At 38.6% G+C, this 144179-nt stretch overlaps 4 protein-coding genes and 1 pseudogene across 7 annotated transcripts; 2 read left to right on the top strand and 3 right to left on the bottom strand.

Moving 5' to 3' along the window:
• Positions 1 to 49966: 49966 nt before the first annotated feature.
• LOC145007198 (glycerol-3-phosphate dehydrogenase [NAD(+)] GPDHC1, cytosolic pseudogene) lies at positions 49967 to 50707 on the top strand (annotated as a pseudogene).
• Positions 50708 to 68332: 17625 nt separating this feature from the next.
• LOC145004312 (uncharacterized) lies at positions 68333 to 75235 on the top strand. 3 transcript variants are annotated; one of them, XM_078963201.1, is made up of 20 exons: positions 68333 to 68546; positions 69349 to 69409; positions 69527 to 69637; positions 69791 to 69853; positions 69940 to 70010; positions 70096 to 70195; positions 70294 to 70364; positions 70492 to 70592; positions 70687 to 70790; positions 71077 to 71130; positions 71203 to 71258; positions 71360 to 71398; positions 71504 to 71648; positions 71936 to 72114; positions 72564 to 72631; positions 72732 to 72804; positions 72881 to 72942; positions 73022 to 73958; positions 74166 to 74456; positions 74807 to 75235. In XM_078963201.1, the coding sequence occupies exons 1-20, from the start codon at positions 68416 to 68418 to the stop codon at positions 75081 to 75083; spliced, it is 2994 nt and encodes a 997-aa protein (XP_078819327.1). In that variant the 5' UTR covers positions 68333 to 68415; the 3' UTR covers positions 75084 to 75235. The 3 variants fall into 3 exon arrangements, with proteins under 3 accessions (XP_078819327.1, XP_078819328.1, XP_078819329.1); XM_078963202.1 differs by having other exon boundaries at positions 68371 to 68514; XM_078963203.1 differs by lacking the exons at positions 68333 to 68546; positions 69349 to 69409; positions 69527 to 69637 and having other exon boundaries at positions 70101 to 70195.
• A 23861-nt stretch (positions 75236 to 99096) lies between these two features.
• Positions 99097 to 101100, bottom strand: LOC145007196 (protein FAR1-RELATED SEQUENCE 5-like). The gene is made up of 6 exons (XM_078966177.1): positions 100996 to 101100; positions 100668 to 100707; positions 100407 to 100599; positions 99769 to 100362; positions 99528 to 99660; positions 99097 to 99261 (listed from the first exon to the last, which is right to left on the bottom strand). The coding sequence occupies exons 1-6, from the start codon at positions 101098 to 101100 to the stop codon at positions 99097 to 99099; spliced, it is 1230 nt and encodes a 409-aa protein (XP_078822303.1).
• A 1316-nt stretch (positions 101101 to 102416) lies between these two features.
• LOC145004249 (uncharacterized) lies at positions 102417 to 108890 on the bottom strand. Its single transcript, XM_078963142.1, has 20 exons — positions 108780 to 108890; positions 107818 to 107878; positions 107590 to 107700; positions 107452 to 107514; positions 107295 to 107365; positions 107109 to 107208; positions 106953 to 107023; positions 106723 to 106823; positions 106522 to 106625; positions 106195 to 106248; positions 106066 to 106121; positions 105918 to 105956; positions 105668 to 105812; positions 105260 to 105438; positions 104739 to 104806; positions 104566 to 104638; positions 104428 to 104489; positions 103417 to 104347; positions 103052 to 103342; positions 102417 to 102823 (listed from the first exon to the last, which is right to left on the bottom strand). Exons 2-20 carry the CDS (start codon positions 107872 to 107874, stop codon positions 102547 to 102549), a joined length of 2853 nt encoding a protein of 950 aa, XP_078819268.1. The 5' UTR covers positions 107875 to 107878; positions 108780 to 108890; the 3' UTR covers positions 102417 to 102546.
• Positions 108891 to 116892: 8002 nt separating this feature from the next.
• LOC145007552 (uncharacterized) lies at positions 116893 to 118971 on the bottom strand. 2 transcript variants are annotated; one of them, XM_078966466.1, is made up of 4 exons: positions 118748 to 118971; positions 117847 to 118147; positions 117554 to 117694; positions 116893 to 117477 (listed from the first exon to the last, which is right to left on the bottom strand). In XM_078966466.1, exons 2-4 carry the CDS (start codon positions 118125 to 118127, stop codon positions 117165 to 117167), a joined length of 735 nt encoding a protein of 244 aa, XP_078822592.1. In that variant the 5' UTR covers positions 118128 to 118147; positions 118748 to 118971; the 3' UTR covers positions 116893 to 117164. The 2 variants fall into 2 exon arrangements, with proteins under 2 accessions (XP_078822592.1, XP_078822590.1); XM_078966464.1 differs by having other exon boundaries at positions 118726 to 118970.
• Between the last annotated feature and the right edge of the window lie 25208 nt (positions 118972 to 144179).

Genomic DNA, 144179 nt, shown 5'->3' with positions numbered 1-144179 from the left:
TATAGGCTGGATCTGCCGGTCGAGCTCAGCCAAATCCACAACACTTTCCATGTTTCTCAGCTGCGGAAGTGCCTAGTGGACGATTCAGCAGTAGTGCCTTTGGAGGATATTTAGGTTGATGACAACATGAATTACATTGAGCGCCCAGTCGCAATCCTCGACAGGAAGTCGAACGATTTGAGGAACAAGATGGTGGAGCTAGTGAAGGTGCAATGGAAGCACCGCAAGGGTTCGGAATGGACTTGGGAGCCGGTGGATGAGATGATGGAACATTATCCCGAGCTGTTTCAGGATCGAGCAGCAGACTTCGAGGACGAAGTCTAAAATAAGTGGGGGAGATTTGTAGCACCTGGTTCCTGGTACGTAAATCTTATTGAGTATTTTCCTTCTTTTTAGCCTTGGACTCGGCGAGTCATAGGTCCGACTCGCCGAGTAAGGACGAGACTCGGGACATGTTTAAGTTGGCGACTCGGCGAGTCCATATTCTGGACTCGGCGAGTCATCGCTATTGGATGAAACCCTAAGTTTCAGGGGTTTGCACCCTATTTAAGCAACACATCCGCCCCAGGCTAGCCCCCATTCACTCTCCAGAGCTCCCAACCCTCGTTTAAGCTTGTTCTTTGAAGAGTTGAAGCATTTGTTGTGTGCTCTTGAAGGTTTTGAAGAAAAAGGGAAGTAGATCCAGAAGAAGGGAAGCCATCCAAGCACCATTGTGTTCTCCCAGCAGTTCCATTGAAGTATATCCCGTTTTTCCCCTGTTTCTATGCTAATTGCTTCATTTAAGACATTCTTGAGCCATTCCCCAAGCTTGTATGTGCTAATTATTTCGTAATAAGCTGTTTGGCCCTTAGATCTAGGCATGATTGAGCTCCAAGAGCTCAGATCTATAGCCTTTATGGACCCTCACTGCATGGAAACCTTGGATCTACCATTTTGAGTGCATTTTGAACCCTAAAACCCGTATTGGTGAATATCTACATGTAAAGTTGGAAACTTTATGTGTGATTCATGTTCTAGGAGTCCAGATCTGTGAATGGCATGGATTGGAATCGAGCAAATCTGTGTATTTAGTGGTTGCATGGCAATGACTCGGTGAGTTGTTCATGTGACTCGGTGAGTCTGTTCGCGAGTCTCCGAGTCATCCCCTTTTTGTAGTGTCGAGTGTGAGCAGTGAGTCACAGGGTGTGACTCGGTGAGTAGGAAGCTAAACTCACCCATTGAAGGACTCAACGAGTGATTTCCTGACTCGGCGAGTCCAAGGCAATCTTCATAGATCAAGAACAGACTCGACGAGTTGTTCATACAACTCGGCGAGTCTCAGCATGAGTGTTCATCGGATGAAGATGAACTCGGCGAGTTGTTCATACAATTCAGCGAGTAGGATGAAGGGCTTAACCTCAAGTTTAGAAGGAGAACTCGTCGAGTCAGCACCCAACTCGACGAGTAGGGATGGGATTCAGGTCAGACGGTTTGCTAGGGACTCGGCGAGTTGGCGAGCCAACTCGGCGAGTCGAGTCAACTGAAAGTTGACTCTGACTTTGTCTTATGACATGATCAGGGCTAAAATGGTCATTTTACCCAAAGGACAATTAGTAGTAATTGATTGAGTATGTTGTGGGAAATGCAACCGGAGGATTCCCGCAGCAGCAGCAGTAGACAATCAGTTCCCACTCTGATCAGCAGCTACTTTGAGGTGAGTTACCTTCCAGTAGCGGTGGGTCTACGGCCACAATGTCGGCCCACCAGTAGGAGTTGTTGTTAGATGATCGTCTTTGTGATATCATCTTGGTTTGCTACTACCTGATATGTTATGTGCTAGCATGATCTGTTTTATGTGATAGAATAGCGATCGGTTGTTAGGACCGAAGGGTAGTGCAGACACCCCAGAAATGTCTGACAGTGTATGATGATATGTTTGCATGATGGCTTGTTATGCTATATGCGATAGAGGTAGTAGTAGGGGACTAGTCCCCGAGGATCGGTTGTCAGGACCGACAGGTAGTCAGCACCTCAGAATGGCTTGACACGGGTAGGACGGCACCCCAGAATGGCCGTACGGGTAGTCGGCGCCCCAGAATGGCCGTACCGGGTAGTCAGGAACCCCAGAATAGCCTGACAGTAATTGTGTTATGTGTTTGCATGGTATGTGGTAGGTTGGGGGAACTCACTAAGCTTTGTGCTTACGTTTTTCAGTTGTTGTTTCAGGTACTTCCTCAGCTAAGGGAAAGGAGCAGGCGCAGTAGCGGCTCATCACACACGCACTCCTTAATTCCGCATTTATGTGTTTTACCTGGGATTGATACTCTGATATTTTGATTGTTATCTGTTATGGATTTTAAACTTGGTTGTCAATGTGAAATGGTTTAACTAATTAATGTTTTAATTGTTAATGTTTTCTAAAGTAATGTTTTAAAAACAAAATTTTTAGGCGTGAAAAATTGGGTCGTTACACACACACCAATTCACGACAATCTTCATTCATACCTACTTCCAACATATGAACGACTGTGGTCCGTTTGAATGATTTGACTATTCTGAACCAATTAAATTATTCAGGAAGTCAAAACATGCAAAGTGAAACACAAGAATAATACTAATCCCATATGGCCTCAAACCTTTGAGTATAAATAAAACACCTTTTATTTATCACCATATGATTACTCATTATTTGTTGTTTCGGATAATCAACTTCTTACTTGAATTATAACACTTGTCCCATGCTCTCAGCATGCACACAATGTTTACCTATGGTTCTTACTTTGTGAAATAGATCAAATGAACACATTGTTGGGTTTTGAGCAATCTAACACTTCCTAAGTGTGCATGCAACCCTAATAAACCTTGGATCTATGTTTGTCTAAATACATGCAAAATAATAATTTTCCAAGGTTCATAACCTATCTAACATGGCATGGGGTACTTTTAAACATAAAAGAATTAGATGAGATTACATACCTTTTTGATGAGTTTGATTCTTAAGGAGTTTGAGGGCCAAGCACCAATAGTGTGAATGCCTCAAATGGAATCAAAAATCACCACAAACTCTTGGAAAACTTTGAGAGAGTGTATACACACTTATAAAATCGGCCACACACAAACATACACACTAGTGGCTATTTCATGCAACAAAAGCATGCTTACATAGTGTACATGATTAGGGTGAAACCCTAATAAGCCATGACCTTTCCTTTTCCAGGGATCCATGGGTTAAAAGCTCCATGGATCATCCATGGACTTCCATACAAGCCTAGCCCATTAACAAATGAGTGTTAGCCCATACCATATAAAACCAATAGCCCACAATCTAATTATTCTTCCTTTTAATCTCTAAATTAATTCATAATTAATTTAAGACTAAGACTAATTAAATAACATGACTTCATATTAATATATTATAACTTATAATATATTAATAATCATATGTGTATAACTCTCATAAAACTATCCATAAATAGTTTGGATGAAATGCAACCCAAATGGACCATGCCGGGTCGGGTCAAGTATATACCAAATAAGTTATGGACTTAGACACCTTATCCAACAGACTCCCACTTGGATAAGTCTAATAACTGTATTTGCCTATATTACTTCAGGAACCAACCAGCAATCGTAGCCCTCGAAAACTCTGTTGAACTATGAAGCGCCATTTTAAGATAAGTGATCATACAATCCTCTGTTCTTATGATATCAGCCGGACAAACACGTGGAACTATGTCTTGCTTATTGTCTGGCAGTTGTTTCTCGATTTCCGATTTGTTTGACAAAGAACTTAACTAAACACATCAATTTAGTTCTGACCGGGCCCGGTACATGGGTCAACACAAAATCATCGAGGGGCCCAGATATCGCTTCTATTTCTAGAAGGAACAAATAAACTTTGACTCATATACTTGTTCTACTACTTGTTGAATTGTACACAAAGCCACGTTTTATAACATCAAGTCACTAATGCGTTTACGTGCAATCAATGCACAACCAACTTAGGTAACAACTCATATCTCTAGGTTTGAAGACTTATATGATATTACCGTCTCACGATCACTCGAGATAAATTCCATAAAGTGATACAAGTGAGCGTGGGTTTATTCCAATACTCATAACTTATGAGTACTCATGAATGTTGTAGCAACCATTGCCATGTCTAAACACCTTTAGCCATCTACAAACCCGATTCATGAAAATCTTGATTCATACCTACTTCCGACGTATGACCGATTGTGGAGGTTTGAATAAATTAATTATTCTGGAAGTCAAAACATGCGAAGCTGAAACAATTTTAAATAATTGAAAATGATAGCAACACCTTACTCATAAATAAATCACAATTTTATTCATCATCAAATGTCGATTACATTTTACAAGTTTCAGAGAATCTATCTAATCTGTAAAACTAATATCGTCCCTCAGCCCGATGCACCTCGCATGCTGAAAATGCTTAGCCCTCGTCAGTCCCTTTGTACGGGGATCCGCAGGGTTCTCATCTGATGATATCCTCTTTGCCACGAGGAGTCCTTCTTCTATCTTGTGTCTTATGAAGTGATATTTTCTGTCAATGTGTCGGGATCTCCCATGATCTCTGATATGGGCATATTTAGTTATAAAAATCATGCATGATCTTAATACTCTATGTTAATTTTATCTCAAATAATGAACCAAAGGTGCTTAATTAGCTTGAATATTTCATTTTCAGTAACAAATACATGCTCGGATGGAAAAGGAAGCGGAGCTAGCTATTGGAAGCTTGGATCTTGGATTTTGAAGAAAGAAGGATGTTGCTGGACAGTTTGACCCCTCGTCGGTGTTTTGGCCATATCTCATGAACCGTAACTCCGATTGATGAGATTCAAAATGTTCTGAAAACTAGACACAATTTCGGATGACTTTCGTGTTTTGAGAAAATGCTGATTCCAAACGTACTCGGTGAGTAGGGTCGATTACTCGCCGAGTTGGTCTGAAGTTTCGCGATTTTGGACGCGCTGACTTGCCGTACACGGGTTTTAAGTGATGGACTCGCCAAGTAGGTCAATGGACTCGCCGAGTAGCCCCTATTTTGTGAAAATCTATATAAAGGGACTTTCAGATCGATACCCTAGCATATGGATGAACCCTTGGAGGCCAATTGTCGACTAAAGGTGATGTTGGAGCGTGGGAAGCAAGGGAATCAACCCTACATTCAATTTTAAGGAGAATCAAGTCAAAATCAAGTTTACTCTTACCTAATCTCTTGTTTGAACTATGTTTTTACCAATTGATTTCGTTTTTGTGCTTGTTTCTGCTATAATCATGAGCTAAAAACTCATAACTTCTGTTTGGGTAGACAATTTTGTGAACATGGATTAATTATTTGAGTAGGATTAGTTTTAATTGGTGATTATGTTTTATTAAGCTTGTTAAAGAACCTTATGTGTTAACAATAACTATTCTTCTGTTAATAAATCAGTAATTAAGTTGTATGAACATCTCTTAGTTATTAATTTCATATGATTTATTGTGACCACATAGTTGTATGTCTAGGAATAACGAATGTGAAACTAGAATTAACTAGAAGATAGGTAAGTTAATGTGTGAGATTGTTTGATGAACATCAGCAAGAGGTTAATTGAAGGGCCAATTTAATTAACCATTACAAGTCTTATTTAACCCGAATCAATAACTAGGAAATTCGTTAATTTAGACAACTGGCCACTGCTTGAGTTAATTTGTTTCCTAAGGATTAGTAATAGCAAACGTGAAACTAATCATCTTAGTCGGTAGCCAATGAAGAATTAATCCGATACATTGAAATCATCCATGGGAACAAATGAGTCGAACCTAAACAGAAGTCCTCTTTATTATTGAATTTAGTTGATTTTTATTTGCTTAGCTCTTAGTTTCTTAGTTTAAGTTTTAGTTAATTGTTTAAGTTTCTAGTCTTGCAAAACTAGAGAAAACCCCCTTTCTATTACTTGTTTTATTTAGATAATATTAGCATCTATTTTAATTGTTTACCGTTCCCTGTGTTCGATACCCTACTTACCTGAACTAAACTGCTAATCGATAGGTACACTGCCTTTCGTGTGTTTGTCTTTGCGTTTAAGTTAGTAGGATTAAAACTAGTTTGTTTCACACACATCAAGTTTTTGGCGCCGTTGCCGGGGAACGGTTCTAAATAGTTAATTTTATTTGCTAATTGTTATCATTTTTTTTTATTTTATTTGTTGATTAATTTTTTTATTTAGTTTAATTTTTTATTTTTATTTTTATTTATTATGTATTTTCCAAATCTCGATGCTTTTGATGCTTTTCTTGAGGAAGTAGTACAGGAAATTGAGCAAGGAGATGAGGAGTATGACTCAGATGAAGATTTGCAGAAATTTGGAAGATGGTTAGATAACATCTTGCCCAACACAGAAGGGACATCTGAGTTACAAGATGAAGAATTTAATCCAGAAAGAGACTTGGAGGAGCTGGAAAGATTGCTAGCAGGAGGGTCACATGAAGAACAAGAACAAGCTGAATTGCAGGAACCAACTCGTGGTTTGACCATTACCACAACATGGTCCCCTGTTCTTCCGGTTTGTGTTTCGAAGCATGGGGTGACGATTCCAACTTTGGAGAAAGTTCTAAATCACGATCCATTTATGATTAGTATCCGACCGGTTCCAACCCTTGTCAATATTCTTGGGTTTTATGAATTCAAGCTTGTTTGGCCAATTTTTGAAGCAAAGAGTCGAATTTTACAAATTGGTCCAAAGAAAATATTTAATGCAATGGATGGATGGGCATCAAATTTATTAGATGTTTATTAAGTTGGGAGTCCAGCTAAAGACTCGCACAAAAAGAAGCGCTTGCGGGAGGCAACCCGTCATTAGAGTTTTCTTTTCTTTTTCTCTCTAAACTTCTAGTTTATTAGGGTAATTTAGGATTTTAATTTTGATGTTTGTTTTCCTTTTTCTATTACTTGTTTTATTTAGATAATATTAGCATCTATTTTAATTGTTTACCGTTCCCTGTGTTCGATACCCTACTTACCTGAACTAAATTGCTAATCGATAGGTACACTGCCTTTCGTGTGTTTGTCTTTGCGTTTAAGTTAGTAGGATTAAAACTAGTTTGTTTCACACACATCAAGTTTTTGGCGCCGTTGTCGGGGATCGAACCCGGGTCACCCGCGTGACAGGCGGGGATCAAGTTTTTATTTTGATTTATTTTTATTATTACTTGGTATTTGTTTTTGATCTTTTCAGTTTGAGTGTAAGGATGCATGTGAGGGTCTAGAGTCAAGGTTGATGAAGTGAGAAATCGAGTCTAGGCGAGAGAGGAAACGAAGTTTTGAGTCAAGCTATGAGTCCAATTGATAGAAGGGTTATATAGTGTTTATTACTTAAAGAAAAATGAGGGAAATTATTAGTTTATATAACCCCCCATACATCATAAACGGACTTGGGCAGAATAAAAGTTTTGTCACCCAACGGTCTACTCGCCGAGTCCATGTGAAAATTCACGATTCTTCTGCCATTTACGCTTCAACCAGGCGAGTCTACATGCTTACTCGACGAGTCGCTCATTCTTCTTACTTTTGAGCTGAAGATTTGATGACATTTGATATGGGCATTGGTTCTATTCTTTGAAGATCATTTTCCGAGCATTTCCAAGAGTTTTTCCCTTATGTTTGGAGCTTTTATAAGGACTGTACCACACGAGATTTTGACACCCAAGACATGGATGAGCTGTTCCCATGTCTAAAGTCAATTCGAGATGGAGCTGAATAGATAGATATCAACCTCACCACTACTATCCCAGGAAAGTTTGTTCCACTTCTCTCCTTATTTTTATTGTTCTGTATCATGCATGATATGCAATGGGGACATTGCATAAATTAAGTGTGGGGTAGGGGGTTGGTTAAATTAGTTAAAATTTTAGTTAAAATTCGAAAATCTTGAAATTTTAGTTAAATTTTGAAATTTTTGCGTAAAATTTGCTAGGATTAATTTAGAAAATTTTGGTAAAGCAATTAGGGATTATGCTAGTATTATATTTGATGATTGCATGAAGACCCAAATGTTTAGTTGAGCTTATATACGTTCTAGTGCATTTGTGGCTTCCTTATTCTAGTGAAATCATGGGACAAAAACACAACCTCGCTTAGTTTGAAGGATGCAATATGTTTAGCATCGTGTACCAGAAATGTATCCATGAAAATTATTATCGTTAACCAATAAAGGTTGAAGTTGAGCGCCCCTGCTTAAGCATGTAGGGTTTTGAGTGAAAAAAAAGTAAGTTACATGTTAAAAAGAGAGAGAGAATTACAAAAAAAAGTTTGAAGAATTTTTGGAGCATCAAAGTTAAGTATGAAATTAGAAGATTGAAAATTCCGAAGAAATTCAAAAAGTTGAAGATACCAAAACTCAAACAACAAAGGTGGTGAATTCAAAGAAATTAAATATCGAATGTCAAAGAAATGAAGAATTCCAAAGAGCTCCATAGTGGTATCATAAATTGTAATTTTCTAGATTATGTATGCTTGGGTTGCTCAACCAAAAATACCTTGAGGTTAAGAGGTTTTCTGAGGATGGATTCGGAGGGATGCATAAAATGAGCATTGTTCGGATAAAGTGGGCGAATGTTTATGAGGATTGTGAGTATTTGGAGTATGGGAGGTTATTAGGAAAATTTTAGACACAAATGCATGCGTTGCGGTCTTGGCATAATGGCTGGGTTTGATTGGGATTGTCTTATGTAATATTAGTATACTAAAATTCAGTTTTGCTTGGGGGCAAGCAAAAGTCAAGTGTGGGGTATTTTGATATGGGCATATTTAGTTATAAAAATCATGCATGATCTTAATACTCTATGTTAATTTTATCTCAAATAATGAACCAAAGGTGCTTAATTAGCTTGAATATTTCATTTTCAGTAACAAAGACATGCTCGGATGGAAAAGGAAGCGGAACTAGTTATTGGAAGCTTGGATCTTGGATTTTGAAGAAAGAAGGATGTTGTTGGACAGTTTGACCCCTCGTCAGTGTTTTGGCCATATCTCATGAACCGTAACTCCGATTGACGAGATTCAAAATGTTCTGAAAACTAGACACAATTTTGGATGACTTTCGTGTTTTGAGAAAATGCTGATTCCAAACGTACTCGGTGAGTAGGGTCGATTACTCGCCGAGTTGGTCTGAAGTTTCGCGATTTTGGATGCGCTGACTTGCCGTACACGGGTTTTAAGTGATGGACTCGCCGAGTAGGTCAATGGACTCGCCGAGTAGCCCCTGTTTTGTGAAAATCTATATAAAGGGACTTTCAGATCGATACCCTAGCATATGGATGAACCCTTGGAGGCCAATTGTCGACTAAAGGTGCTGTTGGAGCGTGGGAAGCAAGGGAATCAACCCTACATTCAATTTTAAGGAGAATCAAGTCAAAATCAAGTTTACTCTTACCTAATCTCTTGTTTGAACTATGTTTTTACCAATTGATTTCGTTTTTGTGCTTGTTTCTGCTGTAATCATGAGCTAAAAACTCATAACTTCTGTTTGGGTAGACAATTTTGTGAACATGGATTAATTATTTGAGTAGGATTAGTTTTAATTGGTGATTATGTTTTATTAAGCTTGTTAAAGAACCTTATGTGTTAACAATAACTATTCTTCTGTTAATAAATCAGTAATTAAGTTGTATGAACATCTCTTAGTTATTTATTTCATATGATTTATTGTGACCACATAGTTGTATGTCTAGGAATAACGAATGTGAAACTAGAATTAACTAGAAGATAGGTAAGTTAATGTGTGAGATTGTTTGATGAACATCAGCAAGAGGTTAATTGAAGGGCCAATTTAATTAACCATTACAAGTCTTATTTAACCCGAATCAATAACTAGGAAATTCGTTAATTTAGACAACTGGCCACTGCTTGAGTTAATTTGTTTCCTAAGGATTAGTAATAGCAAACGTGAAACTAATCATCTTAGTCGGTAGCCAATGAAGAATTAATCTGATACATTGAAATCATCCATGGGAACAAATGAGTCGAACCTAAACAGAAGTCCTCTTTATTATTGAATTTAGTTGATTTTTATTTGCTTAGCTCTTAGTTTCTTAGTTTAAGTTTTAGTTAATTGTTTAAGTTTCTAGTCTTGCAAAACTAGAGAAAACCCCCTTTCTATTACTTGTTTTATTTAGATAATATTAGCATCTATTTTAATTGTTTACCGTTCCCTGTGTTCGATACCCTACTTACCTGAACTAAACAGCTAATCGATAGGTACACTGCCTTTCGTGTGTTTGTCTTTGCGTTTAAGTTAGTAGGATTAAAACTAGTTTGTTTCACACACATCAATCTCTCAGTTCTTTAGCTAAAGAAACCGCACTATTGTTGTCACAGAAAATTTCCATAGGCTCCATAATAGCTGGCACAACTCCAAGGTCTCCGATGAAGTTCTTTAGCCATATCGCCTCCTTCGCTGCTTCACTCGCTGCTATATACTCTGATTCACAAGTCGAATCAGCCACCGTCTCCTGCTTGGAATTCTTCCAAGAGATTGTCGCTCCATTTAAGGTAAATATCCAGCCCGACTGAGAGCGAAAGTTATCCCTATCAGTCTGAAAACTAGCATCACTATAAAGCTCCGTCTTCTCAAAATCTTGTGGGTGTACCTATCTTATCGGTTCCCTGAGAATACAAGTGATTTTGAAATTCTATTAATATTGTTTGTATGACATCAAAATGTACAACAAAAGTATAAACGACATAACTCTGTAAAGCTCCGTCTTCTCAAAATCTTGTGGGTGTACCTATCTTATCGGTTCCCTGAGAATACAAGTGATTTTGAAATTCTATCAATATTTAAGTTGGTGTGTTCATAAGTATGTTTTAGTGATGTAAAAGCTTGTCTTTGAACTTTGAAAATGCTAGTATGTTTCTCCAGAAAATCCAATATTTTCTATAGTGATTGTAATGTAGTCATGTATGTTCCTTGTGAATGTATACTCTATATACTCTATATTAGAAAAACATTGTATTGTATATGTGTTTATATGAAAACCTTCGTATATATACCTGGATACCACCAATTGTAGTGAAATTAGTGTAATGTAATAGCATTTGTATAAAAACCTTAGTATGAATGCCTAGTTACTACCAGCTGTAGTGTGAGTAGTGTGTTGTCGTTTTATTAATTAAAATAAAACCATCAAAGTAATGCTAATCCCATAGACAAATGTTTTAGTTACACTGTTGTGAGTTTCATATAACCATGCTTGATATGACATATTAACCTCTAAGACGTTCTTCAGGCATCTGAAAGTTATGACATTTTTCACCCCAGGCCTGGCGGCCTAACTGTAGCTAGCGGTTCAAGTGTGGGATTGTCAGTCTCATATAGATCTATACACAAATCTCACGCTCTCCCTCCAGGAGACTCTTGTTATACAGTATAGGATTTAGTTTCGTACCCTAGTGGATACTAGTGAAGTAGTGCCTCACAACCCTGTTTTAACTAGTTTACGTGTAGTGTTGTAGTATTGTAGTGTTCTCTTGTATGGAAATTGTATGTAAAGTCTTGTATCAATGTACCTTATAGTGTAAAATAATTATACTCAAATAATCATTTTAATAGTGTATACATGTATCAATGTAGTAGAGTAGTGTTTCCCAAACTATAAATATTATAATTTTGATTGTACGTTCTTGTTTCGTGTATTGTACTTAGTGAAATAGTGTAGTGAACCTCAAACTATACCGTTTATAGTTTAACTAACTGAAGTGTCGTGATGGCACAGATGTTTATGAAAAAGTTGAGAGAGATTTAGGAAAGATTTAGGAGAGAGAGAGAGAGAGAGATAGAGAGAGGCTTTGTTGATGGCCTTTATTAGAGTTTGGCCCCATGATGTAAGGTTCGTAAACCTCATTATGCCTTGTTATGGGTATTTTACACCCCTAAAGGGTACTTATTAATGCTTTATAGAGTCATTTCATCACTCACCCTAGTTAGGGTTTAGAATTTATGAACATTTGACACTTCTGAGTGATACTTTGTATTACGATAGAAAGTTGTACATAAGAAAACATAGAATATACCCTATCATACAAGAACTAAATGAGTTTATCAGTTGACCTGTTGATTTTTATTAACTTTGACTTGACCAGAATTTGACGGTTGTCACAGTTGGTTACGGTTGCCTTGGAAAGGCTGGGGTTATGCTCGGTATTGTGGCCATGAAGTTCAAGTTGTCTGGCGTGTAAGGAATGGTAAGGAACAATTTCGAGGACAAAATCAAATTTAAGTGGGGGAGAGTTGTAACATCCTGTTTAAAATAGAATGGTTAAATAGTCAATCGGAGCCCCTAGAAGTAACTTTAATATTATTATTTTATATTATTATAATCCAAAATCAAATAATAATTAGCAAGGTGTTGGTTTCGGGAATCCAAATGACAAGATTTGAATCTCCAGGGGTTAAAGTGTAATTTCACGATTTACTTTGAAAAGAATTTCAGAAGTCAGGGTGTGCTTGGTAAAATAGGAACTTAGTTTGTAAGGATTTTTAAAAGACACGGACTAGAGTAAATTTCGGACTCAAGTTGAAAAGGCTTTTATGGGGAGGGACCAAACATGTCAATATGCACATGTTTGATGGTGGACACGAGTTGAACCCGTCACCCTATTTCAACCTACATATATATTCATAACACACCCCATACAAACCCTAACCCTAATTGAGATGACAACCGCCACCACCTTCCTTCTCCAACTCTGGTACCGAACCACCACCTGTTCCTCTCATGTTTCTGACCAACAAAACGCTGCGAATGATCCCCGGTTGGTTGTGCTGCTGCTGCCACCGTTTACTTCATCTCTCCTCCTACCTCTGTTCTTCAGAACACCACCATCTCTACTGACGACGACGTGAGTGTATCGCTGCCACCTTTCTTCTTTCGTTATGCCGCTACTGTTGTTGTTTCTATCGTGGTTGAGGACGAAGATCGACATGTGTAACACCTGATTTCCGGTACACAATTAATTTAAGCATTTTTGTATTTCCTATGGGACTCGACAAGTTGGTGGCCCAACTCATCGAGTAGGGTCGCGACCTGCAGGCATTTTAAGTGACCTACTCGACGAGTCGGGAGACTGACTCGGCGAGTAGGGGCTGTTTGTGGGAAACCCTAAATCTGAGGGTTTGCACCCTATTTGAACGTCTTATTGCAGCCTCCATTGTCCCTTATGCTCCCAGAACACCCCTTATCGAAACGCTAGCCGCTTTGAGTGATCTAAGGCCATTTTTGGTGCTTTTTGGTGGTTGTGAAGCTTGGAAGGAAGGAGGAAGCTTGGGAATTCAAGTTGGAGCTTGTAGATCTAGAGATCTTATTCCATTTTCTGCTCAATCAAGGTAAATGCCCCCTATTTTGGTCTTTCTTTTGGTTGTTCATCTTTAGGGCTTATATTTCGGGTGCATTTAGGGCTTTCTAAACCATTTCCTAGATTTGTGAAGTGATTCATGGAGTTCTACTTTCAGATCTGAGTTATTGGAGGGGTCTTATGGAATAAAAGTGCCAACTTTATGGCCATGAGATCCCCATGCACATTGTAGAGCACCTTTTATGGATTTTTGAGCCAAAAACCCCATGCATGTGCACCAAGTATGGAACTTTATGTATAAAATGGACATTAGAAGTCCAGATCTATGGTTTTCATGTGTTAAGACCCATTTAAATCGAATGTATGTTATTGGTCAAGGATGGACTCGTCGAGTTGTTCTTGGGACTCGGCGAGTCGAGGCATAATGACCACTGAATCCATTCTGCGAGCGGACCAGTTGTTAGGGAGGGGAGTCTTGTAGATGTTTAGATGCGAAAAAGGACCTGAGAACCATAGGACTCAACGAGTGTATGAACAGACTCGGCGAGTCCAAGGCAATCTCCCAATCTTCGAAGATAGACTCGACGAGTCGTTCACAGAACTCAGCGAGTCATAGACTGAACGTGTTCATATGAGGGAGATAAACTCGACAAGTTCTTCATACAACTCAGTGTGTCGGATGAAGGCTCATTTGGGGTTATTTTAGAAGGAGAAATTGTCGAGTCGTTGCCAAACTCGACGAGTTGAGGCGTGAAGAAGGCCAGATGGGATAGGGCCTCGACGAGTTGGCGGCCCAACTCGGCGAGTCGGGTCAACTGGAAGTTGACTTTGACTTTCACTTTGAATTGGTCAGGGGTAAGATAGTCATTTTACCTTAAGAGTAGTTATCAGTGTTTTATGGATTTATAACAGGAGGATCACTGGTGCAGCAGTCAGACATTTTCCGATCAGCTTTTCAACAATCAGCCTTACGAGGTGAGTTACCTTCCAGTAGAAGTGGGTCTAAGGCACCAATGTCGGCCCACCAGTAGGAGTCGTATGTTAGATGATTGTATTTTTGATATTCATCTAGGTTGCCACTACCTGATATGTTACGTGCTAGTATGTTATGATGATATATGCTAGTAGCAGTAGGGAGATAGTCCCCAAGATTTCCGGTCAATAGGGCCGAAGGGGGTAGTCATACCCAGTCATGCTAGATAGAATATGATTATGTGTTATATATTATGTGGTAGTAGTAAAGGGGTGAAATAGTCCCCAGTATTCGGTCGAGAGGATTGAAGGGGAGGTCAGAACCCAAATATGCTAGGCAGTATCCGGTCGAGAGGGCCGAAGGGGAAGCCAACACCCAGATATGTTAGGCAGCATCCGGTCGAAAGGACCAAAGAGGTAGGTCGGGCACCCAGATATGCATGACAGTATATGCATGTTATGTGATTATATGGTATGTGGTAAGTTGGGGGAACTCATTAAGATTTGTGCTTACAGTTTTCAGTTTTGTTTCAGGTACCTCTTCAGCGAAGGGGAAGGAGCTGGCGCGGTAACTGCACATCATACACACACGCTGGATTTCCGCATTATGAGATTCTTGGGATTGTACTCTGACATTTTACTACTTTTATGATATGATTTCCAGACATGTGATTATGGTTTTATGAAATGATATGACACAGTAATGTTTTAAGACAAATGTTTCCTAATTTGTTATATTCAAATTGAAATTTTTGGACTCAAAATTTGGGATGTTACAACATGGGACCTCGGGAATGTAGAAGGACAAGCCACAACCACCCAATAGCCGCTCCTGCTGCCCTCCTTTTGTGTCACCGCCGTCTCCTGCCATCATTGTGTGCCACCAGGTGGGTGGCTACATCTTTTTTGGTGTGTAAAGTCAGGTGCTGGTGTGCTAATCGTTTTCTTTTGGAGTGTTTTTGTTGGCCGGAAAACCCGAGGATACCACCACGACTACCAACCGTGGTGGTTGACGCCGCTAGTTCTGTTCTGCCACCCTTAACTGCCGTGTATGGGTGACTGTGAGTGTGATTCAGTATTTGTATGCGTGTGTTTCACTTGTGAGGGCTATGGGATCATTTCTTGGCCGAAGGTTCGAAGAAGAACCTCGCTGCCACCACCATCGGCTATCACAAGGGCGGCTATATGAGTGTGTGTTTATTTAGTGTGTGTGTGTGTGTTAATTGGGTATTTCATTGTAGAATTTTTAATCGTGTCAGAATAATGAAAAAGAAACTCCTAACCACCACTATGAGATGGTGGTTGCCACCTCCTCCCGCCGCTAGCTGCCTTTTTGGGCGACAGTGTGCTTAGTTTGCGTGTTGACTCATTTAGGATGCTTAGACAAGATGGGCCTGATGAAACCCTAATGGGGCCAATGAAACCCTAATGGTCCTAGTGAAGCCCTGAGTGACCTAAAATCCCAACCAATTGACTAATGGGCTAGTATTGGGTTGAAAACCCTAATTAGGGTTTGGAAAACCCTAATGGCATAAAACCCTAATTTTGGGAATTGATCGGGACACACACGAGAATTATTTAATAAACCTAAAATAATAATTAATAATCATTGGCAAATTTGAAACGTCCCAAAAATACAAGCCAAAAATTTTGTTTGAAAACATTACTAAAACCATAATATCCAAATTTCATATAAGAAAACCATAAGTCGTGTGTCTCAAAATGTCATAAGATATGTCTCATAAAACGAGGCTTAGTGAGCTCCCCCAAACTACCACATACCATACAATAACATATAAAACACATATTGGGCCTTGCCCACTACATCAAACTAAAGTCCAGAACTGACTAGGGCCTTACCCTCTACATCGGAACGAAGTCTAGAACTGACTAGGGCCTTGCCCTCTGCATCGGGTCGAAGTCCGGAACTGACTAGGGCCTTGCCCACTGCATCAGACCGAAGTCCGGAACTAACTAGGGCCTTGCCTATTGCATCGGACCGAAGTCCGGAACTAACTAGGTCCTTGCCCTCTGCACCGGACCAAATTCCGGAACTGACTAAACATAGCATAACATAATCATAACATATAACAATAACACATATACTGCATACTACATCGGACCATAGTCCAGAACACGTAACACATAGACATGCCTGAATCACAAAGACATCAAGCATTTTGAACTACTTCTCGAGACCACCCCAGCATCGAACCGCATTCCAGAACTACTTCTATCTAAACGAGCCGGCATTATGGTCGTAGACCTGTTCCTACTGGAAGGAAACTCACCTCACATGCTGAAGTCCCGGTGACAAAATCATAGCTGTTGGATGACAGATTCCCAGTCTGTCAATATCAAAATAACACCTAATTAATAATTGGGTTCCAACACATATACCCATAAGTCCATGCTTGGGGAAAAAGACTGCTTTACCCCATTCAAGCTCAAGGCCCAATAAAAAGGCCCAAAAGTCTAATAATGGACCAAGGCCCATCTATGGACCATCTATGTCTCAATTTTCCCAATTAGGCCCAAGTCTCTACATGGTCTTGATCAAAGGCCCAACCATTCAGTCCAGTCCAACATTTGGCATTCTAATGGCCCAATAACATATAACCATTAAGGCCCAAACTATGATCCAATTTTCCAAATTGGACCCAAACCCTCACATGGGTCTTACTCTAGGCCCATTAAATTATTCTAAGCCCAATTGATTGTTCTTGTATGGCCCATTAACAATCCAATCAGGCCCAATTGAAAGGCCTAATAATATACCCAAGTGAAATTAGGGTTTCACATAAAATGATGATTAGAGTTAAGTTTCCTACTTAACCCATTAGGGACTTAATCCATTAAGTCCCACATGGCCTTAGGTTAATTTGCAATGATTATTAATTAATATCTCAAGTTATTACATATTTCCCGTGTGTCCCGATTAATTCCCCAAATTAGGGTTTTATTGGCATTAGGGTTTTTCCAACCCACATTATCCCATTAAGCCCATTAGCTAGGTCCTTTAACCAATTAGGGTTCATTGGGCCCATTATGATTCTACTAGACCCTTTACGGTTTCATTAAGCCCATTAGTCACATGCTTGGCTTTTAGGTCCATTAAGATTTATTGGGCCCATTAGGGCTTACAAGGCCCATTAGAGTTTTAATCCCTTGCCCAAACATCCCAACGTGTCACCATACAAACAAGGCACACCGCCACCCAACATGGCAGCCGGTGGCGGCAGCCAGCACCCTAACGCGGTGGTCTTCAATTTCTTTCCATTATTCCCTTTTTTTTTACAATTTACAATGCTTAATCCAAAACTAAATACACACACACAGCCACACCATGGTGGCTGGCGGTGGCGCTTGGTGGCAGCCACCACATCACGGTGGTGGCAATGGTTGTTCTTGGGAATTCCATCTAGACAAAACACACACACATCACACACTAGTTATGGAAATACAGCCCCACACATGTTTCTCATTAATATGTACTAAGGACACAATCACCCACGTGGTGGCTCACAGCAGTCCGAAAGCAACAGCGACATGGCGTTTAATAGCATCAACATCGGCACGACGGCGACGACAGACTCTAACTAGCTGCGATCGGAGAATACATGGGAGGAGGTGCATGATGACAGAGAAATGGTGATGCACACACACCCGGAAATCATGTTGTCGACTGCCCTCGTCTGGAGATAAAAGTTGTTACGCTCGGTGGCTCGGCTGCTCAGAAAACACGACTAAATGGTGACTGTGACTGGGGTGCTCACGCGTGGCGGCTGATCTCCCACGTCTGACTTTGTCCTCAACAACCACTGGAGGCGTGGCGGGGTTTTTCGACTCCGACAGCTATGGTGGCTCCGGAGATGGTAGAAATCATGACATCAGTTCGTTGGTCATCAACCGATACGACTTTACTTGACTGGTCTCGGTGGTCCTTATCACTCACAGCATCGCAGGCAGTGGATAGCGACTTGGTCGGATCGGGAAAGAACGAGGAGATGGAGATGGAGGCTAGGTAGTCACAAGGTGGTGGCGGCTACTTCACTCATGGCGACTAGAACCTTTAGGTTTAGGGTTTGGCAGGGTGAGGGCGGCGGGTTATATCCCGACCACTTTAAATCTTTCGCATAATTGCAACTCCGGTCCCTCCAGCTCCGGTGTAATTCAAATTTGATCAATATTTTACCTTTTTAACCCATGCCATCTAAAATCTTTACAATTCAACTATATATGTTACTATTGAGTCCCGAAGTCTCATAATTATTTACAGAATGAATCCAAAACTTACACGTTTAGCGCTACTATCCATTCATTGATTTTAGGGCTACTATTGACCAACTCTTATTATAAAATTATAAAATTATTTTAACAATTAGCTCCTCAAGACCAACTCTTATTATAAAATTATTGATTTTAGGGCTACTATCCATTCATCAACTTCATCTATTTATTTATTTAATAAATGGGGTGTTACAAAATTAATCTATGGCAATATTAGACTTAATGGGTTAAGTCCTTAATGGGTTAAGTATGAAACACTTAACCCTAATCGTCATTTCATGTGGAAACTCTAATTTCACTTGGGCCTTGAGTGTGTCATTCTATTGGGCTTTGGTGATTGGACTTTTAATGGGCTTTCCAAGAATAATTAAATGGAATAAATAATTATATGGGTTTTAGGATAAGGCCCATGTGAGACTCTCAGGCCCAATTTGGAAAATTGGGCCATAGATGGGCTATAAGTGGGCCTTTATGATTATGAGATCTTGGTCCATTGGTATATCAATAGTTTGGACTAGAATTAATGGATGTGCATTAAGTAAAGACCATGTAGAGGTATGGGCCCAATTTGGAAAATTAGGCCATATGTTGGGCTTTGGCCCATTACTTAACTATTAGACCTTTGGAGTGTGAGTTGGATCTTGGGCTTGGAAACCAACTATTAATTGGATATTGTTTAATGTTGGCAGTTCGGGAATCTGTCAATCAGCAGCTGGAGTTTCATCTGTAGGACTTCAACAGTGCTAGTTGAGTTATCCTCACTATACTAAGGGGCCTAAGGCACCAAGGCCGACCCATTGGATATGATATCCTAGCAGTTGGTAGTATATTGAGTATGAGTTAGTGTTGCATGCTAATTGTTATGCCAGTTAGGTAGATCTGTAGGACTACCTGTGTAACGACCCAAAATTCAAGACCAAAAATTTCTTTTAATAAAACATTACATAAAGAAAAATCATCAATCCAAAACATAAACAGAGTATTAATTTCCAAAACACATGTTCGTTATCAGAGTAAAACATTCCCAGGCTGTCTAATCAATGGTGTGTGCCATGCGATCACCCCGAGCTCTTCCCTCCGCTACAGGAAGTACCTGAAACCAAAACTGAAAATCGTAAGCAAAAAGCTTAGTGAGTTCCCCACCCTACCATATACCATGCATCACCACATACTGCACACACTAGGTCACGCCCGCTATCTTGGGCCTCGCCCCCTGCCTCGGGCCCCGCCGCTCCAGGCCCCCCATGGCTTCGAGCCCCACTCGGATACAGATCTGTTTCACTTAGGCCTCGCCTGTCACAGGGCCTTGCCCGCCAACAAATAATAACACATAAACATATCACAACACATAAGCTAAACTCATATGACTGATCCTGTCCTAAGGCCTCGCCTATCCTGGACCTCGCCCTTGTCCTGCTACTGATGAATCATGGAACCCCGTCCACGCTACTACTGGTAGTGAGATACGGGCCTAGCCCACTCTCACTCCTTCCCTAACTTGGGCCTCGCCCCTGTTCTGCTACTAATGAGATATGGAACACCATCCACACTCTCCTATTAGTGAGATACGGGACCTCGCCCACACTCACCTCCCTACCAGGCACATACATGTATCACACAGACAACATGTATAAACTATCATATAAACAAATCCTTGGGCACTCGCCCGCTATTAATGGACCTCGTCCTGAATATCATACTAGCACACTGTGCTTAGGGCTAACCCCCGGGTCTTCTACTCATAACTACATAGGCTGACATTGTGGCCTTAGACCCATTCACACAAAGGGAAACTCACCTGCACTGGCTGAACTTGCTGATGATCTCACTAGTTGCTGCCCGACAACTCTCTAAACTCCTGCTCCCCTTGCTCCCCGAACTACCAATATCAATGCAACACTGAGTCTAACTGACCCCCGAGAGACAACCAAGTCAACTCTGATCAAAGTAAAATTCCTGGTCAAAGTCAACCTTCCAAGTCAACCCTACTCACCGAGTCACCCTACTAACTCGCCGAGTACATATGTTCAGAGTCCTTCCATTCGCGTCTTGACTCGCCGAGTCAGTCCATGACTCGCCGAGTCTACCGATTTCCGAGTCCTGACCTGTCCAACTCATCGAGTCTCCACTCGACTCACTGATTCGAGTCTCAATTCGAAGGGTTTGGGGTTTCGAGACCTGACTCGCCGAATCCAAGAGCAGACTCGTCGAGTACAAGGCAATCTTCATCTGACTCGACGAGCTGTTCATCCCACTCGTCAGGTTGTTCCTAATCCTCATGCTACTCGCCGAGTCCACTCAAAGGACTCGTCAAGTCCATTCAGATCTCCTTACATGCAGAGGACTTTTGAGTCATGCATGGACTCCAAACTATAGATCTACCCTTCCCAAGTCTATTCCTCACGTAAAGTTGCAAACTTTATGTGTAGAGAAGGAGATCTAGGCAAAATACACCATAAACTAGGATTTAAGGCAAAGAGGCTCCATAATCAACTCAAGGGCAGATACTTTATGCTTCTCAAGAGCATAATATGCTTAGATCCGAAGTAGTAACTTCAGATCTGGCTTCTAACTCAAATGGACACCATTATGGCTAAAAATCCCCAACACTCACACATAGATCTAGGTGCAAAAGAGTCCAATAACTAGTTTATTACCTCCAAATGCTCAGAAATATCTTCCAAATCCCATATCTATAGCCCCTTCTTGCACCTCCAAGATCCTTCTTCTTTCTCCTAGCTTTAATGCACTCTTCAAGGCAACAATTGGCTCAAACAATGGATATGCCAACTAGTGTTTGTTGTTCTGGGTTAGAGAGGTAGTAAAGGAACCCTAGGGAAGAGAATGAGGCGCTTAAATAGGCTCCAAGTCCCGAAATTAGGGTTTTCCTCGCACAGACCAGACTCGCCGAGTCCCCTTGGCCGACTCGTCGAGTCAGTCACTTATTCCTCGACACGGATCCCGCTCGGACTCGCCGAGTTCCTCCTTGAACTCGCCAAATCGCCCCTTAAAATTAGGGTTTTCTTTCCTTTATTGGCCTTCCTAACTTTGGGTGTTACAACTCACCCCCACTTAAACTAAACTTCGTCCTCGAAGTTTACTATGGCCCACCGCTTGCAATCTGCCTCCAATACCCTACTAATTATTCCAACCCCGGCTGCCTACCTTCGCTGGTCTTCCGCCCGGTCATTCAGACTAACATCAATCCTTACGGATAATAATCTCGGGTCAACCCTGACCCTGAACATCCTGGAAACCCAAATTACTCAACCAACAATCTGTGACAAGCCGAAATTTCCATTTGTACGAACATTATCTATTCAATAGAAGCTAGTCCAGTTTCAGTGATTTTCAGACTTGTCCGAACAAGTTTGTGTACATTAGGGTTTACGTTTCTAGATATATCAGGAGAGTGGATGCTCCTGTACTTGTGAAACTTGAACATTTCAAGTTTCATAATGTTACAGTCCAACTTCCGGAATAAAAATATTTTCTGTCAAAATATTTCAGTACTATAAATAGATTTCTGAATTTAATTAATTCATTATTCACAATTCCAACTAGAGAAAAGCCATTTCTCTCTGACGGATCTTCGGGTTTTCATCCCGGATTGTGAGTCTACTTTCCTAAATGTGTTTTAATGCTTGTTATATGCTTTATAACATTGTTTACATGTCTAAAATACAAGATCCGGGAGCTTACGGCACAAGAACGTTCTTGGGGTGTAAACTCCAAAACGAAGCCTAAAGGCTTCCTAGTCTCGATTCCTTGTTAGACAACTTGTTTAGGGCTTAATGTATAAACATTTGAGACTAGAAATCAAACAAGAAACCCTAGTTATAGGAGTTTACGGCCAAGGAACTCTCTTGGGCCGTAAACCCCTTTTTAAGGGTTATAAGTGCCCTAAATCACCCCTTAAAGCTTAAGGACATTACCCTCTAATACTTGTAGTTAATTTGGACACCAAAACACTTCAAAATCATAGGGTTTTAGGAGTTTATGGCCAAGGAAAGATCTTGGGCCGTAAACCCCTTTTTCAAGGGTTAAAAATGCCCTAAACACCCTTAAAGCCTCAAGACAATTACCCTTAAATACTTAGGACTTGAATGGGGAACAAATGACATCAAAATCACTCCATAAAGGGATTTTACAGCCAAGGAACACCTCTTGGGCCGTAAACTCCAAGTAAAGACACAAAAGTGTGCCTAATGTCCCATTTAGCCTTAGATAAAAACAAGGAAGTTATCCTACATGTGCAAGGGCCTTAAATGAATTAAAACCAACACCCCATAGGAGTTTACGGCCGTAAACTCTAGGGGATATGGTCCTTTGGCCGTAAACTCCCCAAAGGAGCATTCCAAGGCCTTAAACTACTTAAAGGATTATTCCAACAAGGCTAGGCTTATTCTAGGATCAAGATAACACTTCAAAACACCCAAAGCCACCAAGTGAGGAGTTCACGGCCGTAAACTCATGGGTTCACGGTTGTAGACTCCAAAGGGTAGGATTTTTTGGGTGGTGAACTCATATACAAGGTCATTGGTGCATTAAACCCCTTTTGCCTTGTCCCGTATCAACTTAGATGCAACCATTAGGACCTATAACACTTATATAAAGTGTTTACATGTTCCTAAGTGTCTCAACTTACTTTGTTAAGTTATTATTTGGCTAATTAGTTATATATATGCTCATTATATGATAACTAGGCTCGAACGTGTGAACAAGTCTCCGTTTGCCACCTAGCACGGTACCCGATACATCAATCCAATCTACTCACCACAAGTGAGTTCATACACCTTTAATCAACCTTTGAAATGCTTTTAAATGTTTTAAATACTTTATGGGGGGGATACAAGTTAAATACTTATAGTTATTGCATCAATCACATGTGATTGCATTAATCACATGTGATTGCATTAATCACATGTGATTAATAACTAGAAAACCAATGATTTTATCACTGTTCAAGCTGTTTATCAAACTGTTTCACTTCAAAATGTTTTACAAACTCTTTTTACTTATCAAATGCTTTTATTAAACTTTGTTTTACTTCTTATAAATTGCATGCCCATATATGTATAGATATATAAGTAATGTTTAAAGGGCTTAGGAAGGCCATCCGCCCTATTTCCTTTTCGCGCACTGAGATGTGGTCTGGTGGGATTTCGGGTGACCATCCGAGGGTCGTTTCCATATTAGTTATATATCATATATACATGTATAGACATAAAAGTACTTCCATATTCATATTTATCGGTACATCAATAGCTAGTTACCATCGGGGTAATACAATACATATACAACTATACTAGAAACAATACATATACAACTATACTAGAAACGATACATATACAACTATACTAGAAACGATACATATACAACTAGACTAGAAACAATACATATACAACTATACTAGAAACAATACATATACAACTATGCTAGAAACAATACATATACAACTATACTAGAACGAGAAAAATTACATATACATGAATACGTTAATTATTGTGATTTAAATCGGAGCATGACTTAAATGTCATGGCTCGAGTTGTAGCCAGAATTCTCTTGGAGGGAGAGCGTGAGTTTGCGTATAGATCTATACTGGATTGACTATCCTACACCTTGCTGCTAGCTACAGCCGGACCTGCATGTCTGCGGGTGCCAAACGTCATTCCGTTATTACGACCATTCATTATGCCGTTGTTACCAGTCGATAGCATGGTGCAATTTATCACAAAATACCTTAATATAAATCTGGTTTAAGGTAGTTAGTACAATAGTAGTTCTTATAATACAAGACTACAGTACTACAATGATTTACCCATTACATATTTTAGTGATAACCTCACTTAAACGTTAATGTACAAACTATATTTTGTTAAATGATAGTTACACTTGGGAAATTACACACTTTTACATCAAACGATCATACAAAACAGGTAAGCCTTGGTAGAAGGCTACTTTAATAGAAAATATAGGTTTTTCTGAGAGATTCAAACTTTTACAAACAATTGCAAACCTTTACATACATTTTACAAACTTATACTTGATACATGTTCAAACATTTTTGGATAACAAATACCGACACTAAAATACTTATGAACTCACCAGCTTAATGCTGATAAACTCTTTCAAAATAACTTGTATTCTCAGGTCATCAGTAGACTGGTACCGAGGCCATCTTTTGAGAAGATGGAGCGCATCATAGACTCATCTTATTATTTTGATATACATTATTTTTGGTGTCTATACTGTACAGAACACGCTTGTATTAAAATTATATATTTAATGCAATGTATGATGTTGTTTGCTTATTTACATTTACTGTGTTGTGATACTTTACATGACGTCCTCCGCCCCAGAACGTTTCCGCCGTTCTTGGTTTTGGGGTGTGACAGATTGGTATCAGAGCATTGTTTATAGTGAATCAAGTATATCAACCCATAAAAGATATACTAAACTATAAACCCATTTGGGATTAAAACACTCTGACCAAGAGTCTATACTTTAAATACTAAAATATTTAATTAAGTATACTAGTCTGCATTCATACTAAAACCAGTGTCGCAACGACAAGAACAAAAGTATTACGATTGTTAAATATCACAGGTAAGCTCGGGGATATATGGTCAGTCCTGGGAATGGCATAGCCTGATCAACTATGCTGGTCCTAGGAGTGATTAGCATATGCCCTAGAATGGTTGTGATGTGTTAGCAAGTCTAAAAACTTACCAACAATACCACAAGAAGATCAGTAGAACCTAAACTTAAAATACTATAGGTGTATTTTGTACTACCAACTACATATATACTATATCTTTATACCTCTCTTCTCGCGTAGATTTAAATGGCTGGATTCCATCACGGCGACCCGGACTTTCCAAATGAAGGCAACGCAGGATGGCTCGAAGCAGAGTCTGACGATGAACACCAAATCCCGTTGGTTGATCATCAAGTTGAAGGCTTCTCGGATGGATCAGACTCTGAGCCCGAAGTCAACAACCTACCTCCAGTAGGTCAAGCCCCGAACAACAACCCTCGACCAGCTTTTCTAGGTCCCACTCCCTTGTGGGTAGATAACTTGAATCGCTGGAGCGACGAACAGGGTCAACCCTTACCATACTTTGGGGACCGAACCTTTTACAACGTCAGCGATGGTGGCTCTGCTGAACGAGCTCTACCTGTCATTATCCGCAGAATAGCTCGTAATGTCGATCAGGGTCGAGCAGCCATCGACCGGGTCGTGGAGATTGATGCCAACTCTGGTGTCAACACAGTCCGCATTCGCCGTCTCGAAGAAGACATGGAACGGACCCGGAGAACCAATGAAACCCTACAGCAACATTTGGTTGCCTCTCAAGCAGAAGTCATGGAACTTCGAGCTCGTCAAAGGGCTCATGAGTGACACCTTCAAGAGGTGGTACGTCAAATGAGAGACCTCAGGGTTTTCCCGAGGAATATCCGTCGCCGTTAGATGATGTCTAATACATCATTATCTTTTGGGTTAAGGATTAGCCTTTAACATCCGTGCTCTAAGTAGCACTTATCTGTAAAATATTCCTAACTTTCAGTACTCTAATTAGGAATATAAGAACTGTCAAACTTTCCGTATGGTATGATGTAAGACCTACTGTTAGGTCAATTTTCATTGAACTCGTTACATCAGTAATACCAGTATTATTGACAACTACCTACTTTGTGGGAAGAATCTTTACACTTGGGTTTTCCTACACATCTTTCTTGTTATGATCTCAAACACTCATTCAATCGTTGGGCTATGGTTAGTTAGTCCATGTGTCATTCTCACATTACTTACAAATTGATTCTTACCACTTTTCTCATCTTTATAAACTTATAGCTGAAAGATGCCTCCTCGCAAATCTTCCCGGAATAACCCTACACCTACACCACCTCCACCACCTCCGGTCATCAATACAGCAGCCCTAAATGTTGTCGTAGCTGCAGCAGTGGCAACTGCCATGGCACAATATCACTCTATTGATGCCAGCAGAGGTGGAACCCTGGTTAACTCCATTCCGGTTGAAACTCATGTGCGCTCGAGAGAGTGCTCTTACAAGGATTTCACCAACTGCAAGTCGAAGTCCTTTCATGGGACCGGCGGAGTCATTGCTCTCTCGCAATGGTTCGAGAAGATTGAATCAGTCTTCGAAATTTGTTCTTGCCCTGCTGCGAGCAAAGTCAAATATGCCGCATGCACCTTCGAAGGGAAGGCACTGATGTAGTGGAACGGCCACGTTAAATCTCTAACTCTCGTCGTGGCCAACGACAAAGGCTGGGATACAATGAAAGACCTCATGATTGAGGAATACTGCCCGAGGGGCGAGATCCAGAAACTAGAGCAGGAGCTTTGGAGCCTGACCATGAAGGGCACCAACATTGTTGCTTACACTGCCCAATTTAGCGAACTGGTGGCCCTCTGCCCTAATATGGTTCCCACTGAAGGGAAGAAGATTGAAAGGTACATATGGGGGCTAGTACCTCCGTACCAGGGGAATGTCCTATCATCAAACCCCGCTACCTTCGATAATGCCAAGCGACTGGTACAGCGACTCATTGACCATGGTGTCAAAACCCCTGCAACCACAACAACCCTAGCCATCTCGGAACCTTCCAAACCCGCTGACACCAAGCGGAAGTTCTGGGATGACAAGAAGAGGTAGTGAGCTGCCAAGAAGCAGCAAATTATGGCAGTACATGCCGCTGTAACCCCTACTGCTGCTACTGCTCCGATGAAGCAGTATGCTGGAAGTCTGCCGAAGTGCAACAAATGCAACTTCCACCACAACGGCCCCTGCCGTGAAATGCAGTGCTCTAACTGCAATAGGAAAGGACACACCGTCCGTTTCTGTAAATTCCCGGCACAACCGATCACACAAGTCCCTGGCTCCGGCGCGAGCCCAACTTGCTACGGATGTGGTGAAACAGGCCACTATAAGAGGGACTGCCCCAAAGCGAGAAATGTTGGAGGAGCAGGGAGGGTACTAGTTATAGGCCACGGGGAAGCAGTCGCTGACCCGACAGTGGTAACTGGTACATTCCTCCTTGATAACTCCTATGCATGCATTATGTTCGATAGTGGAGCGGAGCGAAGCTTCGTGAACCACAAATTTGCTCGCATGCTTAAACAACAACCACACGCACTTAAAGAACAATTCACAGTAGAAATGGCTGATGGAAAAACAGAAAACACCAGTAGCATATACTTAGGATGTATCCTAACCCTAGATAACCATTCATTCCAAATCGACCTCATGCCGGTCTCAATAAAAAGCTTCGACGTTATCATTGGCATGGATTGGTTGAGTCTTCATCGCGCCGACATCATGTGCTTCGAGAAAGCAGTCCAACTAAACCTTCCGTCTAACGAAACTATTATAGTCTACGGCGACAAACCTGGTGCGAGTCTTCGCATTATATCAAGTATTCAAGCATAGAAATATCTGCGCAAAGAATACCACGCATTCCTTGCTCACGTCGTCGACACGAACCTCAAAACGAAAGAACTAAAGAACATTCCAGTAGTGAGCGACTTCCCCGACATTTTCCCAGAATAACTACCTGGATTGCCTCCGCAACGACAGGTCGAGTTCAGAATCGACTTAGTCCCAGGAGCTACCCCAGTAGCCAAGTCGCCCAACCGCTTAGCACCAGCAGAGATGCAGGAATTATCTGGTCAACTTAACGAACTGCTCAGCAAGGGCTTCATCAGACCAAGCTTCTCACCTTGGGGAGCACCGGTCTTGTTCATTAAGAAGAAAGACGAATCATTCCGTATGTGTATCGACTACAGAGAACTCAACAAACTGACGGTCAAAAATCGTTACCCTCTGCCTCGCGTAGACAATCTATTTGACCAATTGCAAGGGGCGAACTATTTTTCCAAAACTGATCTAAGATTCGGATATCACCAGTTACGGGTACTAGAGGAGGATGTGCCGAAGACAGCCTTCCGAACTCGTTATGGACACTACGAGTTCGTGGTGATGCCATTCAAATTGACCAATGCGCCAGCAGTTTTCATGGACCTGATGAACAGAGTATGTTGACCTTACTTGGATCAGTTCGTCATCGTTTTCATTGACGACATCCTGATCTACTCCCGAAGTAAGGAAGAGCATGGCGATCACCTACGACTAGTTTTAGGAACCTTACGAACGGAGAAACTTTATGCGAAGTTCTCGAAATGTGAATTTTGGATCCGAAGAGTCGAATTCTTAGGACACGTGGTAAGCGAAGAGGGAATCCACGTGGACCCATCAAAAATTAAAGCCATTGAGAACTGGTCAGCACCCAAGATGCCGACAGAAATTCGTCAATTTCTAGGTCTTGCGGGCTACTACCGCAGATTCATTCAGAACTTCTCCCGAATAGCGAAACCTCTTGCAACCCTGACCTAGAAAGGCGTGGCCTTTGACTGGGAAGAGAAACAAGAGAGAGCGTTCCAAACGCTCAAACGAGCCTTGTGCACTGCGCCAATACTATCTCTCCCCGAAGGGATAGAAGACTTCGTAGTCTATTGCGATGCATCGAACCAAGGGCTCGGGTGTGTTCTGATGCAGCGAGGTAAAGTCATCGCCTACGCCTCTAGACAGTTGAAGACACACGAAGTTAACTACATAACCCACGATCTTGAACTGGGAGCAGTGGTGTTTGCTTTGAAGATCTGAGACTGTAACACCCCCGTCTGGCACGTATCACAAAATTGTCCGCTTTGGGCCACTCGGCACGAGGACTTCCCAGGGGGTCACCCATCCCGGTACTACTCTCGCCCGAGCACGCTTAACTGCAGAGTTCTTATGGGATCTGCTGCCCTCACGGCTTTAAAACGCGTTGCGACAAGGAAGGTATCCACACCCCTTATAATTAGATGTTTCGTTCTCCTTCCAAGCTGATGTAGGATCAGGTGCAACCCACCTTCACCCCCCATTATAGGGTTCGACGTCCCTGTCGAACACATCGACCCGTGCCCTAGCTCTGATACCATTTGTAACACCCCCGTCTGGCACGTATCACAAAATTGTCCGCTTTGGGCCACTCGGCACGAGGACTTCCCAGGGGGTCACCCATCCCGGTACTACTCTCGCCCGAGCACGCTTAACTGCAGAGTTCTTATGGGATCTGCTGCCCTCACGGCTTTAAAACGCGTTGCGACAAGGAAGGTATCCACACCCCTTATAAGTAGATGTTTCGTTCTCCTTCCAAGCCGATATGGGATCAGATCTAACCCACTTTAAGGTGGGTTGCACCTGATCCTACATCGGCTTGGAAGGAGAACGAAACATCTACTTATAAGGGGTGTGGATACCTTCCTTGTCACAACGCGTTTTAAAGCCGTGAGGGCAGCAGATCCCATAAGAACTCTGCAGTTAAGCGTGCTCGGGCGGGAGTAGTACCGGGATGGGTGACCCCCTGGGAAGTCCTCGTGCCGAGTGGCCCAAAGCGGACAATATTGTGATACGTGCCAGAGGGGGGTGTTACAAATGGTATCAGAGCTGGGGCACGGGTCGATGTGTTCGACAGGGACGTTGAACCCTATAATGGGGGGTGAAAGTGGGTTAGATCTGATCCCACATCGGCTTGGAAGGAGAACGAAACATCTACTTATAAGGGGTGTGGATACCTTCCTTGTCACAACGCGTTTTAAAGCCGTGAGGGCAGCAGATCCCATAAGAACTCTGCAGTTAAGCGTGCTCGGGCGGGAGTAGTACCGGGATGGGTGACCCCCTGGGAAGTCCTCGTGCCGAGTGGCCCAAAGCGGACAATATTGTGATACGTGCCAGAGGGGGGTGTTACAGAGACATTACTTGTATGGAACGAAGAGCACTATCTTTACCGACCACAAGAGTTTACAACACATATTCGATCAGAAGGAGCTCAACATGAGACAACGACGGTGGGTTGAGCTACTCAGTGATTACGAATGCGATATTCTTTATCATCCGGGTAAAGCCAACGTAGTAGCAGACGCCCTAAGTCAATGACCATCCATTCACACTTGTCTAACCAAATTCAGGCGGCCCAACTTGAAGTCATGAAACCTGAAAATGTGACGAGTGAATCCCTCAGAGGAATGGACAAGAATTTAGAAGCCAAGGGTGACGGAGCCTTATACTTCATGGACCGGATCTGGACACCAAAACACGGTGGTTTCCGAGACTTAGTCATGACCGAGGCGCACAACACTCGGTATTCCGTCCACCCAGGTTCAGATAAGATGTATCTGGATCTTAAAAAGCTATACTGGTGGCCAAATATAAAAGCAGAGATTGCTACCTTCGTAAGTAAATGCCTTACTTGCGCAAAGGTTAAGGTCGAGTACTAGAAGCCCTCCGGTTTACTGCAACAACCAGAGATTCCAGAATAGAAGTGGGAGTGGATCACTATGGATTTCATAACCAAGTTGCCCAAGACAACGGGTGGACTTGATACCATATGGGTCATCGTTGATAGATTGACCAAGTTTGCACACTTCCTGCCTATCAAAGAAACCGACAAGATGGAAAAACTTATGAGAACATACATTAGGGAAATCGTACGGCTACATGGTGTACCTATATGCATTATCTCCGATCGAGATAGTAGGTTCACCTCAAGATTCTGGCAATCATTACAACATTCCCTGGGAACAAGGCTAGACATGAGCACAGCCTACCATTTACAGACCGACGGACAAAGTGAGAGGACCATCCAAACACTGGAAGATATGTTGCGAGCCTGTGTGATAGATTTCTGGAAAGCATGGGATACCCATTTACCCCTTGTCGAGTTTTCCTACAACAACAGTTATCACACGAGCATAAAGGCAGCACCATTTGAAGCCCTCTACGGCCGAAAGTGCAGATCCCCTCTGTGCTGGGCTGAGGTGGGTGATACCCAATTGGCTCGGGGGCAAGCTTCCGACAGTACTCTCACTGGTCCGGAAATCATTCGGGAAATGACAGAGAAGATCGTTCAGATTCGTGAACAATTGAAAGCCTCTAGAGACCGACAAAAGAGCTACGCTGATAAACGAAGAAAACCTTTGGAATTTCAGGTGGGAGACCGAGTCCTTCTCAAAGACTCACCCTGGAAGGGCTTGATACGCTTCGGTAAGCGTGGGAAGCTTAATCCTAGGTACATAGGGCCTTTCGAGATTCTCGCAAGAGTTGGCCCTGTAGCTTACAAACTTGATTTACCCGACACACTTCGTAACGTACATTCTACATTCCATGTATCTAACTTGAAAAAGTGTCTATCCGACGAGACTCTCATAATCCCACTCGACGAGATTGAGATCAACGAGAGCCTCAACTTCGTGGAAGAACCTGTAGAGATCATGGATCGTGAGGTCAAACAGACGAAACAAAGTCGTATCCCTATCGTGAAGGTTCGCTGGAACGCCAAGCGAGGACCAGAATTCACTTGGGAACGCGAGGATCAGATGAAACTGAAATACCCTCATCTTTTCGCTTACTTATTTGTAACTTCTTATTTGCTTAAATTCTAATTTTGGGATGAAATTCCTTCTAACGGGGGGATGATGTGACAACCCGAAATTTCCATTGTACGAACATTATCTATTCAATAGAAGCTAGTCCAGTTTCAGTGATTTTCAGAATTGTCCGAACAAGTTTGTGTACATTAGGGTTTACATTTCTGGATATATCAGGAGAGTGGATGCTCATGTATTTGTGAAACTTGAACATTTCAAGTTTCATAATGTTACAGTCCAACTTCCGGAATAAAAATATTTTCTGTCAAAATATTTCAGGACTATAAATAGATTTCTGAATTTAATTAATTCATTATTCACAAATCCAACTAGAGAAAAGCCATTTCTCTCTGACAGATCTTCGGGTTTTCATCACGGATTGTGAGTCTACTTTCCTAAATGTGTTTTAATGCTTGTTATATGCTTTATAACATTGTTTACATGTCTAAAATACAAGATCCGGGAGCTTACGGCACAAGAACGTTCTTGGGGTGTAAACTCCAAAACGAAGCCTAAAGGCTTCCTAGTCCCGATTCCTTGTTACACAACTTGTTTAGGGCTTAATGTATAAACATTTGAGACTAGAAATCAAACAAGAAACCCTAGTTATAGGAGTTTACGGCCAAGGAACTCTCTTGGGCCGTAAACCCCTTTTTAAGGGTTATAAGTGCCCTAAATCACCCCCGAAAGCTTAAGGACTTTACCCTCTAATACTTGTAGTTAATTTGGACACCAAAACACTTCAAAATCATAGGGTTTTAGGAGTTTACGGCCAAGGAAAGATCTTGGGCCGTAAACCCCTTTTTCAAGGGTTAAAAATGCCCTAAACACCCTTAAAGCCTCAAGACAATTACCCTTAAATACTTAGGACTTGAATGGGGAACAAATGACATCAAAATCACTCCATAAAGGGAGTTTACAGCCAAGGAACACCTCTTGGGCCGTAAACTCCAAGTAAAGACACAAAAGTGTGCCTAATGTCCCATTTAGCCTTAGATAAAAACAAGGAAGTTATCCTACATGTGCAAGGGCCTTAAATGAATTAAAACCAACACCCCATAGGAGTTTACGGCCGTAAACTCTAGGGGATATGGTCCTTTGGCCGTAAACTCCCCAAAGGAGCATTCCAAGGCCTTAAACTACTTAAAGGATTATTCCAACAAGGCTAGGCTTATTCTAGGATCAAGATAACACTTCAAAACACCCAAAGCCACCAAGTGAGGAGTTCACGGCCGTAAACTCATGGGTTCACGGTTGTAGACTCCAAAGGGTAGGATTTTTTGGGTGGTGAACTCATATACAAGGTCATTGGTGCATTAAACCCCTTTTGCCTTGTCCCGTATCAACTTAGATGCAACCATTAGGACCTATAACACTTATATAAAGTGTTTACATGTTCCTAAGTGTCTCAACTTACTTTGTTAAGTTATTATTTGGCTAATTAGTTATATATATGCTCATTATATGATAACTAGGCTCGAACGTGTGAACAAGTCTCCGTTTGCCACCTAGCACGGTACCCGATACATCAATCCAATCTACTCACCACAAGTGAGTTCATACCCCTTTAATCAACCTTTGAAATGCTTTTAAATGTTTTAAATACTTTATGGGGGGATACAAGTTAAATACTTATAGTTATTGCATTAATCACATGTGATTGCATTAATCACATGTGATTAATAACTAGAAAACCAATGATTTTATCACTGTTCAAGCTGTTTATCAAACTGTTTCACTTCAAAATGTTTTAAAAACTCTTTTTACTTATCAAATGATTTTATTAAACTTTGTTTTACTTCTTATAAATTGCATGCCCATATATGTATATATATATATATAAGTAATGTTTAAAGGGCTTAGGAAGGCCATCCGCCCTATTTCCTTTTCGCGCACTGAGATGTGGTCTGGTGGGATTTCGGGTGACCATCCGAGGGTCGTTTCCATATTAGTTATATATCATATATACATGTATAGACATAAAAGTACTTCCATATTCATATTTATCGGTACATCAATAGCTAGTTACCATCGGGGTAATACAATACATATATAACTATACTAGAAACAATACATATACAACTATACTAGAAACGATACATATACAACTATACTAGAAACGATACATATACAGCTAGACTAGAAACAGAACATATACAACTATACTAGAAACAATACATATACAACTATGCTAGAAACAATACATATACAACTATACTAGAACGAGAAACATTACATATACATGAATACGTTAATTATTGTGATTTAAATCGGAGCATGACTTAAATGTCATGGCTCGAGTTGTAGCCAGAATTCTCTTGGAGGGAGAGCGTGAGTTTGCGTATAGATCTATACTGGATTGACTATCCTACACCTTGCTGCTAGCTACAGCCGGACCTGCAGGTCTGCGGGTGCCAAACGTCATTCCGTTATTACGACCATTCATTATGCCGTTGTTACCAGTCGATAGCATGGTGCAATTTATCACAAAATACCTTAATATAATCCAGTTTAAGGTAGTTAGTACAACAGTAGTTCTTATAATACAAGACTACAATACTACAATGATTTACCCATTACATATTTTAGTGATAACCTCACTTAAACGTTAATGTACAAACTATATTTTGTTAAATGATAGTTACACTTGGGAAATTACACACTTTTACATCAAACGATCATACAGAACAGTTAAGCCTTGGTAGAAGGCTACTTTAATAGAAAATATAGGTTTTTCTGAGAGATTCAAACTTTTACAAACAATTGCAAACCTTTACATACATTTTACAAACTTATACTTGATACATGTTCAAACATTTTTGGATAACAAATACCGACACTAAAATACTTATGAACTCACCAGCTTAATGCTGATAAACTCTTTCAAAATAACTTGTATTCTCAGGTCATCAGTAGATAGGTACCGAGGCCAGCTTTTGAGAAGATGGAGCGCATCCAAGACTCATCTTATTATTTTAATATACATTATTTTTGGTGTCGATACTGTACAGAACACGCTTGTATTAAAATTATATATTTAATGCAATGGATGATGTTGTTTGTTTATTTACATTTACTGTGTTGTGATACTTTACATGACGTCCTCCGCCCCAGAACGTTTCCGCCGTTCTTGGTTTTGGGGTGTGACACAATCCTTCTTGTAACGACCCAAAATTTAAGACCAAAAATTTATTTTAATAAATCAATACATAAAGTAAAGTCATCATTCCAAAACATAATATGAGTATAAGTTTTCAAAACACATATTCATTATCAGAGTAAACATTCCCAGGTTGTCTAATCTATGGTGTGTGCCATGCGATCACCCCGAGCACTTCCCTCCGCTACCGGAAGTACCTGAAACCAAAACTGAAAACCGTAAGCACGAAGCTTAGTGAGTTCCCCACCCTACCACATACCATGCATAACCACATATTGCACATACTGGGCCACGCCCGCTATCTTGGGCCTCGCCCCCTACCTCGGGCCTCGCCCGCAACAACGGCCCCGCCGCTCCAGGCCCCGCCTGGCTTCGAGTCCCGCTCGGATACATATCTGTTTTACTTAGGCCTCGCTTGTCACAGGGCCTCGCCCACTAACAAATAATAACACATAAACATTTCACAACACATAACTAAACACATGCAACTGGTCCTGTCCTAAGGCCTCGCCTATCTTGGGCCTCGCCCATGTCCTGCTACTGATGAGTCATGGAACCCCGTCCACGCTCCTAATGGTAGTGAGGTACGGGCCTAGCCCATTCTCACTCATGTTCTAGTTTGGGCCTCACCCCTGTTCTGCTACTAATGAGATATGGAACCCCATCCACACTCTGCTATTGGTGAGATACAGGACCTCGCCCACACTCACCTCCCTACCAGGCACATACATGTATCACACAGACAACAAGTATAATCTAGCATATAAATGAATCCTTGGGCACCCGCCCGCTATTACTGGACCTCGTCCTGAATATCACACTAGCATACTGTGCCTAGGGCTAACCCCCCGGGTCTTCTACTCATCACTACATGGTCCGGCATTGTGGCCTTAGACCAATTCACACAAAGGGAAACTCACCTGCACTGGCTGAACTTGTTGATGATCTCACTAGCTACTTCCCGACAACTCACTGAACTCCTGCTCCCCTTGCTCCCCGAACTACCAATATCAATGCAACACTGAGTCTAACTGACCCCCGAGAGACAACCAAGTCAACCCTGGTCAAGGTCAAAGTCCTGGTCAAAGTCAACCTTCCAGGTCAACACTACTCGCCAAGTCACCCTACTGACTCGCCGAGTTCAAAATGATCAGATTCCTTCCATTCATGACTCGACTCACCGAGTCAGTCCATGACTCACCGAGTCTACCGATTTCTGAGTCCTGACCTGTCCAACTCACTGAGTCTCCACCCGGCTCACTGATTCGAGTCTCAACTTGAAGGGTTTGGGGTTTCGTGACCTGACTCGCCGAGTCCAAGAATAGACTCGCCGAGTACAAGGCAATCTTCATACGACTCGACGAGTTGTTCATCCCACTCGTCGAGTTTCTCCACAACTTCATGCTACTCGGCGAGTCCACTCAAAGGACTCGCCGAGTCCCTTCAGTTCTCCTTACATGCAGAGGACTTTTGAGTCATGCATGGACTCCAAACTGTAGATCTACCTTTCCCAAGCCTATTCCTCACGTAAAGTTGCAAACTTTACGTGTAGAGAAGGAGATCTAGGCAAAATATGCCATAAACTAGGGTTTAAGGCCAAGGGGCTTCAAAATCAATTCAAGGGCTGATACTTTACGGGGTTTTAGATCAAAATAAGCATGGATCTGAGGTAACAACGTCAGATCTGAACCCCTAGCTCGAAAGGTCACTCTTATGCCATGAATGCCCAAATACACACATAGATCTAGGTGCAAAGAAGGGAAAATAGCAGATTGTTACCTACAAGATGAACACCACTGAAGTAGATCTCGGATCTACACCTGCTCCTTTGAAGCAACCTTCTTGATCTTCAAGTTCCTTTCCCAAAGTTCCTTCCTCCAAGTTATATCTCTCAAATGATGGAAGCTCTCACGAAATTAAGGGTGTACTGGTTCTCCAGGGTGATATGGGGGCTGAGGGAGGGACATAACACCCTTTAAATAGGGTACCACTCCCGGGATTAGGGTTTTCCTCGTTCAGACCAGAGTCGTCGAGTCACCTTGGCCGACTCGCCGAGTCGATCGCTTACTCCTCGATCCGGATCCCGCTCGGACTCGCCGAGTCCCTCCTTGGACTCGCCGAGTCTACCCTTAAAATTAGGGCTTTTCTTTCCTTTCTTGGCCTTCAAACTTTGGGTGATACACTTCTGGTACTCTCCGAGTACTGCAACTGAACCCATAGGGGTTCACCCCTTCTTTCCTTGCGCGATTTCCTTGCCTTCCCAAGGCAATGCTCCATAACCAACTATTTCCTCTGCCACTGTAAAGATCCTGTCTTCACCAAATCCGTCACTCCTGCTACTTCCAGTACGGGTCATTATCGCAAGTATCCACTGGGCATTTCTTTCTTCTATAATTTGGTGTCGAGCACCCCATGATCAACTAACTGAATTCCACCATATGCTGCATACCCGCACTGCTACCGACTATAAATTCGGCTATTCCCATCTGCCTTCCGAATGACTGAGACCATCATGGTCCCTACCGTCCTACTGATATCTGGATTACCAGCTCCCCCCGATCGCTAGTCCCAACACAACTCCTAGTCGCTCCCAGCGACTTTTGAAGAAGCTTCGACCACCTATAAATGCTCAATCTATTCTGCCATTCGGGTACTACAATCCTGGGATCCTCGATACCTATCCAGACACTAAGATCCTTACTAGGTCCCACCTGTGCTGCTAAAACTCACGAGCCTCGCCCACGGGTCTCACCCGCCTCTAACCTTCTAGTCCTACTTGTCTAACCACTCTCGCTTGGGCCTCGCCCACGGGTCTCACCCAACCATACTACTGAGCAACCCTGCTCTCAGGTCTCACCTATACTTCTACTCTCATATGGGCCTCGCCCCTGGGTCTCACCCAACTATATCCTGGAGCGGCGTCTCCTAAGGTCTCACCTCTCTAGGGATATACTGGCAACTCCTACCATTCTCATCCACTACCCATTCCTGATCCCTATCTTATCACTATGAGTTAAGGGCCTCACCCCATCTCTGCTAATGAAGCTACTATGGAATGCTACGGCTGCTCCATAGTCTGACAACACTTTCCACCACTGACCGCTAGTGAATGCTACGGCTGCCCCGTAGTCTTACAACACTTTCCACCACTGATCGCCAGTGAATGCTATGGCTGCCCCGTAGTCTTACAACACTTTCCACCACTGATCACTAGTGAATGCTACGGTTGCCTCGTAGTCTTACAACACTTTCCACCACTGAATGCTAATACGAAAGCACCCCATGCTATCAGTTCTCAAGATCCTCCTTCTGACTCGCTCGAGTCCTACAGGTGATCCTCCAACCTGAATTCCCAACCACATACTAACCATCACTAATACACATACTGGTTGAGGGGGAGTTTCTCAAACTCCTAACCCGGAACTCCTCAATCCATCAAATGTTGTACCACTTCTTTTCCTTCTCGGAGGCTGCGCACTCATTAGGGATCTGCGTACTCTCACCTTTGCGCACTCTAAGGATTCTCCCCCACTTCGATCCTGCTTAACCCTTGTTGCTCAATGCTTGAAAAGAAATCCCAATCCTCACTACCATTCTATAATCAACCTGCTGAGGAACCCCAAGCTTACCATAGCTAGGGATCTAACCAGTCCATTTCTACAATTTTACGGTTCCAAACTAGCGAGACATACCAAGTCCTTCCCATGCATGCTACAGTTACTGCATCCTAAGCAACCTTCCTCAATAGAGTACATCCGTTAACTACCATTCAAATATCCAAGGTATGCAGATGGCATATAACTCGATAACAAGCAAGCCGCACAAAAATAAAATACTCATACCGATAATGATGCAGAACTGTAACAATATAATCATGCACGAATAAAAGAACTGAAAACAGAATCGCATACCTGCAACGTCCGATGCTACTCGCGCCTCCAAGGTAGTCATCTGAAAAGCCCTGCCTCCTACCGCAGGCGCCTCGGCGCGGCCCTGACGGCCATTTGTGATCCTCAAAGTTGCAGGGGCAGGTGCCATCACCCGTCCTGCTGAAAACAAAGTGGGGCACTGGGCCTTCTTGTGGCCCTGCTAATTGCAGTGAAAACATATCAAGTCGGATCCCTGAGTGGTGGTAACAGTACAATCCCTGCGAAAATGACCAGTCCGACCGCACTTGAAGCAGCCAGACTCACCACCGCTACCACTCCTACACGCGCCCCCGTGTGCCCTGCCACACTTCCCGCATCATCCGGGATCCTGATAATCCCTCGATCTCGAATCCGATCCCTTGGGCCTTTTGCCCGAACTCGCAGCTACTTGAACCTCATCCGGCTTCCTCTTCCGGATCTGCTCTAAATCAATTTCCCTCTCCCCGGCCCAAGAAATCATATCTTCCAGCGTCTTACAGTTGGACCTACTCACGAACTCCCTGATGCCAGCCCTCAACATCTCGTGATATCGGTCCTTCATTTCCTCATCCGCGACATAATGTTGTACAAGAAGAGCCCTCTCCCTGAACTTGGCGGTGATCTCCGCCACAGTCTCAGTGGTCTGTGTCAAATCCTGAAACTCACGTGCCAACTACTGCACCTCAATAATTGGCGAAAACTCCGCCCTGAACCTGGCCGAGAAATCGCTCCAAGTCATCGCATCCAACGCCGAATCATTCCCCAGAGCATGACCAATCTCCTCCCACCAATCCCTCGCCCTGTCCTTCAGAAGACAGGAAGCGAGTCTGACCTTTTCCTCCTCAGGACACTAGCTCGTACAGAACGCGTTGGCAACATCAACCAACCATCTGCTGCTAGCGATGGGGTCCCTAGCCACATGATAATATGGTGCCCCACAAGCCCTGAACTCCCGAAATGTCAAGGTAGACGTTCCCATCAATGCTATCATCTCAGTACGGAAGGCTCCCAGCCTCTCATCCAAAATCTCCAATATACCCTCCTTGACCGTGCCAAAGATCACAGGAGTCTGATCTAGAATAATGCGCGTAACCTCAGTGGATATCAAATCCCTCATTCGCTCCTCGAGTTGCTCGGCCCCTGAACCCGAGCCTGGTCCCTCTCCGGCGCCTGATCCACCCACTGGTCTCTCTCGCAACGTCACCATGCTGAAGCATATAACACAACCACTATCAGAATACTCATCACTTTTGCGAGACCAAACATACGCACTACCAGGTTCCCGGTCTTGTCTTGGCCTTTCCCGAATCGAGTACGAATCCTCTACTTTCAGTAGTACGGGCCCATACTACCTTCCACATCTATCCGTACTTTCCTCAAGAACTGCTTTGACTCTACCAGGTCCCTTTTCCACTACTACTGCTCCAAGCACTACCTCACCCTAGGCTTGCCCTAGGGAAACCTCTAACCCAACTCAAACCAGTCCTCAGCTGCTGAAGGCCTCCTCGTGATGCCAATTAGCCATCACTTGAATACCATCACATGTGACGAGGCTCAGATAATCCTTCGAGTAAAAGACTCGTCCTTACAACGGTTAGACTCAAACGAGAGCTGTGCAATAGGGCCAAATCCAGCACTCTAAGATTATTCAACCCTGGTCACATGTGACGTGACGTATTCACCTAATGGCTAACTCCCATAACTCAGAATCCCACAATGCACAAAGCAAGCAACATTCAGACAAGGGAAAAATCTAACCACAACATACTCAAGAAATCATATCCACATAGCAAGAATCTGAACTAGCATGCAACACAAACTCATAAACTCAGGCATAACCTAAACAGGCTATCCTACTACTGTCTAACCAGTACTATCATGCAACTCAAAATCACATATAACAGGCACATAAGACATCCTCCCTAGATCCTTATTCCTAATCTAGCATGTTGTTCTACTAACTGATAATCATAACAAAACGTGTATGGGTATTTGGGGGTACTTACTTGAGCTCGGCTGATTGCATGCACCACACCCCTTTTTCTCTTTTCAAAGTTCTTTTCTTTATGAATTCTTTTTGCTTTTCTAAAACTGTTTCATTCTAAAACTCCCATTTTACAAAACTGTCTTTTCATTTTTGAAAACTTTTTACCCGACCCCTTAGTTTGAGTTTAGGCACACCCGAGAGTATGCCCGAATCCCTCAAACCAAGGCTCTGATACCAACTTGTAACGACCCAAAATTCAAGACCAAATATTTCTTTTAATAAAACATTACTTAAAGCAAAATCATCAATCCAAAACATAAACAGAGTATTAATTTCCAAAACACATATTCATTATCAGAGTAAACATTCCCAGGCTGTCTAATCTATGGTGTGTGCCATGCGATCACTCCGAGCTCTTCCCTCCGCTACCGGAAGTACCTGAAACCAAAACTGAAAACCTTAAGCACGAAGCTTAGTGAGTTCCCCACCCTACTACATACCATGCATCACCACATACTGCACATACTGGGCCACGACCGCTATCTTGGGCCTCGCCCCCTGCCTCGGGCCTCGCCCGCTACAACGGCCATGTCGCTCCAGGCCCCGCCTGGCTTCGAGCTCTGCTCGGATACAGATCTGTTTCACTTAGGCCTTGCCTGTCACAGGGCCTCGCCCGCTAACAAATAATAACACATAAACATATCACAACACATAAGCTAAACTCATATAACTGATCCTGTCCTAAGGCCTCGCCTATCCTGGGCCTTGCCCTTATCCTGCTACTGATGAGTCATGGAACCCCGTCCACGCTCCTACTGGTAGTGAGATACGGGCCTAGCCCACTCTTACTCCTTCCCTAACTTGGGCCTCGCCCCTGTTCTGCTACTAATGAGATGTGGAACACCATCCACACTCTGCTATTGGTGAGATATGGGACCTCGCCCACACTCACCTCCCTACCAGGCACATACATTTATCACACAGACAACAAGTATAAACTATCATATAAACAAATCCTTGGGAACCCGCCCGCTATTAATGGACCTCGTCCTGAATATCATACTAGCACACTGTGCCTATGGCTAACCCCCGGGCCTTCTACTCATAACTACATGGTCGACATTGTGGCCTTAGACCCATTCACACAAAGGGAAACTCACCTGCACTGGCTGAACTTGCTGATGATCTCACTAGCTGCTGCCCGACAACTCTCTGAACTCCTGCTCCCCTTGCTCACCGAACTACCAATATCAATGTAACACTGAGTCTAACTGACCCCCGAGAGACAACCAAGTCAACTATGGTCAAAGTCAAAGTCCTGGTCAAAGTTAACCTTCCAAGTCAACCCTACTCGCCGAGTCACCCTACTAACTCACCGAGTTCATATGTTCGGAGTCCTTCCATTCGCGTCTCGACTCGTCGAGTCAGTCCATGACTCGCCGAGTCTACCGATTTCCGAGTCCTGACCTGTCCAACTCACCGAGTCTCCACTCGACTCACTGATTCGAGTCTCAATTCGAAGGGTTTGGGGTTTCGCGACCTGACTCGCCGAGTCCAAGAGCAGACTCGCCGAGTACAAGGCCATCTTCATCTGACTCGACGAGCTGTTCATCCCACTCGTCGGGTTGCTCCTAATCCTCATGCTACTCGCCGAGTCCACTCAAAGGACTCGCTGAGTCCATTCAGATCTCCTTACATGCAGAGGACTCCAAACTGTAGATTTACCCTTCCCAAGCCTATTCCTCACGTAAAGTTGCAAACTTTACGTGTAGAGAAGGAGATCTAGGCAAAATACACCATAAACTAGGGTTTAAGGCAAAGAGGCTCCATAATCAACTCAAGGGCAGATACTTTATGCTTCTCAAGACCATAATATGCTTAGATCCGAAGTAGCAACTTCAGATCTGGCTTCTAACTCAAATGGACACCATTATGGCTTAAAAGCCCCAACACTCACACATAAATCTAGGTGCAAAAGAGTCCAAGAACTAGTTTATTACCTCCAAATGCTCAAAAATATCTTCCCAATCCCAGATCTATAGCCCCTTCTTGCACCTCCAAGATCCTTCTTCCTTCTCCAAGCTTTAATGCACTCTTCAAGGCAACAATCAACTCAAACTATGGATATGGCGGCTAAGGTTTGGTGTTATGGGTTAGAGAGGCAGTGAAGGAACCCTAGGGAAGAGAATGAGGCGCTTAAATAGGCTCCAAGTCCCGAATTTAGGGTTTTCCTCGCACAGACCAGACTCGCCGAGTCCCTTGGCCGACTCACCGAGTCGGTCACTTACTCCTCGACCCGGATCCCGCTCGGACTCGCTGAGTTCCTCCTTGGACTCGCCGAGTCGCCCCTTAAAATTAGGGTTTTCTTTCCTTTCTTGGCCTTCCAGACTTTGGGTGTTACAACCTGTGTTATTATGTGATTATATGTATGCGCATTAGTTGTGTTATATGTTGGCATATTATGTGGGATGGGTTGAGGTGATACTGCTCTGTGCGGTAACTAATAAACCCGAGAGCATTCCAGATACGAGCTAAGGACCATGTGGGGCATGCCAGACTCATACTGTAGACTCGGGAGCATTCCAGATACGAGCTGAGGGAGACTCGTACTGTAGGCTCGGTGGCAATCCAGATGTGAGTGGTAGGCCCGAAAGGCAATCCAAACTCACACTGTAGGCCCAGGGGTAATTTAGTTTGTAAAGCTGTGGACCTAGTACATGTTGTTATTTATATAAGTGTTATTGTAGTGTATCGGTATTTTGGGGGAACTCACTAAGCTTTGTGCTTACGATTTTAGTTTATTGTTTCAGGTGCTTCAGATGACTTGGCAAGGCGAAAGCGTGACTGTACACATCCTCGTGTTTTGGACTTATGGTTTCTGGGATACTCTGATATTAAACTATTTTGAAAACATTTTGTAATAGCTACTGGCTTATGGATGTTTGAAATTTTTTTAAATTGGCTTGATTTTATGGGTGTTACACCTTCGCCTAACTCGAGAGGTAAGACCTACACAACCATTGGCAATTCTAACACATTCAATGCCCCGAATATGACTCCTAACTTAGGCATCAGAGAGCAAACTGGGGGTCCGCCCTTTGTATGACTTTCTAACCTATATTTGTCACATAACATGCAACATGTTACCTGGACTTCTCATTGGAAGAGGCTTTGACAAAGACGACCACAAGCATCCGGGTTGCCATGTAGCAACATTAAACAATGCAAGTCATTTGATGTCATTGCTTATTCCCCGACGACGACGCAACTCGCTAGCCTTTATCTCTTCCACAATGTAGAAGCGGTTCTTAAGAAGGAATCTTGTCAAATCGTCACCAAAGGTCGATTGGGTTTTGGGTGTTTGAACTTACTTTGTTGTGTTAGACGGAAATGATTTTCGCATGTACAAGTGTTTGCATTTTGGTTGGTTGGTTATTTGTTTGCTTTTTGCTCCATATTTTTGCAAAAATAACTTGGAATATTTGATAGAAAAGAATGTAGTTTTAGAGGGTTGTATATAAGTTGCAAACTGAAGTTAGTATTTAACAATATATTGGTTAGCTGATTTTTCTTAATTTTTTTAACGGTCAAAAGAGGCAACAATCACCCTTTTTTGGAAATTTCCACTTTGCATCCCGTTGTAAATGCCACGATTCGCCACACCACACACTAGGGAGCGGTGTTTACGTGTGTGACATGTGCCGCAGTGCCAACATGATATATGTCCTCTATACCAAATAGGCTTATTTAGAGCAACCACATTGATAGTGAAGCTTGTAATTCGGTTGTAAATGATATTTGTACATTGTTTGCCTTACACATCATTGGATATTATTATTTTATTAAAAATGTAATATACAAAATGGTTTTTAATATTTATATATGATTATTTGATTAAAATATTAATATACCACCTTGTAGCCTTGAATTTGAAAGATGATCCAAATGACATTTAATTTTTACTGAGATGCATTGCAAGAAATTTTTGAAAGAATTACAATAGATTTTTGAAAGACCCATGCGGAAGGTCTTAGTATTTGTGAAGCATATACAAATTAAGCTATCACAACCAATTATGCGAACAATATTTTATATACATTTAAATAAGACATGATAAATGTAAAGATTCGACCTTTTGAAAAAAGATTTATTATTAAATGCGTAACATATTTTATGTTACTTGACATAAAATAATCATGAATCACGTTATATCTCATTGTAATTTTTAATGATTACTAATTATAAGATATGAGACTAAACTTTTAATGATCTTTTTTGTTTCTGAAAATAATTGATAATAGGAAAAAAAAAATAACGAAGATACCTAATAATAAGAAAATGACGTTTTTATGATAAAAATATAACAAAAAAATATCATAATCAAATATTTCTTCTAACTGAAGTGAACTACGCAAATATACATCGATATTCATCAATATATGTCTTAGTATAAATATTATCTATCTTATATTATGGTAACAATTTGTAAAATTTTTTATAGCAATCCATTCCAATCCTTATCAACTTTAATAAAATAATTATATGATCTTATTAAGAGGGTACAAATATAAAATTAATATTTTCTATTTATCAGCTTTTGTATCAACATGATTGTCTATCACATATTTATAATTTTTATATCAATAAAACATATAATCCAAAATCTAAATTGCTGAATTGATCCAGTGAATAGTGATTGTCCAGTAATTACTAATATAGTCAAAAAAAAATTCTAATTATCTATTTAAAAATAATAAAAAATTAGTAATTGTTAAAAACCTATACAACCTTAGGTAATTAGAGTTACCATTACGCTACTGTTTCGAGTTAATTATAATTTTTCTTTCATTTCAAAAATATAAAACCGTACGTTATTTTATAATCTACGGTTTCCTAAACCGTAGTTTATGATTATGGATAAAAAGTTTACGGCTTGATTTATTTATTTATTTTTATTTTATTTTAAACAAATGGAGAGTAGTTTTACCAAAAAAATATTTTTTTTTTAACAATTTAATTGTCAAAAACTACTCCACATTTTACAAACAATATTTTTTATCAGAATAATTCTTAAAAAACTATTCTCCATTTATTAAAAAAAATTAAAATCGTAGACTTTTTACCCAGAATCATAGACTACGGTTTGAGAAATTGTAGTTTATCGAGAGGAAACCGTATGTTATAAAATAACCTACAATTTTAGATTTCCGAAAATATTTATTATTATTATTATTATTATTATTATTATATAGTTAACACGAAACAATAAACGATTTGACGAAACAGTAACTTATTACTTAAAATCGTACATTTCCCCTTTTAATTGTAGTCAACGCGTTGACCGTAGTCGGGCCGAACTATTTTTTCGTGGGCTATTTTGACTAATATATTTTTTTGCTATTTTTGAATAAATAATTAAAAAAATAACTAATTTAGTCATTTTCTCTACTTTTTGGTCTTTCTATTGCAATTGCAATGAGGTTTGAATAATACCCAAGTCCCTGTCTCAGTTAGGTTCAGCTAAGCCTTATTAACTGAGATTTAAAAAGTCGAATTTGCCGTTACTCTTGAAAGCCTTATACCTGACGCGAACTAGTGCAAAATCGCATCTTGGGAAGAAAAAGAATCAGATGACATATTGATAATCTTTTTTTTCACTCTCCTATTTCTTGCAGAGAATCAAAGATCAAAGAAAGGAAAACGACGTCAATTTCATAATAATAGCTGAAAAGAAGGAGAAAACAGCCTCTAGAATTTGCTTAAATCTCCTTTCTTCTTCCCACCAGCATCAGTACAAATCCACAACATTCAATTAAACTGTCTCCAATTATGTTATAGAAAATGAGTTAATGCTAAAGAATGTTGCCACTTCCCTCCACTCAATGGATTTAAGAAACCCGAATCAGTGTGTTCAGTCCTACTCTATAATTCTTTGAAACTATCGTAACTCCATAATCTGCAACTAGGTTTACAAGTACATGGACATATGCTTGTTTTTGAAGTTGAATTATGTGAGTTACGAGAAGTCAGTTACTGGAATTCTATTACAGGATACGTTGCATCCATAAGACAGACAAGGTGTTTGATAATATGCCTGAGAGAAATGTGCTCAGTTGAGTTTAGTGATAGGATTGTATTGTGAACTAGGTGATTACGTATAGTCAATCAATCTATTTTATTTGATTATTGAAGCTGGGGTTCGACCTGATCACTTTGTTTCCACATTTGATGAGCAATCGTCTAGCAAATCTTCCCAACTCTTGTCATGAACTGGATTAATCATAATGCACATGTAATTTACCTGATATCCATATCAAGCATTTAATTTGTTCAAGAAAATGGCAACCCAAAGAGTAAATAAATGGAAATGAGATTCATGAGTATCGTATAAAAATTGAAGAACTCGATTCAAATTAGTTCATGGGCAACTCGTTAATTAATTAATCTCTAAACACAAACCTATGTTATCTACTCTAATAAATAAAAGTTTTTTTTTTTTTTTTTTTTTTTTTTTTTTTTTTTTTTTATCACGTGTCACATTTTCATTCAATTTGTCAAATATCATTTTGTATGTATTTTGAATTAATTTCTTTTCTACATGTCATTTTATGAGTCTATTTATTTTAATGAATTTCACATAAAATTTTAATGCAATAATATTATAATAAATGAATATCAATTTTATTAATGAACTTACCTTATTATTTCAAAATTCTTAAATTAAAGCTCATTAGTTTAATTTGTTTATTTTTTTAAATTAAAAAAAGAAAAACATTTCAATTATAATAATTTATTATTTTTCTTATTTTCTTATAAAATCAAAATTCTTTTGATATTTATATTTAACTTTTTTTTTAAAATTAATTCATGTAATACATGAATCTCACAACTAGTAACTCAATATTACTGTGTCTTTGGGATTGCTTCAGTTTTTAGAAAAGCCAAGAATTTCTGATTTAATATATATATATATATATATATATATATATATATATATATATATATATATATATATATATATATATATATATCTTACTAACTTATAAAAGAAATCTTACTATTTCTATAAATAGATCCAATAAAATAATATTATTTTTTTAAAACGTTCAACTCTCTAAACGTAAAGTACAACTAATCATGAATAAAATAATATTAAATTTTAATCTGATTACCTTTGAAATCTTATCTCTTCCAAAAATTTGATCAAATCTCTTATCCAATTAATATAAAACAAATAATCCATTATATATACCCTTTTATTTGTAATTTTTTTAAGCTTTATTTATTATTTATGTCCTCTAATCGAAATCAACCAATCAGTTGTAAAATCAAATATTTTGTTTAATATTAAGAAAAAATATCTATGTATGATTTATGACTAATAGAAAATTAGTATTCCATTTGTTATTCATGTTCCATGAAATATGGTTGTATTAATTTTATTATTTTCCGGTTTAAAACTTTAGATAGTTAAGTGGATAATAGGATATATCCGTTTACACTTATCTGTATCAAGCAAACCGGGTTGTTAAGATTAACTTTGATTCTCCCTTTTATTAACTTTATCAATACCAATAAAGGTATAAGCAAGTCACATCGTATGGATGTGTCCTAATTTCTAAAATAAAGGACTATAAACGTACACTACACACCAAAATATTTAGGGAGAAGTTCTTTTGTATTGCGATGGTTACATTTATTTGTTGCCGTAAAACCAATCGATAACAATATGCATATGTTTTGTGTTACTTGAAATCTAACATGTTTCCGTATAGAACTTATTACCGAATGAGAAACTATTTTTCGCCGCCGCTTTGCGCGGATCTACGGCTAGTATATATATATATATATATATATATATATATATATATATATATATATATATATATATATATATATATATACCAAAAAATTTAGTCTTTATCAAATGTTTTTTTAACTTATTGGATTTAGAAGTTATTTTAGAAAGCACTCACAAACACGGATGGTTAATTAGTCTTTATCAAATGTTTTTTTAACTTATTGGATTTAGAAGTTATTTTAGAAAGCACTCACAAACACGGATGGTTAATTAGTCTTTATCAAATGTTTTTTTAACTTATTGGATTTAGAAGTTATTTTAGAAAGCACTCACAAACACGGATGGTTAATCTTTTGCAATAGTTTTTAATAAATTTAGACAAAATTGCAAAAATGGTCCCTGTGGTTGGCAAATTTACGTAATTTTGGTCCAAAACGATACCTTGGTATACCTTGGTGCACCATTGGTCCAAAATTAGATTTTTCTATTGTTTTTGGTCCCTGGCATTAACTTCCATCCATTTGTGTCGTTAGGTGCTATAAAGACAAGGGTATTTTCATCTTTCCACCTACAAGGACCATTTTTGCAACCTGTTTCCAAAAAAAATCATGAACCAAACCAATATATATATATATATATATATATATATATATATATATATATATATATATATATATATATATATAATCAAGGGTATCGAGAAAAGTAGAAGAACAGTTGCAGTTTCATGCTCGATCTTGATCGTGCCCAAGTGACGGATCGAGGAAGGAGTCTTGTAGTTTTCATCGTTTCAAACTGAATTCCCTAATGGGTTTACTTCAGCCGACCTTCTTGTAGATGTTAAATGCGTTACATTTATTATAAAACTCGTATTCACCTCCACCGCTGTACTTTTCGTCGTTTTCTTATAGAAATTATACACCATCATCAGTAATTGAAGATCTCACTCGATACAAATCAACCCAAACCCCAATTCAGAAAAATCAAATTCATCGAGGTTTGTGCAAGAAAACGATGGTCGGAGCAGAAATCGAGGGATCGACCTCGACAAACAATGCTTACGTGAATGGTTTAGTCCAAATCAACAACGGGTCTCTAGAGGAAAAACTCGACGAGCTTCGTAACGTATTGGGTAAAACAGACAACGATCCTTTAAGAATCGTGAGCGTTGGAGCTGGTGTTTGGAGCGGTGTGTTTGCAGCAATGTTACAAGATGGTTATGGTCATCTTCGAGATAAAGTTCAAATCAGGATTTGGAGACGAGCAGGTAGGTCAGTCGATCGAGCCACATCGCAACATTTATTCGATGTAATCAACACACGAGAAGACGTGTTAAGACTATTGATTAGAGGATGTGCGTATTTGAAATACGTTGAAGCAAGATTAGGCGATCTAGTATTGTACGTAGATGAGATTTTGAAACATGGGTTTTGTTTGAATATGATCCATACTCCACTTAGTCCTTTGAAAGTAGTAACGAATTTACGGGAAGCTGTTTGGGATGCTGATATTGTCATCAATGGATTACCATCGGCTGAAACTCATCAAGTTTTTCAAGAGATTAGTAAGTATCGGAAGGAAAGAATTACAGTTCCTATTACAAGACTCCTTCCTCAATTTGAGGCTGCCAACGACGAACCAAACGCACCAAAGGGAGCCCGCTGGAAATCGAAGCCCTCATCCCTTTGCAATCGTCAACCGCTTCTGGAACCCTTTCGATTTCTGTTGATGTTCGCCCTATTCTCGAGCAAATGACAATCGAAAATCCCTTGACCTGTAGATAGGGGCGACGAGACAGTCGGAGCAACCACCCAGATGACCCACTCCGCTGGTAATTCTCGTTTATCGTTGGGACTAAATAGAGACCACGAGACTCAAATCGTGAGTCTCATTTTGCTTCTGATCTGTAAATTGCGTCCAAAAACGAAGAAAGTATAAAAAATCAATTCATTATTTGAAGATGAAATGATTCAAGCAATGAAGGCACTAGTACCAAACGCTGGTGGGAGAAATTGTGATTTTTAGGAATAAGGTTGCAAAAATGGTCCTTGTAGGCGCAAAGACGAAAATACCCTTGTCTTTATTGCACCTAACGACACAAATGGATGAAAGTTAATGCCAGGGACCAAAAGCAATAGAAAAATACAATTTTGGACCTGTGGTGCACCAATATATCATTTTGGACCAAAATCGCATAAATTCACCAACTACAGGGACGATTTTTGCAATTTTGTCATGAATTTAATATATTGATCCATATCTATCTAAAATGTTCCATAAACCTTTTTATTTAATTATTTATTTTTCTTAAACACATTATAGTTTAATACGAAATGTTTAAAATAAATAGTATCACTATATGTTAATATATATACAAAATGTTTAATGTAACATCCCGAAATATCAAGAGTAGAGTTGAAGGGCTAAAAGAGTAAATTAGGAAAGAGTGACTCGGCGAGTCCATGTGCGGACTCGGCGAGTAGAGTCGCGACCTGGTCGCGTGTTAAGTGGCCGACTCGGCGAGTCAGTGTAATGGACTCGGCGAGTAGGCGCTGAGTGGAGAAAACCCTAATTCTCGGGGTTGAGCCTTATATAAAGATCACTATGTTTTTCTCCCAGCCTCTTTATCACCCCTTGAGCCCTAGAAAACCCTAAATCACGGAGAAGCACCATTGTTGAGTGGATTGGAGCTTAGAGAAGTAATGGTTGAAGGAATTTTGGGAAGACTGAAGGCTTGGAGCAAGGGGATTTGCTTGGATTCGAATTTCATTGCAGTTGGGGCATCACTTAGAGGTAATATCTCGTTATTGACCTGTTGTTATGTTGTTTCTTCATTTTTGGGGTTTGTGAGAAATTGTCTATGGATGAAATGGGAAGTCTAGAGGTTAGATCTGAGGTTGCTACCTCGGATCTGGAAGGGAGAAGAATCAGAGAGCATGAAAGTCCCTGTGTTGGAGTGTTTAGTGAAGCTTACATGTCCCAAACCCTAGCCCCAATGTGCAAACGGCTTAGATTTCTTTGGATTCACGTAAAGTTTGCCACTTTACGTGATGGATGGGTTGTAGGAGGCTAGATCTATGTTTTGGATCAATTGCATGGCCTGGAGTGCTTCTGAATGGATTCAGAACGGTGGTACTCGGCGAGTCACATGGGTCGACTCGACGAGTTGCTTGAAGATGGCCTGGAACTCGACGAGTTGGAAGAACAACTCGGCGAGTAGGTTGAAGATAGCCTTGGACTCGACGAGTCCATTTGGACTCGGCGAGTCTTGTCGAAGAGTCCCAAATATTCTCTGGTTGAGTCGAGAATCGGTGAGTCGAGGGATGACTCGGTGAGTCGTGTGCGAGTGGACTCAGAGTTGTTGGACTCGGCGAGTCTCGGGGTGACTCGGCGAGTTAGGTCGCAGATTAAGTGAAGTTCTGATTATGGGAACTCGACGAGTCACAGGGTTGACTCGGCGAGTAGGGTCAGTCAGGGGTTGACTTAGACTGAGGACTTTGATTTCGACCAAGGGTTGGTCGTTGACTTTTAGGGTTGGTCAGCGATGTGGCCTTTGGGCCAAGAGAGAGATAAAATAGTCTTTTAACCATAAGAGGGTGTTATGAGAGGATTTATTCTAGTCCCGAGAGTTATATTCATGAGAGTATTTGCCTTACGTGTTAGACGGTGGCGAGTTCGAGATTCAAGTGTAGGGATATCTGCTTCCTGCTTGCCAGGTGAGTCTTCTCACTATACTCTACCTTGAGTAGGTAACCAGAGTTATGTGATTAGAGTATTTGTATGCTATATGTACGTGATGTGTTGTACTGCATTATTTCTATGTGATTTATGTTGTGCATGTTTACAGAGTTGGAACCGGAAGGTTCCTAGAGTTAGAACCTGAGGGTTCACAGAGTTTGGGTGCACGGACCCACAGAGTTATAGCCTCGAGTGGCTAATATGTGTTATGTGTGGTATTTTGGGGAACTCACTAAGCTTCGTGCTTACAGTGTTTTGTTTGACGTTTTTCAGGTTTCTTTCAGTATCACGGGACGGCACCGGCTTGATTATACACACCAGAGAAAGAGTCATATTTTGGAGGATCTTGGTTTTCTATGCAAGTGAAAATGGAGTTATGTTTTGTAAATTGACTATGAATAAGATTTTAAACAAGTGTTTCTAAGAGTAAAATGATTATTTTAAATGAAAATTTTGTCTTGAAATTTACGGTGTTACAAGTTGGTATCAGAGCCTTGGTTTGAGGGATTCGGATGCGCCTTCGGGTAAATCTGGACTCAAACTGAGGAAGTAAGAAAAGTTTTAAGGAAATAATTTTCTAAAAATGAATAAGGGTTCAAAGAGGAAGCAAGAAAGAGCAGTGTGTACAATCAGCCAGAGCCCGAACGGTGATTTCCCAAAATACCCTTATTTTGTGTTATGAGATATTTATGATGCACTTTATGAGATATTATTGCATGCTAGAGACAGGCTAGGTATTTCATATGTTAGAACTAGAGTGGCCTGATTTGTGATGCCTTAGCCTAGGACTCGTTGTTATATGTGTTATGCTTTTGAGTATGTGATGAGTGAGAGTATCCAGTTAGAACCCATGGGGGGTAGAGTTACAGAGTTTGGTGGTACTTTCGAGGATGAGCCGAGAAGGTGGAGTTATCACAAAGAGGGAGTCCTATGTATTCTTCGATGCTCGAATGCTGCTTTTGCTTTGTGCTGTGGAACTCTCGATGATGGGAGTCAGCTACCAAGTGAATATGACGATATTCAGGAGGTAGATGGCTGGCATCATTAGGAGCTCTTCAGCAGCTGATAGCAAAGAAGGGGGAGGACAATGGAAGAGCCTAGGGAGTAACCCTAGCCAGATGAGTGCGCTTGCAGAGTAGAGAATTTCGCTGGGGAGCGAGCACGCGCGATGGGATTAGTGAAAGAGCAGGTCGAGCAGCTATTTAGAAGCTCTGGGATGGTCCGTGTGGAAAGTATGGGTAGATGTGGCAGGTAGTATGGGCCCGTACTACTGAAAGCAGAGGACCCATACTTTATACAGGGAGTATTCTGAAGGTTCTAAGGAGCAGATTGAGGAGTGATGTTATGGTTTGAGTACCATACATCGGAGCGGATCGAGGAGTGATGTTATGGTTCGGGTACCATACATCAGGGCAGATTGAGGAGTGATGTTATGGTTCGGGTACCATACATCAGAGCAGATTGAGGAGTGATGTTATGGTTTGAGTACCATACATCGGAGCAGATCGAGGAGTGATGTTATGGTTCGGGTACCATACATCAGGGCAGATTGAGGAGTGATGTTATGGTTCGGGTACCATACATCAGAACAGATTGAGGAGTGATGTTATGGTTTGAGTACCATACATCGGAGCGGATCGAGGAGTGATGTTATGGTTTGGGTACCATACATCAGGGCAGATTGAGGAGCAATGTTATGGTTCGGGTACCATACATCAGGGCAGATTGAGGAGTGATGTTATGGTTCGGGTACCATACATCAGGGCAGATTGAGGAGTGATGTTATGGTTCTGGTACCATACATCAGAGCAGATTGAGGAGTGATGTTATGGTCCGGGTACCATACATCGGAGCGGATTGGGGAGTGATGTTATGGTTAGGGTACCATACAATGGGGCATATTGAGAAGAGATGTCATGGAATGAGTACCATGGTTCGTAGTGAATGATGTTTGTGGTTCTCCGGTTATTCGGTCACGAGTAAGTTCGAAGAGGCGTCCCTTGAGAGGGAGATCGAGAGCCCCTCAGAGTATTTTAGTAAGGAGTCAGTGAGAAGGGAGAATTTCGATCTGAGTTGGGCGATCAGTCGATAAAGGAGATGTCACCTCCTATGATCTGGGAGGTACTGATTATGCTCGTGTGAAAAATATGAGAAGCATGATGTTTTGGTTTTGGGTTTAGGGGTAAACCATGCAGGTCGTCATTGATGATGATTTTGTTGGATTAGTGTCTAAGTCCATAACTATTTTGGTATGTACTTGACCCGATGGTGCATGGTCCTTTTGGGTTGCCTTCACCAAAGCAACTTGATAGGATGAATTATGGAGAGTAAGGATTAAATCTGATCTATTAATATATTATGGGAATAATATATTAAAGGAGAAATCATATTGTTTAATTAATATTAGTCAATAATTAATTGGTAATTAGTTTTGTGACTAAAAGAGATTAATTAAACTTAAGGGACTGGAATTGTAATTATAGGATAATTGCAATTTGGGCCATGGATTGCCTTATATTAAGGGATGGACGAATTCTAATGGGAAACCCATGAGGAAATCGTCCATGGGCTTAATTAAAGGAGTCTATGGGTTGCTTAGGGCTTAAGCATCCAAATTAGGGTTTCCTTGTTAGATAACCCTAATAGCCCAACTATATAAAGACCCCTTAAGGCTCAAAAACGTGGCTAAGCTTCTTGTAAGGGTTTCTACACGTTTTTGGCAGCCTCCATCCTCTCTCCGCTTCATCCTCTTGCTTATGGTGTTTGTGAGCCATTAGAGGAGTGACACTTGTGACTCTAAGCCTTCCAAAGTCAATACAAGGAGATTTGGGATTGTTATTGCTACATAACAATCAAGGTAACATTATAAACTCATTCTTATGTTAATAGGATTATTTGAATACTAGAATTAGGGTTTATAGTCTTGGATTCAAAGCATGTACAATAGAGAAACCTAGATCCAAGCATTAGGGTTTGTATGAGCACATAGGATGTCTTATAACCAAAACCCATCAGTGGTATCAGAGCCTAGCTTGGTTTCAATTTTATTGATGCATTGTATAACTAAAAAATTCGATTTTTTGGATTGTGGAGGCTGGACTCATCGAGTCCATGGCTGAACTCGCCGAGTCCATGCCTGACTCGACGAGTCAACTCGTCAGACAGGCGGATTTTCGGGATTTTTACCTATTATGACTTAGGATAATTACCATAATTGTTTAAACTTAATAAAATTCGAATTTTATTAATCCCTTATGATTATCCTTGTCAAAATAAAAGATTTTGGTCATCTAATTAGATAATTGTTACCTTGTTTGATATATGTGAAGTTATGGAAATTATTTGATCATTATCTTGCATGAATTTGAACTAGATCTAATTAGATAACCACCAATTATAGTTAATTGCCTTATTTGAATTATGTAATCTAGAATATTCTTGACAAAGTTTGGAATAGTTTCAAATTAATCCCTTTAGGTTTTATAGTTTAAATTTGAACCCCAAAAGTTTTGTTGTTTTGAAATTTAAATAGTTAAAACCCTAATGTTTTGAAAAAGGTTTCAAAACTTGCCCTCAAGTTTTGGAATTTAAAAGTTGATTAAAAGTTTAATTAGAAATGTTAAATTCTAAAACTCTAGTAATGTTTTGAAAAGTTCAAATCACACCCTTATGGTTTTATTAATTAATTAAGGAGTATAATTAAAAGAGGTTTAATAAATCCATAAAAGTTTAGGTTAACAATTTAATTGAATTAAAAGTGTAATTATTAAAGTTAACCACATAGTATTTTAAAAGTATAAAATACACCCTATACTATATATAAGATTAAAAGTCTAACATTATATATATGTATGAGTAAAAGTCAGTCTTACCGTTAGTAAGCCTCATTCACGAAGCTGGTCTATAAGGGGTGTTTAAGGAAATTGCCTATAAAATGGCGATTGAATGGGTATCCACTCTTACCCACCGCACTCTTGACTGGTGGAGGGTCGTTAGCCGAACGGGTAGGATAGGACGAAACCTTCCATTATAAGTATAATGAAATACAAAGTAACTAAATGTTTTTCAAATTCCCAATCTTAGTTACTTAGGCAAAAGTGAATTGATGCAATTCCACGAAATTACACTTTGTGCCCTTGCGAAGACGTTAGTGGAGCGTGTGTGGTTTACCGGCACACTAAATGGTTCTAAGAAAAGGTAGCAAAGGGTGACTCAATGTTTGTCATAGTTCGGTGGAGCGTGTGTGGTTTACCGGCACATCGAATAGGTGATTGTAACATGTGAGGGCACCATGTAGTTTGCATAGTTTTTCACACCCGCTTTGTGATCCTCGGCATCCCAGTCACAAACTAGAGGGGCATATCGAGATTTAAACATGCCATTGAAATGTTCAATGAATCTCAAAGGATCTAAGAGTTTTCATAGATTTAAAACTTAAATTTCTTTTTCGTTTTTCATGGTGGAAACTAGTGAATCGTCATTCACTTACCTTCAAATGTTCTGCAATTTGGGTTACGGCATCCCTCTCCCGAGTTGTAGGATATTGTGTTGGGTCCTAGCCTTGGAATTTCATTTGGGTGATTTACCAAGGACTCAATCAATCAACTAACTTGAATTCGTTTTTCTCCCGATGTCAAAGTTCGACAACTATGGTCTTCTCAAATCCCGTGGAACAAGTATTCCACATGAAGATGATATTCCACGATTCGATCGAGGAACAAGAAATCATGCTTCACTTCCTCCTCCTCCTCCAATTATTCTCCCTAACCCACAAGATTGTAAAATTGAAAGGTTCAATATCACTCAAGCCCTTTTGGCAAGTGAACATAAAGAGGGCAAGTCGGTGTGTGCACACGTCTTAGGGATGAAGTCACACATTGATAGATTAAGAATGATGGGATCCGTTGTCGGTGAAGTGATGGCTGTTGATTGAGTTCTTCAGTCACTTCCTAACTCATGTAGTGAGTTCGCAAGAGAGTACTATATGATAGACCACGACGTGACCCTTATAGATCTCACCTACATGCTTATTGCTGCTGAACCAACAATGGTTTGGCGCAATAGAAAAACAAAGTTGATTGGTGAATCTGCCTTCAAGACCTCTATGGATATAGACAATGGCAATGAAAGACATGCAATGATCGAAAAGTTTGATCATAAGAGAAAGGCGATGTCTGAAGTAGTTCCATGTGTTGTTCCAAAAGAGTCAATTTGCTTTTATTGCCAAGAGAAGGGGCATTGGAGATGAAGTTGCCCTATTTACCTAAGAGATCTAAGAGATGGGAGAGTCAAAAGTATGACTACGCTTTAGGTAAGAATCCACTATCTAACTCCATTAAGTTCCTATTCATTGATTCTTAATACATGATGTGATAAGATTACATTTGAATGTTGTGTAGGATCGGTGAAAAGAAAGGAAGCTTGATAAGAGAGCAAGATGAATCTAATCACAAGAGATGGATCTCGATCTCATGGACTTGAAGATTGGATTTTGAGCTTAGATAGTTATGATAGAGTTGTTAGAAATTTTTTTACATAGTTTTCAATAGATTGTGCATTGTAAGGACAAATGCTTTTCCGCTGCTTTTATAAATAAAATAAATTTTGTTTGACTTATTTATTTATTTGTTTACTTCCTTGCAATGAAATCGTTATGTGAAAATTGATGTTTGCATATTTCTACAACGAATGGATATGATTCTTAGTTATGTTATGGAAATGCCAAGAATTTACCAAATAGGGAGAGTTTCTCATCACCTAAGTTTCAATTGGACAGAAACTTGGAATCATGCAACGTGGATGCACGATGAATGAGAAATTTCGTATTTGAAAATTGGACTAATTCATTGACAAAGTGTCAAGTGAAGGACTAGGAGATCGAGTACACAAAGTTGTGTGTTGATCAAGTTCACCATAAGAGTAACAAAGATATTCGTCATGATTTACTAAAGGCTTAGTAAATATGATTACACTTACAAGATTAAGTGTAATTTTGAATTGATTAAAGGGTTTAGATCAATAGCAAAACGAATAAGAAGAATCAAGTAGGCAGAAAGATAAGAGTTTCTCCATTCTAAGAAGAAGGGAGAGTAGCTTTTATGCTTTATGATAGGTCTTAATGATTAAGAACCATATCTCAATTGATCCTCTAATGAGTCTTGGTACAATTGTATGTCCAAGAAGAGGAATCAAAGATTGAAGAAATGGTCAAATCAAGAAGTCAATCATACTTCGTTCCAAAACAAGTCTTAAAGTCAAGATTATGAAATTGAGTGAATAGTATTAAGAAGGTTTATAACATTCATCAATTGTGGAAAGTTGTGATGTCTTGGATAAGACAAAGACCAACTAAGACCAAAATTATGAAGTGTTTTGTTTTGATATAAGCTACACTAATTCTTGAATATTTGTTTATCAAAAAATGTTTTGATAAGAGAATCGTATATCTCAAGGAGTCAGTGGGAGTCTTAATAGTCTTGAAAAGTTTCAAGAACAAATCAAATAAGCCTTATCGATCATCACTAGCACACGAATTGAGGTTTACAACCTATCGTGAAGACATTATTTTGTTTCTGTGCCAATCCAATCGAGTTAATTATGCATGTGAGTCCTATGAGTTCTCATTTGAATGCATAAAAGGCAAGGACCTTGATCAATGGAAAGTACATTGATAGGAAAAGGTGAGCTACTTAACTACTTGGAAGACGTGGTGGGCAGCTGTGCTACCATAAGGCAAGAAATCAAGATTAAGAAAGTTCGTTCCATATGAGTTTGAATTTGTCGTAAACTTTGGTTTTTAACAAATTCACATGGATAGGAACACATACACCGTTTAAATCTAAGTGTCATAAGATTTCCTCCTTCATGAAAATGATTGTGAGAAAATGCTTTCACTAAGAAATATTTTAAAGATAGTGATTGTAAAATTGCATTCTCGAATTCGATCATGGTTATGGCATCCCTTTCCATAATTTGAATTGTGAGGTTTGGCAATTAGTCTTAATTGTTAAGACACACATATGAACTATCTAAGGCAAAAGTGTATAAGTTCAAGAAGTCTTGATAAAAGATTATCAAAGCACTAAGTATTAGAAACATGAACTTAAGAAATTCAATAAGTATTGTTTTTCTGAAAGTTAAGATGTTTATGAATACATGTCGAAGCTAGTGGGAGCATAAGTGTTATGTTTTATAGTAATCATCATGACAGTGGGAGCATAAAAGTTATGATTGTATGATTATTATGGAAAGTTTTGCAAGTTGGGAATATTAATTATAGAAAAACAAGAGTTATACCTTGCAAAGTCGTAAGGGTTGTATAGTTGTTTTGCTATAATTAAGGGAGAGAATATTATGCTTCATTTCAAATCTAAAGGATTAGGTTGTGGAATGTTAATAAATTTAGTCAAAGGTACATAGTGTGTTCTTAAAAATTTCGATTATGATTACGGCATTCCTCTTCACAATTCGAATTTTAAGAACATAGCAAATAAAACATTATGCGCCGTGTCCCATACGCTTCGGGTATAGGATCGATTGCAAATGATTTAATGTTTGACCATTCTAAAATTTTCCAAATGTCTAGTGCATTTAGAGGGAAAAAGGACTAGAATTGGTTTTGACTAAAATAATTAAACAACTATCAAAGGACAATCCAAAGTTCGACGAGGATTGGTCGCTTGTGAGTAGTTGGAAGTATAGTATTGGAAATTATGGAAATGTTTCCATATTGGATGGACAATATCGACATCATTACGAATAGATAAGATTCTATTAAGAAATTAGTTGTCATATGGAAAAATATGGAAGCGTGTCCATATTGGGAAGTAAATATTGAAAATCTATGTCTAGATTAGAAACTTTTATGCAAAAGGATGTTCAAAGGAACGTACTTTGAGTGAGAGACATCATATCTAAGGAATTGTCTTGTAACAATCTCCGATAGAGGAATTTGTAATATCATTGGCAATAGTCTTTGAGACTTTGGTGCAGTGACATTACAAAAGGATCGTTGCATAAAGTGTTAGAATCTAGTGTATTCTATAAGTAACAAGAATTTGATATTCTTACACTTAAGAAAATGGATTTGGAGTTGTAAAATGAGAATGATTGGAAATGTGTTCAATTTGTCTATTTCACAAAAGTAAGAACCATAGGTAAACATTGTGTGCATGCTAGGAGCATGGGACAAGTGTTGGAATTCAAGTAAGAAGTTGATTACCCGAAACGACAAATAATGAGTAATCGATATGGTGATAAATAAAACGTGTTTTGTTTATACTCAAAGGTTTGAGGCCATATGGGATTAGTATTATTCTTGTGTTTCACCTTGCATGTTTTGACTTCCAGAATAATTGAGTTTATTAAGAATAATCGAATTATTCAAACGGGCCACAGTCGTTCATATGTTGGAAGTAGGTATGAATGAAGACTATCGTGAATTGGTGTGTGGATTGTCTAAAAGAGTATTAGACATAAGCAAATGTTTGTTGCAACGTTCATGAGTGCTTATGAATATGATTTGAGCATTGGATTAAACCCACGCTCACTTGGATCACTATCTCGAGTGATTAGTGAGACGATAACATCTTATATTCTTCAAACTGAGATGTGTGAGTTGTATCTTGCTAATCGGTTGCACATTGATAATATGTAAACGCACTAGTAACTTAGTGTTATAAAACATATTGTTGTGTGTGATTTGGTTAGTGAGTGCAAGCAAGCATTGTATCAAAGTTTATCCGTTCCTTTTGTCCAAGGTAGGATAAAAGCGATATCTTTGGGCCCCTCGATGGTTTAGTGATGACATACGTAAATGCTCGGCCGGGTTAGGGCTAATTTGATTTGTTCAATTAGTCTGTCGTCATAAATCAGAAATCGAGAAGTAGTACAAAGAGAATGATTTGAAATCATATCTCATACGATATCTAGAATGGAGGAATATATGATCCCTTATCTAAGGACACGCGTATCTGATATGATCAGAGTTGACAACGGCTTTGGAAAGCTACGATTGCAGATCAGGATCTGAAGTCATACGCAGAATAGTTGTTAGACTTATCCAAGTGGGAGACTGTTGGATTAGTGTCTAAGTCCATAACTATTTTGGTATGTACTTGACCCGATGGTGCATGGTCCTTTTGGGTTGCCTTCACCAAAGCAACTTGATAGGATGAATTATGGAGAGTAAGGATTAAATCTGATCTATTAATATATTATGGGAATAATATATTAAAGGAGAAATCATATTGTTTAATTAATATTAGTCAATAATTAATTGGTAATTAGTTTTGTGACTAAAAGAGATTAATTAAACTTAAGGGACTGGAATTGTAATTATAGGATAATTGCAATTTGGGCCATGGATTGCCTTATATTAAGGGATGGACGAATTCTAATGGGAAACCCATAAGGAAATCGTCCATGGGCTTAATTAAAGGAGTCTATGGGTTGCTTAGGGCTTAAGCATCCAAATTAGGGTTTCCTTGTTAGATAACCCTAATAGCCCAACTATATAAAGACCCCTTAAGGCTCAAAAACGTGGCTAAGCTTCTTGTAAGGGTTTCTACACGTTTTTGGCAGCCTCCATCCTCTCTCCGCTTCATCCTCTTGCTTATGGTGTTTGTGAGCCATTAGAGGAGTGACACTTGTGACTCTAAGCCTTCCAAAGTCAATACAAGGAGATTTGGGATTGTTATTGCTACATAACAATCAAGGTAACATTATAAACTCATTCTTATGTTAATAGGATTATTTGAATATTAGAATTAGGGTTTATAGTCTTGGATTCAAAGCATGTACAATAGAGAAACCTAGATCCAAGCATTAGGGTTTGTATGAGCACATAGGATGTCTTATGACCAAAACCCATCAGATTTCCCACCAGAGTATTAGGTAGCATGTGTGCCGCGAGGCAGTGATCTATCATGAGCAGATAGTCAGTTGATACTGGGATAATCGAGGGCCACGCTATACCTAATTGAGTTTAGTCGGGTGCACGGTAGTGGTATCAGCGGGGAGTTCAGACGAGTTCAGCAGTGCCGAGAGTTTTCTATCCATGGGGTGTTGAATTTGGGAGTGGGTTCCTATTCTTGGGATGATCCCGGTGTTGGAGCGTTGGTTAATGAGTTGAGGTGAGGGGTACGATGATTTTATGGTTCAGTCTATGAGCCAGGGATGTTATCGAGCAGTTGAGTTGTTTGGTACTAAATTGGTACAAGATTTGGAACGACTAGAGGCAGACGTGCGAGAAGTTCTTGAGGAGTTCATCAGAGGTTCAGAGTATATGAGGTCGATTCATTTCCTTAAGGGGGGATTATCGGGCGTTGTGTAGCACTTTTCAGGGGCAGGTGCGATTTTGCTGGAGAATATAGTTATGGGTTAGTTGCATGCTATTTGGTGATGGTTCGATCCCTAAGTGGGGGAGAACCGGGTGCCGTATGTAAGAAAGCAGAGATTTGTCAAGAGCAGTTATAAGTGGAGTATAGAGATATGAGGTAAGAAATCATGAGACCATAGATGTCGGTGATCGAGGAAAGGGGTCAGAGTGAGTTAATACGGGAAGTACTTGTTTGAGAAGGATGAATGTCTCCATGACAGGTGTTTATTAGTCAGGAATATGGTATTAGTCAGTGTTGGGGCAAGTAGATAAAGAATGATTGGGCAGCCAACTCCCGGGTCGGTATGCGTATCCTTGTTTGGATTTTGAGCGGCGGGAAAAAGGGTTTCGGAGAATTATCAGCGTATTTCGTAGCGTTAGCGTTTCTTCGTATTGCAATTGAGAAATTGAATACACCGAAGTTGCAACCTGGGAAAAATGAAGATTTAGTTATGGGGTTCAGAGGGAATGTATTATTGCATCTATATGGTGCTTGGAGCAGGAGATCTGTGGTTGTGGCAGGATCTTGTGATGTTCGGTGGGGGTGTTGCGAGGTATCCGGGTATTGATATCTTTATTTCAAAGTTATTCGTGAATCTTGAGTTGAGACGACTTGTGGTATATCAGGTATCTATGGATCTAGTGAGAGCCTTCGAGTATGGGCATCCAGGGAGATTACTTGGGAGAGTGGATCTTCGCAAGGGTGGGCATCTGTTATGACGATTGCCTCCAGAGTCTGTGATGAATATTCGAGACGAGTATGGGTAGCTGTCTATGATAGTCTGTGGAGCACGAACTAGTGGAGTAAGAGGGTGTTGTGATACTACGGAGAGCCATAGTACTCACTAGTCAGAGGGTGTTGTGATACTGCGGGGAGCCGTAGTACTCACTAGTCAGAGGGTGCTGTGATACCGCGGGGAGCCGTAGTGCTCACTAGATGGCAAGAGAGTGTGATGATGGAATGTTCTCCGATCAGTGTATGATGTGGAAGAGTTTTGGGCTTGAGTAGCCCTAGTATTGAGTTTTTGGAGCCTGGATGTTGGACCGGGGGCGAGACTGGGGTCCCCGTCTCTGTCGGGGAATGTGGTGAGATGCGCAAGGGATATCCGCAGCAGAAACCAGAGATCAGAGTGGAGACGATCCTCGGTTGGATTGTACTTTCTTGCATAAGGAAAAGAGAATTTCGTGACTTGCGTGTCACGGGGCCGGGATAGTGGTCACGGGGAGGAAGTTAGTGGGATATTTGGATCATGATTTGGGTGACCTTTAGAGGCTCAGCTATGGAGTCAAAAGCTGACCTAGTGACCAGTCTCGAAGAGGGATATGAGATGAGCTAGAGCCTATCATGATGATGTCTGAGGACACCTCAGAGGGAGTGAACGATTCAGACGCTCAAAGACATGCTTCGGGCATGTGTATTAGATTTCGGAGGGTGTTGCGGCACGTATTTATCCTTGGTTGAGTTATCCTATTTCAACAGCCATCATTAGTGCATTGGTATGCCACCCTTTGTGCTGTTGTATGGGAGGAAGTGTCGGACCCTCATTTGCTGAGGAAAGTGTCGATTCGCGGAAGTGGAAGTTGTAGTGAGAATGGATGATTTTGAGTATGATGGTCGAACATTGTGTCTGTGACAGTGGTATGGAATGACATCATGATGGGATGTCTGCTGAGGATGCGGAAGGGATTCCACGGGTGTAGAGCCAAGAGTCTCAGGATGGATGTAGGGATGGAGTTTGGGACTCCCAGCTTGATTCTGATCAAGGGCCGTGTGCGTAGTGGTGGTGTCTCCTGGGAATGTTAGAGATGTCATCAGTGCGACGGGTTCTCCTAACCCGAGAGTGCGAAGGTTGGTGCAGCTTGGGTGCTTGATTGCAAGAAGAGGACTCATGAGAGTTGCTCTGGGATTGAAGAGTGGGCCTTTCTGTCGTCACGGATTGGATAGAATGGGATTCGGATCGGGGATATGATGGTTCATGGCTTCTAACCCTTATGGGTCGAGTGATTGTTGAGATTTGGGTCAGTGATGTTTCATGGGTAATTCTCGGATCGTTGAGTGTGGTTATCAGAGGATACATCCGGTGCCCGGTTCGAGACAGTGGTCAGGACACCGTAAGGAAAGGAAAAGTGTGTTCGAGTTTCGATGGGTATGCCTTGTGAGATCTGGTCCGATTAAGGCCAGGTGGCACATTATGGGAGTATTTCTGGAGTTGAGTTGCTGTAGGCTTCGAGGGCGAAGCCTAATTTAAGTGGGGGAGAATTGTAACATCCTGAAATATCAAGAGTAGAGTTGAAGGGCTAAAAGAGTAAATTGGGAAAGAGTGACTCGGCAAGTCCATGTGCGGACTCGGCGAGTAGAGTCGCGACCTGGTCGCGTGTTAAGTGGCCGACTCGGCGAGTCAGTGTAATGGACTCGGCAAGTAGGCGCTGAGTGGAGAAAACCCTAATTCTCGGGGTTGAGCCTTATATAAAGATCACTATGTTTTCCTCCCAGCCTCTTTATCACCCCTTGAGCCCCAGAAAACCCTAAATCACGGAGAAGCACCATTGTTGAGTGGATTGGAGCTTGGAGAAGTAATGGTTGAAGGAATTTTGGGAAGACTGAAGGCTCGGAGTAAGGGGATTTTCTTGGATTCGAATTTCATTGCAGTTGGGGCATCACTTAGAGGTAATATCTCGTTATTGACCTGTTGTTATGTTGTTTCTTCATTTTGGGGTTTGTGAGAAATTGTCTATGGATGAAATGGGAAGTCTAGAGGTTAGATCTGAGGTTGCTACCTCAGATCTGGAAGGGAGAAGAATCAGAGAGCATGAAAGTCCCTGTGTTGGAGTGTTTAGTGAAGCTTACATGTCCCAAACCCTAGCCCCAATGTGCAAACGGCTTAGATCTCTTTGGATTCACGTAAAGTTTGCCACTTTACGTGATGGATGGGTTGTAGGAGGCTAGATCTATGTTTTGGATCAATTGCATGGCCTAGAGTGCTTCTGAATGGATTCAGAACGGTGGTACTCGGCGAGTCACATGGGTCGACTCGTCGAGTAGCTTGAAGATGGCCTGGAACTCGACGAGTTGGAAGAAAAACTCGGCGAGTAGGTTGAAGATAGCCTTGGACTCGACGAGTCCATTTGGACTCGGCAAGTCTTGTCGAAGAGTCCCAAATATTCTCTGGTTGAGTCGAGAATCGGTGAGTCGAGGGATGACTCGGTGAGTCGTGTGCGAGTGGACTCAGAGTTGTTGGACTCGGTGAGTCTCGGGGTGACTCCGCGAGTTAGGTCGCAGATTGAGTGAAGTTCTGATTATGGGAACTCGACGAGTCACAGGGTTGACTCGGCGAGTAGGGTCAGTCAGGGGTTGACTTAGACTGAGGACTTTGATTTCGACTAAGGGTTGGCCGTTGACTTTTAGGGTTGGTCAGCGATGTGGCCTTTGGGCCAAGAGAGAGATAAAATAGTCTTTTAACCATAAGAGGGTGTTATGAGAGGATTTATTCTAGTCCCGAGAGTTATATTCATGAGAGTATTTGCCTTACGTGTTAGGCGGTGGCGAGTTCGAGATTCAAGTGTGGGGATATCTGCTTCCTGCTTGCCAGGTGAGTCTTCTCACTATACTTTACCTTGAGTATGTAACCAGAGTTATGTGATTAGAGTATTTGTATGCTATATGTACGTGATGTGTTGTACTGCATTATTTCTATGTGATTTATGTTGTGCATGTTTATAGAGTTGGAACCGGAAGGTTCCCAGAGTTAGAACCTGAGGGTTCACAGAGTTTGGGTGCACGAACCCACAGAGTTATAGCCTCGAGTGGCTAATATGTGTTATGTGTGGTATTTTGGGGAACTCACTAAGCTTCGTGCTTACAGTGTTTTGTTTGATGTTTTTCAGGTTTCTTTCAGTATCACGGGACGGCACCGGCTTGATTGTACACACCAGAGAAAGAGTCATATTTTGGAGGATCCTGGTTTTCTATGCAAGTGAAAATGGAGTTATGTTTTGTAAATCGACTATGAATAAGATTTTAAACAAGTGTTTCTAAGAGTAAAATGATTATTTTAAATGAAAATTTTGTCTTGAAATTTACGGTGTTACATTTAAAATAAATATTATCATTATATATTAATATTATATTAATATAGTAACGTTTTATAAATGAAAAACTATAATAAAAATATTTAATTAGTTATAGAAATAAAAAATATTTAAAATTAGAATATAATTATTAAGGACGTAAAAAGGAAATAGGATTAAAGAGGATATATATATATATATATATATATATATATATATATATATATATATATATATATATATATATATATATATATATATATATATATATATATATATATATATATATATATATATATATATATATATATGGTTAATTTAATAGTAGTAAAAACAATAAATTAATATCTTATTGGAAATGTTTTTAGCTTCTATCCTAAATCCCAATACAACAAAAAAGTGTGTTTTTCATTATAATATAACTAGTTGTGAAACCCGTATATTGTACGGGTTAATTAAAACATAATGTTAAACAGGAGCGATTAAATGAAAAGTTTATTTGAATTTGAAACATGAAATAAGTGAAAATTATAAAATAAAAAAATAAAAACATGCAAAAAATAAATTAATTAAAGTTATGTGTTTAATTGTTAGACCCGTGTATTAAACGATTTATTATAATAAAATGTTAAATACAAATATTTAAAGTGTAAATTTATTTGAAATTGAAATTTGAAATTTAAAATTTGAAATTTAATTTATGGAAACTAAATTAATTATATAGTGGAAATGAATAATGAAGTAATTGACAAGTGGAAAATAAACATATTTTAAAATTATGATAAAATGACATGTGGCCAAATAAATAAAAGAATGACAAGTGATAATAACATTTTTATTTATTAGGGTAGATCTTGTGTGAAAAAAATGTGTTTTTTAAAATTAGACCATGTAAAGATTCTAGTAAGGATCAACAGTTAAAATCCCAATAGAAGGACTAAAACTATTAAAATTGGATGGCCATAGGGACCAAGACTCTTATTTACTCTAAATTATATATTAATGGAACCTAAATGCTTTCATTACAACTTAACATTTGAAGATGCTACAGAGTTTCCCAGTTTGAGAAAGAAGACAAAACGCCATTAGGTGCAACAACATAGTTTTGAAATTGGGTAGAAAATGTAACGAATAAAACTTTAAGACCAAAGTTGTAGATTGATGAATATATAGTCCAGCGAAAGTATTGGAATTCACTAAAAATGTTCAACAACTATGCGTTAAATTAATTTTATAATCGTAGGCAGCTGCATCATTTTACTATTCTTATTATCAGTTCATGATAATCGTAGGCAGCTGCATCATTTTACTAGAGCAGTTCTCTACATCAATCGCTACGGAATCTTTTACTGAATCATTTCTTCAAAACTTCCCTAGGGTTCGTGAAATTCATCACTGGATTTGGTTGCGGTTTAATTCTTTCACTTACGTTTGAATGAGGAATTCTTAGTTGATTAATTGCTGATAAATTTGCTTTACCGAATATATGCTTGTTTTACCTAAACTGAACTTTGTTAGCTATCGTAAAGAACTCTGCATCTGTTTTTTTGTTTCCGCATTGGACGTAGAGTTTAAGTTTTTTCTGCGTAAAAATTGTCATTGATTGGCCGAAATATGTTATGATCGTCGATCCTAGTATAACTGTATGATTGTACTTTTTTTAGGAAGATAGGTTTTCAAGCAGATTTTTTGCTTTATTACTTAAATTCCGTGGTATCTGAATCTTCATATTGATTATGGAAAGCCTTTGACTTCGCATTTTGTTGAATTTAAGTTTGTAGCAATGGAATTGGTAAAAAAATGCAGGTGGCGTGTGTGCTTGATTGTTAGCATCAATGGTTTCTGATATAAACATGCTATGATTGTTGAAGCAATCGGTATAAGTTGTTACAACTTGTTAAGATGAAAAGATTCTGCAAACGATTACTGTGGACTTGTATGGATTTTGATTTTAACTCAATATCAACAAAAACTTTTTTGATGCTAGAGAAAGGTTAATCACTGTATTAATCAGTTACGTTGTGGACTCCAATGGATTACAATAAAATTCAAACACCTTTTATTTTTGAGAAAGATTGATCACTAGATTAATTAATTAAAAAGGTACGACTATATTACATCAAAATGAAATTAACGCAGGATCTAATGCTACACATATTTGCTGAGTTTTTGGAAATTATAGTTGATCTTTTTATCTATGTTTTATTTTCAGGGAAATGACAGCAAATAACTATGATGCTGATAGAGAAGCTTCTGATGCTAGTATTATCAAGGTACATGGATAATAATGCTTCTATTCTGATATTTTATTCATTTTCAGGCCTCTCTTGTTTCTGTTTATTCCTAAAATTTATTGTGATCTTTTTAATTAAAAAGAAGTCACTCTCTAGGGTAAGATTGATCCAGCAAAACCTGCATCTCTTACATGGAAGAGGAAACTAAACACTAAGGAAATTCCCCTTTCAGAGTTTGGTTTAAAGTTCAAAGAAGTAATCCATATGGTATGTATGTTATATATATATATATATATATATATATATATATATATATATATATATATATATATATATATATATATATATATATATATATATATCAAGTGATGTAATTTGTTTACATATCAGCTTTTTTAATTGTTTGCTTCCTTTGCATAGGCTCCATTTTTATATCGGTTATGGCGTTGGATACGAGAAGATGCTGCAAATGGAAATGGAAATGTAGTTCTTTTAATTTATATCAATATTTCTTTGATAAGCATTTTAATCATGACAACTCAGCAACTTAGATTACTATATTGTTTTAGGGAACTAACTTTAACCCTTTCAAGAAACACTGCTATTCTTCTTGTAATGGTGTTCCTTTAGGTGGTATTGGGTAAGCTGAATAAACATTTATATGATAAATTGATAATCACAACTTTTTCTTTTGGTCATTTTATTTGTAAAAACACATCTGGCAGTGCAGGTAGCATTGGAAGGACATATAAAGGTGAGTTTTTGCGTTGGCAACTCTTTCCTAAAACATGTGAAGAAAAACCAGTTTTAGCAAATCAATTTTCTGTAAGTTTTTTCTTATTTAGTTATTTTTATCAGATATTCATCACTGTAATAATATTCCTAAATTATAGTTCTCTAATTTACTTTTTGACATTGTGCAGATGTTTGTGTCACGACCAAATGGAAAGAAGTATTCGACTGTCCTCTGCCCACCAAACCCAGAAATGCTGAAGTAAGAAACTTTCTATTAAACTTTTTTAAAACAATTCCCTACAAGAAAAAAAAGTAATATTTGATAGAAAGTTGAAACTGAAAGAACTATTAATGAAAATGAAACTGAAGATAATGTGAATTAACAGAGATAGTTTAGATGTTGGTATTGGATCTTGGGACTGGAATTTCAGTGGAGAGAAATCTACATACCATGGATTATACCCAAGGGCTTGGACAGTTTATGATGGTAATTCTCATCTTTTTAATTCCCAAGGTTGACTACTGGTCTAAGTTTGACTTTTTTTGCGTCATCATTGACCGACCCTTTTTCTGTTATGTAGGTGAACCTGATCCGGACCTCAAAATAGTTTGTCGTCAGATTTCCCCTATTATCCCTCATAATTATAAAGAAAGCAGCCTTCCTGTAGCAGTATTTACTTACACAGTATGATTATGTCTCTTAAACCCCATTGACATATGACATGACATGAGTGACACAACCTGTACTGCTTTTAGTCTGACATTACTGAGACTGATGTCAATGGGACAAATGTTGTAATTTTTGTCCCATCCAAAAAGTGAAACATGATGTCACAGCGAGTCACTCTCAATCTCTCCTATGTACAAAAGACACGAATGCCCTCCTATCATGTCCCGTATAACATAACATACATTAAAAAGCTTCTATTTAGATAACATTGATCTTTATCATTGGCTTTAATCTTGTTTAGCTGTCAAACACTGGAAACACAGATGCAGATGTCACTTTGCTATTTACATGGGAGGTAAGTTTTCATCATTTAGGGTATTTCAGAAAAAACAAAATAAGTAAAAGTTGATATTCTCATTTATTTCAGAATTCTGTTGGTGGTTCCTCTGGATTATCCGGTCATCATTCCAATTCAAAAATGGCGTAAGGATGTTTACATGATAACCTCAGATTGTACATCCATATTGGGTTTCAGGATTATTAATTATATACTTTGTAATAAATTTAAAAAATATTGTTACCAGGGTAAAAGATGGCGTTCATGGAGTACTCCTACATCACTCGTAAATTCTTGTATCCTTGATTTATTAATTCATTAATAAAATGTGTTGTTCCATTTGTGCCATATGCAAGAATTAGCAAAATACTTTCATTTATTTTAATTACAGGACTGCAGATGGGCAACCCCCTGTAACCTTTGCTATTGCAGCACAAGAAACAAACCATGTTCACGTTTCAGAGTGCCCTTCCTTCATAACATCTGGAAAGTCCAAGGGTTTCACAGCAAAAGACATGTGGAATGAAATTAAAAAGGTTGGTTATATACAAGAAATAGCAACCTAATTTCATTTAATTTTTTTTACAACATCCTACTTTCATCTACTGTACTTTCAGTTTTATTCTTATGAAGGCATCTGCCAAATTATAGCATTGTACTTTCAATTTTTGTCTAATTAAGACATTGTACTTTGAAAAATCTGACCAATTATACGAATGAAATTGCTATAGTGGGATAGTTTTTTCAAAGTTCAATGTTGTAGTAGGTGATAATGAAAGTAGATTGCCATTTCTTACATTTAGCCTTAATTTTTATGATTCAGAATGGTTCATTTGATGACCTTGATTCGTCTCAACTACCAATGGTTTCAGAAGCAAAGTCGTGTATAGGTGCGGCTATTGCAGCTTCTGTGACCATACCATCTCAGGTTGTGCGTACTGTCACCTTCTCATTGGCGTGGGACTGCCCGGAACTTGTCTTTCCAACCAGGACTTACCATAGGTGACTCACCAAACCTTTTCTTTTCTCAAACTTTATTATATATCAAAAGGGCTAAATTCAAGAAATAGCAACATACTTTCATATCTTTGTTATTATATTTATAGCATCCTACTTTCATTTCGTCCTATTACATGACCCTACTTTGAAAATCAGCCAAATTATCACAATCTCAACCAAATACAATGCAGTTTTCACAGCTATAATTTTGTAGATTTTTTAAAGTGCAATGTCCTAATAAGAATAATACTGGAAGTGGAATACTATAGGTAGGTAGATAGTTCAAAATACAATGCCTTAATAAAAAGAATTGAAAATATGTTGTAGTACAAAAAATCAAAGTAGGATGCTAATGCTTTAATAAACAAACAAATGAAAGTACATTGCTATTTCTTGCATTTTAGCGTTATATGAAAACTAGCATGATTCTTACAAGTGATGTTTTGTGACAGGCGTTACACCAAATTTTATGGTAGTCATGGGGATGCTGCTGAAAAAATCGCACATGATGCTATTCTTGGTATCTATTTTAGTATTTTAAAGTACATTGCTGTTTCAAGAAAGTTGTTTTTATATATTATTAACAATTTCAGTTATTCATTTTGTATGAAATTTTTTAGAACATGGTAATTGGGAGGCCCAGATAGAAGCATGGCAACAGCCTATCCTTGAAGACAAGAGGCTTCCTGAATGGTAATCCAGAACCTCTAATTTTCTTTCTTTTCACTGCCCTTACTTACTAATCTCTAATCCTATTGCCTTTCTTCAGGTACCCAATCACTCTTTTCAATGAATTATATTATCTCAACTCAGGGGGCACAATTTGGACAGGTAACCCTAATCTTTTTATTTTTTTTATCAAATGAAACCAGCTCAAGTTTATGTTCATAATCATTGTTTTCTTTTTCAGACGGACTACCTCCTGTACACAACTTATCAACCATTAATGGAAGACAATTCTCAATTGATAGATCTAACATGGACTCTCAAAGTAACGGTGATACTAATACAACTCATCATCAACACGACACTGCTGTTAACGTTCTTGAAAGAATGACGTCAGTACTTGAAGAAATCCACAACCCCACATCAAAAATCTCAGCATTCGGTACAAATCTTCTACAAGAAGGAGAAGAAAACATCGGTCAATTTCTATATTACGAAGGAATTGAATACCACATGTGTAACACATACGACGTCCATTTCTACGCATCATTCGCCCTAATCATGCTTTTCCCCAAACTCGAACTCAGCCTCCAACGCGACTTCGCATCCGCCGTCATGATGCATGATCCCCGTAAAATGGATATTTTATCCGACGGGGCATCGGTCCCGAAAAAAGCCCTAGGTGCTGTCCCTCATGATATCGGAATGATCGATCCTTGGTTCGATGTTAACTTCTATAACATCTACAATACAGACCAATGGAAAGATCTAAACCCTAAATTCGTCCTCCAAGCTTACAGAGACGTGGTGGCTACCGGAGATAAGAATTTTGCGAAAGCTGTTTGGCCTTCAGTTTATATTGCAATGGCGTACATGGAGCAATTTGATAAGGATGGAGATGGGATGGTTGAAAACGAAGGGTTTCCCGATCAGACGTATGACACGTGGTCGGTTTCGGGTGTCAGCGCGTATTGCGGTGGGCTGTGGGTGGCGGCGTTACAGGCGGCGTCTGCTATGGCGGGTGTAGTTGGTGATAAGGGGTGTGAAGAGTATTTTTGGGCCAAGTTTTTAAAAGCAAGGAGTGTGTATGCTAAGTTGTGGAATGGTTCTTATTTTAACTATGATGATAGTAAAGGGAGGACAAGTTCGTCCATTCAAGCTGATCAGTTAGCGGGACAATGGTATGTTTAAATTTGAACTACCTTTATTATAAAGCATTTAAAACATTTAGGCTATCTTTGACAAAATATCTAAAAAGCTAGCTTGGAAAATTTTACTTATCAAGGCTTACCAAAAATAACAATTTGAAAAGCTCGAAAAATAAGCTAGTTTATCAGCTAGTTGTGGAGTATCACACACAACCTTCAATGGATTGTGAATTTTGGTAGGTATACTAGAGCATGCGGGCTTTCTCCGATTGTTGATGAAGAAAAGGCGAAAAGTGCATTGGAGAAGGTTTACAATTTCAATGTGTTGAAAGTGAAGAATGGGAAACGTGGAGCTATTAATGGGATGCTACCCACTGGTGAACCCGATATGTCATGTACCGAATCGAGGGAAATTTGGACGGGGGTTACTTATGGAGTTGCTGCGGGGATGATTCATGAAGACATGATTGACACTGCTTTCCACACTGCAAGTGGAGTGTATGAGACCGCTTGGTCCGAAGAGGGATTTGGGTAAGTCTACTTAATAGCAACGTGATTTCATTTATTTGTTCATTTTAACATTCTACTTTCGTTTCTTTATTAAATCAATGTTATTCAAATCCAAAGAACACTTTAATATCCTAAATTAAAAGAGACTAATAGATACCTGGATTTTTAATAAAGATAACTACTATCTAATTTGAATAAATAATTAAATATTTACTAATTAGTCGATAGTCTTGACCAAATCAGCAAGTTGTATCGGTTAGTCATAAGTAGGATTATATTTTGCAAGTTAGAACTTAATGAGAGTTTTTTTCTTGAATTTATTTGTTAAATCGTTCTTTTGAATCTCACTTCTACTCGTTTCTTTTTTGAAGCTACTCTTTTCAAACCCCAGAAGCTTGGAATACTGATGGGCAGTATAGATCTATGACATACATGCGGCCTTTAGCAATATGGGCTATGCAATGGGCCCTTACACAACCCAAAATGCCGAATAAGAAAATAAAGCCCGACTTAAAGCCCGAATCTTTCATGAGGCAACATATCGGGTATACAAAAGTGGCCCGTTTACTAAAGCTACCAAAGGAGCAACACACAAGAAGCATCTTGCAGATTATTTTCGATTACACTTGCAAAAAGATGAGCACGTGATATTTTTAGTTGTTTGTAATATTGCTATGTAAGTGCTTCATATTTATCATGTTGATAACTGTGTCTTCAAAAACCTCAATTTATTACAAACACATGAAACTATATGCACAAATCCACCATGATTTTATAAAAATACCGTTACCAATTATTTATGTGTATGGTTTGTTTGATGGATATGTCATCGAATCACTTATAAAAGTACTAGTAATTGAGCTTAGATCAAGTAACAAGGTAATGAAGAAACTCAAGAACAGGTCTAACATAAACAACAAAGATGAAGTAACGTTGAAAAAAAATCAAGGGTCAATTAAGGCAGGTTGGAATGCATTCTTTGGTTTCATTGGCTCCAACTGCTGAAATATGGACTCTGACATAAAAAACAAAGATGAAGTCGGTGCAACTTTGGCCGGGGGAGAAGCTTTGCGAAGAACATAGGTTTTGTTCCGGCCTAGAGCGCATTCTCAGTTTCGTCTAGGGCACAATATGAGTTTGGTCTCAACGAAGGTTGGAGTTATTGGGAGAAGCGAATTTTTATTTCAAGGGAGAAGCGCAATTACGATTAGAGGTTCTGAAGCAATCTTTATTGTAGTGTTCCTAAAAGCATTGGTCTAAAGTGACAACGAAGTAGTTTTATTATAGAGCTTTAGTGTTTACTTTCCAACCTTAGAGAACAAGTTTACCTGTATACCATCTTGTCATAAGCCTATTGTTCTAACCTATAGTTTTAGGTCAATGACATTATAAATATATAGACAAACTTCATAAAAGGCTTAAAGTTTACACAAACTTTTGATTTTTACAAGGTGCTTTATTTTTTCTCAATTAAATCACTAAGTTTACATTTTTGTTGCAAATTTAACCAATTGTCCGGTTTGTTTCGCATGTTTCCTGTTTCTCACTTGGTGACTAGGAAATATCTATTGTGACTCCCACATATGATCATAGTTTTGCAAACATTTGGGTTAAATTGAATAGTTACGTAGATTTGTAATCACTTTCCCTTGTTTTTTCTTTTATTCTCTCCGAACATCACAATTTTGTCTAATGACTTCCTAAGGTCACGTAACTGGTTCATCATCTAGTGTGGTTTAAGCAAGACAAGGAACGTTTCCTTTAGGAGATGTTACTATGGCCAACATTTTTGGTATTACTTACACCACTTTAGGATGATGAACTTCTTGAGCGATCTTAGGAATCCATTACACAAAATTGTGATTCTCTGAAAGAAGAAAAAAAATATATAAGAAATTGGGTAAAGTGAGTACAAATCTACATAAGGGTTCAATTTAACCAAAATGCTTGCCAACTAGGATCATATATAGAAGTCACGTCAAATTTTCGCCAAGTGAGCAAGTGAGAAACATGAAACAACCGAAGCAAACCGGTTAATTGGTTAAATTTGCAACAAAATTGTAAACTTTGTGACTTAATTGAGAAAACATAAAATACATTGTCAAAATCGAAATATTGTGTAAACTTAGTGTCTTTTATGCAATTTGCTCTAAATACCTCTCATTTATTGTAAACTTAAGGTGAGAATGTGATCAAGTGATTCTGAGCCGGAAGTGATAAGTACAATAAATACATTATCTTGTATAGAATATTGAAATCAATAAATAACCTATTTAGTTAGGTTGTATGTGTACCTTGATTTGTATAATCAAGTGAACCATATTAAATCTAATTATGTTTTTCTTAACCTTCTTAGCATAATCATCTTTATTATTATTGGTCTTTTATTTTTCGAATTGTTCTTAATCCTAACAACTAGTATCAGAGTCATGTCAGAGTTATGGATGAAGTTAGGAAGATTAAGTAGAAAAATTGAAGGTCATCATAAAAAATTACATCTACCCTTGAGTTGAAGAAACCTGAAGACATGAAGAAGGAGGATTAGGATACATTAGATTGGCAAACCCTTAGAATTTCCTTGTTATCGTTGGCAAAAAATGTTGCTTACAACATTATCAACGAGAAAACAATATATATATATATATATATATATATATATATATATATATATATATATATATATATATATATATATATATTGATTAAGATGTCATGTAACATGTATAAGAAGCCAACAAACAAGGTTTTCTTGATAAAATATTTGGTGAATACAAAGATGAAAAAAAGTGGCTACGAGACACATCATGTGAGCGAGTTCAAATAAATAATAATAATAATAACTAATACATGTTGATATTAGATTAAAATAAATTACACATGTTGTTATTATCTTCGCTTCCTCAGAGTTGTTCAGGAATAGTCACATTATTGAGAAGTTCATTTGGCACAACGAAACTCGCTTTCAAAGACATTTATGATATGTGTGAAGCCTTGATCTTATTATATGATATACCACACATGTCTATTCAATGTGTAGGAAATAATCGATAAAATCTCGATCCTCCATGAGGATATACAAAGGAAGAATGTACGGGAGTACTCCTATAGTATGATGAGTACCAACGAAAGGAGAAGAAAAGTATAAATAAGGAGGTATTAGTAGAGGAATATCAAAGTCAAAGAGGAGATGGTAGTCAAAAGGTAGAAAGGACATTGTAACATCCCGTTTATTAAATAAATAAATAGATAAAGATTAATAAATGAATAGTAGCCCTAAATGCGGAGTAATTTAGCAAGACATTTGGTTTTGGGGGTTAAAGAGTCATAATTGAGAGTTTAGGGGTTAAAATGTAATTCTCGGATTAGTTTGTAAAGAATTTTGGAGGTTAAGGGTTGTTTGGTAAATTCAAGATTTAAATTGAAATAAAATCTTGAAGAGATGGGCTGAATGGTAAATATTGGATTAAAGTTGAAAAGCTTTTATGGAAGCAAAGGCTAAAGGGTAAGTTTTGGGTTTAAGTTGAAAGGATCCTACTGGGAGGGACTAGACTTATAAATATGCAAACGTTTTAAAATGGACAGGGCTTATACCCGTCACCACCTTGCAGTAAACCCTAAACCTAGATGAGTTCAGCCGCCACCACCATTCTTGGAAGCCTTCTCAGCGCCGCCTGCAAGCAAAGTCTGACTGTCGCCGCTGCAATGCCGTTGAAGGTCACCATCACAACGTCTGCTGCCGGAGAACCGTCGAGGACCAGTAAAAACCCCGTTGTGTCCTTGTTGTGCAAGTTGTGAGCCACCGAAAATGCACGGTAAGTCCACTTGCAACCCATCATTCTCTCTCTCTCTCTATCTTGTTCTTTTTTCGGTGTGACGTCGGAATCGTCACTGCCGTCGTCGGTGGCTATGGGGGCCGTTGTTTGCTTTTTTCCGGTGACGCTTGCCGCCTAAGAGGTGGCTGAATGTGCATATGTTTGAGTGTATTGGTTGTTTTCGGTATTTGTGGTGTGGAATATGTGTATTTTTGGCCGAAAACCCACTGCCACCACCGTGAGGTGGTGGCTGCTGCCTATTGCCACTGCTTCGCCACCACCAACTACCATATGGTGGTGGTTGTGTATTGCCGTCGACCACCACCGCCCGAGGTGGGAGTGGGTAGGGCTCGACCTAATGAAGACCTAATTGACCTAAAAGCCTAACCGTTTGACTAATTGGCATATACTTGGGTTAGAAACCCTAATTAGTGTTTAGAAAACCCTAATTTTAGAAAATGTTAGTTTTGGATATCCACTTGGATCGGATTTTGGATATCATTTGGCCTCGAGTCTTATGATAAATGCAAATCTTGTTTATCAAGATAGATGATGAATACGTCAATGGGTGATGTGAGTATCTGTTGGAATTAGTTGACACTAATGGACCGTTCAGATCAACCATGATACATGGTGAGACCAACTTCATATGAATGTGAGTCTGGAACCTTTTAGGTGTTTAAAGCTCTCATAAAGCGAAGTTAAGAATCAATTAGGCAGTAGGATGAGACACTCATAGTGAGAATCTCACTCCAAACTTTATCGATCATCTAAGTAATTGTGAAAAGAGTTTCATGATTTGTCTCCGCCCAAAACACTACCACCAGGAAGTGTTAGTTGGATAGAGAAACAAATCATTCATTGATTTTGTACTAGATGAGTCGCATTATGCATACTAAAAATTCATGGATTGTACCATTAATAATGTTATGAAAAGTACTTTGGTCTTGTTCCAACTAAGTATGTTCTTGAAACACTCTATGATATGTGAAGTAGGACTCTATCCTCACTGCCATATATGGAGGTCTACGATTATGAGGCTTACGCTCGTCATGAAGCTCTCCACAATCTAGCAATTTGAATAGATATGTTTTATCTCGTTAGAGAACCCATCAAGCATTTTGGATAACTTTTTAACAATCCTTATGAGAACAATGTGTATGTTGCTCGAAGGTCAGTCTTCCGAGAAAGGGAGCTGATCTCCAAAGGGCTAGTGGGAGCCACATTGCTCTTGATAAGATTCAAGAGTCAACCAACGAAGAGCCTAAAGTTGGAGATATCATTCAATTTGGAGTTGAAAGAGTTGTTAAGGAAACTGACATATTTCCATTTTTCCTTATAGATCTGGTAATATGGGATCATATACTAGTTATATAATAGATATTGCTAAGGTATGTGAGTCACTAGTAGATAGCAATCAGAGTATACCAACAATCGGAAGCTATGGTAGGCCCTAAAGGCTACAACATAGAAGGAGGAAATGGAAAGCGAGATTCAATCCATGTATGTTGTAATTTGGTAGATCAAACACTTGACCTTAGCCCTTAGGTGTAAGCAGATCTTCAAGTAGAGAAAACATGGATAGGAACAAACACATAATTAAACCAAGATAGGTTTTGAAGGATATGTAAGCTTAACAAGTTCATTTATGGACCAAAATAAGCATCTCATAAGATGGATCATTATTTCAATGAGAAAGTTCAAAGAGTTTGAATTTCGAGAAATAAAGATAAGCCATATATATGTCAAAGCTAGTGGGAGTAATTGAAATCTTTGTTTCAATGAGAAACTTCAAGGAGTTTGAATTTTGAGAAACACAGATAAACCATATATATGTCAGTACTAGTGGGAGCATTGTAGTTATCCTTGTATTGTACATAGACAATGTGTGATTCATAAGAAACTATACTCTAACTTAGCAAGTGTAAAAGATTGACTTGGTATGAGAATTGTTTCGCTATGATATACATGGGAGATACAAAACACACACATAATAAGGATCTATGGAGATAGATCAAAGTGATTCATTAGATTAAGCCAAAGTACATGGAATGTTGAGGAAAATTGACATGCAGAACTCAAAAAGGAGTTTAGGATGGCATGGCATTGAGGAATGCTAATGTCCTAGCTCTACTAGAGATTATGAGTCGTGTCCCACATGCTTCTACTATGGGATCAATCATATATGTCATAACATGTACCAAATCTGATGACTTGTATGCCTTGTGCATGACAAGTTGGATTAGATCAATTTGGTGAGAATCAATGAATCAAGATCAAGAACATTCTTAAGTGTCCTTGGAGGACAGAAGAGATGATCTTGATAGTATAGAAAAGATCATGGTAAGAGTTACATTGATGCTAAGTTCCATACTGATAGAGACGATTCCGTTTACAGTCATATTTCATGCTTCTCTGAATGGTGAAGTTTTAGCTTGGAAGAGTACCAAGTATTACACCGTAGTGGATTTTTGCAAACTTAGAGTATGTTGCGGTTGGTTAAATTGCAAAGAAGACAATGTGACTAAAAGATATTCATTAGTGATATCTTTGTTGAAATTCAATCATTGATGGTCCTTATGAAGTTTCTTGTGACTTTGGGCGAACTTACCTCGAGTATGGATCCTAAGTCACACAAGCTCACATGAAACATCTCAGTAAGTATCAACACATTTGATAGTGAGTCAAATGTAAAGAAATAAGGCCATGAATGAGGCCATATTATTATTTATGTAGGGAAACCCCCTCATTTAGGGTTTCCACTATGTGCCTAGTACGCCCAACATACCCTCTGGTACGTCCGACATACTAGGTGGCTCTGCTTAAAAGTCACGCACATGTGTACGCTAAGCGTACTTACACGTACGCCCAGCGTAATCAGCTGCCAGCTTTCTCAAATAAGGGACTTATATTGATAAAACTTCAAACTTCCATAGATACCTCAATATAACTCCGTTTCTAATGAACTTCATATCCACGGAAAGGTGAAGAGAATCCATATGCTTCTAGCAAATCATCGCAACCCTGAGGCTTCCTCATGCCCGAGTTGCATTCCATGAAACCTAATCATGGGCGATCCAGAATAAGATGTTACATATGAACTCACCGACATTCTATGTTGACGCTTTTCAAAATGACTTGTATTCTCAGGAACACAATAAGCAGGTTTCTCAGCCATGGACATTGGAAATTTGTTGTATTTTTGGATTATCATACATTATGTTATTTTGGATGTATTTTCATGAACAAATTTAAAGTTGTAAACAATACATGTTGGTATATTTTATGTATGATGATGGTTGCTACGTTTCATTCATATTCAATTGTTATGATATTACAAGATTAAGTCACCCGCCCCCAGACATTTCAACCATTCTGGTTCGGGGTGTGACAGCTGGGTTGGTGGTTGTGACTGGAAAACCGCCAGTTACGACAACTAAATCGCTTTTGACTGAGACGTTGCGGTTACGGTTGTAACCGGCTGCTCTGTTGTGACGGGCAACGGTCACCATAAGGTGGCGATTGCTACCGTTGTGGTTCCTGTTATTGGACCTAACTTCTGTGTTTCTAGCGTGCGGGTGGTGGCTCTGTCTAAGACAGATGGTAGTGTGCCATCGAGTGACAACATTGATCTGAGTGGGCTCATTCCCCCCTTGCGTTGGACGCTGCAGGGGCCTTTCCCATCATTGCGGTTGTCTAGTGTCGTTTTAAGCTTTTGTATCTCTGATTTCATGCTAGGATGACTCCAAAATGTTGTGATATGTCTTCGATCACAGAAAAGAAAGTTTCGGTAGTCATTGTCCGAGAAGGGGTCCTAGAACGAGACTCCAATGGTCTAGTCAGAAGTTGTATGAGAGAATTAGGGTTTTGTTTGTGGTATATATATATATATATATATATATATATATATATATATATAGAGAGAGAGAGAGAGAGAGAGAGAGAGGATCCTTTCTTCTGGAGAAGAAGGATCTCTTTTATACCTATCGTCGAGGGAGCATGTCCCCGACAATACTTTTTGTTTTATCTAGATTGTCAGGACGTGGACACGTCATATTGGCGAATCATGCACCACTAGCGGTTATCTGATATTGGTGTGTAACCACCCAAGAGCAGTGCTCTGAGCGTTACACTTTTCGCTCTAGGGAGTGGTTGGTACTGTTTTGGCCTATTATGGGCCTTGACATTAGAACATTGGGGCCTAAGTACAAGGCCTCAAGGGCGAGGGAGAGAGCCTAGCACTTACGTCGGATAATGAGCATCAATTAGGCCATCCTTCAGATACTTGTCCCGTTATCTTTGGTGTATTCCTAGAGGGATACGTTAACATGCAGGTTGACTATATTCGTATTTGATTGGTATGTTTTGTTTTCCGTAAGTATGATATATAATTGACATGATTCATGGTTTTAATTTTATGGACGTTTTTCCCATACTATTTATGAAATCGGTTTTAGTTTGTTCTATTTCTGGGTTTTAAGGAAAATTTTGGTTGAAAATTTTGGGATGTTACATACAACTAAATAGTACATATACAAAATGTTTCTAGACTGTCTCATAATTTATTTCAGACATATTCAAATACTCATCATGTAAGTTAGGAACTGTCTCATATGCTAGTTGGCATATTGCAGATATGCACGCATGTAATGGAAGAATGAAACTCCTTTTTGCATCTAGCATCCTATGATAATCTAAAAAATGGAAATGCCGATGCAGATTAACTATTTGTAGGAATTTTATCTTCAAATATGAAACTATCTTCTGAATATGTCAACACCATATACGAGATTCGCATCGAAGTAATCATGCACGAGAGGGTTATAGAACTTCAAGAATCTACATCTAGCTCACCTTGAAGAGCTTCTTGAGGTATAAAGCTTTGATCTTGTCATCTTATTCAGGGTCGACCCTAAGGGTAGGGCAAGCTGGGCGACCGCCTGGGCCTCGCCAAATACCGGTGCCCCTGCAAGTTATGAATAATGTATATATAGTTTTAAATAATATAAATACATATATTCATATTAAAAATAAACACCTGTGTAATTGAGATGGATAAAGCACTTAGGCTTTTTTCTTTTTAACAAAAGAGGGCCATGTTCGAAACTTGTAAATCTTGGAATTTTATATTTTCTTCTTTTTAACAAAAGAGGGCCATGTTTGAACCTTGTAAACATTGGAATTTTATATTTTACATACGTTTTTTTGTGTGTCTCCTCGTTTCCAGTTCGTCATTTCCGGTTCGACTTCTTGAGAATCTCCTGGTTCTCCCGTCCCAAAGCGACCTCTCAAATCAACCTAAAGTTAGATTTCTAAAATCCGTTTCTCTGAAGTTCAATTAATGATAATCAATGTGATGGTGAATTTTGATTTTTGATAAACAAATAAAACGATTTCTGAAGTTTATCTTTCAACCCAACGCTAGCCGATATTTGAATAATTGTATTAAAGTGCTTCTAACTTTTGATTTCTCATTTTTATTTTGAAGTTATTTTTCAATATTTGATTTTCGAATGTTCTGATTTATGAAGAACTTAATAATTGTAAGTGTTGTTAATCCAGAAAATTTGAACGGTTTGCTAATCCAACATCTAATTTGATATTTTGAATAGTGTAACCAAGATATTTGATTTTGATTTCCGAACTGGGCTCATGTATCTGACTTTTTTGGCTCTTGCTCGTGCTGTATCTCACTCTTTTATTTTTGTTTCTAGTTTTTTCATGTATTCTTTTGTTCTGTTTTTGATTGTTTGTGTTCTTTGTTGTATGTTTATTTCATTATTTGTTTTTCATTAATATTGTAAGTTTTTAGTACTTATAGATTTTAGATCACAACAGTAGGTTTAGATCATACCAATAGCTTTGTGTGGTGAGATCAAAAGGCATCCAAAATGTCTTATTTATGGATATCAGAAGGCATATAGAATGCCTACTTTAATCAACAAATGTGTTTCTTTGGTACTTAAAGAGAGTTGTTATCCTGAGATAATAAAAATGTCACTAAACTTTACAGTTATATTTAGAGAAGCTCCAAAACTTGGTTGTTAAAACTAGTGAAGATTATAATGTTTGTTGCTATTGTTGTGGATTGTCATATATTTTTGGCTCTTGATGCTTATTCGTGTTGGTTTGACTAAACTACCCTTCACATAAGGATTATTTTGGTTGTGGAAAATAAAGTAGTAAAAATAGGAAATGGAAGGTGGTTTTGTTCCTTTTGGTCTTACTTGGACGAAATTGCCCCTCTTGAAATTACTCATGTTGTAAGCCTTTTTTACTAACTTGGTGGAGTTTTAGTCCTAGCTGAATATACTCAAGATTGGTTTTTGATGGTGATGTCACTTGTATTTTGGCCTTGGAGAGTTCAAAGGATGGCGTGGCTGCTGATTGTTGCTTAATGGTTTTGAGTTTTCATATTTTGGTGTTGGTTGCATGGAATGGTGTTTATTTTTTTGTTTTATCCCTTGTTTAGTTTTTTTTTCTTTTATCTTATTTGTTGTCTAGCTGCTATGTATACTTCTAGCTTCCCACTGGTTTTTCTTTTTGAATTTTAATTTTTTCGTTCAAAAAAGAAATATAGAAGCTCTTGTATATTAAAAATAGCTTCGTTGTGGTGGTCATTTGTGTTTTGGTAAAAACTACTGAAAAAATTAACTATTAATTGTAGTTGTTTAACTATAAATCTTTTATTTTTTAAGGGGCCTCATTTTTACTTTCGCCCTAGGCCCAAAACTAGCTTGGACCGGCCCTAATCTTATTCAATAGATCCAGCTAGGGCTTTCTCTATGGTCCCTTTAGTTGGTTTTGGACCTCTTTTTGAGAGTTGAGCAACTCAAGAGGTTGAAATGGTTAGATCTCAGCTTTATAATCACACTAAGTGCATAAAGGTGCAAGCTTGGGGAGTATATAGACTCCATGCATGAGTTTGAAGCGTTATATGAAGTCCTAATGTGAAGAATGAAGTTCTTATGTCCCATATAGCATGCAAGGTCATAAAATTGCCAACTTTATGCCCTATGACGTCTTAATGAGCTCAGATCTGATACTGAATGTAATAACATCGAGTATTAAGTACTTAATGGAAGAAAGTGCTTCATTTGTTAGTACATTGGGCGTAACTTAGAGTACGCATCGTGTACTGCCCAGTGACTCAGTACGCCGCACATACCAGGGTGGTATTCAAGGCGTACGCATAACATATCGACTCGGACTTATTTTAGGCTTGCATGCTTTTGGGCCCTAACTAGTCATCGGGCCTGATCATGTTTTGTAGTTGGTGGCCAACTGATCTGTTTTGGGCCATGGATATCTTGGTTGGGACTTGTTGGGCCATGGGGCCCATTAATAATTTTGGACATGGACCTTGGACCCATTATCAAAAGAAGACTCTTTGGTCTAATATGAAAAAAACTTGGGTTGGGGGTTTGCAATTGAATAAGTGTTTAGTCCTAACCTTGAGTAATAATATGATTATTCAACACGGGTGGGTACAGAATGTGAGGAGAGCAGCTTTTGGATTCAGCAGACTGAGGTGAGTCTTCTCACCATACCAATGGGTCGAAGGCACCAAGGCCCGCCCATTTAATGGTATATTGATCGATAGTTGGTTATGTGATATGTCACTATGACATCTGTATGAAAGTCCCCAGGGGGTTCCGGGGCAGTATATTAAGACCATGAGGAGGTTCCCATTACATTTAGTTAGGGGTGCAAACGAGCCGAGCCGAGCCCGAGCTTGGCCAGGCTCGGCTCGGGCTCGTTTAAGTTATAAAAGGCTCGATTCGAGCTCCCTTGTACTGAGCTCGGCTCGAGCTCGTAAAGAATTATACAAGCTCCGCTCGGGCTCGGGATCGACTCGTTTTTGATCTGATGTGTCTAAATAAGCTTAAGCTCGGCTCGAACTCGTTAAGAAACTCGTTTACTAATACCCTAAATCCATAATTCCCCTAATATGTTTTTTATTTTAACATATTTAAATAATATTAAATTATATTATATAAAGGCTCGTTTAGGCTTGCGAGCCTAATCAAGCTTAATGACATAGTCTTGAGCTCGAGCTCGTTTAATAAATGAGGTTAATATTAAGCTCGAGCTCGGCTCGGGCTCGTTTAAAATCGATTTCGAGTCAAGCTTTTAACGGTCCGATCTCGAGTAGCTCGCGAGTAGCTTGGCTCGTTTGCACCCCTACATTTAGTATAAGTCCTTGGAGGTTTTCCACGATTATCTAGTGTGTGTGTGTGTATATATATATATATATATATATATATATATATATATATATATATATATATATATATATATGTTTAGCTCGTATGATACTTGCATGATTAGTGAAGACCATGTGGAGGTTCCCGCGGTAATTAGCCAAGACCATGTGGGGGTTCCAGTGGCGGCTAGTAAAGACCATGTGGGGGATTCTCGTGGCACTTGGTGTAAGACCTTGGAAGGTTTCCACAACATCCTTATATGTTTATATGCATGGCTTCTATGGTATATATGTAGCTTTATAGCTAATGTGATATGTGTTGTGTGGATTATGTGTGGGGTATGCTCTGGGGAACTCACTAAGCATTAGCTTACAATTTGTTGATTTGGTTCAGGTATATTTAAGCCTAAGGGCAAGGGCAAGGCTTGATGGCGCGATGTGCACTCTCCGACATTTGTTTTGATGGGACACTCTGATGTCTTAAATAAAATGCTAATGTTATAAATTTTGAAAATAATGGTTAATATTACTTCATACTTTATGGAAATGTTGGTTAATTAAAAATGAAAATTTTCTTTTGAAAAGCGGGTCGTTACACATGTTATGTGCATAGATATTATCAGATGAAGACTCATCGTCTCAACTTGATGAAGCAGATAAAACGTGAATTGGGATGTAAAAAGCTCTATGGAACCCTGATCCGTAGAACCCCGTTTTGGCATTGGGGTAATTTTACATTGCTTTTGGTTTCAGGGGAGCAAAGAGAGGGAGCAGGGGCAAGTTTACCCTCGTTTAATTTTCAGGGGCCAGATTTCCATCCCGAATACCTCATAGGGCCCTAGAAATATTACCTTATATTTAACTATCTTATTTATAAAAATAAAAATTAAACTTAGAGTAGACATTATATAATGTAAGTTTTGTATATTAATAACTTATGTAAGGTTAACGAAATAAGTGGGATGAAAAAAATAAGGTTAAACATAGGATTCTGGGCCAAACAGGGGATTCCCGGGGGGGGGGGGGTGGATGAACGGGGAAACATGGGCATGATCGAGGTGGTTTTGAAATTTGGGGCGGGAAACGAGGGATTTCAAGGTCGAGGTTGGATTCGGGGTTGGGGGAAATAGAAGAATTATGGGGTGGAGGATGCTATTTTTGCCCTCATTTGGTCCCGTTGACATCCCTAAGATATGAGTGATATGCACATATGAAAATTTTCTTTTGAAAAGTGGGGCATTACACATGTTATGTGCATAGATATTATCAGATGAAGACTCGTCGTCTCAACTTGATGAAGCAGATAAAACGTGAATTGGGATGTAAAAAGCTCTATGGAACCCTGATCCGTAGAACCCCGTTTTGGAATTGGGGGTAATTTTACATTTCTTTTGGTTTCAGGGGAGCGAAGAGAGGGAGCAGGGGCAAGTTTACCCTTGTTTAATTTTCAGGGGCCGGATTTCCATCCCGAATACCTCATAGGCCCTAGAAATATTACCTTATATTTAACTATCTTATTTATAAAAATAAAAATTAAACTTAGAGTAGCCATTATATAATGTAAGTTTTGTATATTAATAACTTATGTAAGGTTAACGAAATAAGTGGGGTGAAAAAATAAGGTTAAACATAGGATTCTGGGCCAAACGGGGGATTCCCGGGGGGGGGGGGGTGGAGGAACGGGGAAACATGGGCATGATCGAGGTGGTTTTGAAATTCAGGGCGGGAAACGAGGGATTTCAAGATCGAGGTTGGATTCGGGTTTGGGGGAAATAGAAGAATTATGGGGTGGAGGATGCTATTTTTGCCCTCATTTGGTCCTGTTGACATCCCTAAGATGTGAGTGATATGCACATATGCATTATCAGATAAATCCATTTTGCACGTGTAAAAGGTTTTATTTGGTTGAAAATTGGGAGACATATTTTTTTTCTAAAAAATGACAAGCTTAGATTAGTACTTACAAAGTTTTTTTTTTAAATTAAATAAATAAAAGTTATTTTTATGGGTTACAATCATATTGGCTTGGCACACATACCCAAAATTGGGGGTGGGGGTCTTGGTCTTTGATACTGACAAATGTTACCGTCGGTATCGCCCCTCACGCCCCTGTCCTAAGCTATTGTATCCGGACACAAGGTTAGGGAGTCACACTAAAGGTAGATGAAGATGCCCCTAACGTGGCTTACGTGTCACTCTTGGATACGTCAATTGAAGATGCCCCATATATCAGTAGCAGAGTTACCCTATGGGTAGTGGGGTGTATGGCACCACTTGGAGTGGCTACATCTATTAAATATATATATATATATATATATATATATATATATATATATATATATATATATATATATAAATTTTTTTGCATCTATTGATATTAAAAAAGTAATTGGCTCCACTTCACAAAAGATTGGCACCTCTTGAATCAATAGATAAAAAACTCTTCATCTTTTTAAGCCTATTCTAGTTGTTGGTGTGCAGAACTTTAACAAGAAAAGAAGTTGAAGACAACCAACTACTTGCCGAAATATGCTCTCAGACAGTTGCAAACAGTGGCGGAGGCAGCCACTTTAAGTGGGGTGCATGGCCCCACTTGGAGGTGGGTCCCACCACTTTTAGTACTATAAAGCCCTTAAAAAATTTGATTTTTTTTACTAAAAAACTTATTTTTGGCACCCACTTTTACATCAAATACTCATATATATATATATATATATATATATATATATATATATATATATATATATATATATATATATATATATATATATATATATATATATATATATATATATATATATATAGGAAAAGGATCAAATGAGAACGCCTAAAAGGATGAGAACGTGATAACAAATCTGGTACATTAAATATTTAAAATCTAAGGATGTCATTAATCATTAATTTAAACATAATATTAAATGAATTTAAATTGTTTAATTAAAAAAAATATAAAAGGGTATTCAAGTAATTTTATTATGTCATCCATTTTGAATATATCAGGTAAGTTTGACAATTAAAAGAAACCGTTCCTATGTTTTAGTAATCATAGCTAACTTCTAACCTTTTGGAGGATTCGATCGTATCTACAATGCAAAATATCGTCACAGCTAAACATTTATACAACACTCGATAACTACTGTTCATCCGTCAAGAGATTTGTGCATTCAGAACTCTATGAAGGGTTGAAGGTGGAGGAATGTCGTCGATCATCAACCGAAGTGGAAGAAGTAAGCGTTCTAATCTTTTTTGAATGTCGATTGAGTGGAAAACGGGTTTAGTAGTGGGTTTATTTTTTTGTTAATGTGTACATTTTAACGATTCTTAAAACCCTAGAATTCGGTTTTTTCGTTTTTTCTTTATATCATCGATTATGAACTGTAGTGACTCTAAATCGTTAATGATTGTTGATTTAAAGGTTGTATTTTACAAATAAAACGTTGGTGTATGTGAATGTTTAAATGAAAATGGTAATTGTAGATGAGTTTCGAAGTTAAGGTACTTTGATATTGAATGTATTTAAAAATTAATCGTTTATGATTGTGATTGAAAGTTTTAAGATGCAGATACATGTGTTGTCGTTGTCGACTACTTTGAACTGAAGTAAGGTTAAGAAAACCCAAAAATTAGGGCTTTTTTTGCTTTTGTTTTCAGAGTCGTATTGTTGAATGGCAAAGTAAGTAGATTATCAGTAGGACAAGAGGAGTAATTGATGTTAGTATTCGATTGTGAATGATGTTTAATAGAAAAATAATAAGGAAGGGTATAAATGTCATTACTATTGATTATTTGTAAAATCTGATTGTTTGTGCTACACAAATACTTTTCTAGTATTAATCCTTGTTGTTGGTTGTATATTATGTAGATTGTTAAAGGCATATTCGGTTGTGAATGGGTACTTTATTGAGTATGTATGTGGTTTTGATCCTGTACATGATGTACTAAGTAAAGAATAATGGTGTAGGAGTCCCTACTGGTTTTTGTGAGTAAGTTAATTACACTATTTGTTAAGTGATGATTATTGTAAACATTACTTTGTTCTTGGGTATGTGTTTGATTGAGTTTGTGTTTAGTAGGGATAATTTATGATTATTTGAGTTGTTAATGATTCAATTATGAGTTATAAATGAGTAACGTATTTTAATTCTACTATTAGGTAGAAAGAAAAGCAAGAGGATATTACTAAAGACGACATTCAGCAAATTCACTAATGAAGAATCCAATCCATTGCTTATTGATATTGAAGATGAAGACAATCAAGGAAACGAAATAGTACAACCTCGGATTAGAAGAGAAGGACAAAAGAAGTGTTCAACACCTAAGAAGAAAACTAAAAAACAAAGTGGTGGTGATGATGATTAAATGAAATTTAAAATGTTAAATATCAATTGGAATCTATAGTGAGTATGTGTCTTATTTTTTGGACAGGTGGGGGAACGTATTAATCGCACACCAGATAATTCAATGCGAAGGGATCTTACAGTTGTAGTTTTGAGCTCAGATTCAAGTAATGTATTTGTTTAAAAATAAATTTATTTAGAGTTTGATGTTGTAGTTAGTTTTAATAACTTGTGTTGTTTTATATTTATTAATAAAAAAGAACATGAAACCCAAAGTCAATGTGAAGAAGTTTGGTGCAGGAAAATCAAGGTTTTCAAAATCTAAAAAAACAGATACAGAAACAAAAAGGTATCAATGATGATTTCATGTGATGTAAGTTGTATATTAAAGTGTCTTCAGTTATGATTATGTTGTCTACATATTGGCAGGTTTGATTGAAAGCTATGACATGACAGAAGATAGTGGAATACATAGGGAAAATGAATTGAGAACAAAAAGACGGTTTGATAGATGTAAAATAAAAGGTGATGAAGGTGTTGTTTTAAACTCATGTTTAGGTAATGATTTATTTTTAATTAAATTTAGTATAGTATTATTTTTGTAATTTATTTATAATCATTTATTGTGTTAAATATGTCTTAACAGGAAAAGATAATGTTACTTTCAAGAAGCTTGATGAAGTTGAAGACTCTGATTTTGAAGATGCCAAACCTGTGGTAACAAGGAAAAAGAGAATGCATTATACTTCATTCAAAAATGATGACAAAGAAAATGTGAAAAAATTTAAAAGACAAAAGAATAAAGAAGGAAATGTAGTGAAATCAAGGAAACTGCCTAAAGTTGTAGGAAATGATGCAGAAGAAGCAAGGTGAATACAAGTACGGACATCTCCAAATGTTTTGTACAGTTGTATGCATAACCTTAGCAAGGAACAAGAAGCGTATATTTCTTTTATTGGTCTGGGGCATTTGTTGAATATGAAAGTGGATGGGTGTGCATCAATTATGGGGCATTATACTGTAAGGAATTTTGATGCAGATAAGATGGTACTCAACCTTCATCATGGAGAGATACCAATTAATCAGCAAGTTATTCACGAAATGTTGGGTCTGCCTCTGGGAGATGTTACATTAAAGTTCATGCCTTATAGAGAAGTCACAGAAACCACGATAACTGTTTGGAGGAAACAAGTCGATGATGAAGATAATATTAGACCAAGGGCAGTTCAACAAGTTATTATGCAATCAACACGTACGGATTTACTCTTTAAAGTAAACATCTTTGTCCTACTGTGTAATACACTAGGTCAATCGATGAGCTTGGGAACATGTGACCTGTCCATGTTATCAAAAGTCACGAAAGACCTGGATCTAAGTGACATTGATTGGTGTGGATATGTTTTTGATTGCCTTAAGGAGACAAAAAGTGCATGGAATCCAAACAGCAAAAAAGGATTCTATGTTGGGCCAATTATATTACTGTTGGTAAGAGTTGTTTTAAATTTAGCTATCATTCAATATTGGTAGACTTATGTGTGCAGATTCATTAAAGTGTATTTAATTAATACATTTTTTTATTTGTCTTTGTTGTAGTTGCTATACGTAGAAAGTGTTCGATGCGATTCAGTGAAGATTGTACAAGGCAGACCAGCAATATGTTTTTGGAATGTTGATAAACTACGTGAGCGAGAAAGAGTAGAGTGTAGGACAATAGGTCTGGGTATGGGTGAATTGCAAGAACCATTTCAAGTCATCAATGGATCATCGAGAACTAGTAATGTAGTGCAAGAAAAAGTTAAGGTAATATTTTATTATATTAAATAATGCATATGAAATTTAAAATTTGTTATTTTGTATAATCTAAATTAATTATATTCATACATTATTGACAGGGAAATGATGCATGAGGTGTTAAAAGTAGTGGTAGAAGGTGTAAGGTATTAATATAATATAATCATTAATAAATAATAAGATATTAGTACAAAAACTAATATTGTATTACTTTTCGTAGAGAAATCAAGGAGAGGAAACTTTTAGTGGAAGTGGGGAAAGTGTTGAGGTAGTTTACTACTTATTCACATTTGAATTATGAGTTACTATAGTATTAATTAATACTAACTTACATATTAATGTTTTTATTTGGTTTGTAACGTAATTCTATTGTGGTGACCTAATTAGACAATTATTTCATCAATAAAGGAGATGTACGACATGCTATTGCAGCAAAAGAAAGTGTTGGAAGACAAAATAAATGATGCTGTCAAGAAATATCCTGAGAATCAGTTGGTCAAAGAATGGAAAAACAAAGTAAATGATTTGTTCAGTGAAGTTTCCGCATCAGAGGAACCAGAACAATCTCAATGGTGGTATGATAACGCGGCTGAAATTGAACGTACGCTAAGTCTAGCAACAACTCACAACCAGTTTGACAACTCCCCGATAGCAAAATGTAGTATTCAGATGTCACAGGAATATGCAGACTTCACGAATATATCTGGAAGAAAATCTTTTAAGACTACACCACCATCTAAAATGGAAATGCCAATTCCTTTGTCTGTAGTACCATTCAACAATGATGAACATTGGGTTAGTAGAAGAGGGTACATGCCTCACATGAAATCTGAATATATGAAATCTCCTTACATTATACGGGCTGTTGATATCATCAAAGGAGTTCCACGACAAGAAAAACGTGTAGAAGAATGGATATTCTCTCTCCAGGGAGAGCCAAAGTAAGTTGCATTTAAAATATGTTTAAATTACTTAATTTTGTTGGTTGCTTATTAAAAATAGTATTAATTGGTCACGTCTTTTGCAGTGATATAGTTTTCCACACTTTGGATGGTTTTTCTTCTCAGAGGTTTCACATGGAAAGTTTTTTCCCAACATGTGAACTATTTGGTCATGTCATTGATTGTTGGAGTCAAGTGTTGAATCTTGATGAAAGTAAGCGTGCACCTGAATCGCCTCTGAGAGTTTATTGCAAGACAGATGTGACGGTATAATTTAATATTGTTCAATGTTGATTATACTATTTTTTAAATACAACATATAAATAAGCTAATGAGTTTTTAAAAATGGATCACATAATTTGTATCTTGAAAGTGATTTAACAGAAAGTCAACGTAAAGATAAATTCATTGAGAATCTGGTGCTCTCTATTGAAGATATGGACACAAGCCTACGTTTTATTGGATTGGTAAGAGATATATCTGAATAGTTTACTTATGTGTTTATTTATCATTGATCAAATATGAATATTAAATAAAGTGAATACATGTAAATGAATAAACTTTGCAGCTTTTCCTACCTGTCACCCGTTCATTCCACATTTTCCTTTTTGTGATCAATCTACAACACCCAGAGTTTGTAATCATTGACAACAACAAAGTTGATGATCATAATAATGAGAGATATGGTCAGTTGCCCCAAATCATTGTAAGTGATTAATAAAATTTACATTACATAGTTAATAAAATTTCATATGTGTTGACATTGTTTTTTACATTTTCAGAAAGAGTATATAGTTGATTACTTAAAATCTCAGAATCATCTAAAAGCTTAGATGTTTTCACATGTGATGCCACATAGATTGGAAATGCCTTGGAGAACAATAAACAACAACATTGATTGTGGTGTGTTTACGATGCGTCACATGGAAACGTATATGGGTGGAAATATGAATGAGTTTAAAGTTGGGTTCAAGAACGAGTCTTCTGCACAAGATGATCAACTTGTTAAACTGAGGACAAAGTATTTATACAAAATCGTCACTCATGAATATAATTTGCAAAAGGATTATGTGCTGCAAAAGGTTGATGAATTGCACAAGATTCCTTCAAGACAACGTTCTCAACTGTTGGCCATTGCAAAGGAACAAATTCACAGGAGATTGGATGATTTAAGTTAATTCTGTTAAAAAAGTTATTTTAGTTATGACTTCGATGGTTTCTTTTGGATAGTTTTAAAACAATGGTTTTGTATGCTAAGGATATTAACTTGGGTTGCAGAACGTACAATAGCTTCTTTTGGGTTGCTAATTTTAGTAATGGAATGGTGATATTTTAGTAGTTAGAATTTTACATTAACATTTGAAAAATTAAATTATGTCAAAAAATGATGATTAACATGACTGGTATAATTTTAGTGTATATTCAGGAATGATTCTTACTAACAAATATTTGTTAATATGTTCTATTACTATGACCATACAATTAGAATTTTTAATAATTTAAATGAATATATCTATATTTGTGACATCCCCATTTTCACGGCCAGAAAAGACCGATTTTGTTTATGCTTTATAAAAATCAGAGTTCTTCTTTTAATAAAAATGTTGCGTAATTCGTTCCCAGAAAAACACGATAAATACGTTATTAAAACATTTTCGAAGAAACGTATTTTATTCATTTTAAAACGTTTGGGATGTCATCGTCAATACAGGAACATAAGCATAAACATAACTTACATTTATTTACACTAGTGATCTACATCTCTTTAATCTCTCAGTGTAATGTGACTTCATATCAACACCTGTGATATAAATAAACCGAGTGGGTCAGGTTGAGAAACCTGGTGAGTACATAGGATTTTCAACCCACAATAATATAATTATTATGTTTAAACAATCAAACAATCAACCTAATTACCCATCCTCATTATCTTCTTTACTCTTAAGGATTTATCCTAAGGCTCATCTATTCTGCATTCGTTTATTCCGAAGTCCCTTACTTCCAGGGTTATAGGACTGGAACTAAATCCATAGCTGCCAATGTTCGTTCATAAAGCATTAATTCCATAGTTGCTATAGTCTATTCATCGGGTACTAAATCTATACCTACTAGTGTTTATCTAATAGGTACTAAGTCTATAGCTACCAATTCCTTAACAGGTACTAAATCCATAGCTACCGGTATTTGTCCAATAGGCACTAAGTCCATAGCTGCCGATGTTTATTAGTTAGGCACTAAATCTATAGCTGCCAATGTTTATTCACATCATCTTTTATCTCTCATCATTCGTCTATCCGTATCATACCCAACATATTTGTGTATATAAAATACGTATACAGTTTAAATCATCTAAAACATGTATAAAAACGTTCATCCAACATAGACAACAAGTATACAGATAATATGCACACATAACACATAGTTTATATAAAATACTTCATATCCATGTGTAAGATGAAAGTAACTATGCACACACCTGAGAAGGTGGTGACTGGGTAGTCGGACAACGCTTAGTTTACTTTGAAATAATTTCCTTCGACGAAACCTAGTATTATCACCACTAGATTTTAGTCTAATATTTACCGTGACTAATTATTAGTCTAGCTATTATTACTATTATATAAGCATTAAAAAAATACTTATATAACCCATAATAATAGCCCAAGTATTTATTATAAGTTCCTAATAACGTTACTATAATTAAATAAAAGCTATATTGAAAATAGTGTAGGCGTAGCTCACTTACAGTTGGTTTTATAGAAAAACAGGCTTTGCTTGGAGCAGCATTTCCGAGCCGAAAAGCTCTTCTTCTCGGAGCCGTCGAGCACTCCGGTGCTTCCGCCTCGTGCTAGGGAGGTTCCCTAGGCTTTTCGGGGAATTTCGAGGCTAGAGAGAGGTTCTAGAGAGAGAGTAAAGAGAAGAAAGAATGAGAAAGGTGTGAAGAAAATGAGAGTGGGAGAGGTTCTATTTATAGGGTGAAAATGGCTGAACCTGGTGCCACATGTCACCATTTAGTGGCAAGACTTGGGGAGAAAGCAATGGCCAAGATTGTGCCACATCACCCATTTTCGCACAACACACTTCCGACTTCTAAAATCCGTAACTTTCACATACGACCTCCGTTTTTGACGTTATTTATATCCACGCGTAGGTAAAAATAATATCTACAACTTTCATTTTGACTCCGTCAGCTAATTCTCGGCCGGTCTTAAATTTAACAGTACGAGGCGTTTAGACTGTTAAATGACCGCGAAGAATTCGTAACTCCTTCATACGGACTCTGTTTTCGTCTGTCTTTTTATTGTTAAGTTCCTATTAATGAGATCTTCAACTCTCATTTAGGTCGCATAATCCAAAAACCGCTCGAACTAAAATTCAAGTTTCGGGCTGTACACTGCTAAGCCGAATCTTAGAAAAATCATAACTTCTTCATACGAAGTCAGATTTGGGCGTTCTTTTTATGAATTTTCTCGGTTTAACATATTATATGACTTTCGTTTAGATCATTAAGGCTAAAAAGTCCTCCATCGTAAAATCACTATTTATGCTTCCCGGTGTCGTGCCGGTTCCGTCGCGAAACTTCGACGGATCATAACTTCTTCGTTATAACTCCGATTTCGACGCTCTTTATATGTACGGAAACCTTGTGACATATTCTACACCTTGGTTAAGATTATTTATTCTAAATAATCTTTTGTAGAAAAGTCATTTTCGATCCGTATTACCTCTAAATTGACTAGCCCGGATCTACGGGCGTTACAATATTCTATAATGATTGTTGTTGCTTTTATATATTAAAGTATGTTGTTATTCAAATATTGAATAATAGCATAAATACATGATTTATTCATAACATATTATACTTTAAATGCAAATTGTTTTAACTTAACAGAAGAGTATTTAACAATTTTCATATCATTAATATGTTGAAAGTAATTAATGTATTTATGATATTATTCATTATTGACTATAACAAAGGGTTTAAAGTCGATAATGGTTAAACTTATTACTAAAATTTACCCAAAAGCAAACGTAAATCAATATATGATGTATAGGTGTTTTAAAAGTTAATCGTACAAACATTTGTTATTATGATATACTACTAACAAACTATGAATACTGCTTAAATTGTATATGACTATAGTCTATAATGATTGATGTTTTATAATTTCAAGAAAGGAAAAATATATCTATTCTAAGTGCAAACTGTTTAATATCATTAATCTGTTAGGATTACCAGATTTGGTAATGCTATTATTCATTGTTGAATAAAACAAAACATTAAAAATAATGAAGCTGTTTTAAGATAACATAACATACTAAATCGTAGAAACATATTCTTATTCATAAATCTAATAGAAAAGTAAAATCTATTGGGCAACCGAATGGGCCATTTTAAGCTTGTTTTTGACTCTCGTGCAAGTTTGACTTTGCAAGTCCTCCAATTATGGTTAACATATTGATTGCAACCTGTGCATATTCTGGGTTTTTTCTTTGCAGCTGCAACAACTTTCTCAATAGCACTAACCATTCTTTTCTTAGTTCTACTACCTTTGGTATGTATAGATGAAGGTGGATGGATATTTATTTCATCAGGAATGCTGCGTATTCCAAGCATCCAAATAATTTCTTCTTCATCATTATCAAGTGACGTTTGGTTTGAACTGCCAAACTCCAATGCTGCCTGCTTCAACTAACGTGTTTTTTCAACAAATTCCAACAATTTTTCCTTGCTTCTTTTGAAATGATCCAAGCAGTATTCAACATTGTTGTATGCCTCTGTTAGAAGTTTAAAGGTGTCATCTTCTGTTTCCATGTCAACATGTTTCATGGCAAGCAAATGGCTGGAAATTGCATCCCTTCTCCATCTTCTTAGAATATATTGCTCTGGAATCTCTTCAACATGGTTGTTTTTCAATACAACAAAAATATGACGACACAAAATGACAGTACGTATGAAGTGATTGCATGAACATTTAACTTCTTTTTCAAGCAACTTTAGTTCAACCTACATTGTATAATAAAAATAATGTATGTTAGTAACTGATTGAATTAACATATTAGTTGGTGGTTATTGCATAATATTGAAACAAGTATATGTAATTTAAAAATAATGATATAATATACTTGTATAATCACTAATGAATAGCGTTTAAATGATGAATATAACCTTGCATTTTATCTTCAATTGTTTGCTCTTATCCATTTGTGTAATCATAACAACTTGCCACCCATCAATCTTTTCATCACTGTCGATAGAATAGTACCAGACTGCTTTAAATATTTCCTTTTTGACCTCATAGAAATTTTTTTAGTGTAAACCGCAGCTACATGTTCTAGTAATCCACTTGGAAGCGTCATTTCATGCTTTGCATTTTTTGTATCATGTTCTAGTTTCTGTTGAGCATTTCGTTGCTTTCCAATGGCAATGTCGTAGTTCATCATGAAATAGATAAGAAATCTACCAGAGTTAGAGTATTTATTAAAAAATGAGTTGACGCTTTCAGACCTTGAAGTAGTTTTCATCAGACCGTGTAGTGGCATGTCTTTAAAATAGGTTGGAATCCAAAGCTTTCAATCCCTGTACATGTCTTTGAACCATCTTTTGTCCTGTAGTTTGAATTTTCTCATAAGCAGTTTCCACCTTGATTCAAAGACTTGAGGCTCAATGTAGACATTCCAAACAAGCTTAGTAAAACGCTTTTGAAAATCAGTGTTTTTCAAAAAATCGGCTAAAACCTAAAAAAAATTTGAATTTTATAAGATTAACTATGAATAAACAATATGTATGCTAATCATTTTTAAAAATATGTAAGTTGTGTAAATCATTGTTGAATAAAACATGTTGCATGTTAACTTTAACCAAAATATACACATCTTGGCTTGTAGTTTTTTCATAATATGCCACATACATAAACGATGATTAGAAGTAGGAAATATTGCTTCAACGACTTGTAGAATTGTTGGATCTTGGTCTGTTAACACACTAATTGAGGGTGTTTTACATGTGCTTTCAAAAAAGCTTCGAGCAACCAACGATAAGATTCTATTGACTCGTTGCTTAACAAACCTGCTCCAATGTTTATTGAACGTTTGTGGTTATCAATGGCTGTAAACGGCACAAAAATCATTCCATACCTGTATTAAAAAGGCAATTAAAAACAAATTGAACATTGATTATAAACTTAAAAAACATCAATATTCATATTTAAAGAAAAAAAATGTATAATAACTATAAGAGCTTACTTATTTGTTCGGAATGTAGCATCAAATGAGATCACATCTCCAAACTCTTTGTAATATAACTTATTGGTTTCATCCGCCCAAAACATTGCGTTTAACACACTATCAACACATTTATACTCAAATGTGTAGTTATGTAACTCATCTTTCCTCATGTTCATTTTGTCAACAACCAGCTGTGCATCCTTGTCACCTATAATGTTTCCCATCTTCCTTCTAAAATTTTTATAATCAATTGCTTCAGGGCCAACGTTTTCATAACTTCCTTGCAAACTAGCTTGTAACTTATGTGCCTTTGTTGCACCAATGTTAGATGTTGAAGAATGCACTATAAACTCCTTGTCTTTATAACTAAGTCGTCGTGCACGTTTGGAATACCATCTGTCTTCTTTAGTTTCTAGGGGGTGGTTGTGATTCTCTTCAAACTCATATATTTTACAAGCATTAGTTCGCATATGTAACCTTTCAAACTTTATCAATGCCTTGCAGTCCGTGATTTTGAAGTTTGAGTTTCGTTTATTCCTTCCACTTCCCTCAGGATCCGAAGTGTCAGCTGATCTGTTAGGTATTTTACCCATTTTGTTGCACACTACATACCTTTTTTAATGGTTTTGTCACCAAACCTAGTTACTGTATTTAACCTGACACCAAAACCTGCTTTATCTGCATATAATTTATACATTTCAACCGCCTCCTCTAATGATTGATAAGTAGCATCTACATCTGGCATAAATTCTTTAGGAACAATAGGTTTCCACAACTTGGTTTTCCCACCGGGCGAGTCAACAACATTACTATTGAATGATTCCTCTTCATAATCAGTTCGATTTGTACCTGTTTTTTTAGACAACAAAAAACAATAATGCGACATGAGAGACATGATATAAATTTCGATCAATTACGTATACATAAACTAAGCAATTTTATAATCATAATCAACGTCTGTGAAAAAGTAATCAAAGTTGAAGTGTTTACTCATTTTAATCGTATTAACGCATAATCACCAATGCTTATCAAACTTAATCAACATTGTATTAAACTTAAGAAACAATGTACAATGATGTGTGATATACACCAGCAATAACTAATTAATACATACAACGTATATGATTAATCGTATACTAATATGTACTAAATAAATGACAGGTCTTATTCATCATATACAAAAATTCAATGACTGTAATACATGATCTGTATTTAAAAGATGTTGATGTTGTTCTCATTTGTTACCTTCACTCGCATAATCAGATAATTGATTTCTTCCGCTGTATTAATCATCCGAATGATAGAAATCGTCTTCATCATATTGATTATTGTCGAATGCTTCGTCGCCATATTGATCATTATCTTCGGTATCATCGCTACTATAATCAAAACAGTCCGACATCGATATTTTGGGTTAACAAATTCCAACGTTGTTATCTTCAACCGTAAACGATGTTACAGATACAAATGTCGATTGACTAAATCAGGAATGGCATACTGGAAATCGTATCTTCAATTCCATATCTCCTTGAACGATAACTATGGAATATCCCTTAATTATAGGTAAATATTAATGGATAATATATTGATTATTAATTGTATTATATTAATTAAAAATTATATTAAATACAAATTTACTTAAATACCCTAATAAAATGATTGGCTGATAAGTGTTCTCGCGTTCTCAACCTTTTAGGCGTTTTCATTTGATCCTACTCCTATATATATATATATATATATATATATATATATATATATATATATATATATATATATATATATATATATATATATATATATAATTTCACAATTTTATACTTGTATGTATTTTTTTTTATAAATAATGGACACCGGTTAGATTTCGTTTTGGATCCACCACTACCTCATACATAGGGGTGCAAACGAGCCGAGCCGAGCCCGAGCTTGGCTAGGCTCGGGCTCTTTTAAGTTATACAAGGCTCAAGCTCGAGCTCGGCTCGATTCGAGCTTTTCTTTTACTAAGCTCGGCATGAGCTCGTTAAGAATTATACAAGCTAGGCTCGGGCTCGGGCTCAACTCGTTTTTCATTTGTTGTGCCTAAATAAGCTTAGGCTTGGCTCAAGCGCGTTAAGAAGCTCGTTTACTAATACCCGAAATTCATAATTTCCCAAATATGTTTTTATTTTAATTTATGAAAATAATAAATTATATTATATAAAGGCTCGTTTAGGCTCGCGAGCCTAATCGAGTTTAGTGACGTAGGCTCGAGCTCGAGATAGATTAATAAACGAGCTTAATATTAAGCCTGAGCTCGGCTCGGGCTTGTTTAAAACTGGTTTCGAGTCGAGTTTTTAACGAGCCGATCCCGAGTAGCTCGCGAGTAGCTTGACTCGTTTGCACCCCTACCCATACCCATGCCCTTAGCTAAGAGGGGTGACAATACAATCAACCTTTATCTATCTATAGAAAAAAAAAAAACCTTACAAATTAAAAAAAAAAAAAAAAGATTAATTTAACAAAAAATTTGTGTTTTGAGTTTTTATCTTTCAAAATACAAAAGATATTCCCCTTCTATCAAAATGAAAAATTATCATTCTTGAGTTTCTTCGTTTACTTTGTTACTTGATCTAAACTGAATAACGTACTTTTATAAGAGATTCCACGACATATCCATCAAACAAACCATATACATCAACAAATGGTAACTGTACTTTTATATAATCATGTGGTGGAGTTATGCATATAGTTTCAAGTATGTAATAAATTGAGGTTTTCTGAAGACACAGTTATCAATACAAAGCACTTAGACTGAAAATGTTAAGTGCTCATCTTTTTGCAAGTGCAGTCGAATATTATTTGCAAGATGCTTCTTGTGTCTTGCTCCTTTGGCAGCTTTAGCAAACGAGCCACTTTTGTATACCCAGCATGTTGCCTCCGGAGAGATTCAGGCTTTAAATCGGGCTTCATTTCCTTATTGGGCCTTTTGGGTTGTGTAAGGGCCCATTGCATAGCCCATATTGCTAAAGGCCGCATGTATGTTATAGATCTGTAGTGCCCATCAGTATTCCAAGCTTCTGGGGTTTGAAAAGAATAGCTGCAAAAAAACCAGTCACGAGGTGTAGTTTAAATTTGTTGCTTATCAACGCATTGTACATTGATAAATCTATCTAATTATAGCATTGTGCTTTCTTGAAAGATTACCCAACTATAGTGATGAAAATTGCTTTGTATTTGGATAACACTGATTTTATGGAAAGAAACAAAAGTATGATACTATAAAAAAACAAATGAAAGAAAGTAGGTTGCTATTAAGTATACTTACCCGCATCCCTCTTCAGACCAAGCGGTCTCATACACTCCACTTGCAGTGTGGAAAGCAGTGTCGATCATGTCTTCATGAATCATACCTGCAGCAACTCCATAGGTAACTCCTGTCCAAATTTCCCTTGATTGCATACATGACATATCAGGTTCACCAGTGGGTAGCATCCCATTAATAGCTCCACGTTTCCCATTCTTCACTTTCAATACATTGAAATTGTAAACCTTCTCCAATGCACTTTTCGCCTTTTCTTCATCAACAATAGGAGAAAGCCCACATGCTCTAGCATACCTACCACAATTCACAACCAATGTTAAATGTCTTAAATGCCCTTTATAATGAAGGCAGTTCAAATTTAAACATACCATTGTCCCGCTAACTGATCAGCTTGAATGGACGAACTTGCCCTCCCTTTACTATCATCATAGTTAAAATAAGAACCATTCCACAACTTATCATACACACTCCTCGCTTTCATAAACTTGGCCCAAAAATACTCCTCGCAACCCTTATCACCGACCACACCCGCCATAGCAGACGCCGCCTGCAACGCCGCCACCCACAGCCCACCGGAATACGCACTAACACCCGATACCGACCATGTATCATACGTCTGATCAGGAAACCCTTCGTTTTCAACCATCCCATCTCCATCCTTATCAAACTGCTCCATGTACGCCATTGCAATATAAACAGAAGGCCAAACAGCTTTCGCAAAATTCTTATCTCCGGTGGCCACCACGTCTCTGTAGGCTTGGAGGACAAATTTAGGGTTTAGATCTTTCCATTGGTCTGTATTGTGGAGGTTATAGAAGTTAACATCAAACCAAGGATCGATCATTCCGATATCATGAGGGACAGCACCTAGGGCTTTTTTCGGGACTGATGCCCCGTCGGATAAAATATCCATTTTACGGGGATCATGCATCATGACGGCAGATGCGAAGTCACGTTGGAGGCTGAGTTCGAGTTTGGGGAAAAGCATGATTAGGGCGAATGATGCGTAGAAATGGACGTCGTATGTGTTACACATGTGGTATTCTATTCCTTCGTAATATAGAAATTGCCCGATGTTTTCTTCTCCGTCTTGTAGAAGATTTGTTCCAAATGCTGAGATTTTTGACGTGGGGTTATGGATTTCTTCGAGTACTGACGTCATTCTTTCAAGAACGTTAACAGCGGTGTCGTGGTGATGAGTTGTATTACCACCATTACTTTGAGAATCCATGTTAGATCTATCAATTGAGAACTGTCTTCCATTAATGGTTGATAAGTTGTGTACAGGAGGTAGTCCGTCTGGAAAAAGAAAACAATGATTATGAACATAAACTTGAGCTGGTTTCATTTGATAAAAAAAATAAAAAGATTAGGGTTACCTGTCCAAATTGTGCCCCCTGAGTTGAGATAATATAATTCATTGAAAAGAGTGATTGGGTACCTGAAGAAAGGCAATAGGATTAGAGATTAGTAAGTAAGGGCAGTGAAAAGAAAGAAAATTAGAGGTTCTGGATTACCATTCAGGAAGCCTCTTGTCTTCAAGGATAGGCTGTTGCCATGCTTCTATCTGGGCCTCCCAATTACCATGTTCTAAAAAATTTCATACAAAATGAATAACTGAAATTGTTAATAATATATAAAAACAACTTTCTTGAAACAGCAATGTACTTTAAAATACTAAAATAGATACCAAGAATAGCATCATGTGCGATTTTTTCAGCAGCATCCCCATGACTACCATAAAATTTGGTGTAACGCCTGTCACAAAACATCCCTTGTAAGAATCATGCTAGTTTTCATATAACGCTAAAATGCAAGAAATAGCAATGCACTTTCATTTATTTGTTTATCAAAGCATTAATATTCTAACTTTTTTTTCTACTACCACAACAACGTATTTTCAATTCATCTTATTAAAGCATTGTATTTTGAAATATCTACCTAACTATAGTATTCAACTTCTAGTATTTTTCTTATTGGACCTTACACTTTAAAAAATCTACAAAATCATAGCTGTGAAAACTGCATCGTACTTGGATGACATTGGGATACATTGGTTAATTTTCAAAGTAGGATCATGTAATAGGACGAAATGAAAGTAGGATGCCATAAATATAATAAACCAATATACGAAAGTACGTTGCTATTTCTTGAATTTAGCCCATTTGATATATAATAAAGTTTGAGAAAAGAAAAGGTTTGGTGAGTCACCTATGGTAAGTCCTGGTTGGAAAGACAAGTTCCGGGCAGTCCCACGCCAATGAGAAGGTGACAGTACGCACAACCTGAGATGGTATGGTCACAGAAGCTGCAATAGCCGCACCTATACACGACTTTGCTTCTGAGATCATTGGTAGTTGAGAGGAATCAAGGTGATCAAAAGAACCATTCTGAATAATAAAAATTAAGGGTAGATGTAAGAAATGGCAATCTACTTCCATTTATTTGTTTATTACAGCATCTTGCTTTCATTTCTACTTATTATAACATTGCACTTTGAGAATTTTATCAAATGATAGCAATGACATCCAAATACAAAGCAATTCATATTTGCCATAATTGGGTAGATTTTTTAAAGTACAATGTCTTCTGTCTTCTTAAGACAAAATTTGAAAGTACCTTTTTAATTTCATTCCACATGTCTTTTGCTGTGAGACCCTTGGAGTTTCCAGATATTACGAAGGAAGGGCACTCTGAAACACGAACATGGTTTGTTTCTTGTGCTGCAATAGCAAAGGTTACAGGGGGTTGCCCATCTGCACTCCTGTAATAAAAATAAATGAAAGTATTTTGCTAATTCTTGCATATGGCACAAAAGGAACAACACATTTTATTAATGAATTAATAAATCAAGGAGCGAATAGTTTACGCATGATGTAGGAGTACTCCATGAATGCCATCTTTCACCCTGGTAACAATATTTTTAACATTTATGACAAAGTATATATAGTTAATAAATAATAATCCTGAAACCCAATATGGATGTACAATTGAGGTTAACATGTGAACATCCTTACGTCATTTTTGAATTGGAATGATGACCAGATAATCCAGAGGATCCACCAACAGAATTCTGAAATAAGTGAGAATATCAACTTTTACTTATTTTGTTTTTTTCTGAAATACCTAAAATGATGAAAACTTACCTCCCATGTAAATAGCAAAGTGACATCTGCATCTGTGTCTCCAGTGTTCGACAGCTAAGCAAGATTAAATCCAATGATAACGACCAATGTCATCTCAGTACACGACATACAAAACTCTGTAAATAAGGATAAGGATAGGAGGGCATTCATGTCTTTTGAGAGTGAGTCTCATTGTTGCCATATTTTTGAATGGGACAAAAATTGCAGTTTTTGTCTCATTGGCATCAATCTCAATATTTGTCTTATTCTACTCATATATGGTGTTCTAGTTCAATGTCATGGCATGTCAATGTCTCGTCATGTTAGGCTTTAAGAGAAAAGACATACTGTGTAAGTAAATACTGCTACAGGAAGGCTGCTTTCTTTATAATTATGAGGGATAATAGGGGAAATCTGACGACAAACTATTTTGAGGTCCGGATCAGGTTCACCTACATAACAGAAAAAGGGTCGGTCAATGATGACGCAAAAAAAGTCAAACTTAGACCAATGGTCAACCTTGGGAATGAAAAAAAAAATGAGAATTACCATCATAAACTGTCCAAGCCCTTGGGTATAATCCATGGTATGTAGATTTCTCTCCACTGAAATTCCAGTCCCAAGATCCAATACCAACATCTAAACTATCTCTGTTAATTCACATTATCTTCAGTTTCATTTTCATTAATAGTTCTTTCAGTTTCAACTTTCTATCAAATATTACTTTTTTTTTTCTTGTAGGGAATTGTTTAAAAAAAGTTTAATAGAAAGCTTCTTACTTCAGCATCTCTTGGTTTGGTGGGCAGAGGACAGTCGAATACTTCTTTCCATTTGGTCGTGAGACAAACATCTGCACAATGTCATAAAGTACATAAGATATCATTTACAAATATTACAGTGATGAATATATCTGTAAAAAAGAAGAAAAAACTTACAGAAAATTGATTTGCTAAAACTGGTTTATCTTCACATAATTTAGGAAAGAGTTGCCAACGCAAAAATTCGCCTTTATATGTCCTTCCAATGCTACCTGCACTGCCAGATGTGTTTTTCCAAATAAAATGACCAAAAGAAAGAGTTGTGATTATCAATTATCATACAAAACGTTTAAATGAGCTTACCCAATACCACCTAAAGGAACACCATTACAAGAAGAATAGTAGTGTTTCTTGAAAGGATCAACAATAGTTCCCTGAAACAATATAGTAATATAACTTAGTGAATTGTCATGATTAAAATGCTTATCAAAGAAATATTGATATGAATTAAGAGAAGTACATTTCCATTTCCGTTTGCAGCATCTTCTCGTATCCAACGCCATAACCGATATCCCATTGGAGCCTATGCAAAGGAAGAAAACAATTAAAAAAGATGATATGTAAACAAATTGTATCACTTGATATATAACATACATACCAGATGGATTACTTCTTTGAACTTTAAACCAAACTCTGAAAGGGGAGTTTCCTTAGTGTTTAGTTTCCTCTTCCATGTAAGAGATGCAGGTTTTGCTGGATCAACCTTATCCTGGAGAAAGATTTCTTTTTAATTAAAAAGATCATAATAAATTCTACAAATATATAGAAACAAGAGAGGCCTGAAAATGAATAAAATATCAGAATAGAAGCATTATTATCCATGTACCTTGATAATACTAGCATCAGAAGCTTCTCTATCAGCATCATAATTATTTGCTGTCATTTCCCTGAGAGAAAACATGGATAAAAAGATTAACTGTAATGTTCACAAACTCAGCAAATATGTGTAGCATTAGATCCTGCATTAATTTCAGTTTGATGTAAGATACTGTGTTTGTTTCAAAATCATAGTCCTCTTTTTATTTTGATTCAAATCTTACCTTTCAATTTGGATAATTACATAAAGTTTTAGTTGTTTCTGCTCAGAGTCTTCTATACTGCAATATCTTTTAAATTGATTGATATCAAAAAAGTTCTTTTGAGTTAAAATCTAAATCCATTTGAGACCACAAAGTAAAAAATGGAATCTAATTTTGTCTGAAGAATGTTCTCTCAATGATTATCGTTTGCAAAATCTTTTCATCTTAACTAGTTATACCGATTGCTTCAACAATAATAGCCTGTTTATAGCAGAAACCATTGATGCTAAAAATCAAGCACACAGGCCGCCTGCACTTTTGACCAATTCCATTGCTCCTATATTCTTGTGAATACAGACACAAGCATAAACTCAACAAAATGCGAAGTCAAAGGTTTTCCATAATCAGTACGAAGATTCAGATACTACGAACTTTAAGTAATAAAACAAAATCTGCTTGAAAACCTATCTTCGTAAAAAAAACGCAATGATACAGTTATACTAGAATAGCGATCATAACATATTTTGGCAAATCAATGGCATTTTTTACACGGATAACTTAAATTCGACGTAACATTGCATCTCCAATGCGGAAACAAAAACCAGATGCGGAATTCACTACGATAGATAATAAAGTTGAATTCAATTAAAACAAGCACATTTTGGTAAAGCAAATTTATCAGCAATTAATCAACTAAGAATTCCTCATTCATCGTAAGTGAAAGAATCGAATCGAAATTCAATCCAGTGTTGAATTTCACGAACGTTACCAAAGTTTTGAAGAAATGATTCTGCAAAAGATTCCGTAGCGATTGTTGTAGAAACCTGCTGTATCATGAAACTGAAAATAAGAATAGTCAAGGTGTGCTGCTGCCTACGATTATATTTAATTTAATTTAATTAATTAATGTCCAGTTGTTTAACAGTTGGTGAATTACAATATTTTCCCTGGACTATTCATTAATCTACAACTTTGGTCTTATTTTCATTTGTTACATTTTCGATCCAATTTAAAAACTACTGTGTTGTACCTAATGACGATTGGTGTTCTTTCTCAAGGTGTAAACTTTGTAGCATCTTCGATTGTTAAGTTGTAATGAAAGCATATATTCAGGCTAATGTACATTCTAGATTTTGGATTATATGGTTTATCGGTTATTATCACTATAATCCAACGAAGTTTTGTAAAAAAATTATGAGATCCATGAGTTAGTTTTTGTCATTATAAGGGTATAAACTCAACAATGACATATTAATAAAGGGAAGAAAACCTTTATTAATAGGTTAGCATGTATAAAGTAACCAAATATAAAATGATGTGACATATTTCATGTTGATATAGACGCCACATAGACACCATCTGTGAGATGACATGACATTTAACACTCAAAGAAATACATAACCACCTCCTTTTCTTCCATGGCTAACATCTCCGCCCGACTAGAGTAAATTGCGGAAACCTCCGTTTGTCTCGACTCTCAACCTCAGTCCCCCTCCTTCTGACCACCATATCAATAAATTCAAACAACCTTTTCCACCTCTAGTTTTCTTTCTTGGACAAACCTAATTCAGAGCAATTATTATTGGATTCTTACATCGTTCAAATTCAGACAATCACATTACTAGTTGATGTAACTTATCAAGCGTTACATAATTAATTAGAATCAGTAACATTACTAATGCATATCAAGCTAAACATAATCAATTCAAAGTAATTATAACTTAAAATAGATGTAAGTTATCAAGCTTAAGATATATGTAACTTATCAATTATACATAATCAATTAAGAGTAACTAAACTTAAAATACATATGGGTGTTTGATTTTGTTGGTGATTTTAGTGTCACCATGCCATTTTAAGTAACTGGAACCAACATGTGAGCTAAGGGGCTTCATGATTTGTACTCTAATATATGTACGAGGTTGTGTGGAGTGCATGCATGTATAAGATCGAGTCAGAAGCCGGTTTGACGACTAGTTGGGGGTCCGGGGGCAGCGCCCCGGGTCCGAGGTTTACAAATGGGCAACACCCCTTTGGTAGGGTCTAGGGACAGTGCCCCTAGTGGGGTCCAAGGGGCAGAGCCCCAAAACATCACCGAATTTTACATATGGTAACATAATGGAAAATTCAATTTCTTGAGGGTGATTATGGTAAAACTAACAAAACTCGTTAGTTTTTGGTAACCCTAAATCCTCATTAAATCCGGATTGACATTACTTGCTTCCAAAACAACTAATGACGGCCCAACCCTAATGAAACCCTAATCGTGTTTAATATATAAAGAGCTCTTCCTCTCCAGAAGAGGGTTACGATCTTAAGCTCTCGTTTTCGTCATACTTTCACAGAATCATCTAGCATATTGGCTTACGTTTTCTGTGCCTAGAAACGTAAGTGTCCACTTGGATTATCCTAGGCTGAATTTCTTGTGACCCGTGCATAGGGAAGAAATATCAATTCGGAAAGTGATATCACGATCCAAGTTGTTATCAAGATCTCCACCACAAACCCTAAATTTCCCTACATGATTTCAGGGTTGAATAAGCACCAAAAGCCTTATCATGGTGCCTTAATTTGTTTGTGTACCATGGATAAGATTTCAAAATCTAGTAGTTCTTTATCTTTTCATTGCTCTTGATATAAAAAAATCAAATCAAACACTAGATCTCCTGTTTGTAAGGAGTACATCTAAGAAGAAGAGTTTGCACAATAGATGTCACCTCCCATAATTATTAACCGAAAGAATCACATGATTCTATTGATACATTCGATTGACTAAACATTTCACAATTAGTAAGTTGGATTTATTGTCATAACCTGCATTTTCCAACAAAATCAATCTAGTTAAACCATGATCATGAGCAAGTACATAAATATACTCCTGAAAGATAAGTGGATATAAGAAGTGGTGTTGTTGAGATCTATCTGGCCCCAAATAGCTTTGAAATTTCTCCTTTTAAAATTCTATTTAAATAAAAAGTAGAGTATTTTGGGGGTTATCAAATGATACATAATCGAAGATGAAAAGGAAGACCTGCAATTTTGTGAACAATGTGGAGTCGAGTTTGTTGATTCTCATATACAAAGATATCAAATGGGCTACATCAAACTCGCATACCCGGTAATGCATGTGTGGTATTTGAGACGTCTTCCTAGTTATATTGTTACTCTTTTAGATAGAAGTAGATGAGACTGGATGACATTAAATGGGACACCATTTGGGAACTTTTGGATTAGATAAACTCAGATTTTAGAACAATTATGCAAATGGTCATTTAGGTTTTGGTTTTTTCCCTAATGTAGTCCCTACGATACTTTTTTCCCTCAAAGAGTACATACGAACTATAAGTTGCACGTGTTTGGTCCTCGAGTTAGATGTCCGTCCATTCCAATATTAAGCTGCCCCCATGTGACTTGCACATGATGGTATTTATGTCATTTTACCTTAATGGACATTTTTTGAACATTTAACTTAATAGCTTTAACCATTAAGGTGGCGGGGTTTAGTTTCAGACATTGACTTTGACACTCTATCTCTTTCCCCAAGAAAACCTTTTGATTATCTCCTCTTCTTCAATTGTGAGTTATTATCGTCGTCCGGCAACATAGTTCAACTGATTCAAGGGTGTGTCGAGGAAAATGGTGCTCACATTGTGGTTCATTATGTCCACGCTACACCCAACCACCTGAGCTACGTAAAGATTATGGTAAGCACAAACCTTTTAATGGTAGGTTTGAAAAAATGTTGTAGACATGTAATTTTGCTTTCCTTCATTAGTAACATTTTGTTCTTGAATTTTCACCTCAGGTTCTATTTCAAGCTTTTTCACATTCAAGATAAATCATGGGGGTTCGTTCACAACTACGGTATTTGGAAGGTCGTACATAGATGAGCTTGTGGATCACTTTGATTTTGTGGACATGGATGTGTTTTCAGTCCATGAGTTAGATGATATGATGGCAGTCTTAGGGTACAATGATGGAAGTATAATGTTTTACCATTTTATGATCCTAGAGACAGACTTGGATAGTGGATTGCTACCCCTTGGCATCGATCAGGAATTCATTCAGCTGGCAAGGTATGTGCCTAATCATAAGGAAATTAATTTGTACATTGAGCATGGGAAGACTAGAGTAGTCCCTTACTTTAAGTCCCCATTGAAGGTTTGTATTGAGGAAGTTGAAGGGAATCATTATACTGAAATGAATGGGGTTAGAATGAAAAGGAAATCATTTGGGTCATGTAGTAAAAAGTTAGATTTGAATGAGCCCACTGATTTGTCAAAGTTTATTGTACCCTATGAACTTATGATCAACAAAAAAAAACACTCAGCTGATCGAGAGAGGGTCCCTTTAGGGGGTACAGTTTGAGGATAACTAAGGTAAAAGAGCTGTTGACACAGGGGATGATCACCAACCAAAAGGGGATGCTAATCTAGTGGATGATTATGAGGTAATGGGGGATGTAGACACAAAATATGGTGGGGAAAAAATCTACATGATGTTGAGTTTTTTGAGGATGAATACAGTGGAAGTAAGGAAAGTGTTAGTGAGGGTGCTTGGAGTGAGGGTAGTAGGAGTGAGGGTAAAAGACAAATGAAGACAGTGAAGATGAAGACTTCTTTGTGGATTTAGAAAATATTGTAAATGATGTGGATGTTGATATGAAAGATTTTCATATACAGGTTGATGAAGATGTTGAGTGGGTTCAAAAAACAACCAAATAAGCAAGTAGTAGTGGTGTTGACTTTACTGAAGGTGAAGATTTAGAGGTCATAGACCCAAAATCATTTGATTCACCTATTGTATGTGAAGATAACAACAGAGAGAGGATGTTGAGAGACATAGAAAAAGAAAAAGCTTGTTCTGAGGGTGTAGTTCATCCAAAGGCTTTCACATTAGGACAGAAGTTCAAAACAAAGCAAGATGTGAAAGACTATATAGACAAACATGCAGTAGAAACCAAAAGGGATTTACATTTTGAAGAAATGAAAAAACATGGATAAGGGCTAAGTGTAGAGGAGTGGTCCTAAATATGAGAGTAGGCCATGGACAAAGTCAAGGACTGGATTCAAGGATAAAATAGTAAATATGAAAAAGGGTAAATGTCCTTGGATTGTACTAGTGTCTAGACCTAAAGAGACAGATGACTGGGTGGTGAACACCCTAGTTAATGAACATCGTTGAGTGCAATCAAGAACCATTAAAGCTTGCAACTACAAATTCATTGCAACACACATTGTGAAGCAAATTGAGAGTAATCCAACCATTTCGGTTAATGCAGTTTAAGATCTCATCCACAAATTCGAGATGAACATGTCAAGAATGAAGGTACATCGGGCAAAGGGATTGGCTTAAAAGCATGTTTTTGGGGATTTTCAAAAACAATATGCTATTTTGAGGGACTATGGACTAGATCTAATGGAAAGAAACCCATGTACTAATGTCTAGACCGATTGTCACACTAAGCCAAATATAAATTCTGATACAAGGATGTTTAGGAGATTTTACATTTGTTTAGGAGCATTGAAGGAAGGATTTAAGGCTAATCTAAGGGATTTCATAGGGTTGGATGGTACTTTCATGAAAGGTCCTTATCCTGGTCAAATTTTAACTGTCGTAGGGGTAGATTCCAATAATAGGATATATCCTCTTGCATATGCACTTGTTGAAAATGAAACCACAGATTCATGGACATGGTTTTTGGAACAACTTGGTGATGATCTAGAACTTTATGCTAATTCAAACTTCACTTTCATCTCAGATAGACAAAAGGTACATATACGATATTGTTGTTATTTAGTCAACTAACTATTGAAATATTTAACTAGGGCATCATTCCTGCAATTGCCAAACTTTATCCTCAAGCTGATCATAGGTTCTGTCTGAGGCATATATATATATATATATATATATATATATATATATATATTTATATATATATATATATATATATATATATATTTATATATATATATATGATAATATGAAAAGACAGTGGAAGGATAAAGAGCTCAAAGACTTTTTGTGGGCGTATGCAACTGCTACTATTGTAAGGCATTTTGAGAAAGCATTAGAAGAGTTAAAAAATTCAATGTTGAAGCTCATGATTGGCTGATACAGATTCCTCCGGCTCATCGGGCAAGATCTCATTTCTCAAGCTAGCACTTCATCTCACAATGATGTTTACATTTACTTGCCACTATTAGGTTTTGTTCTCATTTTGTATTATATCACTAAACAGGGAGGGCACATACTAACATCTTGTTGAATAACATGGGTGAGGTTGTGAATGGAAAAATACAAGGTGGTAGGGATAAACCTATCATTTATTGTTTGTAGTATATTAGAGAGTGTTTGATGAAGAGAATTTGCAATGTCCAAAGAGATATTGATAGATCTGATGGCCCTCTCACACCAACTGCTACTACTCTTCTTGGTCAAATGAAAAGAAAAGCACAAAAGCACAAGTGTATTTTCAATAGGGCTAAAACTTAGGTCACTGCTCATTAGGGTGACCAGTTTATTGTGAATTTGGATGAAAAAACATGCACATGTAGACATTGGGAAATTACAGACATGTTATGCTCACATGCAATAAGTGCATTATGGGACAAGATTAAACATGGAACAAAGAATGTTCCTGAGTTAGAGCATTGGGTCCACCCCATGCTAATGGCTAGTTTCATAGGTAGAAGTGTACAAACACAAAATTGAACCTATAAATAGATTGATGTGGCCCAAATCACCATGCCCAACCAAGTTGCTTCCACCCAAACATGTTGTTCAGGTATGTCTTCATATATCAATATAACTGTAATTTCTGAAGAACAACAATTTAATCTTATGTACATTTATAGGTGGGTAGGCCCAAGAAGAAAAGGAAGAAGGCATATGATGAACATGCTACACAGGGGCATAAACTGTCCAAGAAGTGGACCAATGTCACATGTGGAAAGTGCAACAACAAAGGGCATAACTCACAAACTTGTAAAGGTCAAGGTAGCCCTAATGACAAAAGAACTGGAGACACAGGAGGAAAGAGGTGAGGATAGAGATGTTGTTGTTAAGTGTTAGGTCTTTTGATGTAATTTGCAACTTACTTTTATGTTTATGTAACAAACAATACTTACTTTAGGCTCCTATTTTTGTATGGTCATGCATGTTGACCTTGAATCTTTGTACACATTGGTAAACTTTGAAACAATGTGAACTATTGTTGTCATATACAATAGAATTTTTGTTAAACTGGTGTTCTTGTCAAATAATATTTGGGATATTCAAAGTGTATGGACAAATGGAAACAATATAACACACATAAGCCATGACACAAATAACCTTGTTCTGATATTAAACCATCTGATTACACAAAGACTATATCGTTCAGACAATATTAACCACAACATAATTTCCTGCATTCAAACTCAAAACAGACACAAACACTACATAAACCATGCTACAATTTCCTATCTTCGGACTCAAAATAAGACCACCAGTACATTAACATTACGACCACGACAATACTTCCTGCATTCAGATGCAACTTCAACCATGTTTCAAGTAACGAATTGCAAAAAGACCCCAACTGAAGAGAACGATTAACTTATACATCCTAGCTTGCATGATAGCTTATTGAAGGGATTCTTGGAGCTTGTTCATAAACTTAAGTAACCCAGGTATCACTTCCACCGATCTTGGGCACATAGGCTCATCAAACCACCCAATCCAACTGCACCTTCTCTCATTACGAAGACAAGACCAAAATCGCCTTCCAGGGTTGCGATTTGACCAGGAAGTGACGATGGCTAGATGATGATTTCCACAAGCACATATCGGCATTTTCTGCAGCTTTCTTTCTCTAATACTAGTAGTGATCGATTGAATTGGGAGGAAGAACAAGAAGAAGTAATATAGGCGTTAATAAAATGTTCAGAAAAGGTCCTTTAGGGTAAAATGACATAAATACCCTCATGTGCAAGTCACATGGGGGCAGCTTAACGTTGGAATCGACGGACATCCAACTCGGGGACCAAATGCATGCAACTTATCATCCAAACGTACTATTTGAGGGAAAAAGTATCATAGGGACTACATTAGGGAAAAAGCTAAAACCCAAAGGACCATTCGCATAATTTGTTCCAGATTTTATGAAGACTTAGCAATTTAGCGACAAAAAATAATAGTATATTCAATTTATAGTTTATGTTGATGTACTTATATCCTTGTCTTTTCATATTTTAAAACCCTATATAATACAAGCATGTATTTTGTTGCATTAATAATTTTTTTCTTTAAAAAATCCGATTAAAATAAAATAATCCAAAATATGATATTTTAAAATCTTGATATATACAATCCGACACCTGTTTGGATATCCATATCTCATTTAGTTATATTCAATTTTGTTCCCATTTAGCCATTTCTTTTTATCTCATTTAGTTATATTCAATTTTGTTCCCATTTAGCCATTTCTTTTTACACAATTTACCAGTGAAATTGTAGTTTGTGTTCAAAAACTACCAACACAAAAAATAAGTTCATTGGTAAATGATAAACAAAAATAAATGATTAAATATGAATAAGATCAAAAGTTCATTATCCTCAAATAATTATCCTTTTTAATTAAAAAATTGATTTTGTGTGATACATAAAAATGGTACTTGGGTTTCGCAGTTGAAGTGGATAGTGTTGGTTTATAAAAAAGATTTAACTTTTTACTAATTTTGATGTAACAACTAAATAGATCTTTTATTTCTAGTTCCTACTTGGCATAATTTAAAACTATCATACTACATAATGTTTAATAATAAGACAGATAGGGGGATTTAACATTACTACAACCTTTCAAAAGGTTGATGACTCATTCCCTCATAATATTAACCACATTATCTACCAAATAACTCATTATAAACCAAAATAATGTTACAAATATAACCATCATCCAGTTTATAGCCCTCCATCAAAACAAAGGAGCTTTTTTCCCTTATGACTTTGTATATAACCAACACTACGTATATTAACCCAAACCCATCACAAGTCATCATAAAAACCTCGACTTCTCATCTCAATCAACTCAAATCCTACAACTACAATATTTGGGTTCTGATGAGACTCTCATCAGAACCCCATATAAAATTGATCCCCAAATCATCATCAGTCAGTACTGATGATGATTCTGAGGCCAATTCGAAAGTTCAAAAGAATTCCGTGTGATCGAAGAAGATGATTGTGTTGCAGACGGATCGCTGGTTCTTGAAGTTGTAGATACCGTTTTTGATGTATTTGAGAAATTTATAAGGCCATAACCGGATTCGGTTGTCGATGAAGGATGATTGGTTTTTGATATTTTGGGACACGTGTGTTTTCCAAGATAAGTAATTTCAAAAATTGATGAGTCATCACTTGATCTTTGAACTTGTTTAGTTGCACAACAACCGTGTGTGTTTCGGTATGTGCATCTATAATATTCTCTGTGAAATAAAAAACAGACGTTAAGTTAAGTACGCATAACATAAGGGTAAAACGGTCATTAACTTAAGGGGATACCTGGGGTATTTAGCATTAAGAATTTCCTTTTGCCCGTATTTCCTCCACATATAACCATCATTTGGAGGCACTTCAAGTCCTATCTCCAGGCTCACTTTCACTTGCTGCTTCCATTTAACAATGCTACTACTGTTACTCTTTCTGCATATCAAGTACCAACATTTTATTTTTATCTTCATATCATTCTTTAATTTCTTACAGTGTCAGAGTCAGAGTCAGAGTCAGAGTCACAGTACAACACACTAGAAATAGAGACACGCATATGACATATCTATGTACCTTTGATAACTTACTTTTTCCTAGAGCAATCTTTGTGATTGGAATCCTTGGTGTCAGAATCATCATTATGTGGTCTTCCACTTAATGAACTTTGGATTTCTGTTGTTCCAACATACTGTGAAAGGGCCTCATCATCAGAGTTGGGGATGTGAGTTGACACTTCTTCAGTTTCATTAGAAGAAGCAGGCAAATTCAAATCTATCTCAAGCTTCTTCTCTTGTTTTGGACTTTTTGTTAACTTGTTATACAAACAGTTGTTCTTCAAGTGATGATTCCCTGATGAGTTTATATTCATTTGCAAACAACTGCCGAAAGCTTGATACATACAAAAGAGAGAAAAAAAAAATATGTCAATTCTTCCATGAATAGGAATTTGAAAAATTGGAAACTCTTTTACTTGTGAGTTTAATAAAAAGAATTATATGACTGAAGAGGATAATACTACAACTTTGTTTTTGAAATCACTCAAGGATATAAGAATCTGCAAGTGAAACTTGTCTCAATACAATTCAAAAGCTAATTTATATTAACTAAGCAAAGCTTCTATAACTTCAATCATGCTAGAAACAAACAGAAACATTGCCTCCATTTAAATTCGCTAATATTTTAAAGCAATGTAATTGGTAATTTTCAGATTATATACAGTAAGGTTACTTTGAAAAAATGTTTGCTTATTAGTATACTCTGTAGTCTGTAACATAACCTCCCATCATAAGAACCCAACGACGATACGATTGAATCTAACTTTCAGTTCAAACAGAAGTAAAACCAGATTCAACATCATATGATCATAGATACATATATAACAACAACTTTGCTTCAAACATGTAACTGTAACTCAAGTTACAAAAATTCACTAAAAAAGATGCTAATGAAAATGAAGATTGTGACACCTTAAAAAGAAAACTATATTACGTCGGTGGCAGAAGTCAGAAGATCGTCGTTTGAACCACCTAGCCGGAAAAACAAATAGTGAAATTAGAAACGGCGGAGAAGGAATCCGATGGCCGGAGAGAGAATCCGATCTTTAGTTGCAGGAATCAGAGATCCGGTGCGGCTGATCGAAAGATGCAAGGAGGTTTCATACCTTCTTCAGCTACAACCCTCTTTATATTGTTTGACTTTGATTAAAACCCCCAAATTGAAGTTGACAATGAAAGTTTAGGCATGTGAATTGTTAATTGTGATTTAAGGCCCATGGTTCAATAAGCTGAATTTGGACAAAAGAAAGACCAATAAGTGGGTAGCATATAAATTATATAACAATAATTTTTTGGAGTTGAATACGAAAAAAAGTACAACAAAATTTCATCACCTATGCATATGTTTGAATTGAATATTTAGGGTCTTTAAGAGAACACATAATTTATGACGGTCAATTCGGCTATAAAGATCTATTTTTTTTTTTTGGTAAAACATTATTATTAATGATTTAAATTTTATATTACTCTTTGACGAAATTATAAGGTATACGTTTCTTGTATGTAGCCTACATCAAGAATTTATCATTTGTTATGCTCGATAATTCTTTTTTAAGATCATATCCGATTAACAATTTCCTTGTTTTAGTGTTAATTGGTTTTCTTATGGGAGTTCGGTATTTTACTCAATCAATTATAATAAATGGAAATGTATAATTTACAATTGATACCGTGTACAATTCAACGAAAACAATGAAGTCTTTAGCAGGCTAAGAGTAAAATTTACAATGAAAATGTATAACGTTGGACAACACAAACTAATGTCATATTTTTGTAGTTGTCGTAATAATCAACGCCTTTAGCTTAAGAGAAAGGTCACTCATGTAAGAGCACGGAATGGACAAACAATAATAAATATTTTTAGACTGCATTTGGTACGTCACAGTTATTTTTCGAGTTTTTTTAAGTTGTAATATTTGACAAGTTAAAAGTAGCTTATAAGCTAGTTTTTTTTTTTTTTTTTTTTTTTTTTTTTTTTTTTTTTTTTAAACTATTTAGACTTATATTTTTCAAGGATATCCTTTAATTAATTATAAAAACATATTTTTTTAAATATCCTTTTATATCATTTCATATTTTTCAACTAGTTTTACCAAACGTTATTTTTTATCAGTTAGTTTTTCAGATATCAACTAACTTTTTATTTGATAGATAGCTTTTCAGCTATCAGCTAATTAGACCCATAACTTTGGGGATTATAAATTTTAAATTACTTATTTTTTTTGGTATGTTGCTTATTATAAATCTTAAATTACTTATCTTTTCTTATGTAAAAAAAGTTTACATCAACCTCATCCGTATATCTGATTAATTAATTATAAGTATTTAATTAAATATGTTTAGATTACTTAACAGGTTGGCATGAACGATTTTTCTAAAGCTCACCCAATAGTGCAAGTATAAATTAAAGACATGTTTAGGAATATGCTAAACGTTAACACCTGAAACCCTAATTTGCATCCCTCCTCAACACCAAAAGTCTGGCACCTAGGGCTGTAAACGAATTGAACGTTCGGCGAACCGTTCGTGAACTGTTCGGCGGGAAGTTCGTTTATGTTCGTTTATTTAATAAATGAACGAACATGAACAAAAATTATCGTTCATTTAGTTAAACGAACGAACATGAACAATGGTCTCGTTCGTTCATTTATGTTCGTGAACGTTCGTTTATGATGTTTGTTTACGTTCGTTTATATTCGTTCGTTTAAGTTTATTTATATTCATCTATATTCAATTAATTTTCATTATATTGCTATATTATATGTTCGTTTATGTTCATATATGTTCAATTGTGTTTATTTTATCTTTGTTCGTTTATGTTCGTTTAGCATGTTCACGAACATGATCAACAAAGTAATTTGTTAAACGAACGAACATGAACAAGAAAATCCCGTTTGTTTATCCGTTCGTGTTCGTTTGTTGTTCTGCTAACTTAAACGAACGAACATGAACAAGACTTTGTTCATGTTCGTTTGGTTCGTTTACAGCCCTACTGGCACCTCCTTCTCCTCTCTCCCTCTTGTTAAAAGAAAAACAAGAATGAACATTATAAATATATACAAAAAGCAACTAACGACGTCTCTCACAAATCTACTGTAGCTAAAGGTATAATTTGTAATGTGCGGTGTACAATTACCCTCCATACTTAGAATGCACATATTACTTAGAGGTGACAAAAATTAACACGACACGAAACCTGACATGAACCCGACACGAAATAAATGGGTTTGAGTAAGATATTTCAACCCGTTTAAATAAACGGGTTGACACGACACGACACGAAAATTAAATGGGTAAGGTTAGGGTTGAGAATTTCAACTCGAATATGACCCGAAAATGACCCGTTTATTTATATGTAAGTTTTTTTGAATTATTTAAATAAACTAGAAAGATACAAAACCAAAACCATAACTAAAAGAAAACCTTCGAATTGAATTGTTTTGTAATGTTGAAATGACTTAGCCGTCTAGATAAAGACTTCATTTTAGTTTTTCCATTCTCTCCAAAACTACTCAGTATCTTTCACCACTCTCACATCCTAGTGACCTTGTCATCCGTGTCCCTAACTTTCAATCTTTTAATTTTGTCATCTGAACTTGTTATAACTTCATCTATTCTGCCTCCAAACTATTAGTTTTATCTTTCCGTCTACCCAACTCCTACTCTTTCAACATGCTCAATCTTTTAACCTCACATGACACGATATATTTCAAGGTATAGCCCTAACCCGAAACCTGACACGAACTCGACACGAAAATAAACGGGTTGACACGACACGACACGTTAATTAAATGGGTCGGGTTAGGATCAAACATTTTGAACCCGTTTAGTATTTCGACACGACACAAACCCGACACGACACGACACGATTGCCACCTTTAATATTACTGTTCAAATATGGGTTTCACGTGCTCCACTGTGTTGCGCCTTCACTAAGGTGTATTGTAATTGTTTTGAATTTAACTTAGCACCTTACGCGTTTTATTATAACAGCTAAAATCCCTTTTTCTTTCTTTTTCTTTTGTTTCACCTTTTACTCTTAACTTTTATCTTTTTTCTTTTTTGCTTTCTACCCTTATAATCAATATGTTCTTACCATCTTTACAATAAATATATTATATATATATTAATTACCAAAATAGTTATGTGAGGCAATTCCGTAACCATAGTTATTTTTAAGTTTTCATATTTGGTTCTTTTTACATTTTTCTACCTTATTTATTTTTTTTTATATTTTGTATCCTGAACTAATTTTGATATAATAATTTTTATCCTTATAGTTTTAAAATTTATATATATTTATATTCTTTCTCCTAAATTAATTTTTATTTAACAGTTTTCACCAATTATAATTTTAAAGTTAAATTATTAGTATTTTATACATTATAATATCAATTGTTTGTATCCATATTTTATTTTGATATTTTTGTGTTCCATTTTACATGATTTAATTATCTCAATGGTATATATGGTGTCAAACTATATTTTTTAACATACCGGATCTTCCGCAGCAACGCGCGGATGGTCTAAACCCTAGTTTTTCTTACTTACCATTTGCAGCCCTTTAACTTTTTATTTTTATTTTTTATCCTAAAAAAATATATTTTTATAAATATATGTTGCAAAGTCGGTATATACAATGTGATAGTAACCCATTGAGTGGGTAAGGCTCCAAGAAATTCAGAGAAGAGGGAAGAAGAACACAGGAAGTTTTTTTGGAACAATTTTCTGATAAATCTCCTTCTCATGCAACGTTACAATTTAATTGAAAGACTAGAACTAACTACTTGCTAAAAAAAAGGAATGCATGCGTAAAGGGAAACATGGACTCTACTACGTGGAGCACTAGCTCACATTATTTGACCTTGAGAAAGGACTAAGTCCTCCTCCTAAAACCATGCAATGTAGGACTCATTCAACAGCTTTCAATCAAGGAATCGGGCAGGTATTTTCTTGGGTCTTTTGGGTCGTTCCAGCGGTGGCTGGCTTGGGCTCGTGGTTACTGGATCGTGTAGCAGGCTTGTATCAACTAATCCTTTAGTCTGACATAAACCATGTCTCCAATGGCAAATTGTTTATCCAAGCGATGTGAGTTAGCTAGGTCAGCCATACGTTGTTGAGCCCTTCTTAGGTTGTCACGAAGCATGGTGCGTACCCTTGCGTGCTCAGCTAGTGTCATCTCAATGGTGGGTGAGGATGAGCCACTTGGTACATAACGATTAAGGTAGGGAATGGGTCTGCCATAAAGGGCTTGGAAAGGGGTCATGTTGATGGCGGAATGGTGGGATGTGTTATACCAATACTCCGCCAAGTACAATAATTTTGACCAAGCCCGTGGTTCGTCACTGGTGAAGGCCCTTAGGTAACTTTGTAAGCATCGATTGACCACTTCGGTTTGCCCATCGGATTGCGGGTGGTAGGCGGTGGAGTATTTGAGGCGGGTACCGAGTTTTTGAAAAAGTTCCTTCCAGAACCCACTAAGAAAGATTGGGTCTCGGTCCGATATAATAGTTTTGGGTAGCCCATGTAAGCGGTAGATCAGTTGCAGGAAAATGTTGGCGAGTGATGCTGCTGTGAACTTGGTGGGTAAGGCAATGAAGTGGGCAAATTTGGAAAAGCGGTCAACAATGACCCAGATGACTGTTTTTCCCCCGGATGGTGGAAGGTGTATAATGAAGTCCATGGAGATATCACTCCATACTTGTAGTGGAACCGTGATCGGTTGGAGTAATCCATAGGGTTTGTGGGTCGGATATTTTGTCTCTTGGCAAACCTTGCAATCTCGAATGAACCGGCGGACTTCTTCTTTTAATTTAGGCCAGTGAAACGTAACAGAGAGGTGACGGATTGTCGCTGCTACTCCAGAATGTCCCCCAAGGGTTGTTGCATGGTACTCCTCCAGCAGTTGGTGACAGATAGTTGGGATGTCAGGAACAAAAAGCTTGTCAGCTTTGCATAATAAGTGGTCGCGAATCTGAAACTCTTTGTTGGCCGCCAGCATGTTGGTGATGAGGTGTTGCCCTGAGTCTGATTGATAGAAGTTTCTAAGTTCCTGTGACCACGTAGGGCTAGTAGCGGAGAGTGCTAGTAAGTTAGCATCTTCAACCCGGCTTAATGCGTCCGCCACCTGGTTTTCCTTTCCTGGCTTATAAAAGATTTGGAAGTCAAACCCAATTAGTTTACTCGCCCACTTGTACTGTTCCGGGGTCTGGACTACCTGTGACAACAAATGTTTTAAACTTTTTTGATCAGTAAAGATGCGGAATGGTCTACCCAACAAGTATTGGCGCCATTTTTTTACTGCTTCTGTGATCGCGAACAACTCACGGACATAGGCAGATGAAACTTGCATTCTTGGGCACATCTTCTTGCTATAAAAGCAATGGGTTTATCTTGCTGGGAGAGAACGGCGCCTACAGCCACGTTGGATGCATCAGTTGTAACATCAAATGGGGTTGAGAAGTTGGGAAGTGTGAGAGTGATGAGCAATGACATGGCCATTTTGAGCTCCTGGAAGGCTTTTTGGGCAGTAGGAGACCACTCAAATTTCTTGAGTTTGAGAATATATGTGAGAGGAGCTGCGATCTGTGCATAGTGGCGGACAAAGCGGCGGTAGTATCCAGCAAGTCCAAGAAACCCACGCAAGGTTGTGAAGGAGATTGGCTGGGGCCAATTTTGGATAGCCTGAATTTTGTCTGAGTCCGCCGAAACACCCTGTACCGATATAATGCGACCTAAGTAGTCAATGGTGGGGACTCCAAAAGTGCATTTGGACAGTTTTGCGTGAAACTGGTGGCGAGAGAGTGTATCCATTACCTCCTGAAGGTGGTCATAATGTTGCTCTAGTGTGGTGCTGTACACTAGAATGTCATCAAAGAAAACAAGGACATACCGACGAAGAACCTTGCGAAAGAGGTCATTCATCGTCGCTTGGAACGTGGAGGGTGCATTAGAGAGCCCGAAGGGCATTACGAGAAATTCGTAGTGCCCATCTATGGTACGAAAGGCTGTCTTATGAGTGTCCTCAGTGGCCACCCGGATTTGGTGATAGCCAGCACGGAGATCGATTTTGGAGAAGATAGAGGCACCATGGAGCTCGTCAAATAACTCGTCGATGGTGGGTATCGGATATCTATCTTTGATAGTGATAGCATTAAGTGCTCTGTAGTCGACACAAAAGCGCCATGTACCATCTTTCTTTTTCACGAGAAGAACGGGGGAAGAGTAGGGGCTTTGACTCGGTGTGATGACCCCATCTTCGAGCATCTTGTTAATAAGGGAGGTCATTATTTGTTTTTGGTAGTGAGGGTATCGGTATGGTTTGACATTGACGGGGGAAGTGTTGGGAATGGTAGGGATACAATGGTTTTGGGATCGAGAGGGGGGTAAGTGTTTTGGTTTGTCAAAGATATGGCTATAAGTGTGAAGAAGTTGCTCGATATTGGAATCGGGGTGGGGTGTTGTTGGAGAAGTGGGAGAGGGGTGGGGTTCAAAGTGAAAGTGAAGGGTGTAAAGGGACGAGATGCTAGTATTGTGGAGTAGGGTTTGGAGTTGTGGTGTGGAAACGGAGGCGGAACGGGATTCACCTCGTAGGGTAATTTTCTTGGGCCCCACATTAAAAGTGATTTGTGGCACAGCAAAGTCAGCCAATATTGGGCCTAATGTCTGAAGCCAAGCTACACCCAAAATTAGGTCAGCCCCTGCTACTGGTAGAACAAAAAACGGAATGGTGAAACTTGTGTGGGCTAACTCAACGGATAAATCTGGACAAATTCCTGTGCATCGAATATTGTCACCATTGCCTACCATGACGGAGAATTCTGGAATTGATTTTGTATCCAATTGGAGAAACGAGACGATTCGTGGCTGTATGATATTGTGGGTGCTACCACAGTCAATCAAAATGGTGACCGGTTGGTTTTTGATAAAGTCGGTAAGGCGTAATGCTTGTGGGGATGATAAGCCAAAGAAAGCGGCTGTGGACAAGGAGAAAAATTGATGATCCGTTGGTTGGTTGTTGATGTCGATGATGGCAGGGAGCGTGTCGGTGTCGTTGTGTTCCGGTTCGTCATTTGTCGACGACCAACATGAATTGTGGTGGTGAACATTTGTGACCGGGGGTATACTTTTCTGGGCAACGGAAACATAGGCCTTCCGCTCGGCGTTTCTGTAGTGCTTCGGGGGATAACCGGGTTATGTTAAGAGGTATTTTTGGGATTGGGGGAAGGGGAAAGAGTCCCGTTGTGGTGGGTTTAGGGTGTGTGGGTTTGGGATTATTGGTGGATGAGGTGGTGACCGTGTAGGGGCGAGAGTAGGGTTGGCGAGTTTTTCCCATGGTGAGTTTGTCTTCGACTAATTTCGCAAGACCATAGGCCTGATTAAGTGATGTGGGGTGCAGAATGGCCAATTCAGTTTGTATCTCCTCTTGTAGGCCTGACAAGAAGCAATTCATGAGGGAATTGCCATGCAACCCGGGTACCTGATTACTTAGCTTCTCAAATTCAGCCTGATACGCGAGAACCGTGGATGTCTGCCGGAGTTTAAAAAGAGCCGCCTCGTGGTTCTCGTAGGTTGTAGGGCTAAAGCGGAGTTCCAAGGCACGGGAGAACTCAGGCCAGGTACCGAGTAGGTGATTAGTGGCTAAGTGCTTATACCAAGAGAGGGCATCCCCCGTAAAGTAGAAGACTGCTAAGGGCACACGTTGGTTAATGGGTATAGCATAGTATTCGAAATAGTTATTTGCTTGGAAGATCCAATCTAGAGGGTTAGACCCATCGAAGTTGGGTAGGGCAATTTTAGGTGGCCGTGGTTGGTGGTGGGGTGGTGGCGGCGGTGGTGGCGGTCCGTGATTGGCGTGGTTTGTGGTGAGAAGGGTGATCAGGTTATTTACAGCATCGGTGTGGGTTGTCATGTTGGTGGCTTGGACGGTAAGTTGATTGGCGATGGTGTCTAAGCGATTGGTGGTGGCTGTGGACAGGTGAATAAGGGCCTGGAGTTGGTCTTGCACTGTGGGTGGTTCACCCGCTGGTGCTTCTTGCTTGGGAGGCATAGCAACGTGATGAAAGCACCAATGATAGTAACCCGTTGAGTGGGTAAGGCTCCAAGAAATCCAGAGAAGAGGGAAGAAGAACACAGGAAGTTTTTTTGGAACAATTTTCTGATAAATCTCCTTCTCATGCAACGTTACAATTTAATTGAAAGACTAGAACTAACTACTTGCTAAAAAAAAGGAATGCATGCGTAAAGGGAAACATGGACTCTACTACGTGGAGCACTAGCTCACATTATTTGACCTTGAGAAAGGACTAAGTCCTCCTCCTAAAACCATGCAATGCAGGACTCATTCAACAGCTTTCAATCAAGGAATCGGGCAGGTATTTTCTTGGGTCTTTTGGGTCGTTCCAGCGGTGGCTGGCTTGGGCTCGTGGTTACTGGATCGTGTAGCAGGCCTGTATCACAATGCTATTGACCTTATATATTTTTATAAATATATGTTGCAAGGTCGGTATAAACAACTCTTTTATCCATACTGACCTTATATATTTTTCTACCAACAAACCATAAATGTTTCTTGAATGTATGAATTGATTATGAATTATCACGCTCAAATTTGGATTGTTTGGTTATCGTGGTTGTTATTTTTTATTTAATTTCTAAATGTTATTAAAAGAGAACCTTTAATTCTAAAATGAAAAAATAAGGGCCTTAGATTGCATTTCAATTCTATATTTTGCACCTTTGGATCGTTTTGCTGACATCATCATTTGGTCAAACCCTTTTACTTTTTATGCACCAATTTATTAGTATGTTTTAATTTAGGAAATGTAATAAATACTATTAAAACTCACCAAAATTAAATTGAATAATCCGGATTATTTTTTGGTATATATCTTTATAAACATATTGATGACATTTTTATATACCCAATTTTTTTTTACCATAGGTTTAGGTTTTGAAATTTGAATTTCTTATCATTTCACTAATTTAACTAAGAATTCTCGAAATTATGGTTATTAAAGATTATCATAATCTCTAAAAGTCCAATAAATCTATGCCCTTTATGTCTCTTTCTTCTCATACGGATCATCTACAGGAATATGTTTCTACTTCAGTCTTTGTTTCTTCGAAGCTGCATCATATTAAAAGGAAAACAACACATCAGGTAACAATATTAACCTTTGTCAAACTAAACAATTTATGCATTCTTACTGGTTCTATTTCTATCGTTTGCTCTTTGGATGTGATTTTTGTTTCTATTGTGTTATTTATGTATGTTGTCTGTGTATATGTTTTCTGTTTCTGTTGTACTATGCATTCGTATGTATGTAAATGAATGTATAGAAATGTACTTTTGTTAAATTCAAACAAAGAAAATACACAAATGGTCCATCTTTACCTAAACTGCCTTTTTACTATGCATATGTGATTATAACATTAAACTTTCATAAATTTGTGTGTTGTTCATATTTTAAAGTGACGTATGAAGCATTAAGAATGTACTTATGATGAAAATGGCAATGTACTTTCTCATTTTTCACTCTGATACCATAAATTTTGAAAATAGTTCATTTCGAAAAAAAAATACATTCTTAATGTGATTTAATAAATAATTAGAAAGTATAATGTTTTTTTTTTTTTTTTTTTTTTTTTTTTTTTGAGAAACACTGACAAAAATGGAAGTACAGTGTCACACCCCCAAACCAGAATGTGGAAACATTCGGGGGTGGATGACTTCACGTAGTACCATAACAATTGAATATCGTAAAGAAAAGGACACAACCATCATATATATAATAAAAACGTACATTGTTGTGTTATACATATTTCCAAAAGAATATTACAATATGATGATTCAAAATGTTTGATAATATACGCCTTAGCGTTCCTTCTTCAAAAGCTGGTAGTTACCTGTATTACTGATTCCCTGAGAAATACAAGTGGTTTCGAAAAAGTGTCAACAATAAAGTTGGTGAGTTCATAAGTGTTTTTGTACTGAAAAAGTATGTCTTTTTGGAAGAAAATAGATGAACATAGTTTCCAGAAAATCCAATATTTTCCACATATAGTTTGAAAAGTTCCCAAAGTTGGAGGGCGATAGTATTTTTTGTGTTTTAGATGATAAAGATGAATTGTGTACTCAAAATAATGTAAATACTGAATGCATTTATGAGTCTCGTAAATCAAGCTTTTTTTTTTATACTTTCGTGTGAGTCATATAACCATGCTATTGACACAGACTGCCTGTAACAACATTCTTCAGGTCTAACTGTAGCTAACAGTTTAGGTGCGGGGTTGTCAATCCTGTATAGATCTATACACAAGTATCACGCTCTCCCTCCAAGAGATTATGGTTTATAATACAGGACTTGAAATGCATACTTGAGAGTACGTTGAAGTTGAGTATCTCACAATGCTTAGTATAAATAGATTTACGATAAGAAATTCGCTATTTCATTTCAGATGAAAGTGTTTTGTTTTTCAAGATGTTTACGTAAGAATGTATGAATAACTCACAAACTATACCCATTATAGTTTTTGTTTCAAAAAGTGTGTTACTTTTGGTGAAAATAACTCGGTGAAATACTACTTGATACGTAAAGTAAGATGTTGATATTGAATAATAATAAGATAGGAGTTGTATTCATATCTATATAAAATGATACGTTTTCTTGTATTGTACTTGTATTCCCCCTTAAAACATGAAAAGAATTGAAAAGTATGGGTATGAACTCACTGGCTCAGTTTGAAGAGAGTGAGACCAGAGTCGAGCAGAACTTCAGCTGCGTCTTTAAGCTTTTCGGGGATCTTGGTAGCGTAGACCTTCGTCGGGGGCTCAGGTATGGAATCGGGGGCGTCGGGATGGCATCTGGAGCTTATAAGTGTGTGAAAGTGAGAGAGAGTTTGAGAAAGGTGTGCCAAAACCCGGAGTTCATGCCCACTATGTAACATCCCAAAAATTATGGACCAAAAATTTCATTTTTAATTAAGTGATTTGCAAAAACGTTAGTAACAAAATATCATTCAACCATATAATCTAATAATTTAATAAAACATGTCCCGCGTTTGTAAACCAGAATGCAAATCATAATAATATCAGAGTACAAATCCCAGAATGTCTCATAGTGCGGAAAAACAAGAACGTGTGTGTGATATGCCGCTACTGCGCCAGCTCCTTCCCCTTGGCTGAAGAGGTACCTGAAACAACAACTAAAAACCGTAAACACGAAGCTTAGTGAGTTCCCCCAACGTACCGCATACCAAATAACCATATAACATACAAATTTTGTTAGGCATATCCGGGTGCCCAACCTACCCCTTCGGTCCTCTCGACCGAATAATGACTAGCATATCTGGGTGCTGGTCTCCCCTTCGGTCCTTTCGACCGGATACTGACTAGCATATCTGGGTGCTGGTCTCCCCTTCGGTCCTTTCAACCGGATACTGACTAGCATATCTGGGTGCTGGTCTCCCCTTCGGTCCTTTCAACCGGATACTGACTAGCATATATGGGTGTTGGTCTCCCCTTCGGTCCTTTCGACCGGATACCTGGGGACTATCTCCCCTACTATCGCTAGCACATAGCATCATATCGTACAAACACATAAACATAACACAAGTAGTGGCAACCCAAGATGAATATCACAGAGATAATCATCTAATCATACAATTCCTACTAGTGGTCCGACATTGTGGCCTTAGACCCACTGCTACTGGAAGGTAACTCACCTCAAAGTAGCTGCTGAAAGTCTGCTTGCTGAGCGCCTGACTGCTGAACCGGAACTCCCCGGCTACAATTTCCATGAACACTAAGTCAGATACTGATAACTAATCTTAGGGTAAAATGACTATTTTACCCCCCGGTCAAAGTCAACATCCTGGTCAAAGTCAACTTCCTGGTTGACCGGACTCGCCGAGTTGGCTCGCCAACTCGCCGAGTCCCTTCCATCTGTTCTAGTTCTACACCCATTTCTACTCGTCGAGCTTAGCGAAGACTCGATGCTTTCTTCCTCGATGCATACATACTAAGTCCAAATTCATCTGACTCGCCGAGTTGAAGAACAACTCATTGATTCTAAGGCAATCTTCATTGGACTCGCCGAGTTGCTCATCCAACTCGCCGAGCCCACGACTATCTTCATAGGACTCGCCGAGTCCATCGTTCTACTCGCCGAGTACATTCAGTCCTTTTTCCATACAGACCTGATTTGAGCCATGCAGCGGCTCCAAACCACAGATCCAGGCTTCTAGGGCATGCTTATCACGTAAAGTTGCAAACTTTACGTGCATGCATAGCTTTAGAGGCTTCAAATGCCCAAACTAAGCTCTTAATGGGTTCTAAGCTCAAGAGGGACCGTAATCACCAATATGACCGAAACTTAACACTTCCAGAAGGTAATGAGAGTCCAGATCTGAAGTATAACCCAACCATAAGGTTTCTCTTCAAGGATTTGGGGTTTTAGGGCTTAAAAGCAACAATTTAGGGACAAACAAGATCTAATAGATAAATAACCAAGATGGAAACTTTATTACCCGAATGGATGACCACAGATGAATGTCTTCTAGATCTAAGTCGCATTCCTTGACCTCTTCAACTTCTCCCTTCTTCCACTTGCTCCAAAGTGCACCAAAATTCCCTTCACAAGGCAACAAATCACTCAAACTCACCAATGGAGGCTAGGGTTTCGATAAGGATTGCTCTGAGGGTGATGGGGGATTGAGATGGGGCTGAAAGGGCGTTTAAATAGGGTGCAAACCCTAAGGATTGGGGTCTTTTCCTGATTGGCCTACTCGCCGGGTCCAGGCGTGGACTCACTGAGTAGACCACTTAAAGCCCGCATCCACTTGACATCTACTCGGCGAGTTAGGGCTGAAACTCACCGAGTAGCTCTTCCGAAAAGAACATTTACTTAAAATAAATACGTACCAGGAACGGGGAGTTACAATTCTCCCCCACTTATCTTAGACTTCATCCTCGAAGTCTGCTGCCTCTAGAAACAACTCGGGGTAGTGCTCTCTCATCTCCTCCTCCGCCTTCCATGTCCACTCTGAACCCTTCCGGTGTTGCCACTGCACCTTTACCAACTGAACCACCTTGTTCCTCAAGGTCTTCGCCTTTCGATCTAAGATCGCAATTGATCTCTCGATATAATTCAGGTTGCTATCAACCTGAATATCCTCCAAGGGTACAACTACTGACTCGTCCCCCAAACACTTTCTCAACTGAGAAACATGAAAAGTGTTGTGGATTTGGCTAAGCTCTGCTGGAAGATCCAATCGATACGCGGCCTGATCCACCCAGGCCAAAACCCTAAAAGGACCCATGAACCTGGGGCCCAACTTGCCCCTCTTCCAGAACCTAATGACACCCTTCCAGGGTGATACCTTCAGGAGTACCATGTTACCCACCTGAAACTCCAAGTCTGAACGCCTCCGGTCGGCGTAACTCTTCTACTGACTCTGCGCAGTCTGCAGTCTACTACGAACCTACTGAATCAACTCTGTCATTTTGAGCACCACTTCGGTGCTCCCAATGACACGCTAACCGACCTCGCCCCAACAAATCGGGGTCCTGCACTTTCTCCCGTAGAGCATCTCGAAAGGAGGGCGGTCAATACTCGCATGGTAACTGTTGTTATACGAAAACTCGGCTAACGGAAGATACGTATCCCAACTGCCTCCGAAATCTAGCACGCATGCCCGCAACATATCCTCAAGAGTCTGGATGGTTCGCTCACTCTGGCCATCCGTCTGCGGGTGGAAGGCAGTGCTGAGATGCAGACGAGTGTCCAACTCATCATGAAACTTCTTCCAAAACCTGGAAGTAAAGCGCACATCTCTGTCTGAAATCACTGACATTGGCACCCCATGCCGCGCCACTATCTCCGTGATATAGATGTCAGCCAACTTCTCAGCCGAGATGCTCTCCTGAATTGGAATAAAATGGGTGCTCTTGGTCAATCGATCCACGATGACCCATATAGAATCCACTCCTCACGCGGTCCTGGGAAGCTTTGTGATAAAATCCATCGTAATATCCTCCCACTTCCACAATGGGATTTCCAACGGTTGCATCTTGCCATGCGGTCTCTGATGTTCGGCCTTGACCTTCCTGCAGGTCAAGCACCACTCGACGTACCAAGCCACATCCTGCTTCATGCAGGGCCACCAATAGTCTAGATGAAGATCCCTATACATTTCTGTCGCCCCGAGATGAACGGAGAATCAGGATTTGTGCGCCTCCTCCATCAAAATCTAGCGTACGACCCCGAGGTATGGAACCCATACTCTGTAGTGTAATGTTAATAATCCCCTGCTGTCATAGTCGAAGGAGGAAACCTAACTCATTATGCGCTCACTCTTCCAATGTTCCTCCTTCAGGGCCTCCTGCTAGGCCTCCCGAATCCGCTCCAAAAGCGGAGTCACCACTATCATCCTCATGCAAATATCCCTAATCGGCGCCTCCTTACGGCTAAGTGCATCGGCCACCATATTGGCCTTCCCCGGGTGGTAAAGGATCTTGCAATCATAATCATTCACCACATCAAGCCACCAACGCTGCCTTATGTTCAAATTTGGCTGATCCATGAGTTACCTCAAACTCTTGTGGTCCGTGTAAATGGTACACCAACCCCGGAGAGGTAATGTCGCCAAATCTTGAGGGCAAAGACCACCGCCCCTAACTCTAAATCATGCACCGAGTAGTTCGCCTCGTGAGGCTTCAACTGCCTCGAAGCGTAGGCTATGACGTGCTCTCTCTGCATCAGCACCGTGCCCAATCCTGAAATGGACGCGTCACAATATACCGCAAAATCCTCTACGCCCTCTAGCAGGGCTAAGATTGGTGCCTCACACAACCTTTGTTTCAGAGCCTCGAATGGTGCCTGCTGCTCAGGCCCCCATCGAAAGACTACGTCTTTCTTAGTCAACTATGTCAGGGGTACGACTATCTTGGAGAAGTCCTAAATGAATCTCCGATAGTATCCCGCTAAACCCAGGAAACTCCGAATCTTGGATGGAGATTTCAGAACCTCCCATCTCATCACGGCCTCTATCTTGGCCGGGTCGACCAATATACCATTCTGGTTGACAAGGTGCCCAAGGAATTGCACCTCGCGCAACCAGAACTCGCACTTGGAGAACTTAGCATACAAGCTCTCCTTCTTCAGAGTCTCCAAAACCTCCCTCAGATGCTCCTGATGCTCCTCCTGCGTCTTGGAATAAACCAAGATATCATCAATGAAAACTATCACAGATCGATCCAGCATCGGTCTGCATGCGCGGTTCATGAGGTCCATGAACGCGGCATGAGCATTGGTGAGTCCGAATGGCATCACCACGAACTCATAATGGCCATAATGCATCCGAAATGCGGTCTTCTGCACATCCTCCTCTCTGACCCTCATCTGATGATAACCTGAATGGAAATCGATCTTGGAGAACCAAGATGCTCCCTGCAACTGATCAAAGAGGTCATCAATCCTTGCGAGCGGGTAACATTTCTTCACCGTTACCTTGTTCAACTCCCGATAATCTATACACATCCGATGCGACCCGTCCTTCTTTTCACAAATAGGATCGGGGATCCCCATGGTGAACTGTTCGGTCTAATGAATCCCTTGTCTAACAGCTCCTGTAGTTGTGTAGACAACTCCTGCATCTCAGGAGGAGCCAACCGATACGGTGCCTTGGCTATCGGAGCTGCACTAGGAACTAGGTCGATCCTGAACTCTACCTGACGCTCCGGAGGTATTCCATGAAGCTCCTCCGGGAACACATTAGTGTAGTCTCGCACCACTGGAACTTTTCCCACCATCGCCTTACCCGCCTCCCGGGTGTCCACAACATACGCGACATATCCCGCGCAACTCTGCATAAGGTAGCGCCTAGCTCTCGCTGCTGAACATACTGTGGGTCCATGTTGTGGCCTCTCGCCATAGATCACCAACTCTCCCCCACTTGGGGTACTGACTCGCACTAAATGCTGTGCACAATCTATCACCGCCCCATTAGGGCTCAACCAATCCATGCCTATAATTACCTTGTTCCCACGCAACGGAATGGCAACCAAATCCACCAAGTAGTGCTCCTCGAATATCCTCAGAACGCAATCTCTGAACACCGCTGATGCACGCACCGATCGATCATCGACGATCTACACCTCTAAAAGGCACTCCAACATGCCTGAAGACTCAGAAAACTTCTTGCTAAGCGCAAGAGAAACAAACCATCGGGTGGCAGCCGAGTCAAACAACACCTGAACAGGGATACCGTTCACATGGAACGATCCTAAAGCATATACACAGAGTACATATCAATAGTATAACAACATGAAAATGAAATAGAGGGAAAGAATCATACCCGTCACCACATCGGGTACAGCGTGTGCCTCCTCGGTAGTCAACTGAAACGCCTGGCTCCTCACCACTGGATCCTCCGCCTTGCCTTGTCGGCCATCCATGATCCGCAGGGTCGCTGGAGCTGGCGCCTTTACTGGCGCAGATACTGTTGTCAACTGGGGGCAACTAGCCCTCTTGTGGCCCCTCTGGTTGCAATAGAAACATAGCAACTCGGAAGTCTGTACCACAGGCGTAGGGGCGGTACAATCCCTGCTAAAGTGCCCAGACTTGCCGCACTTATAGTAGCCTGACGATCCCGACCTGCACACTCCCTCGTGCGCCTTGCCGCATTTCCTGCAGCGGCCCCGCCCCTGCTGGCCTTTCGGCCCCGCATCTGATCCCTTGGGATTCTTCCCCGAAGCCCCCATAACATGACCCTCTTCCTCCTTCCTCTTCCGAATGTGCTCCAGATCTATCTCCCTCTCCCTTGCCCTGACAATCATAGAGTCCAAGGTAGGACAAGCTGAAAAACTAACATGCTCCCGAATATCAGCTCGTAACATATCATGTAGCGGGTCCTCCTCATATCCTTATCTCCCACATACTGGGGCACCAACAACGCCCTCTCCCGGAACTTGGTGGTGATCTCTGCCATAGTCTCCGTCGTCTGCCTCATATCTAAAAACTCCCTGGCCAGCTGCTAAAGCTCGACAGCTAGTGCAAAATCTACCCTGAACCTGGTCACGAAGTCCGACCAGGTTATAGCCTCGACAGCCGAGGCTCCCAACGAGTCACCAACGGACTCCCACTAATCCCTAGCTCGATCCCTCAGACATCCTGCTGCAAATCTCACCTTCGACCCCTCAGGGCAGAAGCTAGTCAACTGTGCAGACTCAATGTCTGCAATCCATCACCTGGTAGCTATGGGGTCCTTTGCCCCGTGGAATTCCAGCGCACCACTGCCCCTGAAGTCCTTGAAGGATAGTGTGCGAGATCCCGACTGGCCAGTTGCCATGTCGCTCCTGAACGCCCGAAGGCGATCCTCCATCAGCTCAACTATCCCTTCCTTGATCGACCATAAGATAATGGGGGTCGACTCAAGGATGCCCCTGATGATCTCTGACGTGATGAAATCGCTTAGCCTCTCATCCACTGGCTCAGAACCTGATCCCGAACCCGATCCCTCCCCTGAACTGCCAACTGTTGGTCTAGGGCGTAGTACCACCATTCTGAAACACAACATAATAAACGTTAGGAACACTGATATATCTCGAGGAATCACTACTGCCACATGTTTCCTGATCTCATCTCAGCTTTCCTTGATTCGAGTACGGATCCTCTGCTTCCAGTAGTATGGGCCCATACTACCTTCCACATATATCCGTACTTTCCTCAAACACTGCCTTGACTCCACCAAGTCACTATTACTACTAATAATCTCTGCTACTCCCATCCTAGGCTTGCCCTAGGGAGTTCTCTGACTATACCCGATGCAATCATCAGCTGTTGAAAGCCTCCTTATGATGCCAACTAGCCATCACCTGAATACCATCACATGCGGCGAGGCTTAGATAATCCTTCAAGTAAAAGACTCGTCCCTACAACGGTTAGACTCAGATAAGAGCTGCGCAATAGGGCCAAGTCTAACACTCTGAGATTATTCAACCCTGTTCGCATGTGATGTGACGCATTCATTTAATGGCTAACTCCCATCACTTAGAGTTCCACAAAGCACAAAGCAAGCAATATTCAGACATAGGAGACTACTCAAGCAATTCTATCCTCATAATAGGAAACTATACAAGCATACAATGCTAAGTTGATGATATCGGGCGTAACCTAAACAGGCTATCCTACTGCTGTCTACTCAACCTTAGCATGCAATTTTCATATACTGAAGCACATAAAGTAGGCACATAAGGCATCACTCCTGGATCCTTAGTCCTATTCTAGCATGCTGTTCTACATACATAAACTTGAATGGGTACATTGGGGAATACTTACTTGAGCTCGGCCGGTCGTGCACATCACATACTTTGTTCCTTCTTAAGATTCTTTACTTAAACTTTTAGAAAACATTTTTCTTTTTCAAAATCTTGTAATCCCTTGATTTGAGTTCAGACACCCTTGAAGGTGTGTCCGAATCACTCAAACCATGGCTCTGATACCAACTTGTAACATCCCAAAAATTATGGACCAAAAATTTCATTTTTAATTAAGTGATTTGCAAAAACGTTAGTAATAAAATATCATTCAACCATATAATCTAATAATTTAATAAAACATGTCCCGCGTTTGTAAACCAAAACGTAAATCATAATAATATCAGAGTACAAATCCCAGAATGTCTCATAGTGCGGAAAAACAAGAACGTGTGTGTGATATGCCGCTACCGTGCCAGCTCCTTCCCCTTGGCTGAAGAGGTACCTGAAACAACAACTAAAAAACGTAAGCACGAAGTTTAGTGAGTTCCCCCAACGTACCGCATACCAAATAACCATATAACATACAAATTTTGTCAGGCATATCCGGGTGCCCGTCCTACCCCTTTGGTCCTCTCGACCGGATAATGACTACATATCTGGGTGTTGGTCTCCCTTTTGGTCCTTTCGACCGGATACTCACTAGCATATTTGGGTGTTGGTCTCCCCTTCAGCCCTTTCGATCGGATACTGACTAGCATATTTGGGTGCTGGTCTCCCCTTTGGTCCTTTCGATCGGATACCTGGGGACTATCTCTCCTACAATCGCTAGTACATAGCATCATATCGTACAAACACATAAACATAACACAAGTAGTGGCAACCCTAGATGAATATCACAGAGACAGTCATCTAATCATACAATTCCTACTAGTGGGCCGGCATTGTGGCCTTGGACCCACCGCTACTGTAAGGTAACTCACTCCGAAGTAGCTGCTGAAAGTCTGCTTGCTGAGCGCCTAACTGCTGAACCGGAACTCCCCGGCTACAATTTCCATGAACACTAAGTTAGATACTGATAACTAATCTTAGGGTAAAATAACTATTTTACCCCTGGTCAAAGTTAACATCCTGGTTGACCGGACTCGCCGAGTTGGCTCGCCAACTCGCCGAGTCCCTTCCACCTGTTCTAGTCCTACACCCGTTTCTACTCGTTGAGCTTAGCGAAGACTCGACGCGTTCTTCCTCGATGCATACATACTAAGTCCAAATTCATCTGACTCGCCGAGTTGAAGAACAACTCGTCGAGTCTAAGGCAATCTTCATTGGACTCGCCGAGTTGCTCATCCAACTCGCCGAGTCTACATCTATCTTCATAGGACTTGCCGAGTCCATCGTTCTACTCGCCAAGTACATTCCGTCCTTTTTCCATACAAACCTGATTTGAGCCATGCAACGGCTCCAAACCACAGATCCAGGCTTCTAGGGCATGCTTATCACGTAAAGTTGCAAACTTTACGTGCATGCATAACTTTAGAGGCTTCAAATGCCCAAACTAAGCTCTTAATGGGTTCTAAGCTCAAGAGGGACCTTAATCACCAATATGACCGAAACTTAACACTTCCAGAAGGTAATGAGAGTCCAGATTTGAAGTATAACCCAACCATAAGGTTTCTCTTCAAGGATTTGGGGTTTTAGGGCTTACAAGCAACAATTTAGGGACAAACAAGATCTAATAGATAAATAACCAAGATGAAAACTTTATTACCCGAATGGATGACCACAAATGAATGTGTTCTGGATCTAAGTCCCCTTCCTTGACCTCTTCAACTTCTCCCTTCTTCCACTTGCTCCAAAGTGCACCAAAAGTCCCTTCACAAGGCAACAAACCACTCAAACTCTCCAATGTAGGCTCGGGTTTCGATAAGGATTGCTCTGAGGGTGATGTGGGATTGAGATGAGGCTGAAAGGGCGTTTAAATAGGGTGCAAACTCTAAGGATTAGGGCCTTCTCCTGATTGGCCTACTCGTCGTTCAGGCGTGGACTCGCCGAGTAGATCACTTAAAGCCCGCATCCACTCGACATCTACTCGGCGAGTTAGGGCTACAACTCGCCGAGTAGCTCTTCCCAAAAGAACATTTACTTAAAATAAATATGTACCAGGAACGGAGCTTTACAATTTATTAACTATATTGCATAAAAGTTTCAGTGAAATTCTTTGATTTTCGGAGATAAATATCAATTTACTTTCAAAGTACTTATGTGTTTATGTCTTATATGACTGCTTTTTGTTAAAACAATTTATTAACTATACTAACGTACATTCAAAATGCATCATTAAGTTACACAGGAAGCTTTCTACTTTGATTAGTCCACCACCAAACATAATATTTTATGGGGGATTGAATAGATACATTAAAATTATAAGCACTTTGATTTTTTCTAAATTGCATAACTTACGTTTTTCAACAGATCTTATTAATTTTCTCATTGAAATTAAGTTCTATAGATTTGAATAGATGCTTTTATAGGGAAGGCTGATCTATTTTACGTTTTTTTTTTTTTTTTTTTTTTTTTTTTTTTTTTTTTTTTTTTTTTTTTTTTTTACAGCAAGTAGACTGCTATTAAATTATATACATTGTACTAAAATATTTTTTCTTTCAATAAAGTTTTCAAGAAAAACTACATAAATTTGCAGTTCAACGATATCATTTTTTAAAGTTTGTAACCTGCAATTCTTCATAGAACATTTATTGAACATAAATGATATAACGAAAGGTGTAGAGATTTTGGGGAGCTACTAACATTTTCTAGTGAAATCTTCGCTAAAATTTTGGAACACATCAATTTTTTTAATATTAGTTCCTCAAATAATGGGAAAGACCTAACTTTTTTTAAACACTTCAGGGGTAATTAGGTAATTTAAGTATATATATATATATATATATATATATATATATATATATATATATATATATATATATATATATATATATATATACCATGGGTTGACAAATGTTTTCTTAATGATAAACCACTGAGGGATTGTAAACAGAAAGCTCTCACGTTGATGGTGGTTTGGTAAGTATCATACTCCATTGCCAAGGTTTATGATAGCTTTTCAAAACTTAGATGCTACTGCGAACTTCAAAGCCTCTTTGCTATAAAATGCCAATTCTACCCCCGTACAGGTTGTGGATGATTTTACCCTTATGCAAGAATTTATTCCCCTATACAGATCATCATGATTCAAATGGGTACAAAAGCATCTTATATGGTCGTTTCTGTAGGGGGATTTAAATATCCTCAGATGTGAAGAATTTCAATATGTTTTTAAAAATAATGGTGGTGATTTGGATAACATATGATCAAAACCTCTAAAAGAGCTGCCATTTAATGGTACTAATTGTAACATCCCACATTTTACAAGAAAATTTTTCGTTTTAATAAGTAATCCGATTACATATTCCATAAGTTTTCAAAACATTTGTTTCCAAATCACATTCATTACATCATTGTTGTATTTTATGAAATCATCAAAGAGTCCCCAAAACGTCCAAAAGAGAGATAGAGTACACGCCACGCCATCACGCCTTGCCTTTGCCCTTAGGCTCCGAGGTACCTGCAACAATCAACAACCTGTAAGTGAAACGCTTAGTGAGTTTCCTATAGCATACCACACACAATCACATATCCTGATAGCCATAAGGCTACACACATCACACATAAACCATGCATACATCAAGCCTGTAATAGTGTCATGGGCTACCCCACATGGTATTTACCTAGGACTGTCATGGGCTACCCAACATGGTCTTAAATCCAGCGCCATGGGCTACCCCACATGGTCTTCACCTAGGACTACCATGGGCTACCCCACATGGTCTTACATCCAATGCCACGGGCTCCCCTTGGGGTCTTCATAAAACATGCAATCACATAGCAAAGCAAACACATAGTATCTATCACATCTACCGTAATCACATAATGGGTCTGCCTTGGTGCCTTAGACCCATAGGTATGGTGAGAAGACTCACCTGAAACGAATGTTGAACTAATACTATTTCGAATGGATATGCCCCACGAACTGCTCCAACTCAACTACCTAAAAGTGTCATATAATACCCAATCATTAAATTTAAAGTCTGCCCTGGTCCACTTCAGTTAGGATCAAGTTAATAGTCCATGTTGACTCTAACTTGCCGAGTGCAACTAGTGACTCACCGAGTTTCACAGGATAACATCTACTCGCCAAGTCATCGAGGTGACTCACCGAGTTCATGTGGTCTTGACTGATAATCTAAGGTCCACTCGTCGGGTTTCCTTGCTTGCCACTCGACACGTTTGTGACCATCGAATCAACTGGGGAGTCTTACTTGACTCGCCGAGTTGTTCCTTCAACTTGTCGAGTTCTAGGCAATCTTCATCCGGCTTGCCGAGTTGTTCATCCAACTCGTCGAGTTCATAGCAATGTTCATCGGGCTCGCCGAGTTGTTCATCCAACTCGCCGAGTCCATGCCTGTCTTCAGATGACTCGCCGAGTCTCCCCCTGAGACTCACCGAGTCCTATCAGATCTCGAGTCATACAGACTCCTTGGAGCCATGCAATGCTTCCAAATTACAGATCTAGGCTCCTGAGGCATGCTTTTCACATAAAGTTGCAAACTTTACGCGCATGCAAGGCTTTAAGGCCTTAAAGTAGCACATCTAAGCTTGGTATTGAGTCATACACTTGAGGGAAGGCTCATGCTAGGCTTAATGGATAAATTTATGCATCTCTAGGTCAAAAGGAGTCCAGATCTGAAGTTACAACTCCAGATCTTGGCTTAAACACAAAAGCCCTTTCCTAGAATCCATGCACAAAAGGGTTTTGGAAGGAAATGAACCATGGAACAACTTAATACCTTCAGAAAGTGTTCCACAAAGGTAGATCTTGAATCCCCACAAGTCCTTTGCTTCTTCTAACTTGTTTCCTCAAGTTCTCCCTTCACCAAATCCTTCCTTCAAGCTTAAATCACCAAGAACACACTCACACTCGAATTAGGGGTCTTTGGGAGGAAAAGAACTGTAAAGGGGAGGCTAAGGGAGGCTTATGACCCTTTAAATAGGGTGCAAGGCCTCGAAGTTTAGGGTTTCATCTGCCAGTATCGACTCGTCGAGTCCCATAGTGAACTCGGCAAGTAGATCATTAAACTTCACTGGCAAGCCCGCTACTACTCGACGAGTAGGGAGGCCAACTCGTCGAGTAGGTACTAAAAAGACAACCCAAAATATTATTATTAATACCTGACGATCAGGGCGTTACAACTCTCCCCCACTTGAATTAGGCTTCGTCCTCGAAGCCTGCTGGTTCAAATAACTCCGGGTAGAAACCTTGCATTTCATCTTCCGATTCCTTAGTCCATTCGGAACCCCTTCGGTGCTGCCATTGCACCTTAACCAACTTCACTTCTTTATTCCGGAGCTTCTTTGTCTTCCTGTCCAAAATCGCAACTAGTCTTTTGATGTAATTCAGGCTCCCATCCAACTGAATGTCGTCCAAGGGTATGACTGAGGATTCTTCGATGACACACTTCCGAAGCTGAGATACATGGAAGGTGTTGTGAATCCGAAAAAGCTCCTCTGGAAGCTCTAATCGATATGCCACCTTGCCCACCCGGGTGATGATCCTGAACGGTCCTATGAACCGGGGCCCCAATTTGCCATTCTTGCAGAACCGAATAATCCCTTTCTAGGGCGACACCTTTAACAAAACAAAGTCCCCTTCCTGAAATTCAAGGTCTGATCGCCGTCGATCCGCATAACTCTTCTGACGACTCTGCACCACCCGCAACCGGTCGCGTACCTACTGAATCAATCTGGTGGTTTCGAGTACCACCTCCGTGCTCCCCAAAACTCGATGCCCAACCTCGTCCCAGCACACTGGGGTCCTGCACCTCCGCCCATATAACATCTCAAATGGTGCTCGGTCAATACTGACATGATAGCTGTTATTATATGAAAACTCTGTCAGTGGAAGATACACATCCCAACTTCCTCCGCCTGCAGCATGTCTTCCAGTGTCTAGATCGTCCTCTCACTCTGGCCGTCGGTCTGGGGGTGATACGCTGTACTAAAATGCAGCTAGGTACCCAGTTCCTCATGGAACTTCCTCCAAACCCTGGATGTAAACCAAACATCCCTATCTGAAACCACTGATACCGGCACTCCGTGCCTCGCCACCACCTCTCGAACATAAATGTCCGCTAATTTTTCCGCATATATACTTTCGGAGATCAGGATGAAGTGGGCACTCTTCGTCAGTCTATCCACGATTACCCATATGACATCTCCTCCCCTCGCTGTCAGAGGTAGCTTCGTGATGAAATCCATAGTGATCTCTTCCCACTTCCACATGGGAATGAGTAATGGCTGAACCTTGCCATGAGGTAGCTGGTGCTCGGCCTTGACCTTCCTGCAGGTCAAACACCGCTCCACATACCTGGCGATTTCTCGCTTCATGCAGGGCCACCAATAACCCCGCCTCAAATCCCTATACACTTTTGTTGCACCTGGGTGCATAGAAAACCTGGACTTAGGCGCCTCCTCCAACAGTCTCTACCTCACTCCCCCCGACATCGGTACCCACAATCGGCCACACTGTGTCAATAAGCCACGACCATCCATAACAAACAAAGGATACTGCCTCCGAATCCTTTCCATTTTCCAGTTCTCTTTCTTCACCCCTTCGACTTGAGCCCCTCGAATCATGTCTATCAAGGGGGGACTTACCGTCACCCTCATACAAATGCTCCTGATTGGCGACCCTGTCGCCTTGTGTCACACCCCAAAACCGAGAACGGCGGAAACGTTCTGGGGCGGAGGACGTCATGTAAAGTATCACAACACAGTAATAGTAAACAAGCAAACAACATCATCCATTGCATTAAATATATAATTTTAATACAAGTGTATTCTGTACAGTTATAGACACCAAAATAATGTAAATCAAAATAAAGAGATGAGTCCTGAACGCGCTCCATCTTCTCAAAAGCTGGTCTCGGTACCTGTCTATTGATGATCTGAGAATACAAGTTATTTTGAAAGAGTTTATCAGCACTTAAGCTGG

This window comes from Lactuca saligna, chromosome 7 (assembly GCF_052625555.1).
Source record: "Lactuca saligna cultivar CGN05327 chromosome 7, ASM5262555v1, whole genome shotgun sequence".
Taxonomy (NCBI): Eukaryota; Viridiplantae; Streptophyta; class Magnoliopsida; order Asterales; family Asteraceae; genus Lactuca; species Lactuca saligna.
The sequence above is the reverse complement of the archived record's forward strand: the minus strand, read 5'-3'. Positions and strand labels throughout refer to the sequence as shown.

What these genes read in the sequence shown, in the direction of transcription:
- LOC145004312 (XM_078963201.1), top strand. Translation starts at nt 68,416, where the DNA reads ATGATAATCGTAGGCAGCTGCATCATTTTACTAGAGCAGTTCTCTACA. An exon ending in GGCTTGGACAGTTTATGATG is followed by an intron (nt 70,593 to 70,686) that starts GTAATTCTCATC and finishes TCTGTTATGTAG; the next exon opens with GTGAACCTGATCCGGACCTC. An exon ending in AGGGGGCACAATTTGGACAG is followed by an intron (nt 72,943 to 73,021) that starts GTAACCCTAATC and finishes TTTCTTTTTCAG; the next exon opens with ACGGACTACCTCCTGTACAC.
- LOC145007196 (XM_078966177.1), bottom strand. Translation starts at nt 101,100, where the DNA reads ATGGCGACGAAGCATTCGACAATAATCAATATGATGAAGACGATTTCT. An exon ending in GCTACATTCCGAACAAATAA is followed by an intron (nt 99,661 to 99,768) that starts GTAAGCTCTTAT and finishes TTTTTAATACAG; the next exon opens with GTATGGAATGATTTTTGTGC. An exon ending in AAGCTTTTTTGAAAGCACAT is followed by an intron (nt 99,262 to 99,527) that starts GTAAAACACCCT and finishes AATTTTTTTTAG; the next exon opens with GTTTTAGCCGATTTTTTGAA.
- LOC145004249 (XM_078963142.1), bottom strand. Translation starts at nt 107,874, where the DNA reads ATGACAGCAAATAATTATGATGCTGATAGAGAAGCTTCTGATGCTAGT. An exon ending in TGTGGAATGAAATTAAAAAG is followed by an intron (nt 105,439 to 105,667) that starts GTACTTTCAAAT and finishes TTTATTATTCAG; the next exon opens with AATGGTTCTTTTGATCACCT. An exon ending in GACAAGAGGCTTCCTGAATG is followed by an intron (nt 104,490 to 104,565) that starts GTAATCCAGAAC and finishes GCCTTTCTTCAG; the next exon opens with GTACCCAATCACTCTTTTCA.
- LOC145007552 (XM_078966466.1), bottom strand. Translation starts at nt 118,127, where the DNA reads ATGAATATAAACTCATCAGGGAATCATCACTTGAAGAACAACTGTTTG. An exon ending in AAAGATTGCTCTAGGAAAAA is followed by an intron (nt 117,695 to 117,846) that starts GTAAGTTATCAA and finishes CTTGATATGCAG; the next exon opens with AAAGAGTAACAGTAGTAGCA. An exon ending in CTTAATGCTAAATACCCCAG is followed by an intron (nt 117,478 to 117,553) that starts GTATCCCCTTAA and finishes TTTATTTCACAG; the next exon opens with AGAATATTATAGATGCACAT.